This window comes from Brachycentrus maculatus, unplaced genomic scaffold (assembly GCF_059751285.1).
Source record: "Brachycentrus maculatus isolate JH-2025_06_01 unplaced genomic scaffold, ASM5975128v1 h1tg000003l, whole genome shotgun sequence".
Taxonomy (NCBI): domain Eukaryota; kingdom Metazoa; phylum Arthropoda; class Insecta; order Trichoptera; family Brachycentridae; genus Brachycentrus; species Brachycentrus maculatus.
Window position 1 is genome coordinate 1,617,737 of NW_028280758.1, and position 121,896 is coordinate 1,739,632.

The following is a 121,896-nucleotide window of genomic DNA, read 5'->3' on the forward strand; positions in this document are numbered from 1 at the left end:
GACCTGACCACATTCAAGTAATTGAAATACTTGATCACACCATTTTTTCTTCAGTCTCTATTTACTTCGATTTCCAACTTCATTTTCCTCATCAACTTGTTTTACTTTTCTTTCATCACTCATTTGATTCACATCTCATCACACCTTTCTTATTTATTGATTTGGCGTTTAATTTGCAGAAATCCATTTTAATTTATTAATTAATTTTCAAATCAAAGACAGATTTTTTGAGTCTACTAATTTGTATTTAAAAATCAGTGTTTGATTTTATTATTTTAAATATGTATCAATGTATCAAAATACTATCATGATAATACTGCATCGATTCGATCCAGTTCCCAGCGCCCTGTTGGGTGCGGATAAGGGTTAGATTGTGTAATACACTTTATGTCCTACAGCATAAATAATTTCAGGCGTGTGATCTCTTCTCCAGTGTTGGGTCAGGGGAGGTAGGGGGTGGCGGTGAGGGGATGCACTAAAAAAGCCCCGGTGCAATCTGCAACTGATAGCCGCGATGAATCAACGACGTTCCCAGCCCCACCAACCTCCCCACGCCCCCCACCTCCTAACTCACGTCACACACACCAACACACGCCATACCTACTGATAGTGTTCTTCAACTTTTAACTTGTATGACACTGAGCCTTTTCGGTATTCAGCGTCAATTGATGCGGACCTTCAATAAAGAGGCAGGTACTGCCAGAGACGTCCGTTTTAGCCATGCTCCAGCCCAAGAAAACCGAGAAGAAGGCGCAATAATACGGCGGATCCATTTCCCCCCTCTAGACTCAGCCGATTGATGATCTTTTTCTATAATATATATTTTTTTATCTATCATCATCATTTTCATGTAATACATATCTTTATAAGCGCCCCTGAGGTAGTATTTACGAAAATGGCGCCATATAAATTATCCAAAATTATTATTATTACTGATATTTACCAAACATCTAAAAAGAAGATAATAAAGTATTCTCCCCCCCCCCTTCCTTCTCTCCAGAAAATCCTGAAAATTGTGAACAAATTGGATTAAACATCTCTCCCGTGACCAGTCACAAAAACCCGATTAAATTCCGTTTTTAAAATTAAGGGAAAGTAATGTTAGAAATGTTTCCCACCCAAATTTAGGTTTTTACGAAGTTATTTACTTCTTTGTCTTGTAACCCTCGTGCCTTCATACCATTGGTAAATAGGGTACTTCAAGAAGTACTGTTATTTTGATAATTAATTACAAAAAGGCAAAGTGACGTCTCATTTACTACCAACACAAAAACGATGTTTTTGAGTACCCAGCCGTATATTTACATTTAATGGATTTCAATGACCCTGTCACTGCCAATCTTATAAATATGAATTTGTAAAACCAACAACAAGTTTCTAGAAGCGCCGCAGTGTAGACAGTGAAAGGGATAAGTTAGTTCAGGGAAGTTCACAGTATGGGAATGCACAGCAATGGTTAGTCAGTTAATTGATTTTACCAAATTTTTAATTGGACCTTAGACTAATAATTTATATAAGTTTTTTTAGCTGGGAATTGCATTTATTATTTAAATCAGATCATTAAGTGGCTTTTTGTTTATTCTAACTAAATAAATATGTGTTTATTTAAATCTGTTTTATTTCAACAAGAGGGATAATCAGAAACATCTCATCATTCGCTCATTGCTGGGAGGAAACCACGTAAAACTCCTCAGGAGAAGGCGGACTGTTGACTGTCATCAGCAGAACTTCCGTTCCACTAGAAGAGGGTTCGTCATTTTGTGTTCTAGCTCGGTTTATGTTACCAATGTCCTTCGCTATTGTTATCATGTATGGTACCAAATTTACAGAAGTTAATAATAATAATAATAAAACCCTTATCCGCACCCCAATGGTGCATAGGGCACTGCGTCATATAAACGCAATGTTATCTTGATCGTTTACACATGAAGGAAAGGTGATCAGCCCTCCGCTTCAGATACCAGTCCAGGGTAATATTGAATAAATATGACAGTGAAAAAATCACTTATATTTATTTTACCCCCCTTGGGAATCGAACCCGGGACCTCCAGAACGGTAGCTGAGCGTGCTGACCATTACACTACGGAGGCGGACAGAAGTTAGTGTATATTATTGTAAAAATTAATTAAATTTAGATTTTAAACATCGGGAACCACAGTTTAGTATTAGGCGAATGGACACCGAACACTTGTTTAGCGGACGACAGAACGGACGCGGACGGTGGAAGTTTTTCTTTCACAGAATGTGCCCCGTACGTGCGCGCAGTGCCGCTTCGGTCCTTAGATCTTCACACCGCAACATTTCTGTCAAATAAAAAAAGAAAAGTAATAAATATTTTTGAAAAAAACAACCAAGATCAAATTAAACTTATAATCATTATTTTTAGATTGCAAATAAATGCATATATCCATGGAAACCAATATGGCACTTCAAAACGAAGTGCCAACACTGATACATAGAATTTGTAAAATAAGAATAAAAGCAGCATTGAAATGCAGTCCCTTAGACGAATTTGTAGAAAAATCAATAAGTATGTTACAGAATTAAAAATTTAAATACATCTTTAATTTGTAAGGCTGGGCTAGGGATAATTGGTGGTTTGAACATTTGGATTGAATGTATAACGAGAGAATGACTAAGAGTATATTTGGCAAATATGAATGGGAGAAAAGAATAACAACGTTCAGGAAAGTCTTGGCACGACCAAATCATCTAGAACCTAAATTCTGGTATTTTCAAATATCCACGCATGAGGACTTGATGTATGGATGAAGAGGAAGCAAGGAGTACATCTCAGAATAGACGAGTGTGGTGTTTCGTTCTCTCTGCCTACCCCTGTAGAGAAACAGGGTGATGGTAGTAGTAGTACTGTAAAAAAATCCCGAAAACTTAAAAAAAAATATGTTCAAACTCTCCTTTGCCGAAAATGAAAAAAACATTGAAAAAAAATATGACGTCGGGTAGATGGCATTAGTGAGGAGTTTATTTATGTTCAAAGTCGGTTTACGATTTAAAAAAATGATAGATACTCATAATTTAATAATTATTTTGTACGGTGAGATGTATTTTTAGGTAAAAAGGCTTGTCGGACAATGTTTGTAAATAATTAATAAAAGTGCCCTTAAGGAAGTATTTTACGAAAATAGCCCTCCATAAATTATCAAAAATGATTGTTATTACTATCCAAAATTCAAAATAACAAAGATTTTCAGATTGATAAAATTTATCATGTAGCAAATTTTATCAATCTGAAAACCAACTTAAAATTAAGAGTTTTATATAGAAATATCTGCAAATTGTATAAAATTCATCCGAATTTTTTAAATATGTTAAGCAGATTGATATACGCAAGGCGTTTAACTTCGATAAAAAAATATCAAGGCATTTTCATTCAAATACATCGGAATGTGTGATTAGCGTCCGATTTTCAGTAGCGATCATAATTTCAAAAATTAAAATTATGCAACGGCTAGTGGAGTCTAGTAGTTACTTAATTGAGTTTTTGGATTCGATCATTGAAGCCAACAGTCCACAAACTTGGTTGCAGTCGAGTGATTCTAGCACCTAATATATTTGTCGGTACTTGACAATTTGACATGAAAATTCTTTGATATTCTAAAGAAATATAAACTGAGAAAAGTAGCGAATACTATCCGAATCGAGAAACAGATAAAGTAAGAGCCACAATAAGTTTTTGACTCGGAGATTTCATACCCAAACTTAAAATATGAAAAATAGTTAGTTCTCTGCAAGGCATTTGTGTTATATTTTGTATTCGATATTCGATATCACATCGAATTAAAAGATAAAAGATTTAAAGAATTACGAAGTGACTTTAAAATTTTTGTTTTTAAAAAATGTTTGCTTCTTATCTCATCCATGTTTCATTTTATCAAAACAGTTATTATTTTGGATTTTTATCTTTAAAAAAATAACATTTAGCAGTGAAGGGGCTTTAAGTTTCCATGACCACGGGAATCGTTAAAAAAACATTCATTTATTTTTCGCCCTTAAACGCGCAATACGGTGTTATCTTAATCGTATACAATATTGCAAATAATTTCAACGAAAATTAAATTATAAATAAAACACTTGATTTTTACCACTTGAGTGGTAAAAAACAAGTGTTAAACTAATTATATAACCATCACGGCACTTCCCCGCAGGGGTAGGCAGAGAGAATAGAAAGCCACACCACTCTGTCATTGCAAACATTCTTGAAGTGTTTTACTACTACTACTACTACTACTACTACTACTACCATCACGCCGTTTCCCCGCAGGGGTAGGCAGAGAGGATGGAACGCCACACTCTTCTGTCCTGACATACACTCCTCGCCTCCTTCATATCCATATATCTAGTCATACATGCCCTCCGATTACGCAGACTTTTGACACCGCCAGATTTTAGGTTCTGATTGATCTGATCGTGCCAAGTCTTAGTCTTAGTCTTAAGTCTTGAAGTGTTTTACTTTTAATTTAATCATGTCTTACCACAGAGTGAATGCCGAAACAATAAATAACATAGGTGAAGATGAGGATTAGGGTAATCGGACCCGGGACATGCACGGCAGCCAAAAGTAATGGCAGCCGGATAAATTATTATGTGATAATTAAATAATCATTTTGATTGTGTGAATTTCACTTGTTCTCGACACCTGCACCATGTATGGCATGGCGGCGGCTCGCAGTGAGCGGCTGGCGACAGCGGCCGGCGCCTGCCAGCCGACCCCCCCGCCGGGAACATCCAACCCCGCGCCCCCCGGCCGATCCGACACCAATACACCATACACCGTACGTCCGATGCACGAACACGCGCGCACCGGCCGACTCCGACACGCCGTACACCCAGCCAGCGACTCCGCACACCATCCGGACCGGCGTAAGTCGGTGGCGCCGGCCACGCACGAACACAGATCACAAAACAGATCGGAAAATGAACACACTCGATCTCGAACGTCGCGATCGGCTTCACGCGGGCTGCGCTCCCGTTGACGTTTCTTTGCGCGGCAAACATCGGAACTTCGAAATTTGAATTTCAAAGACAAAAAACAAAAGATAGCGCGCTTTTATTTGTTTGAAAAAGAAAGTTTTCTATTCCTACATCCTGCGTATTGCTAACCTAAAAACTTTTAAGTGTTTTTTTTTTCAATTGATGTTTTTGTGAAATTGAACGTAATATATTTGTTTATTATTTTCGGGGTGTTAGGTAGTGTGTGCACTTTTAAGTATTGTGAACAATTAGGAGTTCGGAGTCGTAGGATATTGAAGAAGGTGGATAGGTTGGATGTGAGGCAACTGAATGTGCCTGCAACTGGAGACAAGGGTTCAGAGGGCGAAGCGCCCCATCATGGCGCCACCAGGTAAGAATATTATTTTTTGACATTTAAATTATTTGTCATTTATGTCAGTCCCTACTATTAAATTATATATTTTTATATTCTTATGAGTTTAAGGTATTGTATAAATATAATGTTTGATTCATTAGACGTTATATTTACATATTTTATAAATTTCTTGTGCAATACGTGTATACAATACAATGGCAAGCTTGTTACAATAATGTAACAATACTTCCGAGCAACCAAAAATAAATTAGGAAAAATGGCAAACTTTTAAAAGCTATGTATAAAAAAGTCGGATGATGAGTGTTTTCGCAAAACATATATGTTTAATAAATATGAAGAACAAGAATCTAGAAAAAATGTATCACGTAAGAAATTTATTGATTACACTAAATCTACTAACATTAATTAATTAATTTACTAGATTTGGGAATATTAAAGATCTTTTTTTTAAATTTAGTAATCATTAATAATAAAATAATAAAACCCTTATCCGCACCCCAATGGTGCATAGGGCACTGCGTCATATAAACGCAGTGTTATCTTGATCGTTTACACATGAAGGAAAGGTGATCAGCCCTCCGCTTCAGGTACCAGTCCAGGGTAATATTGAATAAATATGACAGTGAAAAAATCACTTATATTTATTTTACCCCCCTTAGGAATCGAACCCGGGACCTCCAGAACGGTAGCCGAGCGTGCTGACCATTACACTACGGAGGCGGACAGAATACTTATATCATCATTATAATCATTAGCTATACTTATAGTAATCATTAGCTATACTTATATCTGTATCTGCAATCAACGCATGAACGATGCAACGTGATCTTGGTCGTAAAACACTTGTATATACTGATTGCTTTCTTCAGGGTTATTATGCCGTGACACATCGCTTTGGCGATAGCCCCTGCAATATCGGCAAGAACGTCGACAAGTAGCACTTTCGACATACGATGGCATAATATCCCAGAAAAAAAGGCGTTTAAAATCTCAGGAATTTCCTTACGTGATAGTAGTTAATTTATGATAACAGACACGTATATTAGATATTTCTCATATAAACATATTTTTTTATAATGTTGATCCTGTTAGGATTGGAACCCGAGACTGAATAAATGGTACTGAGTACTACGCTGTTGATGGTTATTAAATTAGTCCAATAAACATAATAATGTGAATATAATCCAATTATTGGATTATATTCACATTAAATGCATTGAATTTGGCAAGCGTGCCTTTGCTGTTGCGGACCGATGGCGTGGAATGCTCTTCCACCAGTAGTTAGAAATAGTGAGAGTGAGATGATCCAGTATACTATGGAGTTATGGTTCCAACCCTTATGTATTGAAGTGAAGCATGGAGCCCACCATGTCCACTATGTCTGATGGTGTCGGTAACGACGGAAACCGGTCGCTAGTAAAATAAAACAAGAGTGTAAATAAGCTATTTCGTTGTTATTTTATTTTTTATGTAAAATGCATTTCCAACAAATACATGTTTAAAAAAATACATATCAATTCATCCTCTAGTAATAATTTTATGAAATAATAAATAAACTCGAACGAAAATATAAGAAAGGAATGTTAAACTAGGGATAATTGAAAAGATTAGGGAGGGTTCTTTAAGGTGGTATGGACATGTGGAGCGAATAGATAACGAGAGAATGACTAATAAAGTATGTGTGGCGAATGTGAGCGGGAGAACGGAACGAAGACGGCCGAAAAATACTTGGCACGATCAGATCAATCAGAACCTAAAATCTGGTGGTGCGCAATCGGAGGGCATGTATGACTAGATGTTTGGATGTGAAGGAAGCGCCCTTGAGGTAGTATTTTACGAAAATGGCGCTATATGAATTATCCAAATTTATAATTTATTATTATTAGTGTATGTCAGGAAAGAAGGATGTGGCGTTCCATCCTCTCTGCCTATACCTGCGGGGAAACGGTAGTAGTAGTAGTAGTAAATAAACTCCACGATTCCAATTTGTATATTTTTTACAAAGTAAAAATATCGTTTGGCCTCGATATTTTGTAGTTTTTTTAAATGTTTCCTTATTTTTTTAGTATGTGCGTGTTTATATTTGAGTAGGCACTTGTGAGTACTGCTAACTACCGGCCTGTTTCCCAGATGCGACTGTAAATGACACTGAAGCATGTCGTAAATAGTGAATTGGCTGCAAAAAATGCCGCTGTCAATGAGACAGGGGCGGGGCGTGGAGTGTCCCTTGCACTTGCAACCCAACCCTCATTGTTTTGCTTCCGACGCACCAAATACTGGTGGATGGCCTCTGACTATTTGTTGCATAATATTCTGGGAAACAAAACCGTTCGTTCAAAATCCTTTTTTTATTATTCTCTTTCCCATTTCATTCATAAGTATGACGGAAATGAAATATTTCAACTAAGCTTATTCCTTTTTTTATATTTTCGATAATCACCCAATGAAAAAATAGCTTCTGCAAGGGAATTTATAATTTGGTTTATACATTTATCGTATTACTTTTTGTGCAAACCGCTTTACAGTTATATATTTTTTAAACTGTGAATACGTTGGATCTCATGTTTCGGATGCATTGAGAGATTATGGCGGTAATTCTAAAATTAAGATCAGAAACAAAATAGATATCCTGCCAACAAAATAAATTAGTTAACAAAAAAGTATAGAAAAGTTAATAATGGAATAAAATATTAATATTTTATTGACCATCGACCTATAGTCCATAAAGAATCCCAATTTGGATCCACTTTCTTCGTTGAATCGGTCTAAAAAGAATCACACTCATTTTATTGATGAAATTTATTTAAAAAAATCTAATGCTTGCTCTAATTTTTAAGAAGTAAACACAAAATTATTGAACATAATATTCTTATTTTCAAAAATTCTGCGTCCACCCCAAATACCGAGAGTAAAACATTTTAAAAAAAAAACATAAATATTCATAGGGTAGTATTATAATATCTCCGAAAGGTTGTAATAAATATTTACGTGCAAGTGCATAATACTGGGTATTAAATATTTGTGTATGTTACATATTAGCATGCATAGTAGAATGTGCGCATTTCACGCGCCGGCAGTTTGCTTAGGGGCCGTTTAGCGTCAGGCGGTAATACATTATTGCAACGGATTAGCTTAACTGCGACTGATGGGTTATTAGTCCCGATGCACTCTGCTCACCAGATGTGTTCCTGGAATGGACCTGTTTACAGAACAGATACGATACAGATGTGCCATGTACTATTATCTCCGCAGATCAACCCACGCCGCCACACAAGGCGCCATTTCCGCTACACTATTGCACTCCCGAACCTTATCGGAGCGTGGATTCTGTGAATGTTCACCAAGAATGTCTTTTCTCCGCTCACTGCTCTTGTTGGGAGAGATTTGTCACTAAAACCATACCTCACACGTGTTATTTTTGAACTCACATAAACATCCTTTGTGGGTCTCGTAAGTCATATATTATCATCTTTAAAAAAATAGGAAATACATATTAATAATTTGTATTTCGCACTATGTTTATATTATTGTTATTAATTGGATAACTATTTGAAAATATTTTTTTATCTATCATTATCATTTTCATGTTAATTCGCGCATACCCTTGAGGTAGTATTTTACGAAAGTGGCCCTATATAAATTATCCTAAATTATTATTATCATTAACTAAGTAACATTATTGACGAATATAATAATTATGGGCAGAGGCGTGCGTTTACATAGGCCATTAGCAGTGCCTACTCTACTTAATTGGAAAAGATATGGAAAATTGTGATATTAAAGAAAAAAAATTAACTGCATTCAATGCATTTAATTCCGTTATCTATCGGGGACTAAACACGCATTATCAGAGCTTTGAGACTTGAATGAGGATATGTGATGGCCCTGCCATCTGCTCTTCACAATCTTACCAGTTTCATTATCTTATCAAGGATTTTGCCATTTGCCCTATCTAATATCTTATCAAGTTCGGTCATGGTACATATTCCAAATCGCTTGCTTATCAGCAGCTATATAAGGGTAGTCTACCCTTAATCGAGCATTTGCAATTCACAAGAGACGCGGTGTAACTTCACGACAGAGCTGATTTGGAACACATGAGTATGAATTGAGTACTGAATGTTGTTTCTCAATAAACATAGATGAATGGTCAATATCGTGTAATTAATACTACGTTTCATTCCATCCTGCCTCCTGACAATAAGACTTTTATTAACCGATTAACGTCCTTGTTAATCGGTTAATTTTTATATAAATTAATCGGTTAATTCTCAAATAAATTAATCTATTCATTGTTTTTCCCACCTTCTACCATGATTAAAAACTCTAAAAAATTGAAATGAATTAAAACCGATTGTGGAAAAATCACTTTTTCAGAAAATACAACGTTAAAAAACAAATATTTTCTCGCTAACAGGTATTTAGAAACATTAGTTAAAATAATAATTACAAGTTTGATTAATTATATATTAAAGCATATAAGTACAACTCATATACTGCAATAAATTATAAATCAAATACACACTTTCTTCCACTTGTCGAAAGTTGGTTGAAAAAATTTCTAAGCGATTTTGAAATAAGTCCTCCGAAGTTTAACCGACAATAAGGGTTGAGTAAATAAATAAAATACGAAAAACAGTTCAGCAACAATGGCACATAAACAACATTAATACATGTCAACGTGACTCCGTAAGTAGGTACGTGAATAAAGCTCTCAGTTGGAACAGAAGCTCTTGTAAGTCCACATTAATCGTCTTCCCAAGTTGGTCCTAAGTGGAGCCAGATGGGAGGGCACGAAGTTCCCACAGTTACGGAGACTTGCTACTTGTGACTTGCAACTGATGGTGTGGTGTATGCACTTGCTATTTATTATATTATAAAAGCCGTTCTTGATTTCTTGGGTACATGGTACATATGAGCGTACCAATGGACGCTTACAGACCAATATGTCATATTTTTTAATGTGTCACCAGAGGGAATCCAAACCTTGAGTTTTGTCGTAAAAATGCCATTTTAGTAATAAAAATCATTAGTTTTTAACATATTTATCGCAGTCGTACAGGAGAGAGTGACCAACTAACAAAACGTAAAATGTTCAGGAGGGCCATTTAAGTCACTTTTGCTTGGCAAGAAAATAAACATCAATATAGTTAGTCATTTTTGACAAGTCAATATATTATACTTCCAAGTTTATAATCCTTTGGGATTTTTTCAGGGCAATATTAAGCTAGTAAGATATCAAATAGTCAATGATCACGTTTTTGTAAGAAATGCACTTGGTCACTTTCTCCTGTATGACTACGATATTTATACCCATCGAATCGACCCTATGAAAACTTAATACATATTTACTCACAAAATTTTTGTTTATGCCCAAATCCTGTTTTTAATCCGTTTTTATTCATGCAAAAGATTCTGTATAAATTATGGCACTTCTTAATTTTTGAGATGTTAAGAAAAAAAGGTGATCAGTTGTGAACTTCAGATTCTATGATCCAGGCATGGAATACTTATACATATATGTATATTTTACCTTAACCTTTTCGGTATATATAATACATAAAAAATATTTCCCATATTTTTCGTGAATTGTTTCAGCATGCCCAAGTCATAAGAAATTCAAGTCGATAAGTAATATTAAAATTTTCTCGGAATATTCAATGTAGGTACTTCAAGCTTCATTACTTGTTTTTTATACCTGACAAAAATTTATGCACGTTATAATTATTATAAAAAATATATTTTGAGTTTTCTTCGACCCTTGACTGTGCAAAGAGGCGAGGAATTGGCGCTCACTTAAATCTCTGTTTCCGCAGCGCTAAAGAGGGTGGATTTCTTGGGAAATACGATAATAATTCTTTCGAACCGGGAAACGTACTCGTACGATCTTACGTTTGTAACTCAGAGTTCCATAGTTGCAAAAAACGTTTAACAGCTTTCCCGGATTGACTCTTTGAAAATATTTGAAACGACTTTTACTTTGCGATAAATTTATAATTTTAATAGACAGGCCTTAATTTAAAATTGAAACAGGTGAAAAACATTTTAATGTCACTGTGTCTACCTTAAATATGCTTGTACGAGTATATCCGCCTCCGTAGCGTAATGATTTTGTAATGCTCCACAGTGTAGCACTTTTGGCAACCGAGCTTTAGGTCCCGTGTTCGATCCCCGGGAGGGATCAAAATATGTACATTTAGCATAAAAATTGAAAAAAGATAGATAGATAGATATAATTCTATAAATATAGTGATTTTTCCCTCTAGCATTTATTTTTAAGTACTACCCTTAATTGGTACCTGAAGCACAGGACTGATCACCTTTCCATTATGTAACTAATTATCTAGGTCCTTACGTTAAGGGGAATTCACAAACTGGATGATCCAGTAAGCGATCGGCTGCGCGAGAAGCCGGAAGTATCTATGCGCACAATTTAAAAAAATGTATTAGATTTTGTTTTTTTTTAAATACATAAGTATATTGAAAAAATATTTTTAATATTTTTTTAATACCTCACCTTTCAATAACTCTTCTTTTTAAAACCATGTATTTATTTCAAAGATTTTTTTCAATACCAAAACGGTGTTTTAAGAGAAAAAAAAATAATCACGTTAAACGTTAAAAGTTGCGGGCTATTGATTACTGGGCCTTAATGCAATGCATTTCGCCAATGGACCATTGGGTGCGGATGAAAGTTAGAAGAAGTGCATCAATTTGAATAGTATATACTTTTTTTTTTAAACTCCCTTTTGAGGTATTTTGAAATTGACAGCTTCACATACATGCAATATCTATTGTGATACCCGTCACCCGTCACCCATCACCCGTCACCCATCACCCGTCACCGGGCGTCTCGTGCACCGCGGATCGATCATCTTGGTCAGCGTCCAAATCTAAGAGGGCTTCTTCACTCTCCCGCCGGCGGCGGGGCGGAGCGCGGGGCGCGGGGGAGGGCAGACGCCAGACAGGCGGCGCCGCGGAGCAGTGGCGCCTCCCCCCACCCCTCCCCGCCTCCCCCCGCCCACCGGCCAGATGGCAGAGCGGCCCATCTGGTGCCCCCCGCCCCCCTCACCCGCCGCCCGCCCATTACACGTTCACATTACACCGTGGGATTATAGCACTGCTGCCGTATACTGAGATATCGGGATGAGACGATTGTGTCGCGGGTCGGAAGATATGTGCCTCTTTGGTGTAGTGGTTAGCGCTTTTGGCGCTCCGGGCTCGATTCCCGGGAAGATCAAAACAAATATAAATAACCGTATCAACTATTTAACAACTACAGTATAAAGCGTTTTCCATTTCTATTTTATCGGTATTTTATTTGAACAGTGGCCGGATTCCGTCGTTACCGACATCAACATACTGGTCCGATGATGTCATCGGTCAAATAAAATAAAAGTGGAAAAAACTGTATATTATGGTTGTTTTTATTATTATTATATAGACCCGACCAAATGTCAGTGCAAACTTAAATATAAATTACATATTTAAGTTATGTATTTAATTTTTTTACTGTAACTAATTTAGAAATACAATAACTAATTTAAAAAACTGCTCATAATCTTATATTTGACAACATTTTGAGTGTGTCCAAATCCTGGTTTCCCACCCATGAGTTATTTTTATATCATTGACATTTCAACATAGATGAAGAAGAATATTTACTTTAGGACATTTACTTTAGTACAATTTCTTATCAAACCGTACTTAAGACTTAACTAGTTGTAGTAATTTCCCCGCGATTTTGTATAAATCAAATAAATGTAAATCATTAAATTTTAAAGTGATTAATACCTAGGACCTATATAATGAATACATAGTCAGTGGGAGCATTGTATTTTAGACGGAACGGCCGCAACAGCTGGGATGGGAATCCTTGGCACAGCATACATCCACGGGTTATTTGTTCTCACACTGATTTATACTTACGTTATACAAGTTACCATTCAGTAGTGGACCAGACTACAATCATCAAAGCCGTAACATATGTAAATACGGATGCATATCACATGTTGCCAACAAAAACGAATTATTTCACAACCCGAGTATCACTCAGAGATCATCGCAGCATTTAAAATTATATCAATTTAATACTAAGGTTGCTAGATCCGATCGACACAGTGTTATGTTGTTCATTCATTACGTAAGATGGAATCGAACCGGGAACATTACCACGATTCTGACTTTATTCAAACACTCTAACCACTGCAAAGTTGTTGATACATTATATAATGGTAGTGTAAATTATTAAATCTCCAAATCATAATTTTAAAATGTGAGATCTTTTAAGCTGTTCTAAAATTAATATTTATTTTAAAGACTTTTATTTTAAGAGAATAACCCTCAAAGCTTCATTTTAAAGGGTTGCCTGAAGGTAGATGTGAAAATCACAAACACCCAGGCCAATAAAATTCACTTTACAATTGACGGGAATCAAACCCGCGATGCCAGTTTCGCAGTCTAGAGTCTACAAGACAACGCTTCGGCTTAAGTATTTTCCCAATACATTTCACAAATATAGTCACCTTTTGTTTTCACTACAGATCTTCGCTAAACATTTCTTATTACAAACTCTCAGTGGCATTAGATACTATTAATTGTGAGTACTTGTTGAGGAATACCTCCCCCGAGGAGTTATGGGTGCAAATTATAGTTCCACCACTGCACGATGGCCTGCCATATATTATTCCGGTCATGCAGTGCTGCGAGCTATTTTCTTCCATGGGAACCACACACATAAATGGGTACTGCTTACTACCACCATCCTCTGTGTATGGACAATTTTGTACTTATATGTACCCTTCGTTTTATAGAGACCTACCATCTTGTGTAAAAAAAACATATTATTAACTTAGTACATTTGATGATTTGAAGTTGATTAGTTTATATACATACCACCCTTCGGCTCATTCACAATAATTCACAAGGTTTTAAAAAACAAAATAACCCTCTCATTACCATATTTTACGAACTATACGTTACGGATGCACCGTAACTTTTAAGCATTTTCTTTTTAAATAACATTTTTGCCATTTTTATTAGATTACAAAGTCAGATTAAAAAAACCCAATTCCCATCACTGCAATGTTACCAGACAGAGATAGATATCCTGCGGCATAGCTACATATTTTAAAGACTGCCTGGAATTATAATTGAAACACTGGATATCTTTTTATTAACTTCGGAGCATAGGACGCACCTGAATTTTAGAGGTATTTTTTCAAAGAAAAAAAATCGTATTATAGTTTGTAAAATACGGTATATCGGCACATTAGAAAGGCTTCTATATATGTACCATATATCGATACAAATTAGGACTTCCATGCATAGATAAGTGTCACCAGTTTTCCGGGTTATTGAGATTATATCGCGGTTATATCGCCACACGGATTTGCTTGTGATTAAGCCAATTTTATGAATTACCATGTATGTCTTTCTACATTTAAGAATGCAAAATCAATGTAACACAATGGTTTCCTGAACACTAAACAACAGTAATATTATAGCTGATAATGAGGTATTATTATTAATTTTCGTTTCTCTGTCATGTTATATTCGAAACTTAATTACATAGCTTATTTTAAGATTTATAATGTAAATCATAATATCTTATGTGGCTCCGTAGTAAGTTGAGCTTGACGCAAGTCGCGAGTATGATACGATAGCGATTCCGCATTCCTAATACCATTTTTGTTGCGCGCCATCTGCACCTGCCGCGAGTGGCATCGTAAAGAATAAATAAATACGGTATTTTGTACAAAAATCAGTCATTTTCAACGTACTATTGAAATATTAATTTTAACCTTTAAATTTTATGTTCAAATTTGAATTAATATCTGCATTTTATAACTCAAAGTTACTGCAACTTTTATTAGAATATGTCGCTCACTCCTTTCAACAACGTCATATTTCAAAAATCGTCGATTTTCAGTTTGCATGTTTTCGGAATGCCCAGAAATTGTACTATATCTACAGGGCAGAAAGTGTTGTTTTTGCATTTTGAAGAAAAGGTATCGTTTAATATTTTTTTTTAAATATACAACTATTTTTCAAATGGAGAAAAAACATTCAGGTTTTATCTAAATAGATCTGTTGCACAGTAAAAAGTTCAATAAGTGGCTTGATATTTATTTTTAATGCATTTTATTATATTTTTAAACTCAAAACGATGTCCTGAAAAATCAAATTTTTTGATAAATGACGTTGTTGAAAGGAGTGAGCGATGTGTTAAAAAATACTAAGTACGAAATTCATGCTTACCAAAGGAATAATAGTCAGGTTGTGTTCTCGTAGTTAGTGTCGCTGACTCTTAATCAGAGTTCCTGGGTTCGAAGTCGCTCTAACCGAACTTGATACCTATTTTTGATAACGGGACGCAATACTAAACATTGCTCATGGAGGACAGAGTATTTATTGATATTGCTGTCGCTTCGATTTCATTGTTGATTTATCGATTTTTAATAATTTCATTCTCAAGCATCGTGAAATCAAACATTAAAGAAAGGTGTGCTTTCTTTTTAATTTATTTCGCATTTAACCAGGCTACACAGCACATCAACGCGGCAACGTACAGCTAGTGTTTTTAAAACGATAGTGTAATGTCGGAATAAATTTTCATATCAAATACTGCAGCTAGATTAATGAATTTCCTTGAACCTCACGAGCGAACAAAAAGTTATCGAGAAAAAAGGATTTTAAAATCACAAATAGACTCATGCGCGAGTATGTTATGTGAGAAATACATATTATGACAACTACTATTAAACTCAACTTTGAACTTAAACACAAATTTCGTTGTTCTACAATAGATTAATCAGTGGTAATCATATGTCAATGTAACAAAATTTCAAATCATTAATAAAACGGAAGAATATAATTGAATAAGAATGACAGGTAAACACGGTTTACATTTGATAAATCACCGAGCAAAATTGAGCACACGTGAAGGGATATTTTTTGTTTGATAACATGTCTCTCTGCAATCAAAGTATCGTTTGATGTCTAACGCCTAACGGTTAACTTTAGCTGAAACACAGTCAGGCCGCAATCTGTCAGTTCCAATAATAACTACATGTGTTACCTACTCATTTAACTTAACGTTTTCCATGTCCCCTCCACAAATAGTACACAGTTCCAACTGTCGTCCTTATCAGTCTGGTATTTGCCTACCGCCATGTGCTTGCAGCTGTTTCAGCTCCCGACTCGTATTCAGTGTAAACATTTTCCTTCCCATCTCCCTCGTGGCTCGTGGCACAATGTGCTTTTCTTGAATAGTTTATTTACTCAAACGAATTTTACACTCGGAGATTTTTTCTTTTATCTACATGCTCGATGAATTTTAGATACGAGAATGTTCTGAATTGTCGAGATTCTATTTCATTCAAATTTAGACTACAATAAATACAGTAAATTATATCATACATTATGTATATACAAGTAATAACAAACAAGATTATGTAATACCTATGTACCACAATAGTTTCATTGATAAAATTGATTAAATTTTTCTTTTTATAAATAAATAAAAATAAGAAACAACTTTTCCCCCCTCTTCAACCTTCAACGTCCCAAGGACCCAACTCTAAAATTTAGAATTAGCTTCACATACGGTGTTTGAAAATCGTGCGGAATGCATCGAAACATGTGTCACAGTAGATTTTAAGAAATAGTGGTATTTACAATGTAAAACAGTAATTAAAAATGGATAGATTTTATCACAAAATGCCGAATCAATTAATAAAAATATGAATTTCTTCAAGAAATTAATTCATACACCGGACTACTTATTGGAGAAATATCAATGACCTCTTCCTGCAATGCAAGTCGTACAGGGCAAAATCAATAAGATACCTTATTCGTAAACGAAACAATAATCTCATCAATTTTACCAACTCACTATCATTGAGAAGAAATCACTGTCATTCATCCAATGAATAAACAAATTGATTAATAAAAGAAGCTAACCACGTCTTTGGAGAAAGAGTTATGATTAAAGTGACTATACGTCCCGTTTTTAGATATCCTGAACAACATAATTAAAAAAAAATTATTATGTATTCCTCTTATTTTCTTTATCAACGTTCCTTTACTTTTTATTAATACATAAAAACCATGAAAAAATACGTGGTTTCTTGTATATACATACTATTGCGTAAAAATTAGTAGATGTCCCGTTTTGAGGACAAAAATAAATGGTCACGTTAGTTATGATGGGTAATGTCAATATATGTAAAATACTCAATATAAGAACTGAATTTCATTATAATCATGTAAAAGTTACATTTGTCGCTGTAATTATACTATTGACAGTCAAATTTTTCGCGTTCTGCATTATAAAAAAACCTTTGTTTCACGAAAGGTGTTCTTTGGGAAATGAAAAGAAATTATCTCTAGATCTTGGTGTGGCAGTTTGAAAGGAAAGGTGTTCAGGAGCTAGCAGATGGAGTCGCATGTGCCGGAAACCAAGTGCCGAGCACCAGGCGACCATCGCGAGTCAAACTATTGTTCCTCTGCGGTCACCTGACGTCTTAACTAATGTTTATGTTGATTGGCCACTGACGAAATAAATATAAAGGTGTAACCTTCAAAATTATACCATCGAACATTGGATGTCAAAAATTAGCATTGAAATTATGATAAGTATTTCCCGTGCGAAACTCAAAAAAATATTTTTACTTGTAACTTATATAAATACATATCGGTATATTTAATCTTTTGTCGGTATTTCCGCCTCCGTAGTGTAATGGTCAGCACGCTCGGCTACCGTACTGGAGGTTCCGGGTTCGATTCCCAGGGAGGGGGGTCAAATAAATGTAAGTGATTTTTTTACTCCAATATTTATTCAATATTGCCCTGGACTGGTAACTGAAGCGAAGGGCTGATCACCTTTCCTTCATCTGTCAATGATCAAGATAACACTGCGTTTATATGATGTAGTGCCCTATGCACCATTGGGTGCGGATGAGGGTTCAAGGAAGAATCTTTGAAGTACTCGTATAATTAACATAAATCTACTTGTACATATGTAGTTAAAATAATTCGTTTTAAATTAAAATTTTGCAAACTATGTATATACCACCATTTATTAAATTATATTGTGACACGTGTTTGATGCATTCAACAAAAACAAATATCTCAAACACTGTGTAAAACTTAGCCTAAATTCTGTTAGTTGTTAAAAGATCAGGAGAGGGTAGGAGCTGTTTTTTATCTTTTATCAGTAGAAGCATGGAAAATTGGGGGGAGGCTTTTGTCATCGTCATATTGTCAACAATGGATTTATTTTTATAGATTCCTTATGTTTCCAAATGTTGAGGTTTAAACCTAAAAATTATTTATACTTCATTATAAAGTATGAATAATTTTTACGATTTCGCCGTTTTTATTATATGTGTGACTGTTTCAAACTTTGTGGTTAGCGAACTTTGAAAAATTGTTAAAAATAATTCGTCTTTCCGTAGATTTGTGGCGATACGCATGATTAAACGTTACTCTTTTTTTTAATTCTTGCATCAATGCATACCTATAGAGCTCTCATTCATAGTAGTTTCTCGGAGGTATAATGGTTGTTTTTTTTTTCCTTCTAGAACCACCTGTATTATTGTTTTTTTAGCAAAAAAATATGCACCTGACTAAAAGGATGTTGTTAAATTTTAATAAGGCGATTTAAATTTAGTTTTCGGTCGCTCCTTCTCTCGTATTATAACTCCACGGTCGGGCCTTAGAATTTTACCTGACTTGATTACACCTTATCGACTTCAAGCTAAATCTTCTCTTTTGTTTTTTTTCTTCGTGCCTCTTTTCGGCTCTCTAAGAGAAAAATGGTTCATTATTCGAGCTAAACGATGCTCACAAAAAATTGGCGCCAGCGATGTTATTATTGCTTGTATTTTGTAGCTCGAGACCATCTTAAGGTGTACATACCTTTGAATACGTCTAAAGTGAGCGTAATTTAAATTCTTAATAAATTATCTTAGCATTTTTCCATCATATGATTACTTATGGTGTGTATTAGAAATGTAAGGAAATAAAATAGTACAATATTTTTTGAGAAACTTATGACTTTTACATATAACTTGTTACGTCATCGAAATATTGATATATTTTTTTTATTATTTGGCAGTCACTCAGTGAGAGGATGTTTTTGCCATATTTTTATTTACAAACATAAAAAAATATAACAATTAAAAAATGAAATAAAAAATCATAATTTAAATTTGTTAAGCTTAATCATTTTTAGAAATTATGACCGCAATTCTTTACAGAATAAGGTTCAGAAAGAAGGGTGGATACTTGGGTGGGAAGTTAAGTTGAATTCCTGCCTGGGTTAAGCTATTTAGAAAGTTCTCCTTCTCTCGTGAGCGGACACTGAAATAACGTATGGTCTAAATACGTCTAATAATAGGTTGAATAGTTTCAACTTAATTTGGCACTAATAAGTTTTGAGTGGGGTTCCCCACCTTTCGTAATTAATTTTTAAAAGCACATGTGTCGCTTAACCCCCATTTGTATCTATTCAAATGTGACCCCTATCACTGGAGCGGTGTGTGACTAAATAATAATACGCACAAACGTGTAGCAGATGCTCCCCTGATTAGGGGAGGAATGCGCCCCTGGAAACAGGTGTAGCACCTGACATGGCGGTTACCCTCACCTACTTCTAGGCACCTGGCACAAACAGGTGCGCGGGGCAGTAAAGTGGGAAACTGAAATAAAAAGATCACTTTATTTTCTTGGCGAGTTTTGAAAGCGGTTTTGTTCCTTTATTATTTTCTACGTAGTAGCTTATTTCAAATCAATTGTTTTATACCTCATCAATATCAAGACGTGTAATGTTCATGATATTCCATAGAATTTAATGAAATCGGTTTAGATATAATTTTTAAATACGAATACACTAAATATGTAATTACAATGTGTATTATTTGTACATAGTAATAGTATAAATAAGCATTTAAAAATAATATATTAAATATTTAAATTTTAAATATTATTTCTATCATTATTATCTTCATTGTTTTTATTAGTTGTATTTCCTCAAACGTTGTTTTTATTTATTTAATCAAATTGTTTCAATTAAAAAATAAAATGATGCATGCGGGCAGCGATCCTATCCTAAAAAATTAAAATTTATTAAATAACATTATACTCAAAATTACACTGTATACTACCACTGTAATTACTTGATAATAAATTAAATAAGTTATTTCAAAATTATTTCATTACCTAAATTAAAACTGTGCAAATAAACTCTTTGTGACTTTGCGTTGTTGATATTTGAATTATATTACCCGAAAACTTAATAGGAAACTATTAAAAATAAATGTCCTCAAATACTAATACTCAGACAGTGTTTTGCATTTCCTTGCATTTAAATTTAATTAAACCCATTTCGGCTGCAATAAAATGAATTGGCAATCAGTTTTCTTAAGGTCATTATGTTAAGTGCCGTAATGTGCAACCAGGACTTTCGAATTTTTTGTAAATATAGAAAGTAATCAATGAATTACGGATAAGTGCCAAAAGTGTTTTATTTGTTAATCTTATAATGTGGTTCACACATGTTTCCATTTTTCTTCGCACTTCCTCTCTTATAAACAAAAAGCTCTCCATGGTACTCGCAATACTCGTATGCATATATTGTTCAGCAATGTGCAGGAAATTCTAATGTAACGAATTAAAACGTTCATACGTATGTATCTACATCGTATGAACGTTTTAGTTTTTTTAAGGGAGGGAACAAATGTAGACATCCTGTCTGCACACGAGACTGACACGCGCTAACTTCCGCTCCCTTTCCGCCATGTGATATTGTTTATTGTTTGTAAAACGTAAAGTGTAAACACCATCACAGTCCCTCTCTTGTACTAAGGACACAACGTGTCACTAAAATCATTATTCGGCATGCTCGACATAAAACATACGGAGTTTTTATCCACCTACAAAAATGCGTAATCTAATGGTGCATCGCTGATAACGATTAAAGTTACATATATAAAAAGCTGCTTAACTAAGTATACATTACTATGATTTATTTAGGTTAATAAGTTTCGTAAGTTTTGTTAAGATAGGTACTGTTATAACTACTGTTAAATATGTACATTGTACAAGTGTTGTCTAAGTTACATTTTACATATTTCGATTATTTGAAACTCATGAAACATATTCCTTATTGACATCACAAATATAGATTTATTTAATAAATTTGTTTTATCAGTCGAGTGAGTTTAATTTTTAATAAATTTATTCTTAAAATATTAAATCAATAAAAAAATATTATTAAAAAAAGTAATTAGTTAGAAACTTTTTTTACGAAAAGAAAAATTTAAAACTGGTGTGAATGTCTTAGAAGAAACTCTTTATATGACCGAATATAAGAAGTTTAGGCGTATTGATCTGTTAAAGTATCTTCCCATTTTGTTCATCCAAAGCCATTTTAAAAATCATTAAATACTTTTATTGTGAATATAATTATTATTTATATCGGTAAATTGAACAGCTTTGAACCAATTTCGAATAATTATGCATTTCAATGCGATAAAAATGGTTTTCACAATTTTTATATTTTATAAATAAAAACAGAGAATGAAAACTGTTTGTTTGGAAGTTTATTAAATCATGAAGTTCCTACGAGTATGTAGAGTGGAGATGTTTCTTTAAAGTTGATTAGATCCGTTTGTAGAAATATTAATAATTCCGATTTTTATAATTACAGCAGTATGAAATATAGTATCTAATATCAAGTCGCAATCAGACTGGTTACCTAGTAGTTCATTATCGTAATAAGTATGTCGGGAAGTGTTACAGTTGTGATAGTGATAAAGGCGAAGAAGAACGCGGATGGGGCGCCGACTCGCGGGCGCCGGGCTCCGTACTCCGGGCTCCGCATGCAGACTGGCACTTGGCGCCCCCAATCCCATCCAGCACTCCGATCAGACACTACACTATCTATCGATCAATGATCTCATAACACACTTCTTGATTCTGGGATATTTTTGTGACTTCTCTAAGTAATCATTATGGTTAAAATATGTATATTATATTATAAAAGATACATAGGTACCTTCAAATAACGTAGTAAACCACAACTTGGTAAATACCACTAATTCTCGAGTCCCAGCGGGAAAGTGATTTATACTGCAAAAACATGTATTGAGTACCTGGAGGTCGATTCTAATAGAAAGTTAACTACTTATTGTAGATAAATTTAACATTACTTTTAGACTTTTCTCCTAACGACTGTGTGCATTTTATTGGTTGTCGATCCGGTGAGCTTTTTTGTAATTTATACTTTTTCTGCTTTTAGTTTTAATAAAACAGTACGAAACAATAGGTTGCATACCCGAGAATACTTAAGACCAAAATATTGTTTAGATTTGCTATCCGAGTATCTAATTAATTTACTGCATTCTATTTGCTTAGACTTTTTGTGTCTCGCGCTAATTAATTCATGGCTGAGCAAACAATGCACACAGTACGATGTCTGGTGATAGTAATAATCGATGATAATTATATTCGGTATTACAGAAACACATTTTCTGGGACAGATGAAGCTCGACGGTTGTTCGATATACCTTTATTAGTGACTGGTTGCTTACCTATCACCCGCCGAATAATTCGCCATCTGTTTGCCAGATAATGGATTTACGCGGCACGCGCAACTGTCCACATCTGTGCCCAATAAATGGGACGATTACAATAACCGTTTACTGTGCCGATATTCATCTGGCGGTAGGGTAAAGCCGCAAGTCACACCTGCCCGTGGGGAATAATTGCAATTTTATTGTCGCCCCTTGACCCAACTGTAATATACAGTTGACTCCTGACTGACGACTAATGGCTTATATCTTTATCGACACCTTTAGTCAGAACGAGTGCGATAATGTTTCATGTACCTACAAACACATACACGCGTGATATTATTATGTTAACGCAGCTGATGCATTCTGCAACCATGTAGAACTAGATGGATGTGTCTGGTTCAGTGTTATTATTATTTCATCAATTGATTCGGCAGTCACTTTCTGGTAAAATCTATCCACTATTAATTTAAGTTTTACTTAGTAAATACCACTATTTCTTAAAATTATTATTATTAATAAACACAAGTAGATTCCCTATCGGGTAATCATTACATTTAACGATAATATTCTTAAACATTATATTATTTAGATTCCTTCTAGTGCATTTTCATCTTAAAAATTCATGAATAATATCCAACAGATGTGGTGCTTTTTCTGTAACCTATCCTCCCTTATTAATATGAAAGAGCACTTTACCAAATAACCCGAGTAAAATATTGTATGTAAATTACCTACATTAACTTAAGATGTTCAATCGACTCTCCGAGGGCCCGTCCAGGTTCAAACATATTAAAATACATTGGCGAAAATTCATAAATCTAATGTTAATTCTTATCACCCTTCAATAAGTTTATTTAGGTTAAGATTACTCAGCGATCTTTTGGCTATTGTGTTCAAAATGTCCCTTTTAAGGGTAGGTACTATTGTATGACAAAAGAAAAAGTCCTTCAACCTGTCACACGCGATACTTGGTATTATGCATTTTTGTACTAATTTATCCCTCGGGTGTCTTGATATTTATTTACGTTGTGCCTTTTCTAGTACCATGATCTGTCTCGGAGTAGGTTAGCAGAAGGGAGTAGGGTGACCCCGCCCGATACAGGTGTCTCTACCTGTGTTGTGCTGGTTCTGGGGCAATAGGGGACTGGCGATGCAACTGGCACCGCCACCATTGTTCTACTCTCCTTGCCACCTGTGCCGCGTGGTGGCTTGCCTGATCAATCAATACTTGTCATTAAATTAAAAATTAAATATTATTTTTTGACATCTCATCAAAGATGAAGAAGAATAAGGAATTCTGGGCATTTACGGGGCTGACGACCGTCATAGGCTGGTTTAAGTGATCACTTTACACACGTGTAACGTTCACCAATTCTACCCATTATTGACAACCACACTACTTAAATTCTTGGAAGTTTTATATATATGAACCAATTTTGAAACATTATTCTTGAATCACTAGAACTTCACTAGAGACATCTATTGGTGAGATGAAAAGGATCTTTTTATTAAGCAGAAACTCTTTTATTAGTATGTGACTTCCATATTCTTCTTCATCTTTGATGAGATGTCAACAAATAATATGAAAATAACTCCTGTAATTGGAGATAATCCAGATTTTGTGAACAAGTATTTGGACGCACTCAAAATGTTGTATATAAAAATTAAATACTTCTTTGTTGTGAAAATTTCGTGAATTAACAGTCTTTGCAAACAATCTTCGCTACTTCCAAATTCAAGCATCTCGTCATACATACACGCCGATTATTCCGACACCTGACCACTTTCAAGTATATGAAATACTTCATCATCTCATGTTTTCAACGGTCTTCTTAACTACATTGGCATCATAAATTTGTTTCACTGTTCTTTCTTCACTCACAGGATTCACGTACCCAAACTATCTCAACATACTTTTCCTAATTTTATCGATAATGCCTTGCATTCTTTCCTTCTATCACCATTAGAACATCTGTCATACGTCGTTTTGTCGCACATTTGTCTGAGAAATTGCATTTCTATTGCATTTAGTCTACTTTCAACCTTTTGTCAACTTCATGCTTCGCTTTCATACATACGGGTTGGAACCAGGACTCCGTGTACTGCATTATTACTGCTACGAATTTTTCATCTTGATATTTTGACTATTTTGAATAACACACACGTAATGAATATTTTTGTAAGGATTCAAATAACTTCATTTACTGATTCAGCAGTCATTTTATGGTAAAACCTAGCCATTTTTTAAATAAAATAAATTTTAAGAAATACTGGTATTTACTAAGTCAAACTTAGATTAAAAATTATTAGAATAACGCCTAAAACTACTTCGCATTATCTGTGCTTAAACTCTTGTAAAAAGGTGACTAAACGAAGGCCAAACAAAGGTATTAAAATTTAATGTTAAAACACAATAAAGATATGACATATTAAGAACTAAACAAGTCAATTAAACCGTCGTAAAGCTGTAGTACATGCCTAATCCAATAATGCGCATGAAGAGAAGAGGCGATTTCTACTCGGTGCCTCTCGGCAGGCTACCTGCTCCAACAGGTGTCTGGGCGCCACCACCTGTCTGCTCGCACCCACACACCCACACCCCAACTGCGGCGGGACCTATTCATTACCTCGATCCAATCGTTGGATGTTCCCGCGACCAGAAAGGGAAGGATTAGAAGTTGAATATGTTAATTAAAGGCCGCAACGACGATATTTGGTGGCGTCAAACGTGGGCAGAACGCTCCGATGGAATGCTCAGTACATAAATCACAGTTTTTTTATATTTATTTATATTTATTTTATTTACGAGCATTTTATAACGCTTCTTTTCAATTTATTTAAAGAAAAATATTTACATGATAAAAGGATTAATTGAAGTGGCATTTACCTGAGAATTTCATATTTACGATTAAAGCTCTTACAAGGCGAACGAATGCCGGTGGGGAAAAAACATTGATAAAAGCATAAAACGTGTTTGAACTTTCTGTAATTTTTTACAAGTTTATAATTAACTATCAAACCTGCTTTAGATTTTTTTCGTGTGTTTGTATCATACGATTATAATATTATTAAATCCGGTATCTGGCTTAATTTTTGTACCCCCAAATATAATACTTATTAATTTTTACAGAGTTGGAAATATTTTTATTTTTATTTCATCATACACATAATTACAAATCACAATAATGTGCACTTTTCAGTTTTCCCGTGCAAAAGGCACATTTTGCGGTATTTATTTGCAAAACTTATATGAAAGAAAATTTATTACGAGATGCAATCAAATACGACTTTTTTTCGAGATCTACCCTCTTTCATTATCCATATACGATTTTTTTTTTTAATTTTTGACATCTCAACATAGATGAAGAAGAATAAGGAAGTCTCGGCATTTAAAGGGTTTACGACCGTTATAGGCTTGGTTACTTTACACACGTGTAACATTAACCAATTCTACCCATGATTAAACTGACCATTTATTTTTGTCCCCAAAACGGGACATCTACCAATTTTAACCTTATAGTATGGATATTCAAGAAAATACGTATTTTTTCATAGTTTTTATGTATTATTAAAAAGAAAGGAATTGATAAAGAAAATAAGAGGAATAAACTTTATAAAAATGAAGAAAAAAAGTTGTTTTATATTGCGACAGGCTATGTAAAAACGGGACGGTCCCGTTCAAAACGGGACGTATGGTCACTTTACCCATGATTGATAACCATGGGTAGAATTGGTTAATGTTACACGAAATTAGATTTAATAAATTATTATATTTACGGTTAGAATTGGTTAATGGTTAATGCTACCACACTACTCAAAATATATCTAGAAGTTTCGAAAATTTGAGTAGTGTGGTTGCCAATCACGGGTAGAATTGGTAAATGTTACACGTGTGTAAAGTGATCGCTTAGCCGAGCCTAAGACGGTCGTAAGCCCTGTAAATGTCCAGACTTCCATATTCTTCTTCACTTATATTGAGATGTCAAAAAATGATGTTAAAAATAACTGCTAAATGGAGATAATCTTGATTTGAGAACAAGTATTTGGACACACTCAAAATGTTGTAGATGGATTTATTATTTGACTTGGGTTAACATGGTTATAGATCAATAAGTGGATATTTGTATACCAAGCCTAAGACGGTCGTAAGCCTTGTAAATTCCCAGACTTCCACATTCTTCTTCATCTATGTATGTTGAGATGTCAAAAAATAACGCAATAAATGGATCTCCATCTCAACAAACAAGAAAATACTCTGTATTAGAAGCGCCTGTGATAGGCATTAATGCAAATTAATTCTAAGTTCTAGAAAGCGCGTTCATCAATAAGTTGCAGTTTCCAGTTGGCTCGTGTAAGGCGCGTCCTTGACTCGCGTCATAATCGACGAAATAACGAGCTTGTTTTTTATTTATTTATTTATAATGATGTACGTATAGCTGCTGGTATTTCGTGATGGCGAGGCACCGCCACCGGTCGGGTTAGTCGCGGCAGCGGAGAGCACCTGGCACTCCAAACCAATTATCTATCGATTACAGCTTCCGTTCCACATTAACTAACGTAGCGCTCCCGACCGAACATCTCGGAATACTCCTACTTCTAATACTTCACCTTTTCACCTAGTAAAATTTCTTTACTTACACGTTTTACTCTTACCTATTTTGTATCAATTTCGTTTTTTCCAAATACGTTTTCTTTTTATGTAGGTACATTTCCTCTTACTCTCGGATTTATTTTTAATAAATAAAAATAACCAATGGCAAATCAAAACTTAACGAGGAATCTAGTAAGATTTGATCAGTGTTTCTCAACCTTATCGAATCAAAAAACTCTACGCCCCCCTCTATATTTTTTTTATTTACCAAACAAATTTCGAAAAAGTGAATTACTTCAAATAAAATATGCTATTTTTATTTATTTTTCATAAATAATTAATATGTATTTTGTGTTAAATTAAAATTTAAAAGGAAAATAGTGTGATCCTCGGTCTTGGCTTGAAAAACCGAAATGCGAATAAAGTTCTGAATACTGAAGATTTTTTTCATATTCTTACTATCCATTTTTGCATGGGATTGGGAACTATAATAAAAATAAGTTTATTGACTTTACAAAATGTAAACGAATGAACAAGTCAATCACACACATGCGAATTACCCGACTATAATCTCAACATTTTTACATTGGGCTAGTATTTCCATCTATCACTAAACATAATATAGAAAAGTGCAAATCAAACACATATGTAGTAATGTGCTGCCATCATCTAATCATTAGATTATAAGTGAAGAAGAAAATAAAAATGTGAATGTTAGTTTGTTCAAAATCTTCAATCTTTTTATGAAGAACGGTTTTTAGAAGTCGCCGACTGTTTCATGTCTCCCAAAGGGGCATTCTTCTTCTCCTTTGACAAAATCTTTTAAATTTTAATAACATTTTCTATTTTTTTAATGTACACTACAAATATTTAAAAATTTCAATTTAAATATTTGTAGTGTACGTGTTATTTATCCAAATAAATTTAATTTAGTTGATTAATCCAACAACATTTCAAGGATACCTACCGACAGTGTTTTTTCCGGTATACTAATATATATTGTATAAAAACTGCATTCTGCTTTAAAGCCAGAAGTATAAGTCTCACGATCACCTTGCATTCGTTAAAAAATATATGTATATTGCAGTTTTCATTGCACTACAAGGTGATGAAGAAAAAATAAACACGGAAGAAAAAATAAAATGGGAAGCGATAGACGTGATCAGAAAGCTACATTAAGTTTTGGTGCATTGGGTTTATGAAGAATATTATAAAGAAGAAAGAGAGATTCTAGGTTTATAGCTGGATAGATATGTAGTTGAACTTAAAAAATACAATATACATACATAAATAGACATCAATATAATAAGATTTAATTAAAAAAAATAATAAAAAATCGCTCACTGAGAGTCAAGTATTTTTTTTTGTATTTAAATTAAGTTTTTTGTATTTTGTGTTAACTAATTATACTTAGAAACCTATACCCTTATACCCTGTACTATGACTATTTATTTTGTATACCCACACACAGGCCATGCCTTTGTGGGATCTTTTTTTGTATTCATTTTTATTTTTTATAAATATTTTTTGCTTTTGAATTTATGTAATGCAAAAGAATTTAAAATAAAGAAAAAAAATTTAAATAAGTTTTTTTTTAAATAATGTACCTACAAATAATATGTTAAATGCTGTAATATTCCTGTGCTAGATGGTCTCTGATTCGATTCCCAGGGGGGGGGGTCAAATTAATATAAGTGATTTTTTTACTCTAATATTTATTCAATATTAATTACCCTGGACTGTTACTTGAATCGGAGGGCTAATCACCTTTCCTTCACATTAAGGAATTCACATGACAACACATGTTCACGATCATGATAACACTGCGTTTATATGATGCAGTGCTCTACGCACCTACGGTATGAAGAAGAAAGAATGAAGAATAAGGGTTTGGAGAAGGTGTGTTTACAACATTTTGAGTGTGTCCAAATACTTGTTCACAAAATCTGGATAATCTCCAATTACAGGAGTTATTTTCATTATATTTTTGGACATCTCGAAGAATATGGAAGTCTGGGCATTTACGGTTCTTCTTCATCTTTGATGAGATTTCAAAAAATAATATTAAGTGTGTTTCTGGAAGATATTTATTGCGTTCCGTTCTAACAGGTTGATAATAATTAACAATCATGAGTAATAGAGACACATATGTATCATATTAGGACATCAGACATGTTGTGATTAATAAACAGAAGTGACCTCAAGGAAGCGCTCGACCCGAAGCGAATATTATTTACGATTATTCCCGACGGCGTAGACGTCGATCTCTATTGACCCCTGATCTCATTTATCACATAGAAAAATAATGGTTCATAATACTCTATCGAGGAATTGTGCTAGTGACCAGATGCAAAATATATTTATATATGCCTACATAACGACTCTTGCCCCATCACAATTGAGATTGGGATTATCTTCTTACTTTAAGATGTACTGTATTATATTCCATGCATTTATTTTTTTTAAATATACCATGTATTAAGTGGAAGTGAACTGAATAATTTACTCGACTTCAACAAATATTAAGATTTTTATTGATATTTCAACATAATCAAAGAACACAATTTTGTGTAGCTTTGAGTATGTAAATGATGCCATGGTGATGAAGGGTGGTATTGTTTGCATGCTGTGGTAGTGATTGTCCTGACGAAGAGACGGGTACGTCTCGAAACTGGTAGACATAAAAATATCGGTGAGTGGTTATATACTAATATTATTAACATTTTTGTTCAAAAATAAATAAGTAAAAATGACTAACCATTAAGTAAATGCTTTAAATATTAATAATATTGAGAATATAATCAAAGAAGTTTATTGAGATTAAATCACAGGATTTCATTTATTAACAACAAGCGCTCTCGAGGTAGTATTTAACGAAAATGGCGCTATATAAATTATCCACATTTATTATTATTATTAAAGATAAAAACACTGTGTGGATGCGATACAGATGCCCTATGCGCCATTGTGTACGGATAAGGGTAAAGAAGAAGAATAAGGGTAAGAAGAATAAGAATAAGGACAGAGCTTAAGACTTACCATTGACTGGTTTTAATTATCATTTTATATACTATGTAAAATTACATCATTTTGAGTGTGTCCAAATACTTGTTCACAAATCTGGATTATCTCCAATCACAGGCGTTATTTTCGTGTTATTTTTTGACATCTCATAAAAAATGAAGAAGAATATGGTAGCCTGGGTATTTACGGGGCTGACGACCGTCATAGGCTGGTTTGAGTGATCACTTTATACACGTATAACGTTCACTAATTCTATCCATTATTGACAACCACACTACTCAAATTATTGAAAGTTCTTTATATATGAACCAATTTTGAAACATTGTAAATAAATTAACTGGTCAAATTATAAGCTAAAATAGTAAAAATGAAAATGATATTTTTCAGACTTCCATTTTCTTTTTCATCTTTGAGGAGATGTCAAAAAATAATATGTAAAATAACCATCCTACCCGTTGTTGACAATTATGCTCTAAAATTTAAATTTTATGTATATTTAACACATTTTTAATGTAAATTGCATAGGCGAAGACTATAGTTGAACAAAAACTAAATTTAGCAGAAAATAACCTAGGAACTATTCATGAATATAAGTGTTTTTCCGACTTATATAACAAAAACCGATTTATCAAAGCTGATTACAATCGTAAACATGTTTCAATTTCATCATAACCCCTATTATATTCGCTCTCTCCTGTATTTTTATTATTATTGATGTTTTTGATATTAGTATTTATGTAATTTTTATCTTAAAATATATTTTTCCTTTCATATTTTAATTAGAAATGCGTAAGAAACCTACCTGGTTTTTTAACCGTACGTTGCAAAAGCCCAATAAGGTCTTATTCTCTACATTTTCTTTTTATTTTCCTCATCCGCGGTCACGTTTATCGTTATACATTCAGCCGACAACTGACGAGATGATATCCTTTGCGAGTTGATATACCAATATTGCAAACAATACTGTATCATTGCATACTGCATTATAGATTATGTGTCGTGTCCGCAATACAAAAAGCTGGCGCCTTCAGCGGTTCCGTCGCCGCCATACTATCGTACGAGCACGAGTACCTACCAACATGTATGTAGTACATACAGCAGGAATGGCGAACCTTTTTGAGCCTGAACGCCAAAAAAAAATATTTTCAACAAAATAATATGTCGCATGCCAAATTCCATGGAAATAAAAATGCATTGAATGTTTGTGTAACTTTTTTGTAACATATTTTTAATATAAACAAAGCATTAATATTTCTAAAAAAAAACAAGTACTCATTAATTATAAAATAAAATAAATAAAAAAATAATAAGCTTAATAAAAAAAGTGTGGAACCCTTAAAACTTTATTGTTAGTGAGATTTTTGTTGTTGGATGTTGGATACAATTTTTTCATATCGGGTTCATAGCTTTTTACTTCTTACGTTTTTAAAATAAAAAAAAATATAAAGGTTTTTAGAATTTATGGATAATCATTTTTATTTTTTTCTCTCCATTCGCGTGCCATGCAAAATCGTCTAGTGTGCCATAGGTTCACCATCCCTGACATACAGCATACCATAAGTAGGTACCTCAAATAATGTCTGGTTACTGGTCACCCCGGACGGTTACACGTTAGACATGCAGCTACCAGAAGTTGACTATTTTTTACAATAAGCCCTTTGTTTGCCGGCCATTATTGATTTTGCTTCTTTGGTCGCGTATGTTATTCGCGGAGGAGCGAGGATTCGTTCACGTTCGATCTGAGAGTCCGTAAAAACAGAAGCGAACGGATGCTTACCGCTCACGATGTCTGACTTTTTCCGTCTCGTCGCTGAACTTCTTACATAATGCAATTTGGAATTCTTTGCGGGTATTGCCTCCACCGCATCCAACCAACTACGAGTAGACATTCAATTCACATGATTTAAAACTACTCATTATAAGATTTACGTAATAATTTTTAAAAATTATTTTATTAATCAAAGGTAATATACCTTATAAAATAATAGGCAATTAAAATATTAAAAGTGCTTAAAGACAATCAATCAGAATCTGGAATCTAGCCGTATTAATTATTATTATAATTATTTGGAAATTTTACAGAACCGTTACAGACATAAATACACTAACATTAATGAGTAAAAAAAACAGGTATTTATAACATTCCATTTACAAAATTTCACATATGTAATTTAATGTAAATACCTGAAAAAGGGCGGGAGGGAGGAAAAGGGGAAAAGGGAAAGATCAAAGCTCAAGTCCAAGACAAATTATGGGAAAATTGGGACACACCACGATATGAATATCGACCTACTATGTACGCGATCTCAGTGCTGACAATGTCAAGAAAAACATCGTTGACCAATTTTGATGAACGATAAATATAGGAACCTTGTTTTGAGTTTGTTCTATATTTAATATACAAAAGTCGAGGAAATTAGAAGAGTACATCAGAACACACGATTGTGGCTATCCTGTTTTCGGGCGAATATTGCTATATGTAGAAAGAAATTCCACTCGTTTATCGTAACAGTTTGGTTAATTTCGCGGCGTGCAACTCTGACACATTGTATCTGCGTACGTTTGAATAATTATAATATACGGTTTATTGACGCTTTTCCCTTCCATCGCTCGTCACTCTTGCTGCTTATTATGACCATAACGCCCGATCGACGATTACTCCCGCCCGCTGGTAATGATCGACCATCAGCTGTAATCTGTGGCGGGGTGCAGCCGAGTGTCTGTCTGCCTATGTCTAGCATGCGCGATGTGTTGTGCCATTCCCATTCCACAAATAACCGGCCCAGTCTGCAGCTGTCGGCTGTCCACGCGGAAGACGTTCGCGACATGTCCCCTGTCCCCTGATGATTGACGTCGCCGTATTATGCTAGTGCGAGCTCGTTTATTTCACACTCCGATTGCTCATACGAGTAATCGCCGAACGCCACTTTGATACGCATTATGTGTATATGATATTATTATAATACTTACCTGTTCCGAGTTTGTACTAAATATCGAACTTGTATGTACATATCGCTCACTCCTTTCAAGAACGTCATAAATCAAAAAACTTGATTTTTCAGGAGAACGTTTTTAAAGTTTAAAAATATAACACAATATATTAAAAATAAATATCAAGTCACTTATTGAACTTTTTACTGTGCAACAGATCTTTTTAGGTAAAACCTGAGGGTTTTTTCCACATTTGAAAAATATTTATTATATTTAAAAAAATAATTAAACAAGGCCTTTTCTTCAAAATTCAAAAACAACATTTTCTGTCCTGTAGCGGGTAAATATAAAGTTTAAAAAATGCCTCTTTTGCTGGGATATAGTACATTTTCTGGGCATTCCGAAAACATGCACAAATGAAAATTGGCGATTTTTGATTTATGACGTTCTTGAAAGGAGTGAGCGATATGTTGATATTTAGGTAACCCTCCAGTGAAGTACATGAGCTTAGAAAGATCGACCATCACAAGTTAACATTCAATTCATATGAATAATTCACACATCCGATAAATCGCAACTCAATTTTCTTTAAACCCATTAGACTTTTTTTTTCTTCAATTTTAGATTTTTTTTCCATTTTCGTATTGAAAAAATAAGTTTCTATTCGAAATAAATGTATGGTTTTGAAAAGAAAAGAGCAGCTCGGGTAGCCGGCCGCTTACTGAATTCTGTGTTCCCGCGTAATGCCTTAATATTTACTCACTATTTATATAATTTAAACATTTTTAAAAATCTTCTGATTTTATCAATCAAAGGTACCTACACTGTTAATATAGTTAGATGTGTTGTACATTATATATTATAATAAACCAAAAAAACAAAAACGTTTAATCTTGATTTTTCGGACTAAGCCGTGAGAGGATAGCCGTGGATGTATTCATAAAAGTAAATGGTATCATTTGGGATTAGTAAATTTCAAAAAATTACTCAATATATGCATTGTAACCGTAATCTCAAAAAATGGAAGTAAGAAAATAAAGTATGTGCCCACATAAATATTGCAATTAATACTTTGAAGTACAAACCACAAAAATATGATATTTCATAATACATATTACAAACACGTGGCGCCACTGGGAGTAAAGAATTCAAATACTTTTTCAGGTGCTAGAAAAGTGTCCAATTATAGACGAAGGTGACTCACGTTTAGTAAACGGCTTCAACCGTTTTCTTTGACATTACGTTACGACTCCTAACCTGACCACTTTCAAGTATTTGGCATACCTGATCGTGCCATGTTTTTCTCGGTCTTTCTCTGCTCCTTTTTCCACTTACATTCGCCTCATAAATTTGTTTTACCGTTCTTTCTTACATGTCCAAACCATCTCAAAACACCTTTCTAGTAAAAAATCACACAATATATTTTATAGTATGTATATCTCTGGGACGCCGGTTTTCTATAATAAATATTTTTATATCATACAAACATGATTTAGAATTTGCAGTTAACAATGAAAATATTAAGTTAATAAAATATTGTAATAAAAAATTCTTAAATAAAAAATTGAATGGGTAAATGCCAAGAGCTAGTGGGAATTACCAAGCGATTGATATGAAAAATAGGATACGTATAGATTTTACAACAAAGAGACTGACGAATCAATTAATGAAATGAATAAAAATTAAATATAGAAGTGTGATCTGTCCGAAAAACACCTCAAATCATAAAACGTCTTTGTTTTTTTTACAATATAAAAAATATGGTTCTGAATTACGTATTTATTTCTTCAACATGATATTAAAGACGGTTAGGCATTAACTTATTTCTATTTAAAACAATAATATTTTGTCTCAAATCTAAAAATCGATAATCTTATACCAACTGTTATAGTCTGCAGTAACTGAAATATTTTCACGAAAATGCTTATCGCAACGTTGGAATTGATTGGAAATATAAAATGAATGAATGAAAAGCCGTTCGGCCCTGTCTAGCTGGCGCCACTATTCCCCTCCCCTTCTCTCCCCCAACCCCTCGACATTGGTCCACTCTTAACCCTCTTCACACGAAGACCATTGTAATATATTCCGAATAAACAATAAAGGTTGCCGCACACACGTCGTCTTATCACTTCCAATTAATGAATGGTCAGTATCATCACGTATACTCGTCCTCATTCCAACCATTATGTCGGAAGCTTAAAAATAACTTTGAAGGGACAATCTTTATGTAAATTACGCGTGACCTATTGTGTATTATTACCTATTTTATTTTATTAATGCACATTTAAATATTTATCTCTATTCATACGTGTTACGACACATTTATGTATCTATTATGTATCTACGTACATACGTATGTATATACGATTGCGACATTTCTGTTATTATGTATCGTGGATAAATAATAACGTTCTTAATCTAAAATACCATTCGGATAAATCGCACATATGTTGCATGACACAAACTGAGAGCTTTTCAATAATCTTTGTGATCGTTCAGAAGAATTGTTTTATTTTTCGTAAAACTCTTTTCAGTTCTTAATGTGGTATATTTATTCATGTTTCTTTTTCTATTCATTCTTATTTTTTTTACGAAAAACGTATTTATAAAATTATGTAAAAAATTATGTTGTAGACTAGTGTATTATGAATCTAATTTATTCAGTATACTGCTATTAAAAATTCGTTATTTTTCTTTTCAATAACTGTATGAAGAATTTTCAGCTTAAACGTTTTGGCTTTTTTAATAGTAGTGCCGTAATGAAATTGAATTCACGATAAAAAAAATTATTTTATCATTTGTAAGTAAAGCGTTTACATATAAAATAAATTTGTAGGCAAATACTACATTTTGATCCTATTAAATTGTATTATCTCCTTCCCCATACTTCAGCTGTATGGAAAAAATAAAACTTATCGATTTCTGATATTTTTAAACCTTATTCAATTAAGAAAAACCTGAAGTTCTCATTTATATTTTACTTGTAATACCTTTACGTCCCGGGTCATATTTGTTTATGGTCAATCAATTATTCTATTATATTTATAATTCCATATCTATTCGCGAAATGTTAAATCGTACTCCTCTTGTTCTGGCGACATTAGACTCGAAGATTTCAAAATAGAGAATAGCATAAGATCTTCAAGATTTTTACTCCAGATATGGAAAACTAATGGCGGACGTACCTGGTTTAAAAAAAACTCCAAATGGAAAAATATTTTGTTTTTTAGTAAGATCTTCCATCTCGATGTTATGTCGCATAAGGTCTGGGCACTGCTCACTGCCTATGGATCTCTGTAAGACAAGGTGCGTTACATCACCATATTGCGAATGTGGACAAGATATAGGGGATGCAAACCATGCGTTCTTTCAGTGTCCGCTCACAACAGAGAAGGAGAACTTTCTAAATGGCTTAATACAGGCAGGAATCCAACTCCCCACCCAAGTATCCACCCTTCTCTCTGAACTGAATTCTAGAATTGCGGGCATAATTTCTTAAATGATAAAGCTAAATGCATTTTTATTATGAAAATTTTATAAATTGTTATTGTATTATTTAAATTTTTTTCGCTTCGGAGTTCGATTCCCAGAGGGGGGTGAAAATAAATACATCTTAGTGATTTTCACGCTTATATTTATTTAATATTACTCCGGACTGGTCCCTGAAGCGCAGGAGTGATCATGCCTTCATGTAAGTAGCGATCAATATAACACTGCGTCAATACGATGCAGTGCCCTATGCACCATTGGATGCGGATAAGGGTTAGAAGAAGAGGAATAAATAAAAATAAGACTTGACATTGGCAGAAATATCCTCTCACTGTGCCGAATAAAAAAAAATATTTAAATCCGGAAAATTTGAAGTATGCGGTTACTCAATGCTAGTGAGCTTTTAAAGCAGAGGCGTTATTGTGTAAAGTTCACTCTGGTTAATGTACGTGCGTACCTGTTATAGGTTTAACAACGCAGTAAGGTAGGCTCGAAAGTGTTCCGACATTCCTTCCAGGATCGGGAACGGAATAGTAGAGTGCCCGCAGCCCTCCGAGGCTCCTCGGGCGTAGCACGTCTCGGGCGGCGCCTTTGCCCATCACCTAAAAATATTCCCACAGACCCGACTGAAAACCTACCGCATCCAATACCCGACACATCTAACAAAAAGCTCGATCCAACGTATCACTCGATTCAAACAGAGATGAGTCAGTCGAGTCCTTTTTTCTTAAAGACCTGGACTATGTGCAGTTCAGTATCATTCCCCGCCATATGGAAATGTGGTCCATCTCGATCCTCTCTCACACATGCGAGATGCAGCATACAGCGCTCCGATCAGACATCTGACGCACACCGCTGCACGCACCGCCCCGAATGCATAACTGTCAAGATTCTCCGGATAGGTTTTTTTTTATTATCTTGCCGATCGTCGGGATAACAGGTAAAAAGGTGTTATTAAATTTAGGAATTCGACTTCGTTAGCACTCACCTGTAGCGCCTGCAAAGCTTAACCGACAGCACATCTGTAAATACAAACAGTACTTATACACCAACTAAATTTTGTACCTACATACTAGAGTAATAATAAATTACTTATATTTATGGTACGTATTACAATATCATTAACTTTACATTAAACGATTGTTATTCGTTTTTTTTTTACAATATTATTTACGTTGTTTCAATTAAAAATATTTTTTCATATATTTTTATTTCTCAACACATTTTTACTAAATTCCTTAAAATCCCTATTTTTTTGTCACAAAAGAATTGTCTTTTTACAATATAATTCATATACTTCTATTTTAAAAGATACGTAAGTTCTTAAGACATTTTTATTATAATTATACCTCTTGAAATTAGATTAGTTATTTTGTTTTAAATATAAGCATGTCAGTTATTATACCAAACATATACGTACATATGTATGTATATCGTTATACATATTACTAAAAAAATATGAACCGAATATTTTCATTTTATATTTATCTTTTACCTGATAAATACCACTATTTGTTCAAATGTACTGTGACACGTGATCCGATGCATTCAACATCATTATCAAACACCGTGTTACGTGTTACTGAAAATTGATTGATATTATCACATTATCACAGAGTGACTACCGAATTGGTTAATGAAAAATCACATTTTAACTTCATTTAAAATGTATGTAATTACAATCTGAAGGAACGTACATATAACTAAAAGGCGTTGATTTCTCACAAGTTCCATGATAACAAAAGTAATCTAAAAAATAACATTAACATAAGCATTAGTATTCTTAATATTTTAAAGTATTTACTTTGTGGTTAGTAATTTTTTATTTTTTTACAAAAATGTTAGTAATGTTAGTATATAATTACATAGTAATGTTACTCGTCGGTGAGTGGTTATTATTAATATTACTATCATTTTCGTAAAAAAATACAAAGTAAATATCTAACATGTTTATTATAAAATGTAAATCAAAGGCGCTTGGAATTTGTGCCAGATAGTTCTCATTATGTACGTAACATGTGTTGGTATAGTCGAGAACAAAATACAGAAGCGATAGATTGTTCCGCCAAAGCTATAAAACAAGCAAATAGTTTAGCGCGCCACTCGCTGTCTCGGTCGGGCCACGGGCCCACTGCCCAATTCGCGGCTCGGAAACAGGTTCTCCTTAGGTACCCTTTTATGTTGTTATTAAATAAATGCGTTTTTTAATCTCCCGCATATGCTCGAAAGTTGTGTGGGAAAGAGGCTGTAATAATTGCTACTTCTCTCTCTTGAACCGGGCAATTTCGCAACAATCTGCGCGTTTGTCACTCTGGGAGCTTTTTTATATTCGCGCAGCTTTTCAAGTATGTATGGCCGACGATCGGCGGACGATGATGATTTAATTACGTACCGACGTACGTCATTGGCGCCGCGACTTACTGATTAGGAGACCGATATCAAACTGTCAATTTATTCATATATTTAATAGGAAACAAACTACGTTCTAATAATCTAATGGTTTTTAATTTTTTAAGTCAAAATGAATTCTTACACCAATAAATAATTGTCAAGAAATAAAGAATTGATCCAATACGATCCTAATAAGTATTAAAATGTACGCTAAACTCAAACCGTATAAAATTCAAGTTTCAGAGACTGCCCGTATTGTAAAAGTTTTATTTTATTTTTGACATTCTTCCTTATTCTCTCTGCCAACGCCCCACATCCGCAAAACGTATGTACAAACGTACGAGTTAAGTATAAAGGATGGATATTTATCGAATATGTACGTACACACTCGTAGGTAGGTACTCGCGACTAGTTAGCGTGATGGCACGGGCGCGGGCGCCGCCGTCGCCGTCCGGATCCGTCGGACATCTGGACTCCTTTGGCAATCCGCCATTCGCGGTGGGCCTCCGCCTTCCGTACTCCGCGCGCATCTGTTATTACGATAAACATAACAACGTTTATTATTTGTTTACGCCTCTCCTCATCACGCGCACTCTCGAATAACAGTAAGATACGCTGTTTGTTTACGTCGGGCGCTCGATCCGAATGTAAATTAATCGGCTTCTCGTCTTTGTTTCAGACCTAGCGTCGCCCAACACCCCCGAGAAGGACGCGGGATTCTGCTCGGGAGGAGAGGATGACGACTCCGAGGAGAGCGCGCGCTCCAATTCGGACGACTCCGGCCTCAAGATGGGCCGCTCGGCCGCGGCCAGGAGCAAGCGCAAGGGGGCTCCGGCCATCACGGTCGTCGCGCCCGAGAAGAGGGTGCGCTACGCGGAGACGGAGCCCTGGGAGGGCCGGGTGCCCCCGCACCCCGCGGTGCTGCCGCGCCCGCCGGGGGGGTTCCTCAGCGTGGAGGCGCTGCTGGGTCGCGGCGCGCCCCCGGAGCCGGCGCTGCCGCCGCCGCCGCCCCCTCCGCCGCCGCCGCCGCCGCGGGAGCAGCGCAACTACAAGAACATGACTCGCGAGAGACGAATCGAGGCCAACGCTCGAGAGAGAACTCGAGTGCACACCATCAGCGCCGCCTTCGACACCCTCCGCAGGTCCATCCCCGCCTACTCGCACAACCAGAAGCTGTCCAAGCTGTCCGTGCTCAGGATAGCGTGCTCGTACATCATGGCCCTGTCCAGAGTGGCGGCGGCCGAGGACGAGGACGGCAACGGGGGCGCCGCGGGGCCCGACGGGGAGCCCACCCTGGCCGAGTGCATCGAAAGTGTTTCTAAAACGATACAGACTGAAGGAAAACTTCGAAAGCGAAGAGACGAGTAACATTACCTTTCTACAGTGAGCGCGAATGAACGCGCGATTAATATACTTATGTAGTTGGAAATCATCGCTTATCGTGATTTTCCTTGTATAAAATGAATATGTACAATTTACATCTTGCATATTATGAATTTTAATTAGGTCACGTTGGTTTCTGCCATGTACATAGAGTGATAATCGATACTATTTAGGTACAAATTTTTGGGTCGACCAGATTTCAGAATGTTCTTAGTGTGTCATATTTTAAAGGGTTGTTTGACATCATCATCACTCAGTCAACTCACCGCAAACTAAATACATATATCTACATACAATTTTAAAACATTTAATTAAAAACAGCTTACGGGTATTTTATAATTATATAAAACCATGTATTAATGATAATGAATCTGAAATATTTTAAAGAAAATTAATGTTCCTTTTAAACCCACAAAAATATGTTCAGTTCTACTGTATTTCTTAAATTCATTGCTTTCATTATGAGCCGAAACGTCTGAAATTTTACCCAATTATTACGAAATTTTCATCGAAACTACAGATTCTTAAAAACAGTTACAAATATACATTGATATTATATACATTTTAAAGTAAATTGTTATAGAAATTCAAGCTTACATCTTTATTTTACTCCATAAACCATTAATTAACATAAAGCAAGATTCTTATTACAATAAATTTTACGAATTTTATATGCTGAATAATAATAATTATCATCGTCCCATTTCTTCTACTCAAATATTAGATATTTTTAAATATGTCGTGTTATAAATAATGTAATTTAATAATGTTAAAATTATCAGATAATGTCCCTGAAAAAATAATAAATTAAAATGATGTCATCACTTTTGAATTAGCTACGTATTTATTTTACTAAAATTATAATGAAATAAGTCATAACGATGTAATTTATCTGGTCGAAATGCATTTTATCTTTAAGGGGGTACCTATGTATGGTATCTAATACATCTTTATCCTAATTTTTACTTTTTTTGTCTGTGATGTAAAATTATTATGCGACATTAATTTGTCTACCCAATACTCGCTTATCGCTCACTTCTCGTCCGTTCAGTATGACAATAATACTTAATGTCTTATGAATAATTATTGCATTATATACTAATTATTAGGAATCAAATATATTAATACATTTAAAGCAATAAATAAAATAAACGCCATTAATTTTTAATAAGAATAAGGTAAAATATGTTCCAATATTTATTATGAACGTACCTGACAATATTACTTAAATTTAATTAAACGGATATTTTCCTACGACCTGTAGAATTATTCTTTGATTGGGTTGAGATCTCTACACGAGTAATGTATAATTCACTGTCAGCATCTACTAATACACTTAACGAATAAATACTAAAAAAAGTATAAAGACTGAAATATGCAAATTTACAATAAGTTTATTGAAATATTAACATTAAACTCATATTTCTATCTGTTAGAAATCGTTGTCCTAATCTCAAATTGTTCTGAATATATGTTCGTGATATATGATGTTCGTTTATGTACTTTACACATTTATTTGCATAAATATTACAATTTTTGCTGATATTTCAAAATAAATGAAAAAGTCTATAACGATCAAAACATGGATGTCTGGGTATTAACAGGGCGTATTATTTATCATAAGCTAGTTTAAGTATTGTACAATTGTACACTTGCCATTCTACCCATGACTGACAACCACATCGTTCAATTTTTGGGACTTGTATATATCGCTCACTCCTTTCAAGAACGTCATAAATCAAAAAACTTGATTATTCAGGAGAACGTTTTTAAAGTTTAAAAATTCAATACAATGTATTAAAAATAAATATCAAGCCACTTACTGAACTTTTTACTGTGCAACAGATCTTTCTAAGTAAAATCTGAAGGTTTTTTTCTCCATTTGAAAAATATTTAGTGTATTTAAAAAAAATAATTAAACAATACCTTTTCTACAAAATGCAAAAACAACACTTTCTGCCCTGTAGAGGGTAAATATTAAGTTAAAAATATGCCTCTTTTGCTGGGATATAGTACATTTTCTGGGCGCTCCGAAAACACGCACACCTGAAAATTGACGATTTTTTATTTATGACGTTCTTGAAAGGAGTGAGCGATATGTCGCAAAAGACAAAACATGTTTTTTCCGTGAGTATTCCCATCACAATATACTTCATCTTTGTTGAGATATCAATACAAATCTTGAAATAAATAACTCTTGAAATCTTGAAATAAATAAAGTGTAGCAAAGCAGGCATTTGTGAACAAAATTATTACATAATATTTTGAAGCATGAGTTTTTAAATTATATATCGATTTTTTCTCATTCTAATGCATTGAATTACCGCCAAATTGAATCTGATCTCGAAATGCATTTTCCAACTCTATTTAGTTTTGTCAAAACTCGAGGAAAAGCTCTTTACATTTTACATATATGGTATCTTCATAATATTGTGTAATTAAAAGCTCAATTATCCACCTGTCTTAGTTTTGTCCATAATTTTCTTGAAATCTGAGAGGACCCAGACGCGCGGGCATTCAACAAACCTCGATTGAACGAATTCACAAAATAAATCACAAGGCTTTTAGTATTATATTTTACTTTATATAACAGAGTCGGTGACAGTTTTTATAGTTTTTCAATAGTGTAAATGGCCACTTGACCAGTTCAATAAAACAAGGATTACTTTTAAATCATACCATGTCTACTTTGTGATACATCTATGGTATATGTTACTTTTTCTGGAAATGAAAAACTTTCGAAATACCGCTTTAGTTTTGATCTCTACTATTTTATTATTTAAGGCAAATTTCATTCAAATCATGTATGTGTCACAGTGTAAATATTGTATATTTTGTATTATAGTCAACGACATGTTTTGTTTATTTTAATTTCTACTTGAATATTTTGGTGCCTTAATAAAGTATTCGTACTACCTATACGAGTATGTATGCACGTAAAGTACAACACGCTTAATTATGTATGTAAAGATTTATTTAAAATAATCACAAATAATACAGCTGTAAAATTTCTTTGATATTTCACAGTTCCGGCTGTTACCTTCTTGGCGCTTAGGTCCGAAGTTTTAATAGTCAAACCTTCGTCTAAAGTTCATAGGCTCTCAAAATTTGTTAGATGAGGCGCCTCCCTTATGCCCTCTAAGCGCCTTATCTGACCCCCCCCCCTAAGGCTGGTGCTGTATACACATAAAAAAGTATACACACGAGTCTGTTGTTTTTATACATGAAAATAAAATGTTTTTGATTTTTATCTACTTATTGTTATCAAATATTTAGTAAGTTTGTCATTGTATAATATATTTCAGCATTTGAACCTGATTCTCGTTAAAACATGTAAATAGATACGCGACTTTTATAATAAATGTGTAAAATAAAAGTGAAATATTGGAAAATAATTTATTGTTTTTCTTAACAAATTTTCCTTTCCTTAATTCCTAAATACCTACTTATATAATAAATCTCTACATTAAAAAAATTAGAGATTCTGTACGCATGGTAAAACTGTCTCCACAAATAAATTCATACTATTAATAATTTATTCGTCTTTCTTCTTTAATACCCATACGCGTCCAAATGGTACATAGGGCACCTCATTGGATCGACGCGATATAAACTTGATCGTTAATCAAATGTCCCGCGCTCTAGATCTGAGAGGAATGATCCAACGAGTTTTAATAAAAATAAAATAATTTTATAAAATATAAATCCAAAATGCATTACAAAAAAATACAAATACAGTATGCATTACAAAAAACTACGTAGGAGTATACTGATACGAATCAAAACTTCCAAATATTTTTGAGAGAATTTACTAATTCATTTTATTGAAAATGCATACATATATAGTACATGTGTGAGTAGTCCACTTGCAAACCACGTTATGTCAAAAAATTAAGTTTTTTAGCCAATGGCGGCAATCGGTAGAATATTTAAATTATTAACGTCTATTTTTAACAAAATCTACCAAAATCATGGTTAAGAATAAAATGGAATAGAAAAATCAATACTCCAGCAAAACTAGCTATGCCGACCGACACTTCACTTTCAAAAATCTCTCCAAAAAGCTCAAATCGGTATAAGATTTAATCTTCTAGTGCCGCCATTGGCTAAAAAACATTTTTTAACATAAAATGTTTTGCAAGTGGACTACTCATGTTATCAATTATTTACTGTCATTCAGATTCAAATCTAGTACAATATCTGTGTACATAGTAAATAAAGTTTTTAGAAGAATAACTAATTAACACCTATTTCCATGTTTCAGTCCGCGTGAAAAGCGCCATCTATCAACACGAAGCTGAAATATTTAAAAAGCTAGCAATCGTACCTAGTAGAGTTCTGTAATATTTTCATAATGCATAACAATATGTAACCGTTATCAATAAAATATTCGAGAGTCGAAAATATATTTCCCGAGATTTATGATATGTGCACGAGGTACCAGATTTGATTCCTGAAATTTCTTCCTTTCAGCATAATGATGCGATTTCATTACAATTAAAATGTTCGTTTGGCAGCCATATTGTGTACAAACAAAAGTTGTCCATGTGCCATTCGATATAAATAATGGCTAGAACTGACCAGTGACCCGATTCTGTCTGATTAAACACGTAAATGTTTTTATCCTTATGTAACCGTTAACTGGCCTCTGAAACATATGTTCGAAATATCAAAGCTTTCGTATGGTAATTAAGGAATCAACTAAAATGATATAAAAATTAAGTTCTCATTACATAATAATATAATTATGATGCGCCTATATCAAGTTTTCAGATTCAGATTTAAAACAGGTTTTCAGTTTTAATCCTATGACGCCGCTGAAATACTGAAATCGTGTAACAGCGCACAGCTACTAAATTAGGTAATTGAGATCACGAGACTGTTCCGTTATGCAGTTAGACACGTCTATATATTCTTACATACTCAGTACAATATCATATGGTTTAGTTTTATATTTACATGACGTACATTCGTACGTCATGGAGATATTTCTAGGACTCGTCCATCAGACTTGGAGTCATGTGACGTTAAAACATCTGCGTTGAAAATAAAGAAGTCGGCGCAATTATATTACGAGATTTTCGACAATTTAATGAATGCAATATACTGTTATTCTACGGGCAAAATGCCAGACTGTTTTAAATATCGAATAATTAAATTTAAAAAAATGTTATGTCATGTCAAGTTTTTCTTTTAAATATGTATAAAGAGCAAATATTTCTTTTATCGATGGTTTTCATTAGACGTATTTTGGGTGTCTGTAATTTAACTGCCTCTCTAGTGTAGGAGTTTTATTACTTTTCGCGAAGTGCCAGGTTCGATTCCTCGATGGACCATTAAAGCAAATCAAATCAATGTGAAAAATAGTAGGCATATTCACAAAAATAGTAGACAATATTTTGGCGGGACTTGACGCGTGAAACTTATTAGATTAGCTTTGCGTAATTAATCATCACGATAGCACTGCACACTGGGTATATTATTTCTTTAAAAAAATTAACCCTTATTTATTTTTTAAAATAGGCCTTGTTCATCATCAAATTATTAAATATAAAAATGTATATTACAGTAAAATTTACTAAGCCTGTATTATTATTTGATAATTATTGAAAATATTATATTATTTTGGGCGTAAATTTTGTCTTTTTTATCGTTTCGAAACAAGTATATTTATATCTATAATCTTATAAAATTTGTCAGATATTATATAATATATGGAACTGAACATTATAAGTTATCATCATTGATATTTATATAACTGCTATATTAAAATGACTTCCAAACAGTTTTTCAAAAACTTAAATTAAAAAAAAAATCAATAAACCGAAGGTCAGTATTCGACATACGTTCGATTTAACAAAATTGGTTCAATTAATGTCAGAAACGGCTAGCCAATAAAACTGCATCATTACTTATTCAATGAAACACTGAACAAGTTTCGAGCTAGGTAGCATGATTTAAAAAAAAAAACAAATAAGTAACTCTGTTTAAAAATAATAAATCTGAAAGTATCGTTATTTCGGATTTTTACGAAGACAGAAAATCTCAAATTATTTTTTCTGTGTTGGGTATGCCATATATTCATTCCAAGCGCCTTACTTTCCCGTGGATCTCTTTTTCTAGTACGCTTTTTATTCGATTTTTCCCACCATCTCGTTGGCAACACTAAACAGGTAATCTTATTCCCGCCATAGCATTCTAGTAGGTACCTGAAAGAGTTGAATGGATTCGGCAAACGTCAAAAATACTGGTAACATTTATCGAAACAATTTTCAATTTTCTGTCACGGATCACAGCCGCGCGGAGAAGTGTGAATTCGTGTTGTGTCGGCGTTGTTTCACGAAATATCGAGGAGTTTGTCGGTTTGGTGGCTTACAAGCTAAAATAATAATCAAAAATGGCAGTAGTAGCAGAAAAACCAATTCCTAATGGAGTCAAATTCCTCTTTGGAGGACTAGCGGGGTAAGTTTTAATTTATATTTTCACTTATTTTGATGTTTGTGGCAGCTGTTGTAATTGACTGTTAATAATCACATGTAAATCAATCTGTAACAATTAGTGGAACTTTTCATAGTTTGTCGAATATCAGAATCCCGAACAACAGTTTAAATTGTTATTTTGTAAAAATAATATTTTTACAAGCATTTCCGGAAATGTTTTAATTTGGAGGTCATCCTTGTCAATTTACACCAAAATCTATTTTTAAAAATAATAAAAAATCACGCACGTAACTCAAACATCTAGCCACCGTTACAACACATTGATAAATTATCTTTCCATCAATATTTTGCACAACTTTTGTATTTCAATCCATTAAAACTTAATTTATTGTTATACATTTTAAAATTATCATTTATAAATTTAGATTTTGAACGAATCCCTGGAGTCTATTTTATAATTTGATTACACTAAAAGTCAATGAAATTTTGTTGCAATTAAAAGATATAAATTGAATGACTTGCATAATGTTAAAAATAAAATGTCCTTGCCTTAGTTAAATATTGTTCTTGTCTTATTTTTCTAAGAGGGTAAAGAAATTATGATGGTATACTATATAAAATAATTATTCCAATAACTCTGAGTGAATAATGATAAGTTTTTTTCTTTAAAATATGTAATTCGTAGGATGATATTTTTTAAATAAAGTATTATAGTTTCCTTCAGGAGTATTGCCATATACGCCAGTGCTCATTTAGGCAAAGTTGCCACTTGACGTACATATATGGCATTACTCCAAAAAGGGTAATATCTTTATGGTCTATTAATTCCAATATTTCCGTGAGAATACCCTATTCCAAATTCGAAATACAAAAATTGCCGCATGCAAGAGGCCTTTTTGTTTTTCAAACAGTACAATTTAATGAGACCATCCACTAACTTACATTATAATCTTATAGTCAAACAAAATTGTGTTTTTCAGTTATGCAACTGGAAACAAATTGAATACCTAATTTAATCACGGTGGTAGAGTGATTCTAGTGTTTGATGGGTTATGCAGTATATTTATTAAAGTATTTTTAGCCTGTTAATGATTTCCATTATTGGTTTACTATTTAGCACTTGGTCAACCTTGTATCCATGTTTGATTTGTTATCATTACCAATTAGCTGAGTATTATGCGTGCCTTCTGTTACATACTAACCGTGAAAGATGATTTGGTATATTATTTGTTTTGTTTTTATTCTGCGCGTTACTCTTATATTCTTTCGGTCTATTAAGACATCTCAACATAGATGAAGAAGGGGCATTTACGGGACTTACGACCTTCATAGGCTGGTTTCAGTGATCACTTTACACACATGTAACATTCACCGTCCGCCTCTGTAGTGTAGTGGTCAGCATGCTCGGCTACCGTTCTGGAGGTCCCGGGTTCGATTCCCAAGGGGGGTAAAATAAATATAAGTGATTTTTTCACTGTTACATATATTCAATACTACCCTGGACTGGTACCTGAAGCGGAGGGCTGATCACCTTTCCTTCATGTGTAAACGATCGAGATAACACTGCGTTTATATAACGCAGTGTCCTATGCACCATGGGGGTCCGGATAAGGGTTTTATTAACATTCACCAATTCTACCCATGATTGATAACCACGCTACTCAAATTCTTGGAACTTCTATATTTATTATTCAAACTCAAAACATAGTGCTTGAATTCACTAAAATTTCACTAGAGGCATCTATGGTGAGATGAAAGTAGCTTTTTATTGAGCAGAAACTCTTTAATTTGTATGTGAAGTCTGACTTCTGGATTGTAATCACATACATGAGAAACGCTAGAAAGTATCCTTTTTATTTTAGCTTATAATTTGACCAGTTCTTTATTTACAATCCAGATTTGTGAACAAGTATTTGGACACACTCAAAATGTTGTATATCAGAATTATTTTGAACTTTCAGATATATTTTTCCAGTGTCACAAATAATTTCAAGAACTCTCTTTTCTCCCAGAATTGATAAGCCGCTTGAATATTCAAAGGGCAAAAAGGGGCAAATTATTATCCATATATGGAATTTGTGTTTGTATTTCATTTTCACACATACGCTACATAATACCTCGGTACTTTTTTTCATTAGCTTATCTTATGTATTTATGTACATGTTGTGTACATAATGATATTATGTGAGCCTCGACATATCTATCGTGTGGAGAAAAAACAACTCAATGTACTGGAACCTGCAAAAATTCGTCAAATAAATTTCACTGGAATTTTATATCTTATAAATCAAAGTAAATTATTATTTTGGGTGTTTATTAATCAGTAAAAAAACTTTTTGTAATTAAGTGACAGAATATTTTAATTTTTTAAATATTAATAGTAAAAAACAACACATCCCATTCAATCTGTAGTAAATTTTAAACCTAACTATATGTGCTACAGCTGTTTTTAATTAAATTGGTCTAAACACACAATCACAAACAGTTGTGCCTTTCATTTCATATTGCCATGTGTGCAAATAATTATTTTATGTAATCTTTGGGAATTTGTCGGGTCAATTGACAAAAGTATCCTGTATTTACCGATTATTACCAGTACCTACTAGCGAAAAAAATGTTTTTAATTGGTCTTTGTTGTGTTTTTCATAACATCCTTACTAGGAGTAGAAACGCATCATTAGCTTGAAAACATGTTTTCAAGCGTTTCTCAAGCATAGGATAAAAATCCAGGATTCGGACTTCACGTACAAACGAAAGAGTCTCTGCTTAATAAAAGCTTCCCTTATCCCACCATAGATGTCTCTAGTGAACTTGCGCATAGTGTGGTACAAGTTTGATCGATCTATCTAGAAGTTTCAAGAATTTGAGTAGTATGGTTGTCAATCATGGGTAGAATTGATGAGTGTAACATGTGTGTAAAGTGATCACTTAAGCCAGCCTTTGGCTGTCGTAAGCCCTGCAAATTCTCAGACTTCCATATTCTTCATCTATGTTGAGATGTCGACAATAATATATATCATAAGTTCGATAAACAGTTCTTTAATATGTGTACTCTATTAATACTGTCAAGTATTCGTGGGTTGAAATTTTTAATTTGGTTACAGCATGTACGCGACTGTGTTTGTACAGCCGTTGGATCTGATCAAGACTCGCATGCAGCTCAGCGGCAGGAAGGTCAGCAGCTTCACCATGGGCGCCGAGATCTTCCGCAAGGAGGGCCTGTCCGGCATCTACACTGGCCTGTCCGCCGGTCTGCTGCGTCAGGCCACCTACACCACCACTCGCCTCGGTATCTACACGTGGCTCTTCGATCTCTCCAAAGGGTAAAGACTGACTTTAACTAAATACAAGGTTTTTTTCCCTCTTTCAACATGGATGTCAGTAGTGAACTCACATAAACTGTGTCACAAGTCGCTCCATCCTTTCAAGAACGTCATTAATCAAAAATTGTCGATTTTCAGTTGTGCATGTTTTCGGAATGCCCAGAAAATGTACTATATCCCAGCAAAAGAGGCATGTTTTTAACTTAATATTTACCCGCTACAGGGCAGAAAATGTTGTTTTTGCATTTCAAAGAAAAGGTATTGTTTAATTATTTTTTTAAAAAAACTAAATATTTTTCAAATGGAGAAAAAACCTTTTACCTAACCGTTTTACCTAAAAAGTTCTGTTGCACAGAAAAAGTTCAATAAGTGGCTTAATATTTATTTTTAATACATTGTATTATATTTAGATAGTTAGTTATATTTTTAAACATTAAAAACGTTCTCCTGAAAAATCAAGTTTTTTGATTTATGACGTTCTTGAAAGGAGTGAGCGAAGTTTGATCAATATATTTAAAATTGAGTAGTATGGTGTATATAATGTGGTATAAAACACTTGTTGAGTTTTATTTTATTACACACGACTCTAGTTTCAAAATGAAATGAAACTCAGTAAAATTGGATCATATATATAGAACTTTCAAGAGAGAAACCTCTTCTTACTCTTCCCCATCGCACAAGTTAAAGAATTTTACTAGTGACAACAATAGAAGTTAAATTAAGCTACTTTGTTTTCACCACTTTTATTTTAAGGGAATGTAATTAATAATGAGTATTTTAATGTTTTTAATGTTTATTTAATAAACTCTGATTATGACAAGGTTCTTGTCGAAACCGGTAGGTTAAAGTTTACTAATAATAAAAAAGTCGTTAAAACAAACTTGTTTAATTTTATAAAGTTTATAAAATGTGCCACAAAGTATTTGCGAAAAACATTCAAGAAAACAACAATAGATGTCTATTGAAATTCTAGTGATTCAAGCACTTTGTTTCAAAATTGAACAAAATAAACAACTTCCAAAAATGACCCGACTTCCACATTCTTCTTCATCCATGTTGAGATGTCAACAAAATGTATAAAAACTAAGTCTAGCTAACTAAGCGAAGATAATCCAGATTCGTGAACCAAGTATTTGGACTCACTTAAAATGTTGTAAATACGAGGCTTTGCCACGCGGTTCCCTCAAACAATATCTAGATAGACTATGGTAAAAGTCCATAGAAATTGACACTATCTAAAAAATGGTGGGAATAGAGTAACTAGAAAGTAAGTAGAAAATCCTGTGCGGAATCATTCTCCTCACAATAATTATTCACACATTTACTGCTCAGAACAACAAATTGAATAGTAATAGAATTAAATATATATTACTACTACTACTACTACCATCACGCCTTTCCTCGGCAGGGGTAGGCAGAGAGGATGGAATGCCACACTCTTCTGTCCTGACATACATTCCTAGCTTTCTTCACATCCATACATCTAGTCATACATGCCTTCTGATTACGCAGACTTTTGACACCACCAGATTTTATGTTCTGATTGTGCCAAGTCTTTTTCGGTCATCCATATCCATACCACCTTAAACTACTCTATATTTTATTATTTAATTAGGGATCCATTCAAAATATTCCATTTGTAAAGATAAAAATATCAAATAATTTACACGGTTTTTATGAAAGCAATTGAAGGAGTAGTATTGTAATACTTTTTAATAACCCATGAACAACCATTCATATTTATGATTTTGCTACGGAAAATTATTAAATTAATAATTTTTTTTTGTATTTTGTCTTAGTTTTATAAATGGAAAATCAGTGTCATTATTGTAAGTTATAATGACGCTTGTTTGCTGAATGTGTTATTATTATTGATAAAATAAGCATGTGTTATGTGTGAATACATAAATATAGGATGACTTCTACTCCACTTATATTTATTGATGAACATATCCTAGATTTTCTTATCAGTTTGTATATTGCAGTCGCAAAAGGAAAAATAAATGCATGTAGAAATCAATACTTATCATCAGCACGCTCATATAAAGTGACCTTTTAAAATAGTTACATTCATATTTATGTTACAATTGACGGTCAAAATTTGTTCTTGAAAAAAAGTGATAATCGTTAGAGAATTTTAAAAAAATGGCTTTACTAAAGTAACTTTCTTTAAATCAGCTTTAAATGAGATCAAGGTTAACCCTTACTGGTCTAATGTCAAATCTCATTCGACATCGATTTTTTGCTCTTAGGTCCCATGCCGGATGTTATTAGACATTTTTTTTTCATTATTAGTATTATTTATTTAAATTCCAAGGTTACATTTTTGTACTCGTATCTATTTGTCCGCCTCCGTAGTGTAATGGTCAGCACGCTCGGCAAACGTTCTGGAGGTCCCGGGTTCGATTCCCAGAGGGGGGTCTAATAAATATAAGTGATTTTTTCACTCCAATATTTATTCAAAATTACCCTGGACTGGTGCCGGAAGCGGAGGGCTGATCACCTTTCCTTTTGTGTGTTAACGATCAAGATAACACTGCGTTTATATGATGCAGTGCCCTATGCACCATTGGGGTGCGGATAAGGGTTCGAATGAATGAATGAATCTATTACAACAGTATGTGGAGCAGAGGATAAAAGATTTTTTCCAATTGGAATGTAACTGTCTACCTAGATTTTTTATCGAAAGTCCAGGATCACAAGTGAATGTCGTGAAAAGCGGACTTGCCCTTTCTCTGTAACTCATTATGCGAAATGTCGTTACGAGAGCAACTTTTGCACATTTTTTTTGCCCGTTATGAGAGATTCCACTGTATATATATTTATACCTAAGACAACTTCTGTTTAATTAAAAGAAATAAATACTAAAACACTCACGTAAAAGTATTACGTAAGAAAACAAAAATTCTGAGTCCGTATCTATTATATTTTAAATTGATATTCTCATTTTTAAAGTCAAGTTGTAGTAAATATATATCACCGGGAGGGAAAGGTTAATGTATAAAAAATAAATATTATTTCATAGCAAGGATGGTGCCCCCCCGGGTCTCACCACCAAGATGCTGCTGGGCGTGTTTGCGGGCGGCGTGGGCGCCTTCGTGGGCACCCCGGCCGAAGTGTCACTCATCAGGATGACCGCGGACGGGCGGCTGCCGCTAGAGAAGCGCCGCAACTACAAGAACGTGGCCGACGCCCTCCTGCGCATCATCCGCGAGGAGGGAGTCCTGTCCCTGTGGAGGGGGGCCACCCCCACCATCGGGAGGGCCATGGTGGTCAACGCGGCCCAGCTTTCTTCATACTCACAGGTTAGGAATACTGATTATATATGCAATATGCGGATAATACATGTGTGATAGGGTGATTTGAAAATGTGAAATACTTGTAGGGACACTTTAACACACTAAGGGTTGGTGTTTTTTTACGCCTGCGGACCGCTGGCGACAGGATTCGATAATTGTGTACATGTAGTTAAGACCTTAACAAAGAAATTGATACATAATAATCATAAAAGAAAAGTAAATAATTCCTTCTTTTCTTACTTTGAAATTAGGCCGGCGCAGAAGGTAAAAATACACTTCCCGTCCTTAAGCATCAATCGACCAAACGGGTAGAAATACCTTTCTCGTCCTTGTGTTAATTATGATTATTAATAGATTGATTAGCTTATTTATCTGCATCCAACGCATTGATTGTGTGCAATTCTGCTTCACCATCCAAATCTTATCAACAGTTTGGATTCGTTGAAAACAAACCATTTTAATCATTCATCAATTTGTAAAACCCTGACAGACAACTGTATATATTATTATCAATCATTGTTAGATTCCAATCTTAGGTAAATTTTTCTATCGCTCAGTGTTAAAAATGTTGTTTCAGGTGAATGAGTTTCAACCCTTTAGTGCTAGCAGGTATTAGTACGGCTGTTGCTGTAAGGCCGTAACATTTGAAGAAAAATAAAACCGAACAAAAAATTTTTTTAATATATATATTTAAAGAATATTATAAAGACTTAAAAATAAATATCAAGCCACATTTTGAACTTTTTATTGTGCAACAGATCTTTTCAGGTAAAACCTGAATGTATTTTCTCCATTTGAAAAATATTCAGTATATTTAAAAAAATAATAAAACAAAAGCTTTTCTTCAAAATGCAAAAACAACACTTTCTCCCCTGTAGCGGGTAAATATTATGTCAAAAATATGCCGCTTTTGCTGGAATATAGTACATTTTCTGGGCATTCCGAAAACATGCACAGCAGAAACTTGTCGATTTTTGATTTATGACGTTGTTGAAAAAAGTGAGCGATATGTGTTCCATATTTTAAATGATTGCAATTGGTGCTTGATATAGGCTAGAAACAAGCACAAAGATGAGAACGTTTACTCGCATTTTAATTGATAATTAAATGCAAATTTTGTATGGGCGAACTGGCAAGTACGGCATTGGAGAGCACGCAAATCACTGAAAGCAGACAGAAGATTTAGAGAACGAACTGTTGATTATTATTTTTTTTTTAAATATGATACCAATAATAGCGATTTTCAATAATAATGTTTCAGTCTCGCGAAATGCTGAATGTGTACATCCCTGATGGCATCGGTCTGCACTTCTCGGCCTCCATGGTGTCCGGGTTCATCACCACCGTAGCCTCCATGCCCGTAGATATCATCAAAACAAAGTATGTCACTTGTCTATTTTAACAGTTATGTGCAGGACAGAAAGCATTTGGCTGCCGTTCTTTAGGTCCCGGGTTTGATTCCTAGGGGGTCAAAATAAATACAAGCAATTTTCAAACTAATATTTATTTAATATTACCCTAAACGGGTATGCAGGACTCATCACCATGCCTTCATGTAAAATCGAAATTACACTGATTGCATCATAATGCAATGCACCATTGGATGTGAATAAGGGTAGGAAGATTTTTTTTTAAATTATAATTTGAAAGTGCATCACGCGGCTTTGCACGAGTCCACCTAAGTGAGTCATATATGTAAAAAGTAATGCTACTTTGCAAAACTAATCACTATTGATTGATGGTCATATGACCTGACCTACATATAATGTACGCTGTCTCTTGTAGATATCTGTAGTTGTGACATATCCATACGGTGCAAATGAGAGATTGTGACATCTCAAATTTACGATCAGTAATATACCATTTCCGTACAATACTTTACACACATTTAAGAGATGTTTCGCTCTAAGAAAATATTTTTTTTATTAAATATAGATAACACTGAACATCTTATTGACAAGAATATTCTTCTGTACCTTTTGAATTTCCTTTTTTTTGCCAGTTGAGTCTTAAATGAGTTTGACGATATGTTAATCAGGGTACTGTACATCATAGTATTATTTTGTTTTTGCGACAGAATCCAAAATGCGGAGGGCAATATGACCATGAAAGGAGTGGTGGTGGACATTCTCCGCAAACAAGGAGTGCTGTCCCTCTGGAAGGGCTTCCTGCCTTACTACGCCCGCCTGGGTCCCCACACAACGCTCACATTCATCTTCCTGGAGCAGATGAATGCTTGGTACAGGAGGTTTTAATATCTCACTTTGTCCTACACGATTCAACGAATTTCTAAATAAGCTTAGAAATTCGTAGCCTAAAGGCTACGTGCGTAGTTTTTCACGTACATACCAAAAATGTTTTGTGTCATTAGATGCACGTATCTCACGCATATCGCCGTGTCAGAATGCATTTGTTACATTTCCAAAATAATGATACGGGAATATATACCTTTAAAATTCTTCATATTCTCATATTACCAAAAAAAAATTGACAATCTACCACTTGCATTCTTACACCACGGTATGTTAATTTATTAACAATATTTAGACAATTTTACAAAAGTGTGTATAAAAGTATATTTTTTGAGATTTATTTATTGCGAATTGTAGACTTAATATTGTGTAAACAGTGCCTGAAGGTATTTTTATCTTCATTGTGTATATGTATTGTAAAATGAAATTGTGTCTTATGAAATAAAGAATACATATTTTATACAAAAATCGAGGTTAATTAAGTATTTATTTATCATTCTTTAGTTCTATTTCATAACCAGAAATTCATATACTTAATTTTCTTCAATGGCAATACTATCCTGTCAGCTCCATATAATTTATTTAGATAATTTCCAAGAACTGAATTAAGTACTAATAGTTGTTCCATGCACAAGAGGCTCAATATACACTAGTTTCAAAGATATATGTAAGATACGCAATTAACAAATATTTTGCCAATATATATATTTTTTTAATCGTGTAATTCAATTATTTTTTTATTACTTTACATGGCACTTTCTTCATTTGATTCCAGAATAAATTGTGACATAAATATTTGTACTGTATATATGTACATATCACACAGTTAATAATAAAAAGACCTAATGAAAAATTTGCAAAAATCGATTTACGTACACACAGAAGCATCTTATAATGGTTTCTATCTATATCTTTTATGAAAACAATGCCACATCAAATTGACGATATTGTTTTTTAAGAGAAATATTTTTGTTTTTACTATTTACAAAAATACTTCAATTTCATACTATTTCTGTGAGCCTAAGTGGCGCATTATTAAAAATAGGCTTCCAATTATGGTTAATTGAGTTTGAACCCAGAAACTCTGACCCGAGAGTCCGCGACACTGACCACGAAACCACAACCCGACACAATTTTCTTTGACAACACTATTTTCATATTATATACATAAAAATGTGTTACAATATGCCTTTGTATATCTAACGTAACTTGATTTTTTGTAAATTTTGAATTAGGTCAGTTTATTAATAAATGTGCGATGTGTAATTCAGCAAAATTTTTACTAAAAATTAAAGTTTTTGAATAGTTTTTTTTCTTTGTTATAAGTCAAAATTGTTGTCCGTTTTATTATTTAAGATGTGGTGATTTTACAGTGATATTATTTTTAAATCTGTTTACATAATACATACTTTCTTATTACCGTGTCATATTTTCATATATATACATAATATTATATCATTTGTTTTTGGCTAGTATAATTGTCATCCATGCATAAACCCACAATTACTAATCAACTTTTTGAATTACTAATTTTAAGCCAAAAAATATATTTATGTATGTATATATCTGTGTATATTACTTGTAGATTTTGACTAAACATCAAATTGTCTTTTCTCTAAAATATACTGTTTTTATAAATATTCTTCTTTGTACATAACATTAATTCATGACGTTTTGTTGTTTTAATAGTTAATTAAAATCCAGAACCCAGTATGTCATTATATTAATGCAAAACATACTGATACAAATTTAAATACATTTTTGAGTTGAACAGTGCAATAATATAAGATTAATCTAAATTTTTTTTAACCAGTTTTTTTTTTCATATAAGAGACATATAAAACCTTGTATGTAATATGTATTTTAATTGATAAGATTTAATGAACTTTTAAAAAAAAATATCCCCATATCTTATTTAACCCTCAGTTCTCTGTTTCGCCCTATAGCCTCTATAGGCGGCGGCATGCATGTTTTGCTGTATTACTCGAGTGTCATCGAAAAAAAGTCTAATTTCTCAAACTTTCAAGCGCGAAGGGTTTTTAGTATTTAGAAAGAGGCTTCTAGATTAAATGAATTGTTTATTTATTAAAATGTCGATCTTGGTAATTTATTTTAAATATACATATTCGCATTTTGTGATTCCTATAATCTCAGGTCTCTTTGATAAATTATGTTTCTTCATCGAGATTAATGCTATTATTGGATCTTAACAGTATTTATTGAATGAGATTTTAAACTCTATCATAATGCCATTTCAGCAGTTTAAATCTTGAGTATGTAATTGGTTAGGAGATTATTGTAATAATAATTTATGATTAGAATAATAAGACTTCATACTATAACGGAACGCATACTTCTTAATACTGAGATGTAATGTATACATATCGCATTTCAAAGATTTATAATGATTAATTGACCATCGTCAAAAAGGGTAATATGTAACAAACATGTGCATTTTCTTATTGACTCTTATACATATTTAATTTCTGTATACTTTATCATTATGGAGTAGATTTAGAGTAGGGCTCGCTTATATAGTATGGTATTATAAAATATAATTTTACAGTGGAAGCTCAATTACAAAACTCAATTCTTACCAGAAAAATGTCAAATTATTTTCATTGAGTTGTGTGTATGTTCTTATTATATTTTTTTCCAATTTCCGATGAAAATAAAAAAGTTAAATTAAGTAGATTTTTGGGTCCCAGCAAAACAACAGAGGCCTTAAATAAAAATAAATAAAATCATAGCTGTAACAATAGAAATAGTGAAAAGGTAATTCAGTGATTTTAATTAACATGTTGAAAGTTAACCTAATAAAAAGGATTTTTACCAGTTATTTATTGTATGGTCGATCGTACTTCTTGCTGATGTTTCGGATTTTTTCGGCAACATTACAGGGTCTATCTTCTCAGGCGTTTTGACACCAAATTTATGTGACATAAAAAATTATAGACATGCGGGAATTACACAGTATTAACAAAACCCAGAAATACTCTATCAGTATTTGAATTGCCTTGAAAATCTTAGAGATTTTTCATGAATACAAGTTGATAAAACTAAACTACATTTTTAATTTTAACAATATTATGAATTCATTTTAGTCGGAGAGGATATTACTTTCTACTAAAAGAGGAGGTGATTACTTATTTGTCATCTGATTCCTAGTCGATATTTATGGTTTGTTAACACCATTTGAATTTATTTTCTATGAAGAATTTCTCTCTTGTTTTTCAATCTTTTTTGTTTGATTTTCAAAGCAGGTTTTTTTCTCAGATTCATTGTTATTATTAATATGCACCATTCAATGCTGTCTGCCTATGTCTCGCACACTACATTTTGTCTGTGATTAAAAATTTTCAAACATATTTCTTGGGTTAAACATACATTTCTCACCACTTTAAAGGCCATCTTCAGAGCCCTGTATCACTGAACTTGTGTATGGGCAGCTGAAACGTCAGCAGGAGGGAATACACAGTTCAACCCAAAAAATTGTCTGTAATTTACAGTGACATAAAAAAATCGATGTTTATTTAAATTAACAACCTTTTTGATGTTTGACGGACCACTGTAATCAAATAAAAAGTGTGATTGCAGACTGAATTTAAAAATAATAAAATTTCATCTTTGAATGTGCCTTTTTCCACTTTTTATGCTAAAAACTGTCCTATCATTAGGCCACCGAAAAACTTGGGTGTTAAGTAAAATTTTTAAATATCGATCACTCTTTTCATGTATCAAAAAACTTGATTTTTCAGGAGAGCATTTTTTAAGTTTAAAAATATGATAAAATGTATTAAAAATAAATATCAAGCCACTTATTGAACTTTTTACTGTGACTTAATGTGACTTCAACAGATATTTTTAGGTCTAACCTAAATGTTTTTTCTCCATTTCAAAATATTTATTATATTTAAATAATAATTAAACAATACCTTTTCTTCAAAATGCAAAAACAACACTTTCTGCCCTGTAGCGGGTAAATATTAATTTAAAAATATGCCACTTTTGTTAGGATATATTACATTTTCGGGGCATTCCGAAAACATGTATGACTAACTGAAAATTGACGATTTTTGATACATGACGTTGTTGAAAGGAGTGAGCGATATGTATATTTTAACTGAATGAAGTAGAAATGAAAACAAATTATATTTATTATTTTTATTTATTTCTACTAAATATGCGATTTCTCCATTTATGTTTTTTTCCTCTATATTTCAAATTTGCTTTGTAAATACATAATATTGTAGGAATTTATTGTATTATATTACTGTACACATGTATTATATAAGATATGGGCAGCTTTCGTCTCTACTTCATTTACAGATTATATTATAAACTAGTCTGATGCCCGAGTGATTCTCTATCTATTATTTCTTAGTTCCTTGAATTTAGTTATTTACCCAAAAATAAATATTTAATTACCGCAACAAGCGTTTTTTATTTAAAATTATGCATCCCATTTTAAAATGTCGTATCGGTTTTCTTTTTACGTTTGTTATTTTGTTTTTTTTTTTTTAAATCAAACTTGAAATTCTCAACAGACATACAGTGAAATGATAAAAATTAATAAAACAATAACCTTGATTTTACCATTTTATTTTTGGTACTAAGATTAATTTACATTGAAAAAACATAATATAAAAGTCACATAACACACATAATTATAACATATTCATTCAACTTTAATTCACTTTTCTTTGACTAATTCTCGCTCCGAATTTGGTCCATCATGATCATGATCATGAAAACTTTGCCATTTAGAACAGACAAAATATTTTACTTTCATAAAATATTTACATAAAACATCATCATCCCTTTTTTTAAAAAGTACTGGATAGTTATAAACTTAAATAAAATTAAAAAAAAAAAAAAAAATGAAATGCCATAAGTTTTTTTCTTTACTATGAATACTCAGATTTTATTTTATTCTGTATATGAATACCAGCATGTCTCAAAATCATCCACTGTGTGATGTCTCCTGCGAAACAAAACAAAACAGTTGAAAATTTAGAATATATTCTTATAAAAATAAGCAAATACAGTCGAACTCGTAATTTGCCCGTTATAACCATTACTCGTTATATCCGAGAATGAGTGTTTTTTTTATAAACAAACCCATCACATGAAGACATGAAGTATCTGGAATGGTCACAGGACAGAATAATTCTCAATTCAAACAAAATATTTTATATTTGTATTTTAATATGTTTTAAAAAAATCATCAGTTTTTCGATTTTTTTGTTGATATTTTTACTCATTATACCCGTGAAGTAGCTCGTTATAACCATGAATAAATGTATGTAGAAAATCACAAATCAAAATGTCGACGACTGTTTCCTCGTTATATTCGAGATCTCACTATATTCGTGCTCGTAATAACCGAGTTACTGTTAATACAGTTAGAATTATTATCCAATCTTTGGACATTTTGTAAATTAATATTTACAAAATGTCCAAAGATTGGATGATAATTCTAAATGAATATCCAATCTCTGGACATTTTGTAAATTAATGCAGTTGAACTCGGTTATTACTAGCACGAATATAGCGAGATCTCGGATATAACGAGGTAAGGTATAACTGAAACAAAACCATCTAGATATCTTGCTTCATTGGATGAGAATAAGGGTAAGAATAAGATTAGACACTTTTAACAAACCTTCGAGGTAGTGGTGTAGCAACAGGAGAGCATCCCGCTGAGCGAGGAGGCGCTAATGCTCGGTGTTGCCTGGCAGTTGTATTACGACACACCTGGCCTAATAGACTTGCGCATGAACTGCTTAAACGTTGATTGAAGTTCTAAAATCATTTAACCACATTTTTTCGATGTTCGTGCTGGAAAATGTAGTCTTAAAGGCATGATCAATAAAGATTGATAATAATAATAATAATAATAAATATGGCCCTTTCGTGAGAAATCATCTCAAGGGCACTCAGTATATTTGCATGATTGAAATTATAATTTAGGCATGATCGTGGTATGTCGATTTGACGCACCAATATTTTGCAAGTGTTCAAATAATCGTTTATTTTACTTGGAAAAATTGCAATATTATCCGGTTGGAGGTTGTATAAAATGCGGCACCAAATGTTAAATGGGTTGTGGTCCCGTGGGTAGTGTTGCGAAATCTTAAGTCAGAGTTTCTTGGTTCGAACCCACTCTACCACAATTTAATACCTATTTCTGTTTATTATATTTCTATTTTAATGAGCCGCTTAGGCTCACAAAAATAGTATGAAATAAAAATATTTGTCTAAATAATAAAAACAGAAATATTTCAATTTATTTTTTTTAAATATAATAATTTTAATCAAATAAAATGGGACATAGGTTTTTCTTTTTCTCTTTATATTTTACAAGGGGACTACATACAGGAATCATATTTTATTTGACTTTATAACAACTGATTGCTAGAAATAAGAAATGCATTGGCATTTAAGTGTTTTCCTTCATAATCATAGCGAGAATATATTTAAAACCTTTTGTAAAAGACTAAGAGCTACGGTCAAAGCCATGGCAGGCATGGACAAAAAATGAAAACATCAGAGACAAAAATTGTCTTCAATCAAAATTAATATATTCGGTCCATGATAAATGTCAATCACTTTATCGCTTCACAGAAACATTGACAATCTTATAGATCCTGCTATAAGCTCTCAAACGCTATACTTATAGTATATAGCTAGTATTTTAAGTATATGATAATAGTGTTCATTGTAATAATTTAAATAATATATAATTATGTTTTGAATATTGAAAGCATTAACTTTGTGGATCATGTTGATATATTATTTCGAGAAAATAAAAATACTTTGTGTTCTGATCCACTCACATTTTTATTAACCAACTAGTCTCAGGGTTTCATTTATTACTGAAGAGGGCAACAGGTTGTTGCCAAAACTAGTTGGTTAATAAAAATGTGAGTGGATCAGAACACAAAGTATTTTTATTTCTCGAAATAATAAAATATATTATTATACTTACAGGCAGGCAAGATCCTTTCATTTCACGGAGATCAATTTTCCTGAATAAGTCGCAGAGGACTACTTCTCCCAATGTAGGAGTCCTGCTACTAAAAATCACTTCCAAAATTTCTACAATCTGTCATCAGACATGAAAAAGAGAAAAAAAACACATATTTTAGTATTTAAATTACATTAAAAATCAAAATTAACTAATATTGATCAAAGGTACATCTCCAAAGGTTATAAATGACCTAATATTGATGATAAGGAATTGATGAATTTGATGTTTAGGACTGATCATTGTGTTCTAAAGTGAAATCAATTAACACTTTCAAGATGGGTACAAATTGTATTAAAATTACTAATGTGACAGGGCACTTTGCACATTTGCAAAAAAAAAAGCATTATTTTTGAAAAATCACTTTAAATTTTAAACTACTAGGAATTTTTAAACAAAAATTTCAGAAATATTTCTTTATAACCCAAATCATTTAAATATAACATATTTTTGGAGGTTCACTGGTTAATAATATTCTTCTACTGACATCTGTGGGCAAAATCTTAAAGAAATATTGCTCTTACCGAACTCTTTTTACGTTCAAAGAATGACGTAAGCAAAGATTCGTATACGAGTCATCCGTGTTTTCTTAAAAGAAATCTTAAAGACTCGTATATGAGTCATCTATGACAATGTGTTCCCAAGGTTGTGAAAAATCGCAAGGAATCTTATCCCAGTTACAAAAACAGTTCCTTCAGTTTCAAAGAAAAGTTCCTAATATAAGGGTTACCTGAGGATACCTCTCCAGATCAAGTTGCAAATGTCCAGGTGTGGGTGCAGGACAGTCCAGCTCGTATCCCGCGCACATCTCAAACATGAGATGGCCCAACGCCAGAACTTCAGGCTGCGCGTGGCACGCGGATACTAGCGGGAGGTCGCGGGGACATATCCCCAGGAGGGAATTTTCCAATCCTGATATTCTAAAAAGACATACATAAAAAAACATCAAAGCTATACATTAAATTTCTTGGTGGTAGTTCGTTGTAATTGAAATAGTTTTAATTTAATTTTAAGAATAAGTGGATCAAAGTGAAATTTAGTTTTGGTCCCGGAGTTAGTGTCTTGTACTCTTGAGCCAGAGGCCCTAGGTTTGACCATTAGTCTACCATAACTTCATTCACAAGATGCTTAGGCTTACCTGAAAGTTGTATTGAATTAAAATATTTATGTATGTCAAGATGTAGAAATATTTAGTATGAGACCCATCATTCAAGGCCCCAATTCATCTTAATATTAAAGACTAAAAATGTATCAAAACACTTAAGTAGAAAGGTTAAACCGGTGTCTTCGCTATGACACTTGGTAAATGAATTACATTTTTACTTAAGAGTTTCAATTTATAAAAAAAAATATTTGTAAATATGTCAAACCAAACGTAAATGTTCTGAAATGCCCATTACTTTACTAACCAAGTTGCTATTTTAAAGTACGAAGTTGCTATTTTTGAAATATGATCAATGTTACCAATAAAGGGTTGTGAGTGATGTTCCAGCAAAGCATTTGAAGTTGATTTTGCTTTATTACGTTTTTCATTATTCATACCGTAGAACGGGGCTACTTGAACTTTGATGTGTTACTTGAGCCCAGTACAAAAAAAAAATTAGATCGTGGTATCGATCGAAGTATTGTGACAATAAGTGTCACCTGTCAGGGAAACAATGAATCATGACAATACGTTCATTATTGTAGACCAAATACAGATTCAAATTTTTTTTTGTACTGGGCTCAAGTAACATATCAAAGTTGAAGTAGCCTCGTTCTACGGTACCGTGAGATACGTTTTGACATTCATACAGACATCTGTTCTTAAATCAATACATACCAGGTTAATATTTAAGCAACACGTTTTTTTTTTTTGAATTACCTAACGTCCAAGTGACTCTGAAATCTAGCTACGGCTTATGCAACACCGTTTATCATGTCCCTACTCTGGCTTCAACTTTATAAGTTTCATTGCCTATGCCTACTTGTGAGTGGATTTACTCTTTATGTTTAAAGTTACTATAATTTCATGTAATTCATGAGTGAAAATTCTAGGCAAAAACACTCGCAAGCAACATGTTTCTTCATGAAATAATTAATGTAACCATACCTGGCAACCCCGTTCTGTACAATGACGTTGCCGCTGTGTAGGTGCCTATAGGGGGGGAAACCTCTGTCTGCAAGGAACAGCAATCCTTCCAGCACCTGGCGACCCAACCTTCCCACCTGCCACATCGGTAGTCCCACTGCACTCGAGCGAGCATCAGATGACCCGTGCTTTTTATACCAGTCATCTCGCCATTGTGTCTGAAATATACTTAATACATTTAGATTCAGCTTTACATTCTCGGTACTGTTGGAATAAATATGTATTATTCTTATTCATTTATGTGTTTTACAATATTTAGATTTAGAGACTGTAACAAGATGCTTTTAAATAAGATATATTGCCTTATATAAATTTAATTACACTATGACCTCACTTTTCGTCGTAGATACGTTCCAAAATAACGGGAAATTACTTTTAGAAAATTTAAATGATTCTCAGAATAATAATACAAAAAAACAACGCAACTGGAAAAAAACAATGACGCACAGCGAAAAAGAGTCTTAATTCAGTAACGACGCAACTTCGAAAAAACACAAAGTGAAACGACGCAAAGCGAGGTCTGAGTGTACATTAAAAGTTTTCAATCTTTCAAAGAGTGTGCATGCTTCTGAAAATAAAGGTGCAGGCAGCGGCTCCAATATCGACCTCTTCTGCTGTAGCTATATCCGTCAACCTTACGTCACACAAGTTTTTGATAGTTTTTATCCCACGTGTTGGAATATTGTCATAAAATATAACAAATTTGAGAAGAATGTGAAAAACACACACAAAATATATCAAATATGCAGCATAATTCAAACAATGAAAATGTAAAATGATTATAGAGAAACGATTGATGCAATGATGAAATGAATTTGGGGAAGAAGAAATAAATGACAAATCCGGAAAAAAGGATTATTCGAGGAACGATAGAGGTTTCACTGTATATATAAATTTCACTTTCCTTATTATGGAATAAAATGTATGAAAATGTTAAGATTACCTTATATATTAAATCTTTGAGGCTTCCTTTTGGGTTAAAAGGTATAATGGAGAGAGCATATCCAGAATAAAAACCGACATCTAGTACAGGATAGATATACGGATGGTGAAGTGCACGAAACAGCTCTATTATGACACTTTGAGATCTTTCCGAGGGTTCTATTGGACATTTTCCAGTTAGTGGAGTCTGTAAGAGATGAATATATTATTCGGTGATGAGTAACCATTGGGAAGATTTCTTACTGTTTCGAGAATAATATATAAACCCACCAACGTAAGTAGCCTTTCCGTTTTGATGGAATAATCTTTGATTGCAAACCAATGTTTATCTGATCTCGAACCAATATCATTTAGTTGTGAAAGAAATTCGTACCTGCAAAGTAATTAAATGTCGATATAAAAACAATAAAAGCTTTGTGATATATTTTTTTTAAAGATTGGACCTGAGCGAGTAAGGCACTCTTATAAAATACGGTGCTCCGTCAATATTCATGGCTTTGCACACTCATCCCACACTCATTGCGCATTCATTCCACATAAGTAACATTTTTAAGTACTTACACGCAAAACCATATAAGTAATTTTAATCAAAGTGATCAACTTAGAAATTGTTTTTAAATTGATGCATTCCATGAATTATTTGGGCAACTCGTTGATCTCTGAGACTATATTACAATTATTCGCTGTTTTGTAATATTTTTCTAGAAACATAACCTCAAGAAATATTGTGACTACTGTATTATGTATAATTCAGTAAATTGTACACATCCAAGAGACTTGGGGTTCGATTCCTGATTGGATAAATACAAAAATTATTAGTGAATTTAAGCTATAATTTAAATGTTTACACTCAACTGGCATCTGAAGTGTAAGTGATAACTTGTTCACTACAATTAAGGTACATTTTTACTTGGTAAATACCACTATTTCTTAAAATCTATTATGAGACGTGTTTCGATGGATTCCGCATCATTTTCAAACACTGTAAAAATGATGCGGAATGCATCAAATACATGTGTCACAATGGATTTTAAGAAATAGTGGTATTTACTAAATAAAACTTATATTAAAATGGATAGATTTTACCACAAAGTGACTGCCAAATCAATCAATGAAATTAAAGTACATTAGTTCAAATGGGAGACAATGCACAGTTTTACGTCACTGATTGGGAATTGTTGATGAACATTTTCTTCTCCATATTATGCTGAGCGTCTTCTGGGATGTATGGCATTAGGTGAATGATATACCTCCTCCCAGTTCTGGGTGAAGCTGAGGGTAGGATTCAATGAGGACAAAAAGGCCAGAAAGTTGATAAATATCCCTGGTGGAGGGCAGCAGTACTGAAGAGGTTGAAGATAAGTAGGAAAGGTGCTTGTACATATTACTACAAGCTTTGTCAGAATAACTTGAATGGATTTAATACTATGGTACAGAAGGCAGTAGGAAATCAATGTATTATTCTTCCAAGAAAGTCTATGATATAAATTTATTTTTTAACAATATAATGAAACAAAAGTTATTGTTGCATTACATGCTAAATTCTAACCTGGATAATTTTTCCAAGTACTTGATACATATTGTGGCTGCAGCTGATTTTTCTATGCTTCGTTCACCATCTCTAAAAAAATAAAAACCCAGAATTTTTACCGAGTAAATAATAATGAAATATTATTTAATACGAAGTTATTACAGGTAAAATATTGTTTTTATCAAGATTCAACTGATAATTCAGCATAGATGAAGAAATTATTAAGAAGAGAATATGTAAGTCTGGGCATCAACAAAGCTTACGACCTGTCATTGGCTAGTTTAAGTAATTTATACACTGTGAAACATCCACCATTCTACCCATGATTGAAAATCATATTACTCAAAGTTGTACATGTTTTTTTTTTCAATAAACTTCATAGGCGACATCTATGCTTGAAATTAGGTATCAGAAACTTCTTTAAATGCATGTGAGATTATTTTTCCGAATTATTTCACATACTAGAAAACGCCTGAAAATATAATTTTTGATTTTGGTATACTTATTTAAACTAGTTTATTTATTCGCTATGCTGAGCTATCAATGAAATATTGATAATAAAATAAAATAAACTCCTAAGCGGTACAGCCCAGAATTTGTGTACAACACATTCAAAATATTGTAAATGGAATTGTTACCTAAGAATGGAATTGTTTTCATCAACAGGGGATCCTTTAAGTGATCCACCAGGACTTCCCATAATTGATTTATTGAAAAGTAGTTTGGCTAGAGAATCAATCTTCATAGCGACCAGAGGAGCCTTTTCTCCTGAGCTTGCTGCGCTAGTGCTGCCTTCCTCTAAAACATCCAAAAGTATTTAGAGAATTATTCACTTGAGATTATTATTGCTTATACAACAAAAACAAAAACCACACATTTGACAATCAGAACATGAAATACATAATCGAATACTGTCAATCAAAGTGTGAATAGATATTAGCACTTTAATTTTTGTACAACAAATTTATTTTTAGCAAAGATCTTTCAGTAATAATTTTTGTTGTTTGAACTTAATGGACATCCTACATGTATTTCGTCTTCTATATAATGACTACCAATTCCCATTTTATTTTTTGAGATTTGTCTTCTTGAATACTGATTTAAGAGTTCACCGGAAATAGCATACAATAAAGAACATTAAACTTAATTTGATATTCCCGTAAAGCAGGATGTCTACCAGGAAACCAGTTGCACTCCTTTTGATTATACTGTTTGGTTTACTCCAAGAAATTATAAAAGTCTGTTTCTTTTTATGCGCTTGTCTTTGAATTTGAATAGAATGATGTTTTTTTAAGGTTCATGTCAATTACCTTCACTTTCATTTTCTGTAGAAGCAGATCTTCCGCGAAAAGCTGCTCTCTTATTTGCTGCAGCAATGGAAGCTGGATTAAATTCTGCAGCGCTCTGAGCTCGGCGACAGGCGGGTTTGCGTTTCTTTCGAAAACTGCTTCGCCCAACTCTTTCTTGGTAAAATCTATCATGGCCAGTTGTCTCTGGTTCCTTTTGCTCCTTACCCTCTGCATGACGGTTCATAGTTTGGTACAAATTAAACATGTTTGAAGCTATTTTAACCACTTGCCTTTAACAAGATAATAAAATAAAAATTACGCTGAAACCATTCAACTTGACACTTTCAGACTCATGCGAACACTGCGAATTAGAACTCTCTCACTTAGGGTTAAAGGTAGAAACAGGAGATGATATAATTCACTCTAATTAATTATGTACTTCATTTGAAAACATCGCGATATTGTGTTCACATAAAGCAACAAGAACAGAGTAGATAGACCTAACAGGATTACTAGTCATGTTCCACACGGTGATAATCCTAACAGGGTTGTGCATACATGTAAAATGTTTTGAAATTTATGTCAGAAAGATTCAAATAATTTTAATTGTACAAACCGACTTTGACACGGGCGGTAGTCCTGTGGTTAGTGCTGCATAGTCAGAGTCTGAGTTCGACCCCCCACTCTATCATAATTTGACTCAATTTTATCACCGCAAGGTTTATTTAATATGCCCCAAACTGGTCTGCGCAGGACTGATCACTTTTCCTTCATGTATTGAACAATCAATATAACACTGTGTCAATACAATGCAGATGATTTTTCTTTCAAATTCATTTCATTCATCATTCAAACCCTTATCCGTACCCCAATGGTGCATAGGGCATTGCATCATATAAATGCAGTGTTATCTTGATCATTAACACACGAAGGAAAGGTGATCAGCCCTCCGCTTCAGGTACCAGTCCAGGGAAATATTCAATAAATATTAGAGTGAAAAAATCACTAATATTTATTTGACCCCCCCTGGGAATCGAACCCGGGACCTACAGATCGGTAGCTGAGCGTGCTGACCATTACACTACGGAGGCGGACAAAATATCACGATGATTATTGTATAAAAATACAATATCATTTATTTTTTAGGATTATTGATATTTTATTATTTTGATATATATTGAAAATAAGATTTAACGTGAAATAGGTTCTTAGATTTGTTTTTAAGAAATATTTTACTTTAAACATAATTTACTACTATCTGAATATTTTCCATCAGGATAATTAATTCTGACTTGACAAAATTAATAGTAATTTCTATATGTAGCGATTTATACTTTTTATTAAATTATGGGTATCCAAAATTAACTAAATATGTAAACTAGAAATGATTCCCTATCGATTCCCAAGGCACTGTTATCATAAGAAGACTATTTATACTTATACTTGTGTCTCACACAATCAATGAGATGTATTTTGATAAAAGTAATTTAAAAAAATGTTAAAATCATATTTTATAACGAAGTCTATCACATCTCCTTTTTTCAATACGTGTAAAGCATTTTAATTGCTCATAGTATAAGATAAATTAGTTTTAAAAAGTAATATTTTTAAATAAAATAATTTTTATGTAATGGTTGTGATGCTCTTTCAACAGAAAAAAAATGCATTATATACATCATTTGTATGTTTCATTGGGAAGCCCGATAAGAGTGGCTGAAAAATCAATACCCTTAATCCATTGATGCGTAATTCTAATAGCTTTAAGTAGCAATATGATTAGTGGATGCTACATAGATACAGTTTTCTACATAAAATGTGATGACCTATTTAGAAATCCAGAATTTGTGCTAAAACGGATGATATGAAGCACTTCCAATACTAAATTATGTTTGCTTCGAACACTACTTGATATATCGCTCACTCCTTTCAAGAACGTCATAAATCAAAAATTGACAATTTTCAGTTATGCATTTTTTCGGAATGCCCAGAAAATTTACTTTATCCCAGCAAAAGAGGCATATTTTTAACTTAATATTTACCCGCTACAGGGCAGAAAGTGCTGTTTGTGCATTTTGAAGAATAGGTATTGTTTAATAATTTTTTTTAAATATACTAAATATTTTTCAAATGGAGAAAAAACCTTCAGGTTTTACCTAAAAAGATCTGTTGCACAGTAAAAAGTTCAATACGTGGCTTGATATTTATTTCAAAACATTGTATTATATTTTTTAACTTTAAAAACGTTCTCCTGAAAAATCAAGTTTTTTGATTTTTGACGTTCTTGAAAGGATTGAGCGATATGCTAATTCATATCAATAAGGATGGCGTTACATTTATTACGACTTTTTTTCAAATTCTAATCAATTATAGTAAATTAAAGAAAGGATAATTTACAAAATAACTTTCTTATAAAATCACTAGATATTTTATTAAAACTTAATTTAAATGTTGACCGGTTTTAAAGTAAACGGCTTCATCCTCGAGACTAATTAGAAAAAGCTGTTTGCTTCTAAACTGGTCAAAATTATAACGAAATGAAATGATATTTAGAGATTTAATTTATTTATTAAGTTATTTTGTAATTTATAAAATGGAAAATTGCGAAATAAGAGCTTCAAATATTGATTATACAAAAGAAAGGAGCTAACACTATATGGACGGCAAAAAAAGAATAGACGTTTCCGGATGGATTATAATCTGACAAATCGAGTTTAATATTTCGGCCATCAACACCTTTATCTTTCTGACTGTCCCTTAATTTTTTTTTTAAATAGGTGCTGCTCAGTATTAATTTTGTAATAATTTATTTTCGTGCCTTAATATGTCATGATTATCCCAAAAGATGTCTCTGCATATCATAGCTTGGTATGTAATAATTATCCAAGAGATGTCATTGCACGTTCAGAGTACAGCAGAACTGCTCCCCTAAGCAGGTTTGGACATATTTTTCATTATCATCTCATTCTTTATCCCAATCTCTAATGTAACCAGCAGAGAACCAAGATAAACCAAAGGCTGATTGGAATGAGACCTCAAAGGATAATGAGAGAAAAAAGAATGAGATCCATGTAGAAAAATAAAATGAGAGTGATAAGGATAGAGGATATCAAATATCAAATAAATATTTTAAAGCAGATTTAATCACAGATAAAATAAATATTCTTTACATTACATTGAATATGCGCATCATGGATTGCCAAAACTTTATTCGTTTGCAAATATAAATTCCACGAGAACTGAGATACGAAATTGGTTAACCTTTGCAGGAGTACATAGTCGCCAACCTTACCCAGATAAGTACTGGAGCATACGGCCATACTTCCACCCGGACCCTAGTTCTTACAAGTAAGTATACAGGGCTTTTTTTAAACAAAAAAGGTTCCGGAACTCACTTCATGTTAAGCTTTTTACTAAAAATATATATTCAAATATCATTTAAATTCAGTACAATGCCATATTTTATCTCTTTCCACCGTGTTGGAAATGGAAAACCGCATGGGGAAAAAAGCCCTGCAAATATGTATGTACGTACCAATACACTTATAGAAAGTGTGTATTATGGATACAACTCACACTATGCCAATCACAATTTTCAGGTGAAAGTGAGTATGGCGATTCCTCGAGTCACGGTCGGGGTGGATTGACAGAGTATCAAAAGTACTAAAAAAATAAACAGTCGGATGAAATTTTCAGAGATTCTCTGCTAAAAAATATGTGCTTCAAAAATCCTCAACTATTAATAAAAACATCAATCCCCACCTAATGCGTTTCTTTAATACCATAAACAATATGTTTTTCTTCACACATTTACTAAATAGAACCTGCCATCCGTTATATAAAAATTTCTCTTAGTCAGCGTCATATGGCAATACACATTTAAACTACTAGAATTTGTCAATTAGCTCTATTTTACATTTGGAAACAAAACTTTAATTTGATGCTAATAGAAAGCTGTTCAAATTTTCTGAATTTTGAATCATGAAATATCCAAAACAGTACGTACATCTACAGATTCCTAGTAATAATTGACCTCCTTCAGTGTTACATGATTTTTTAGTTGCCAAGAACATATAATTAAATAAATAATGTGCCTTTAGTAAGTCCATTTATAAAAAAGGTGGACATATTTATCTTCAGATCATCTTAAAGTATTTTAAACTAAAAAACTAATGAGTGAATATTAATCATGGACCAAATATTTCATTTTTTAAATTTTAGGCTCAACTCAAAGTCTTCATTTATAATTATTCAGTTTTACACAATTCTGATTGAATTATGGCTCTTTCATCATCCAACAAAATTAATTTATTTCCCTATCTGTTTAGTTATATAATTTATCCATTTAATTAGCCTTTAAATGTTTATTTTTTCAAAATCCCGGAAAATTGTCATTTGTTATTGTAAAAGTACAAAAAATATATACATCACTCTGATTACATATTTTAAATTTTACATAGGAGAACAAAATGGTAAAATTGCTGCATTAATCCTGTACTCTGATGTCAATTTTTTACATTTTAAATATTCTGAGAAAAAATATAAAACTAAATATAATACTTGTCAAATTAAAGATCGGGACTTTATTTGTTAAATAAGATAAATCTAAGACCATAACTTTTTTATAAAAATATCACTCATTTTCCCAATTCCGAAGGCATCCACATTATTATTTCTACACAGTACATTGATTTATATATGGAAAAGAGAAATCTACTAAAATGAATATACAATGAAACATTGCTGAGATTTTTGTTTACATAAAAGAATAGATTTCATAAATAAATTAATGTTCACTTGTAAAAATAGTAAGATTCTTTCCAATTAAGTCAAACTAAACCTATTATAAATAATTATTCTAAAATAAATAAGTATTATCTAAAAGATAATCTCGTCATTAATAGTTTCCCAGGAATCCGTTGAGGAATCAGTGGCTGCCGAATCGTCCGTCTCATCCTTAAAGAATAAAATATGTCAAAAGTTAAAACATTGGACATCGCTTTGTTGCATGAACATACAAACATTTCATTTATCATTTGATTGTTGCTATGAAAAGTTGATAAATATTTTTTAAATGAAAGTAAAATACCAATAATTCAATGGATAAAATTAATGATAGAATATTTTAAAAAATCCGTATTTTCAACAGATATCAGTCATTTTAATTGATAATTCATAAGAATATCCTACCATCGATTAGTGAAATTTCAGAGCGTAAATATAAGTTTTTTTTAAAGCATAGCTGTGTATAGCCCAGGATGCCAAGAAAGCGTATGAGGTTGATAATGCATAGCTAAAATAGAACACCGGCTTGGCATATGCAGTGGTAGAAGTGTTAAAAAAAAGTTTTACTATTTTTATTTTTTTATTATTTTTTATTAAGGTCAAAAGATCTTGCATCCCTTTTGTTACTGCGACCATATTTGGTCTATTATGACCTCCTTTTGTGTCATAGCTCACTCTCAAGACCTACGCAAGTCATGTATCTCACAACCTGTCTTGGTGGCCTATCACCAACCGACATAGTCGAGTCTAGTATTGGTCTTCCAAGGATGTGACTTCGGTTGCGAGCGAGTGTGTCACAGTTACAGAATGTGGATGGGTGTTTCGTTATCCTCCGTACAAAATCTGCAGACTGGGGAATCGTGTAGCTATATTATGTTACTAATATGTAATTTGCAACTGATTAATTTTATGTATTGGATAATCTTACCTCAAACGGTTGATTGTTAATATGGCGGGTTCTAATATTGACTTCAAATACACAAGCTTGCCCTATGAGAGCAAGAGAACAGGTCAAGAGAGCCGGAATGGAATATCGGCACCTCCATGCTAATCCCATTATGAACAAGAAAAAGCTATCATGTTTCGCACTCACAACTACCATGTCTATCCAATCCCACGAAAATCTGAAATCAATTATCTAAATCACTGTTGGAATTTCAAAACAGTACCTTTGTACCTACCTAAACAGTAATTGTTTAACATAAAAAGGTAATGCAACTATAACACTTCATACAACAGTAAAAGCTTGTTAATTCGAAATTGGAGGATTAAATTACGAATAAAATAATCTCAATTGTCAGAAAAAAAATCTAATCAAAGTAATGAAAAAACATTTTTTATTCTTCATTTTTATACTATTTTTAGCTACTTTCTTGTAATTTTATTTTGATTTTTTGGCAACATATTTTCTCCAATTAATTTTTTTTATAAAAAAAAACAATATTTATATAGGTTTGTTTCTTATTTCTTTATTCTTCTAACGAAGAATTTTATTTTATGAACGGAAATATTTTTTTTGTATTTATAATTTTTGTATGAAAAAATGTGCTTATTTTAATTTTGTACAATTTTTGAACGGGGCATATGTGGTATGTTTGCGTAAGTAGCTTCTGATGATTCTGACATAAGTGTAAATAAGTGCATAGTGACCAATCTATTTTCGCACAATTAGAAACTTTAAAAATAGAGAATTTGGATAGTCGGATTTCATCGCAATGGGCTAGATTCCATTTTTTTTATCGCCTCCTTTATTTTTCCATGAATAGTAATTGATATTTAAGTTAATAGATCAATAAATTACCCATGAGCGTATTACGCATCATGGTATTGAGAGATTCAAATGCATCTTAAAATAAAGGTTCATTAGGAATGTTGATTGCCGTTCCTGATGTAAATCCCGAAATGTATATTTGGCAACAGAAATAAATTGTCCATACTTCTGGTTTTGATCTTTCTTATTTATGCTTTGAGAACAATTTGACGTGTGTTGGACAAACATTATTCTGCTTAGTGACAAATATATTATTTAAGAATAAAATGAAACATTTTTTATTTTTTAATTATTATTATATTCATAGTAAAAAAAGTATAACAGCAATTAATTATAAAATATTTTAAAATGTGCAAATAGAAGCATAACATTAAAAGAAAACAATAAATGTGCTATTACAAATTAAAAATAATATAGAAAAATGGTCCCGAGATTTTAGGTACATGAAGAGCGAGTCGCTGTGGTTCGTTATTTAGAAGAAATGCAGGATGATCACTACTTATCAAAGTAGTCCACGTGGTCTCCGGATTTGTAATTTCCTCCGAGTAACACTTCCAAGCACCTATTGACAGTCTGTTCTGGCAGAAGCAAGATGTTGTCCCTTTTCATGTTGGTGAACGTCTCCTTTAGAGAACTGTTAGGAGTATCGTCCATAATACATTGCACCATGGCAGTTTGAACCGGTCCAGGGGAGTAGTTCAACACTTTGATCTTAGGATTTTCTTCTGCCAACACTTTGAAGAACATTTCCCTGGCCGCTTTGCCACTGCAGTACAGCGGGAGTCCAGCGAACGGTTTTATTCCGCAAAGTGAAGTGATGTTGATCACGACTATACGATCGTCTCGCTTTTCAAAGAATTTTAAAAATACATTGTTAAGAGTAGCAACGTGAAAAACATTAAGATCGTAGTATTTCCTCCATAATTCCACATTATCGAGCTGCGATGCGGATAGGGATACATCCCCGATTGATCCGGCATTATGAATTATCAAATTCAAATCGAATTTATCCAAATCATAATCCGTCGTAACTTTAGTCAGCAATGTTTCCATGCCGGTCGGAGTTATGTCAGAAAGATCTACAGATTCAACGCAAATCTTAACATTGGGGGTTTCCGCAAGAGACTTGGTCATCTGTAAGCCCTCGAGGTTTCTCGCCACGAGTAGCATCAGAGAATTGGGCCCCATCGAGCGGGCAAATTCAATTGCCAGAGAACGGCCGATTCCTTGAGAGGCGCCAGTTATGAGAGCAAAACATGAACCCTTCAGGTTAACGCTGAGTGCCATGATGTTCGCCTCTTGATTAGCGATTTACTAGTGAAAAATTTACACAGGCAAAATGCAGTGCAAAGATGTTTTCTAAAAAGAAAAAGCAATATTAAGAAAGAAGAAAGAAGGTCAAATTGAGTGCACGATTTATCACAGCACTCAATTTTAGATCAGTGATCAGTAATAAACATTTAGACCGGGTGAAAGAAAACGTAATATTATTTCGGCAAGAAATCATTGGGTTGCGCTAAAGATCAATAAAAAAGCGGTAATGCAGATTAACTAAGTAATATTAATGTTTACAAACAGGAAACATTTTCTAAAAACCTATAAGGTGTACATTCTAAATATTTGCGTGTATTTGTAAGATGCAAATATGGATAATAACGTAGAATATCTTACTTTTTAAATAGGGTAATATTCCAACCGGCAAACGAGTATTTTATTGAAAACGATGGGAAAATATATCCACTGACGTATTTATCAGCCTGGTATGTTTTGTGATATTTTCTATTTTTAATAAATTTCACTTGACTGCAACCACCGCAAATCACCACATTGCAACCATAGATAATATTGTTGGATATTCTGACACAAAAGTGACAGTAGTAAGATATCGTTTAGACGCAGACTGCAGAACGTTTTTGATTTCAACGAAAATTCCAATTCGGTTATATCTACTTATCATCGGCTGGTTGGTTTCGCTCATGATCACACAGTTCATGTTTCCTAAGAAATACATACGAGATTTGACAACAATTTTATTTTTATTTTTTAGAGTTTAAACGAGAATGATGTATAGGATTCACATATTATATTTGACCCTTCGAAAGTTGGTTGGTTTGAAACTGCAACAAATCTTTACGATTTTATATCCGTATTATTTTTAATGACGTACATATTTATGAACTCCCCTAAAGATTTCAGTTCAAATGAAAACCGGAGTACAATCTGGCTTGAAAAATGTGGTAGCCTACTACATCCCGTTATTCAATAGCGAATTACAATTTGTGATTTTTGATTTTTTTATTATTATTAATTTTTATTAATGAAAATTGTGGTAGACTTGTATCTGAACATCATCTAAGTTCTTCAGGCTTTTTTTGCAACCATAGACTACAAACTGATTGTTGCCATTTGTTAAATAAGAATGAAAAGTAAGTAAGTACTTACAAGCATGTAGGTAGACTCTAACCATAGGGTAGTTTAAAATACAGTGGTTGGCAAAACCAATAGAATCGCTTGATTGTATCTAATTACGAAATGTTAAAAGATTTTAAAATGCATAACACAAATGAAAGTTTTTTTTAATTCTAGCTTCCTTATTGTATTTTGTTGTATTAAGTACAAAAACTTTTCAAATTTACATAAGCATTGAGTAATAAAAGTTGGTGAGCCTAAAAACAATATTGTGAGTAGAACAATTCTGGGTCAATTCAGATCACAGTTTAATAAATATTATACAAATAAGCATGATTTATCAAAAACTTTTTATCTGAAGTGACTTGTGTACACTTTACACAAGCTTACGCGAATACGATTACATTATGTAACCCCGAGTACCACAGTCACTGTCGTTATTCTCTTTTCCTACCTACTATTCCTCCTTCATTGCCTATCCTATATAGAAATAATGTATCTGCACCACTACTTACACTATTACCAAAGCAGTAATTAAGAATGAAACCTTTTTTCAGCTTACCACGTCATAACCTAACAGTTAACACTTAACAAAAAAAAATTGGTCTTGTCATGCGTTAAGTGGCGTAGATCTTAAATCAACCAATAGAAAAACACATGCACCCGGGATATAAATTTTCTTTTAAAATCTCGTAAAATATAACGAATGGCGACTGCGTTCGCTATTGGTTTTTGACAGATAAGTGTTGAGTGCTAATAATTTACTAGAGCTTGTGATGCTATTTAACTGGATAAGGATAGGGGTGAAGCTAGCCAAATATATTTTTTATGGACTTTCCGTTACTTTGCTGTGTGTTTACATATATACGTACTTTTACATACATACGTACATATATTTTACTAATGCACGTATCTAAGCTGAAAATTTGCCACAATGCGTACGATTTTAAATACAATGATCAGAATTTTAAAACAGATCCCTTGTAGTAATAATGAGAGGAATGGCACTAAATAAATCATTCATATATTTTTATTACTATTTAATGAAGAACTATATCATTAAACACATAAGTACATGAAATTTGTACAAAGTGCCATGTTTTTACTGATATTTTGAATTTGTAAACCGCTTCCAAACAAATATTATATAAGCGCTATTAACGTAGTATTTTAGGAAAATGGAGCTACATTAATTATCAAAAAATATTACTATTATTAACTAACTAACCATCACGCCGCTTCCTCACAGGGGTAGGCAGAGTGAATAGAACGCCACACCACTCTGTCGTTGCAAACATTCTTCGCCTCTTCCATGTTCACACATCTCCTCATACATAGCCACCGATTATTTCGACTCCTAACCTGACCGCTTTCAAGTATTTGGAATACCTGATCGTGCCAAGATACTCTCGGTCTTCCTCTGCTTCTTTTTCCAACTGAATTCGTCTCAAAAATTTGTTTTTACCGTTCTTTCCTCACTTATACATTCCAAATGTCCAAACCATCTCAACACACCTTTCTTAATTTTTATCGATAATGCTTATCTCAGCTTTGCATTCGATCCTAATTTTACCATTCGAACATCTATCATACATCGTTTATCATACATGTGAGAGATTGCATTTCGTCCGAATTCAATCTACTTTCATCCTTCTTTTGCCAACTCTATGCTTCACTTCCATTCATTATTATTATTAGGTATTATTCTTGTTGGAATATGGCGAGATCCTAGTTGGAAGATAGACAATGCAATTGTACTGGTTGATTATTCGTTCTGTTTATATATTTTTTTAAGACAATCATTGGGGTGAATATTCTCTATATTATCTAATATTTTTTGGTGAGATAAGGATCAGTAAAAAAAACTATACATATATATATATACTGTATATATACATTAAAATTCGATACCCGGTGAGGCCAAGACCGATCACCTAATCAAGATAACGCTGCATTCCTTTGTACTACATACTGGTTGTGGATAAACGCAAAGATGTAAATCAATCTTTTTTGGCTATCATTTATAAAATAAGTATTAAAAAGAATGAACGAAGAAAACAGGAAGACGAATATTGTAATTCCATGCATATTATGTACAACTATTTAAAAGGGAAAACCGCGATGGAGGACGAAGCTCCACCGCGGCGTGGTAAATTGTTATTAGGTAGGTACATCTCTCATAGTAAATAGTAGCATAACCGCAAAGTATGTACCGGTACCGAGTAGGTACATGGTGGAGGTGTCTAGATGCTAGGTGCTGTGGTGGTGCTCGGCGCTGGTGCTAGGTGCGCACATGGAGCGAGGTGAGGTCGCCAATGCATTGGCATTCTGGATATTTTGACTGGAAGGTCGGTCACGTGACCAAACTTGCCTGAGGAGGGGGGGAGCGGACTGGCTAGACTTTCCAGTAGCCGAGGCATCCGTCTACCGCTCGACTGCGATACGTTTACTGAACGCACGCCCCAGTCTGTAGATAAATTTGATTTTTCAATATCGGTTTGCGATTTCACCGAGGATAAATACCGTTTGTATTTTTACAAGTACTTTTCAAATTTAATGTTGTAGCGTATTTGTGTTATGAAATGTTCTAATAAAGTCGTAATAAAATCTGTTTCGTATTTTTTTTACAATTTCGCTTCGCGAAAACAGAGGCGACGGGGCGTATGCGCAGTAAAGAGAAGGGTTTCGCTCGGGCCGCAGACTATACAGTCGCGACGGATCGGCAGACATGTTTTGATCGAAGTGTGGAAGCGAGGGTAGGACGATGATATTATTGCGTAATAGTGTTAATATTGTGGAAAGATGTACGGGAAGTGATATGGCAATATGACTTGGTGTAGAAGCCGGGTCCGTTGCCACAAATCGTGGCATTGACGCGTTCTCGACGCGAGATCGGAGGAGCGGGCTCGCGGTAAAATGGTATAGGTGCGCGAACGCGCTTCGCGATAATACATTATACTAGAATGATGGAGCTAGTCACTCCTCATTTGAAAACAGTTTTAAAGACCTATCAACACAGTGCTACCAAAAGTCTCCAGGGCCCCGGGCAGAGCCTGGCCGCGGGCGCGGGCGCGGGCGCGGCCGCGGACCCGGAGCCCGAGGACCCCCCGGCTCCGCCCGCGGCCCCCCAGCAGCAGCCCATCCTCTCGGCGCCGGACCCCGGGCGCGGGGAGCGCTGCGAGACGTTCCTGGAGGGGGAGGCCATCTCCTGCTTCGTGGTGGGCGGCGAGAAGCGCCTGTGTCTGCCGCAGATCCTCACCAGCGTGCTGACGGACTTCAGTCTGGAGCAGATCAACCGCATCTGCGACGAGCTGCAGATCTACTGCTCGCGCTGCACGCCCGAGCAGCTCACGGAGCTGAAGGTGACGGGCATCCTGCCCAAGAACGCGACGTCGTGCGGCCTCATCACCAAGACGGACGCCGAGCGCGTGTGCAGCGCGCTGCTGCACCGACCCGGCGGGCCCGGGCGGCCGCCCAAGGGCGCGCTGCACCTGCGCGTGTACCACGAGTGCTTCGGCAAGTGCCGCGGCCTGTGCTTCCCCGAGCTGTTCACGGAGCGCGAGGCGTGCTGCATCGAGTGCGCCGAGTGCGGCGGGCTCTTCTCGCCGCGCAAGTTCGTGTGCCACGTGCACCGCGTGCGCGAGAACCGCACCTGCCACTGGGGCTTCGACTCTGCCAACTGGCGCGCCTACCTGCTGCTGGCCGAGGGGCAGCCGGACGAGGAGCGCCTCGGCAAGGTGCTCGAGGACATGAAGGCGCAGCACGACCGCCCGCCGAGCGTGCTCAAGCGCAAGCAGGTACGTCTCCGCTCCTAACTCCGGCTCTAGGTCGCTAATCCGACACCCGACAACTACTGCGCCTAGCTGTGCTCCTGGTTCAATGGAAAGCAATCGCAAGCATTAAAAAAGTGACAGTTGTCTGCCATGAGCGATGGAACAGATGGCGGTGCCATTTCAGTAAAAAAAAAACTTTACCTGTCACAGGTGTATATTTAAATTCAACGTTGTGTCAACATTTCAAAGCTATCAGTCAATAACTCTACAAAATTAAAAAAATCATTAAATGAAATTGTAGTAAAAAGAGACCAAGTTTTCGAACCCTTTGGGGTTACACCGCTACAAAATGTTATTTTCATATGTTATACATATTTTCTTACATTTCATATTCCAATTAAAAATTAAATATGTAATAATAATTTTGGATCGTTTATATATCGACATTTTCGTAAAATACTACCTCAAGGGTGCTTACACAGACGTGAATTACATGATATTTATGGTGATAGATAAAAATATATATATATTTAAAAAACGTCGTCAATAATAAAAAATAACTACACATTTATAATTTCCGAAATAATTTTTTTATAGCACTATACATACATATGTGTATAACATATCTTAATTATAATGTCGACCAATTTCAAAGCAAAAAGCTTCTTCCCCAAGACTAATGAATACTAAAAAAAACTACCTATCTACTTTCCAAAATAATTAAAAACAGTATTTGGCGGTTAGCAACTTTGGAAAGTAATCATAAATAGCTATTTTTGTGCAAAAAAAAGTCCTCTTGCAATTTTTTTACTCCATCAGAAGAATGTCAAAACCCCCTAATTTCAAGACATTTGAAATTAGAGCAGTGGTTCTTAACCGTGTTGAAGGTACCGAACTCCACCAGTTTCATATGCCCGTTCACCGAACCCTTAATTGGAAAAATGTATTGTTAGATTGATATATTCCTCTTAAATTATATACTAGATCTATTGGATAAATTAATATATCGTACGTCGTATCATTTTTCATAATATTTGATATATTCCTTTCATATAATATACTAGATCTATTGGATAAAATGTCGTACAATAAGTCGGGTGTGTATTTTGACCTCCACCGAACCCAGGAGACTGACTCACCGAACCCCTGGGGATCCATCGAACCCAGGTTAAGAATCACTGAATTAATTTTTTTAATTTAATGTCAAAAATTTCAAAACAAATTAGTACATTTCCACCCAATTTCAGTATATCGGTAGATTCTGTGACTAATGTCAGTAGATCTACCAAAATTTCGGTGTGACCCACGAATCATTTTCTTGGGACCCGTCCCCAGCATTAGATCGTCGAGAATATCTTAGTTCGGATGACCATTTAACAAAATGGTAATGTTAACGCTACCTTTATTACCTCAATGTCGATTTTATCGACATAATAATGATACCTGTATCTTCATTGATTATAGATATAAGAGAAATATAGTTTCTCTTTACCCCTGGCCCCCGGTAAAGTGCAATAACCATAAAGTTTTGAAATATTGTGGTCCAGCTCACTGTGTGGTCGGCGGTATTTTTTAATCATCCTTTTATGTGTTATAGTGATCTTACATAAAACATTTTTTTCGAATTACCCAACGTCCGAGTGACTCTGAAATCTAGCTACGGCTTATGCGACACCGCTTATCATGACCCTACTAGGGGTCAACTTTGTAGCTTATTCCTACTTGAAAGTCGGTTATCTTATGTTTAAAGTTACTATTCTTCATATTCAAACCCTTATCCGCATCCCAATGGTGCAAAGGGCGCTACATCATATAAGCGCAGTATTATTTTGATCGTTAACACATGAAGGAAATGTTATTAGCCCTCCGCTTCAGGTATTAGTTCAGGATATTGTTAAATAAATATTAGAGTGAAAAAATCACTTATATTTATTTGACCGCCCACCCTCCCCCCTGGAAATTGAACCCGGGACCCCCAGTACGGTAGCCAAGCGTGCTGACAATTACACTAAGGAGTTACTAACTAAAGTTACTATAATTTCACGTAATTCATTAATGAAAACTCAAGGCAAAAACGCTCGTATAAAACAAAACATGATTCCTTTTGTATACATACCAATCGTTTGAGTCGAGGCATGTTTATCCCCATTACATATTATGCAGTATATTAGAAGTAGTGTGACTTTAGAATCAGTGTAGTGGAACTGGTCTATTGTGTTCGTATTTTTGCTGGCAAAAATGTACGTTTACAACTTTTTTCGAACTACATTCTTATAGTAACACGATAATATAATTTCATTTATGTGTCTCGCTAAGTATTTCGTTTGCGCGCAATGAATGTCAATATTTATGACGAGTAAACTACGAAGGTAGACATAAGGTACCTCGCGAGACGTTCCCTGGTGGCAATTAGAGCTATATAGTGTCGGTATACATACTATTATAGTATTATATGAAATATTCATGTTTATTTTAGGGCCGGACAAGGTATCCCTCTATTACCATCTCTAAAACAATACTATGTACAATATTTAGCTCACAATGTACCGGTATTTTACCGTGTTTTACGTAAATGAGCGTTTGTGCACTATACGGAATTTTACCGTCCGGTTTTTTAAAATAAAAGCGACTACGACAGTTTAGCGTGATCGAATTTACGCGCAACGTGATCACGCACCGATCGAGCGCACCGATCCGAAGAAAGAAAAACAAAAGCAAAAGCCAATCCAAGCAATCATCCGTTTTATCATACTAACCTGACTGCCGGACGATAAAATTCCGTGTAGTGCACAAACGCACTAAAACGCGCTTTAAAAAATGCCTCCAAAATTCAGGTGCGTTTTATACTCGAAAATAATATTTAAATGTCCAGTGATTGATTTAAAATTCCCGTCAGTCTTATAAAGGGCCGTATATTCGATACCAGGGGCCGAAATAATCGGCGGGTGTGTATGAGAAGATGCATGAACGCTGGGAAGATGCGAAGAATGCTTGCAAAGACGGTGTGGCGTTCTATTCTCTCTGCCTACCCCTGCGGCGAAGCGGCGTGATGGTTAGTTAGGTATATTTGATGCCGCGGGAAATTTATCTCTACCTGGCAACAATGTAGTGATTGGAATCGTGAAATAAAAAAATGTTGTCCACCACACAACGCCACACGTGCATTTGTAGTACATACTCAAAAACACACTACAATTACGTAATGCGATGTTTTCTGTTTTCGATAAAGAGGAAGAAGAAGAATGTTTAGATGGCGATGTTCAGGGATTTTAAATGTCAGTTCGGTTTAATAAACGAATAATGTTTTTAGTCTAGTTTTGCAGTCTAATAATAATAATAAAAGTTGTTTTTAAATTGCCTATAAATAACGGTGCGTCTTTATAGTATGTAAAATATGGTACATAAAATAATTAAACCCATTAAAATTAATGTATTAATTTTTAAATCAAACACAGATTTTTTGAGTCTACTAATTTGTATTATATTAAAAAAAAAACAAATAAAAATTAATATTGTGACAATTGTTTCGCCTAGTTATGGCATTTTCAAACGTTCGTTTAAAAATGCCATAACTAGGCGAAACAATTGTCACAATATCAATTTTTATGTGTTTTTTTAATAAAATATTAGTAGACTCAAAAAATCTGTGTTTGGTTTAAAAATTAATACATAAATTAAAATGGAGTTCTACAAATTAAACGCCAAATCAATAAATAGCCCATTAATATTGTTCATTGTATTGTTAGCATTTTACAACTTTAAGGTCAGCAATGGTATGGTTAATTTATCCGTGGAAATTCTCTTAAATAATCCGCGTGATTTATTAAAAAAATAGTTCTGTGAATTTATGGCTAGGTACTTTTTCACGTTTCCTTCCTAGCCGTAGTCATCACATACATTCATACTCACACATACCTATGTACTATGTGTATAAATTTTTAATTTCTCTCGAGTAAGCCACCCCTTTGAACATATTTCTCTTTTCATGCAACCCTTTTAAAATTCTTCAAAGATGACTCTCTGATGAAATGTTTTTTTTTTCACCCAGGTAGACTTAAAATATAAAATTGTAGGCAAACTTCCATTTAAAAAAAAATGATATCTTTCGAATTCTCTGATTAAATTCCATCATTTTATAAAGACATTATCAAACACTGTTTTTCAAGTTAGAAACGAGATAAATAATACAAAAAAAAAAATAATTATGTATCAATAATTCAAGTAGTGGTATTTTTTATTCGTAGTAATAAACATAGTCGAAATGGAGGCAAAATACAATAATATTGAAAAAAAATTATCATTTACGTAATTTAAATGAAAAACCGTATCGGAAAGTCCCAAACAAAACCCCAAAAAACAATACTATCAATGTTTTTCTCGTTTCCGTGTGTATTTAGGTATGCAAATAAGTGAGGCAATATGACAAACTTTTGATATACGACCTGGACATATGTCGTGACATTCATCATGGAGGGCGTGAATATTCGGTCGTATTTCAAAATTCACCTAACCCCTAACCATTCAATCTCTACCGTAGCGCCATTTGGTTCTATCCTTGTTCCTTACATCTTCATAGTAAAGATTTGGAATACCATAAAATCGTATGGATTGTGGTCTTACTCTCGTAAAAATATATTTGAATGATACTCAAATATATATATTTTTGTAAATCGCTCTTATCTTAATTTTCAATAAATACTTTAAGAAAATAGAAGAATGCATGTTTTTATCAGCTAGGGGAAATTAATACCTTTCGCGGAAATCTGCCGATTAATTCTGCCCATCAATTGATAAACGTATTTGTAGTATCTAGAGTCGATCATTGTAACAGCATAAATGTATCTGTATATACCTAATATACACTGTTACAATAATCCTCCGCCAAACGATAAAATAATTTGACTGCAATCTTTGCTTTTAATTTTCAGAATGTGTAAAATCAGTGTAAAAAATCACTCCATTACTCCACGAACACTCTTGTCACGCTTTCCCGAAAGGGTTGAATATAATCTCTCTCTGATTAAGTATATTCAAATGAAATTTCTTTTCATATTTATCAAATTATCTCTTTATTTTTCACCCTTATTAAGCCACAGATTTATATTTCATAAATTAACTTAAGTGCCCATGGGGAAGTAGTATTCTACGAAAATGGCGCTCTATAAATTATCCAATATATTATAAAAGGCAGAAATATTCAACGTTTTGTGTATAACTTGGCATAATGCATGTATTTCAAATAGTACATACAATACATTGTCAAACTATGTGCCTTTCCCGGTCTTTAAGGGCAGCTTACGATTCGCGTTCGTGACTGCCCTTCCTCGTTCGCTCTCTTGGGAGGTCCAATGGCCAGAAAAACATCACGTTACGTCAAACGCCTATCTTCGTGATAATATTACATTTATTTCGAGTCGCAGTTATTTTGTTAAGTAAATACATAGTTTTAATATCGTTCTAGATAACAAAAGAAGCTTACAAAGATGACTGCTTAAGTTTATTGTGTTGTTTCGTTAAGAGTCGTAAATCGATGGATTAAAAACTTTAAATGTGTCTACAAAATGGGTTTTGAAGGTATTATAAGGTATTAAAATCGACACAAGATTATAGTTATAGGTACCGGAAATAACACTAGAAAAGTAAATAATTTAAAATAAACCATGTTTTTATTTTTTATATACTCTTAGGATGTAAAATAAGTTACAATTTATGTTATGTTGCTATAAGATGTTAGTTAATTTTCCTCTAAAAACATTTTCATTGTAATTTCACGTAATGATTGCATAATATCTTATCAATGAAAAATGCATTGTTCAATTTCTGTACGGGTTGTTACCGTATACAGTTCAACAAACCTTTCGTCGGACTCTGTTTTTGTATTGTAGACACACAGCACACGACAATAATAATAAATTTATTTTCGGTTAATACTCGCACATTGTTCCGTTGAGATGACCGCTAGTGGCGAGTTAAGCCGCGAGTAAATTTAGTATTCTCGCGAGTTCTCTTCCCACATAATATTTTGCATTCCTTTGTTGCTGCAGTAATAAAAAGTGTGCGGTTTTTAGTGCCTCATATATTTACGTACATTACACCTTCGCCTATACATTGTATCGTACCTTCATTTTGTCTCTGCCGTTTAATGATACGTAGTTCTACCTGAACATAAAGTTGCAATAAAAACCGACTCCCCGTACAGTACAACGAGCCTATAGACGTGTCCGCGTCAAAAGTCCAACGGTGCCTTCATTATTTCAAAATAGCCTGTTGGATGTCGGCCTTACTAACGCGTCCAATAAATAGTCCGATCTGCACAAACTACGGGATTTTAACTACGGGCGGATAGGTGTTTTAATTTTGACGCAATGACTACCATTTGTTTAATCTTTGATACACTATGATTTTGATTTTTGTGTCTTTAGTTTTCTAAATAAAAGTTCTGACTTGGTTCCGTCGAATCTAAATTTAATTTTATTTCGCCAAGTAAAATAAAATTGAACAATAATGTAAATTGTTCTTCTGTGAATGCGTCGATCGGCTACAACTGCCATGAGTAAAGTGAAACCAGCTCGCAACCAGCGCACTAAGGCGAATGTCATTTGATCACAGTGAAGCACCCTTAAAGGTGGTATATTACGAAAATGATGCTTTATAAATAATCCAAATTTATTATTATTATTATTACTACCAATACCGATGCCGTTTGCGGTGCATTTGTGCAATTTACAAGTGCATCAATATTACTGAACCAAAAGCTGTTTAGGTTTCTGTAGCATTCGATATTGCATTTTTGTAATCTGGCTACAATTATTAGACTGGGTTGAGGTCTTTTGCCCGTATATAAAGTATTATATTTGGCACGCTTCTGCATATTTCAATGTTTTTCGCGGGTTACATTTATAGTTATTGCAGGTATATAGGTACTCGTACATACTATGCCCTACTATTGTGTCAATCCATTAACTTTCTGTTTTCAATATTTTAATCCCGAGAATCGGTTGGCAACTGGAGTCGGAATGACCGATTTTACCGATACGTCGTCAGCCTCAGTTTCCTCGAAGTTTGTGGACATTTTTATCACGGACCAGTTCATTTTGGGAAGAATGCCATATTATTCGGGCGTCACGCGAAAACGCTCGCAAACGGGCGGTGGTAGTCGTTCGTACATGCCTTAGCAATGTTTCATCTCGCTATTATTTATTTGCGTTGCTAAGGTTGTTTGAAAGTTTAATGTTTGCGTTTTGCTAACATTCCGCTCATTTTTGGCTCCTGACAAATGAAGGTATTTTTCTCCGAATGCTCTACGAACGGCGATGGCACACGACCAACAATGCGGGGCGGCCGAGCGCGCCGAGCGGTGACTCCCGACGGAGGCGCGAGGAGCGAGGAGCGGACATTCTCGGCCCGCGTAGGCTGATGATTATTTCGACATTATCCTATACTATAATTTTAATGTTCATTCCGATAATTAGGCACGTCGCTCGGCGTCCCCTCGCTCGTTGTTCGGCGGAATATCGAGAGTAGAAAAATACCACGTGAAACCTGTTAGATTAGTCATTCCTTTCGTGAGGCCGCAGATCGATCATATAGAACCCTCGGTCAGGTGCTCCCAATGCGAATACCTGTTGTATCGTGTGTTCATGTTCAAATAAATAATTCATTGGTCGAAATCTTGAACGAACGATTTTTAACATAACGAAATTCATTAAAACGCGTCCTGTCAATATTCAATAGTATTGATTTTCAATAGACAACTGGTGTTCAGTTGTTAAGCTATATATTTTTTCTTTATATGTGTTGCGTGATGGCTGTTAATGTCCTATGTATTAAGTTAATATTTTTTTCGTCAAATATAAGTCAAGTCTCGATAAAGGTCAATAACACGCTATCATACTTTTATCAGACCAATAATCAAATTATTTGGGTTAACGCGTATTTTTTACGATGTATGCGCGCCATAACCTTAGATTTTGACATATTACAATTAATTATGTTCTAGTCATGCGTAAAGTAACGTAATATTGAACCTACTATTAGAAAAGCTAGAAAATGGCGATTTCTCTTGCAGGTAAACCCAACGAATTACCGCCTTGAAACGTCAACATTGATTTTTAAGCATATGGGGTACCGAGCGACGACAATTTACTAGAAAAATAATGAATTTAAACAGACGAGGGGGTTAATATATTTTGCATGGACTTTTCGATACAATTTTCATTTCAAACAGGATCATAGATCATCGCCATCATCCTATAATTATGTTAATGTTCTTTATCTTTCAATTATATGGAAATTTCGCGATTCATCGTTCTTTTACTACTACCATCACGCCGTTTCGCCGCAGGGGAAGGCAGAAAGGATGGAACGCCACACTCTTCTGTCCTGACATACACTCCTCGCCTCCTTCACATCCATACATCGAGTCACACATGCCCTCCGATCACGCAGACTTTTGACACCACCAGATTCATCGTTCTTTTATTTGCCAAAAAAAATAGTTCTTCTTATTTCGAACTTCCAGAAATCTCTTGTTTATGCGACCGACTAACAAGATTCTCATAATACCGTTATACGTATTAGATTTTGCAATACTTCTGGCAAATTTTTGTTTATGTATTAATTTTAAATCAAACACAGATTTTTTGAATCTACTAAGTTGTATTTTATTAACAAAAAACACACAAAAAATTATATTGTGTTTTATTTTTTATGTGTTTTTTGTTAATAAAATACAACTTAGTAGACTCAAAAAATCTGTGTTTGATTTAAAATTAATACATAAATTAAAATGAAGTTCTACAAATTAAACGCCAAGTCAATAAATAATTTTTGTTTAGTTAAAAATTTTCATTTCATTCAAACCCTTATCCGCACCCCAATGGTGCATAGGGGTGCTGCATCATATAAACGCAGTGAAAAAATCACTTATATTCATTTGACCCCTCCTAGGAATCGAACCCGGGACCTCCAGTACGGTAGCCGAGCGTGCTGACCATTACACTACGGAGGCAGACTCAAAAGAAAAGGCGGAGGCGAATTTTTTTAGTTATTTAAAAATATATATTATTATTCTTTCTCTGTATACTATGATAGCTGTGATCAAGACTGGGTACTCATTTTCTTGCTATTTGGTGAAAAGTTTGTCGGATTTGGAGATGCCAGCAATGCAGACTCGTGATACCAACATACTGGATGTGCACCGAAAGTTCATTGGCACTCGGCGACAGAAGCTGCTACTTCTACTTAGTACCAGTACTCGCGCGCTATCACCGCCGGGTCACTATAATATCACCCCAGATAAACCGAGTCATGCGTTGTGTTTAATTATAAACTTATTATTAAATGAGTTTATATTTACCCGATATCTTAATCAAATTGTTTTAACGATCGACGAATGTGACATTGTTGTTTAATTTCGTAAATGCCGATAAAACAACATCTTGTTACTCATTTCTTTGTCTGGAGTATTTTGGGTGTATTCAAATTTTAGCCATCGTGATTAATTAACATGTCCGCCTCCATAGTGTAATGGTCAGCACGCTCGGCTGCCATTCTGGAAGTCCCGGGTTCGATTCCTTGGGAGGGTCAAAAAAACAGAAGTGATTATTTCAGTCTAATATTTATTCAATATCACCCTGGACTGGTACCTGAAGCGGAGTGCTGATCACCTTTCCTTCGTGTGTTAACGATCGAGATAACACTGCGTTTATATGCAGTGCCCTATGCACCATTGGGGTGCGGATAAGGGTTTGAAGAAGATTAATTAAACGTTTTAAATGTCATACAAGGTATCCAGTGATTACATGAATAAGCCAATGGCAAGTCGTAAGTCCTGTAAATGCCCACAATTCTATATTCCGATATGCATATCTCGATCAATTATTCGTCTCTGTTGAGATGTTAAAATATGTTTTTTTTATTTTCTTTTATTTATTATTTCTTAATTTTTCCCCACGGTTGGGATTTTTAGACTTTGACTTGAAAAAGAGATTTGAAATTTAATTTGGTATTGTATTATCGCGATAAATACGAGAATTAAATTGAATCTCTTCGATGGAGTCCCGAAAATACTCCAACAATTTCAAAAGAAAAAAATTCTGCGTTTTTTTTAATCCAACTTCATTGATTTAGACGTTCGCTTTCTTTTTCTATTCGGCGCTTGGAGACTTCCTATAAATTTGTATGACGAGGACCGCCCTCGCTCTATTTAATTCTAAAAAAATATTAACCTTCTGTGTGCCTGGTGGGGTCCATAAGACTCCGGCGCCTCATTAAAAGTTATCATTTTGGTGTAATTTTCTTGTTGAGATGCCCGTTTTAAACAGTACTGCGAGACGGAATATTAGACAACCCTACTTGGCGTTTTACGGCATATGTTTTGTTCATATCTTTTTCTTTTTTTATTAAAATTTATAGATACATTTCAATTTGACATTATAATTTTATTATAATGTCAGATTGACGAGGACGAAATAATTTAAGGACTTTGAATTTTATATCTCTGAGAATGGTTCTGAATTTGACTTGAGTTATTCAGAAGATCAGCGCGCAAGCTGGTGTCAGATTCGGATACCGATAAGAAGTTTGTGACAAAGATTTTACAACTTGCCATACCTTTATGCTCCTAAATAGTGCTAAGGTAAGTGCTATAATAAGGCATTTTGTGTGAAGGACCACTAAAACTATTGCAAATATTTTTTTAAATATTTTTTTGCGATAAAAAAACAGTATCCAGAAAATGTTGATTTCAAATGTGAAATAATTTAACTTTGTTAATTTTTTACTAGGTACTTGGAAATATGGGAAAACAATTATTACCCGCTCTTTGTGATTTTAAAATAATTTTCCAGTGTTGGGGTCTATCAGACCGCCAGGCACTCTGTTTACCATACTAGGCGCTCGGAAGGTTAATATGCATTTTTCAATGAAGACGTCCGCTCCCGTCGCGTCTGTGTGGCGCCGTTCGTGGATAAGGTGTGGAGGTGCATTAACGCCGATGATGCATATAAATAATGCTGTCTTGTGTAACAACGATATTTACGGCACCTATATTATAGAAACATACACGTACATGTATATGAAACACTCGTATACTATATTAGGCGGCGATTCGATAATCGATAATTCAACGAAAATTGAGGGTGAAATTTCAAGGACGCGTCACGTTTATTGCGCTCACTTCGTTATATGAGAGAGATCGTTACATCGAGAGAAAGAGAGCTATACATTTCGACGCCATGGGATTAGAGCAAAAGAGAACGACGTATACACAACGATACACAACGATAGAATAAGATACTATCGCGCATGCTCGCGTTGTATATATATTTGTCTTCTTCTTCTACTTTAGCCTTCTGTCCTCCATTGCTGGATATAGGCCTCTTCCGTATCCTTCCATTTTTTTCGGTCTGTTGCTGTTTGCAGCCAATTTCTATCCCCACAGTGGCTATGTCGTTGGACCATCTTTTTTGAAGTCTTCCGACGCCCCTCTTATTCTTTCAAGGCCTCCTTATCAAACTTTTAAGGATCCACCTGTCTTGCATATCCCGCCCATCGCCACTTGAATTTTGTCTTGTATTTCTTTTGAGGTGCTCTCTCTCTCTGTCTCTGACACTAAATCTCTCTTATTCTTTGATTTTTAAGAAATTTCACTTTTTTCGCGTGTACGGTGCTGCACATTTTTATTTATTTGAAAGCTGCTATGCTTTTCATAAAACCTACAAAATTCGAACCAAAACGTTTCGGTAAAATGTTGTTACAATGTTACAAAATGTTCCTTTTCGCCTTCGTAGTGTCCGGTCAGCACGCTCGGCCACCGTACTGGAGGTCCCGGGTTCGATTCCCAGGTGGGGTCAAATAAATATAAGTGATTTTTTCACTCTAATATTTATTCAATATTACCCTGGACTAGTACCTGAAGCGGAGGGCCGATCACCTTTTCTTCGTGTGTTAACAACGATCAAGATAACACTGCGTTTATATGATGCATTGTTCTATGCACCATCGGGTGCGGATGAGAGTTTTAATGTTACAAATTAGGTATGAGCATCGAATTACTTTTGCATATTGTGCCAAGGAAAATAGGTAGACATACGGAAATAAAAACATTTATAAAATTTAATATTATTTTAAAGTATACGTGTCGTTTTCGTTGTCGAGTTGTTGGCAGCACGTAAGGACGCCATCAACAATGCATAATAGTTATTATTCTCGATTCTCGCGGAACATAATACGCACCGCCTAAGGCCGAGTTCATGATTCACGATGAACGCAAATCCGGCTGTTAGGGCGCTTGTGCACTACGCGGCATTTTACCGTCCGGCAGTCCGGTTAGCATGACAAAACGGATGATTGGCTTGTGCTTTTGGCCGTCTTTCTTCGGATCGGTGCGTGTAAATTCGATCACGCTAAACTTTCGTAGTGGCTTTTATTTTTTAATACCGTCTGGCACGTCAGTTAGCGTTTTAAAACGATGATTGGCTTGGATTGTGATTTTGTCCATCTTTCTTCGGATCGGTGCGTGAACGCGTTACGCGTAAATTCGATCACGTTAAACTGTCGTAGTCGCTTTCATTTTTCAAAACTGGACTGCCGGATGCTAAAATTTCGGATAGTGCACAAGCGCTCTTAAGGTTAATTTACCGCGCTACGACACTCGAGAACGGAGCTTAGAATGTATGAAGACGTTTTCAATTTCTGCAAAAGCTGTAACAACAACAGTTTATTATCTAAAAGCAACGACGCAAATAAGTTTGTGGACATCAAATTCCACCTGGTTTAAGATATCAAGTTTTTGTTGTTGATTTTGTCGTAATAAGACTGATTAATCACGATATCAAGTATAACCTTCCTATTATTCATGTTCAAGATAACGCTACATTATCTGATGTATTATTTGGTCTCTATTGGGTGCGGATACGGGATAAACAAAAATATTGTCATTTAAATTTTACTTATAAAATTTATTGTGACACGTGTTTCGGTACATTCAGCATCGTTATCAAACTCCGTGATACAGTGTTTGATAATGATGCTGATGCATCGAAACACGTGTCACGATAGATTACTATGTAAATTTTAAATTAAAAATGGACAGATGTTACCAAAAAGTGACTACTGAATCTGGAACTGGGAAGGAAGGGTTAAACAGGGTATTTTTTAAAGACCATTTCGACTTCATGCAAATTACGGGATAGATCGCAATTTGTTTATTTATGTTAAAAAAATTTTTTTATTTTTTTATTTATTTCAAAACATATTACATACATAAATCGGCTGTCCAAACTAAAAACACAGTAAGGGACTTTTTTGCAGTAGGTTTTTTTGCATTTTTGGACTAAGTAGAATCTACTTAGTCCAAAAATACAAAAAAAACGTACTCCAAAAAAATGTCCCTTACTGTGTTTTAAGTTTGGACAGCCGAAATCATATATACTTAATACTAATACATGGCAAAATATAAAAAAAAAACAATAAACAGGTATACTAAATAGGCACAAGAAGCATATTTAAAAGAAATATATGAGAAAACACAAGGTAAGAAGCATATTTAAAATAAACAAATGAGAAAATATAAAAAAAACATAAGGTAAAAACAAAATAAGAAAATATGACTAAACACTATATATACAGTATCTACTCAATGAATTAGGGCCACCCATTATTTTTTTGAATACTCTGAAATCTTTTGGATTATGATATTTAATTTACATAAATACTTTAAGTTTTCTATTGACATCTATTATCATGTATATTACCTTCAATAATATGTAAAATATACCTGGATTATTTAAGCCTTTACAAAATTTCAAACCCTTTTTCTGAGAAAGGTCCCTAATTAGCACAGGTAGACAGATAGTTGAAAGTTAAAAAAATAGTCCTATCTCATTAATTAGTGAAGTTTCTTGAGTTCTGGTTGTTGTTTTGTTCAGAGAGGTTATATAGTTATCGTGTCTTGTGAAAAAAACTTAATTTTTAATTTTAGTTCATAAAGTATAATTTTTTTTTGTAAACACAAGTGTTTTTTTTGAAAAGGTCGAAATGGGAAAAAGTAAAGACATTTCGGAGGAAAAAAAGTCTAGTGTTATAGTGCTACTGAAATTAGAAATACTATCTAATAGAGAAATTTCAAAAAAAGAAAACGTTTCTCGTCAAACAGTGGACAGAATTTCAAAATCAATAAAAAATCAGTCACCCGCCTCCAGCAATCGGCGAAAGAACTGTCGTAGGATTAGAAAAACAACACCGAGGACTGATCGAAAAATCGTTCAAAGTGCCTTAGAAAACCGTAGTGCATCAGCAAAAACATTAAAAATAAAATTGGAAGAAGAGGGTATAAATATATCGGTATCAACACTGAGGCGACGTCTTTACGAAGTAAATCTGAAATGCAGGCGCCCTATAAAAGTACCAAAATTGACACCACGAATGAAAGCGGATCGATTAAAATGGGCCAGGCTACATCGAAATTACTCGGTAGATGATTGGAAAAAGGTAAAATTATTTAAATTGAATTTTCAACATATCATTTTAGTAAATAAACTTATATATTTGAATTAAACTTAAATTTTCATTATTTTTCAGGTCATCTTTAGTGATGAGTGCCGGTTAGAAGCCGTGACAGAGAGCCATCGATTCGTCAGGAGAACACCAATGGAACGTTACAATGAGGCCTGTGTGGTAAAAGTTATCAAACACCCCACTGCAACAATGATATGGTCATATATTATTAACAATTTACCTGGGCCGTTGTTTTTCGTGGAAGGAACGATGAACCCAAATTCCTATAAGCAGGTCCTCGAACGAATTTTATTGCCCTTCTACCATACACTCGACCCAACAGAAGGTCCATACACCTTCATGCAGGATGGGGCACCTTGCCACCGGGCTAAATCAATAATAAAATTTTTGTCTAACAAAAATCTGCCTTTGCTCCCCTGGCCTGGAAATTCTCCGGACCTTAATCCTATAGAAAACGTATGGAGCATGTTAAAAAATAAGGTGTACTCATTTCCAAATCCGACGGTAGACTGTCTAAAAAAAAAAATTCAAAAAATTTGGTCAGAAGACGAAGAAATAAAAAACATGATAAAACAGTGCATTTTAAGTATGCCAAAAAGAATTGAGGCAGTTATTTCTGCCAAAGGTGGAAATACTAAATACTAACTATATTTATATGAAAATATATGCATAATTTAAGCGTAATAAAGTGTTCATGTGTAAATAAAATTCAATGTTGTTTTATTCAAGGTTTTCTCTGAGTTATTCCTGTTTGAATTGAGAAATCGCGCGAAATTCTGCGTGGCCCTAATTCATTGAGTAGATACTGTATATATCTTTCCATAAAGTACCCTCTCAGATCATTTATTTTGGGTCCCCGAATGGGTTTTATTTTATATATGCCAGGCAGCTGGTTAATTTGGGTTTTCGCAATATAATTTAAGGACCTTACTCCAAATTTAGTAGTGTTTATCGGCTCCACATGTATTTTGTTATGTCCTCGTGTATTATGATTATGAATTTCGAATTTATGAATTATGATTATGAATTTCTTTGTTAAAAATCGGCATGGTGATTAATATTAATGTTTTGTCCGTGTTTAGGAGATATGTAGTAAATATATTTTATATTTGTGTACACATGGCTACTCGTAACACTCTCCAAGACACTCGACCCTTATCTCTGCACGGAGCACGGACGTCATACGATCCAGTGTCTCGCAAACATGCGCCATTACTCTCGTTCAGTCGCCCGACATTTTTGTCAATTTATTATTCCATTTTTTCGACTTGAATTATTAATTTTGTCGAGCTGCTTTTGCGTGTGTCTTAGATATTCGTCGCACATTATTTGATACATTTATCCTGTTTTCGATTTATTGTTGGCATTTCATCGCGAGAGCTAGAAATTGTGCCTTTATACTTATTTTTTATTATCATGGAGGTTCGTATATTGAATGAGCCCGTATTCCGTACTATGTTTGTTAAATGAACATCCCTATGTATTAAATTGTGTCTTCATTCCCCTGATGGTCTTATAGAATTTTCACTCATGAATTACATAAAGTTATAGTAATTCAAAACATAAAGAGTAAATCCACTCACAAGTAGGAATCGGCTATAAAACGTATATAGTTGAAGCCTATGTAGGGCTGTGTGGCGGTGTTGCATAAGCCGTAGCTAGATTTTAGTCACTTGGACGTTAGGTAATTCATTGCTCTCGTATTAATTAACAATTAAAGGGTAAAAGGTAATGTAGTTCATTTTAATAGAAAAATAATTGAATATGAGAAATTATTAATAATAATAATAATAAAACCCTTATCCGCACCCCAATGGTGCATAGGGCACTGCGTCATATAAACGCAGTGTTATCTTGATCGTTTACACATGAAGGAAAGGTGATCAGCCCTCCGTTTCAAGTACCAGTCCAGGGTAATATTGAATAAATATTACAGTGAAAAATGATTAATAATTGTATTAAAAAGGAATAACCCGCAAAGCCTCTTTTAGATGCTTGTCTGCGGGTAGGATAGTAAGGATAGGGAAGGTAAATGTGAAAAATACATAAAAAATACCCAGACCAATTGAAAATAATATTTCTTGAATTTATTTTGGCAATGGCGGGAATCGAATCCGCGACGCCAGTTTTGCAGTCGAGCGTCTACCCAAATACGCCACGGCGGCTGTCATTATTATTATTATTATTAGTTATTTTATATTTGTTTTTGTTTGATAAAGTATAAAAAAATTGTATTTTAAATCAGCTAGTATTTAAAAAAAAACTTAGTACTTTTTTCAAATCCTGAACGCTGTCTGAGTAACAAATGTTTATGTAGGTTAGTAAAGTGTATTTAAATATAACTTTTGGACTCATATTACACTTTGAGATTTCGAAACTAGTTGTCAATTCGTATTATCAATCTCAGTCTATATTGCCAAAGTTTAAATCTCCCTCAAAGTTGTCTCGAAACACAATCAAAATTATTTTTCTGTATATCTTTTAAAAAAAACATTTCGTGTGATTTTGAACGAATAAACGACGCAAACCAAGCATCCATGTGACAAAGAGCGATTTTAGCATTTTAAAATGTTAACATTTTATATAATATTTTCGCATCGTCTGCTGGTGCCATACATTGCAGAAAATAAATAATAATGTATTATTTTTTATATTTAACGTTGTACGTAATTTGAAATGACGAGTAACGTCACGAAAAAAGTGAAAATAACAAATACACAGAAAAATCCGAGCGTGAGACTTACATGCTTACTTGTTATTTTACATATACATGTATTTATTTTTACTGTCTTTACCTACCGGAGACATTTTACTCAAATCGCTAGATGATTTAAAAAAGCGTAGCAATTTAAAGTAAAGTAGCAATTTTTCTTTTCTAATCGTAAGAGGGTGAATTATTTATACATACTTTATAAGTTCTATAGCCTATATCTACGCGGGAGTAGGTTCACTCTTTATGTTCAAGGTAACTATAATTTCATGTAATTCTCGAGTGGAAAATTCTCTACGACTTTCGTTATGACAGTTTTTGTTCTAACGAAAGTTGTAGTTTTTTCTTCTAACCCTTATCCGGACTGAAACGATGCTTAGGGCAATGGATCATATATAAGCGGTGTTATCTGATCGTTTAATGCATAATGAAAGGTGGATTACCCCTGCGCTAGTCCAGCGTAATAATAAATAAATATTAGAGCGAAAAATCACTTAAATTAAATTTGAACCCCTGGTAATTTTACCAATGATTGACAAACTACTCATTTTTTTGTAAATGTCAATCATGGGCAGAATGGTGAATGTTACACGTGTGTAAAGTGATCACTTAGCCAGCCTATAACCGGCCTTGTAAATAAATACTCAGACTTTTATGTATTAATTTTAAATCAAACGCAGATTTTTTGAGTCTACTAAGTTGTCTACTAATTCATTTCGGACATTCGTTTGAAAATGCCATAACTAGGCGAAACAATTGTCACAATATTAATTTTTTATGTGTTTTTGTTACTAAAATACAGCTTAGTAGACTCAAAAAATCTGTGTTTGATTTAAAATTAATACATAAATTAAAATGGAGTTCTACAAATTAACGCCAAATCAATAAATAAATACCCAGACTTCTGTATTCTTCCTTTCTATGCTGAGAATTAAAAAAAATTATAATATTACTATAACCAGTTGGTGCAAAATACTAAAGTTAATCTGTATCACGCGATTTATGACCCAATCTCCAACTACGGATATACCACTTCTTCTCCGTCTTACTCCTCACTTAGGGTTGTGACCCTTGTCGAAACAATGACGCTTCTCCAGTTATCCCTTGACTGCGCTGCACGTAGCGCTCCAACCACCGAGAAGCCTGCTGCTGCCTTAACCAGTTGCCAGTTTATCCCGAGCGAGGAGTTTGTATTGCATTGATGAGTCCGAGTGCTGCGTTGGCATGCGGGCAAATCGTATTCCAACTTGGTGGTATTGATTTGCCCGAACCAAATATATTTATGTATAAATAACAAATATATTTTGTTTTTATTGACTAACCCGAGGAGTGTTCGGGTAGTCGTGTTTCGAGTTGTTTGGTGATGATTTTCTGCACCGACGAATTTTCTCGCCAAAATTCGACTGTTAACTGGTGAACTTGATCGGTCCATCGTGTGGGGATCTTTCTCTCCCTCTCTTCTCCTATAGGCTATCGATTACAACCAGTCGTTCCAGGCTATCCAAAGTTCCACTTCATTTTCCAAAAATTGTTTTGTTTTTCCTTGTTGTTAATATTATCTGAAAAAGCAAATTACGCTTTGAGTGGTTTTGGAACCTCTGTTCGGCAATATTCGCTTACGCATTGTTTATTTTTTCTTCCCATCAATCTAGTACCCGCGACCTCATAATACTAGCTCTTATCGCTCTATGTATTTATTTACGTACACTTTTGATATTGTTTTCGTCTTGTTGAGATATTTCATTATCTTGTCTGGCAGACACCAATAACTCGCTGGAGAGATAAGGCGAGTATGTACCTCCCACACAACGCCAAGCGAGGCGGCTTCACTTTTACCGATATGAATAATATTTATATCTAATTAATATTGATACATTTTTATAATTTTATAAATATGAAATATATTTTAAAACGGCTTCACGCGTCAAATAAAAATAACAATAACATAATGAAGCGATGTGATAACTAATTATATAAAAAAAAAAATAATTTTTGTAATAAATATTAGCCGTACCTAACCACGCTTTGGTGTGGTTCGGTCTGGTCAAATCTAAATCTGGAAGAAAAGCACATAGAGAGCAAAGTAAAAATATACAAGACATGTGTGAGACCGATTGCCACATACGCTGTATGGGATAGAGACCAGAGCAGACACAGCGAGAAGCGAATCTCCTCTAAGAACTTCAGAAATGAAGATATTGAGATGCATAACAGGAACACGTTAAGAGACCGAATAAGAAAAACGGAAATTCGGAAAATGTATAGTACGGAGGATGTAGTCAGATGGGGAAGACAGCGAGGACGATTCTAGAATGCTCATATCAATATATATATATTAAAATGAAATTATTTATTGATTTGGCTTTTAAATTGTAGAACTCCATTTTAATTTATGTAGTAATTATTAAATAAAACACAGATTTTTTAAAATCTACTAAGTTGTACTATTGAAAAAAAAAACACATAAAAATTAATACTATTACTTAAGTACCTAGACTTGTGTAGCTACATAAGGACCGTCAGTCCATTTAATCTTCACATTCGTTTGAAAATGCCATAACTAGGCGAAACAATTGTCACAATATTAATTTTTATGTGTTTTTTTTTTATTATTTAAAAAAAATAAAATACTACTTGTAGACTCAAAACTGTGTTTGATTTAAAAATTAATACATAAATTAAAATCAAACACTGATTTTTACACTACAAAATTGTATTTTATTGTTAAAAACACAATAAAATTTGTGGCAATTGTTTCGCTTTGTTAAGGCATTTTCAAATTAATTATATAGCTATACAATTCACTATATAGCTGTACAATTTCTAGTACTTACGTAATAGTTATAACATGTGCAGTAATAATTTATGGGAGAAAACAATAGTTGAGGGTAATTTATTTATTTATTTATTTATTGAACGGCTGAAGCCTTTAAAGTAATACATATAATACATATATACAGTATCTAATACAAAAAAAATACACTAATGAATACACTAATAGAGAAACAAAAAATCTTGTAACAAATAGTCTTATAACATAAAATCATAATTAATATAAAAAAATAAAATAACAAGTAGTAAGCACTAGTAAATACACGTCTCCTTCAAACACTATCGGTGAGCAGTAAGAGAGAGTGAAACACGTTTAAATCTATCCCTTATAACATGGAGAAGAAATGTAATGCCAAGTGTTCAATAGGTAATGGGGCATGTAGGTACTTATATTCATTTTCAGGGAATGGAAGAATCTATCGACGTGGCATTTCGAGACAATTGATGTTTTTATACCTTTAGACAATTGTTGTTAAAGTTATGTTGGTAATATACTTAGACCTTAAGAAAATTTCATCTTCGAGATAACCAACATGACTTTACATTACCAAAAAGTTTGTATCAAACAATTCCAACAGAACGTTAAATATTTGGGAACCAAGTACTTCAATAACCTTCATACAGACATATAAAAAAATTAAGACATTAAAATGCTAAAAAATAAATTAAATGAATTATAAACATATTAATGTAATAAAAATATATAATTAAAATTAATTGTATTACCAAACAAACATAAACAATAAATAATAAGACCATCTCCAAGCACAAGAGCTTAGTCTCTTTCTCGGAGAGAACTGAGTTATTAATTTTAAGATTGTAAAAGTAGAAATATCTAGAAAATGAATTAAAATAATTTAAAAAAAACTTTTGTAACCATACGAAATAAAAAAAAATCAATTAAAAAATATAATAGGTTAGTGTCATTCGAGATGATACTTTCACTTCCGTGATATCGCTCACTCCTTTCAAGAACGTCATAATCAAAAAACTTGATTTTTCAGGAGAACGTTCTTAATGTTTAAAAACATAATACAATGTATTAAAAATAAATATCAAGCCACTTATTGAACTTTTTACTGTGCAACAGATCAAATCTTTAGGTAAAACCTGAAGGTTTTTTCTCCATTTGAAAAATATATAGTATATTAATAAAAATTATTAAATAATACCTTTTCTTCAAAATGCAAATACAACACTTTCTGCCCTGTAGCGGGTAAATATTAAGTTAAAAATATGCCTCTTTTGCTGGGATATAGTACATTTTCTGGGCATTCCGAAAACATGCTCAACTGAAAATTACGATTTTTGATTTATGACGTTCTTGAAAGAAGTGAGCGATATATGGTAACGTTACTGCAGCGGGCAGGGTGCAGGGTGCAGGGAGCAGCTCGGGGGTGACCGGTAACCCACTTCCCGGCGCATTATATTAACTGGATTACCGGGCTGTGTAGTCTCCCACTCGCCTTTAGCACCCCCGGGCGCTCGCTATTATGACACCACTCCTTATTGTCGACACCGGCGATTTTACTAGTACATCCGGGGCGCGATTCCATACGTCATTCGTTCACGACTAGAGAGATTTAACCCTCGACCGCGGGACTTGAGTCAAATGAACCTTAACCCTTTCCGGTCCCCCAAAATTAAAAAAAAATCTAGGTAGACAGTTACGTTCCAATTGGAAAAAATCGTTTGTCCTCTGCTCCACCTTCTGTTGTAATAGATACGAGTGACATGTAAAATGTAAGCTTGAAATTTAAATATATAATACTAATGATGAAAAAATTGTCGAATAACATCCGACATGGGACCTACGAGCAAAAAATCGATGTTGAATGAGATTCGACATTGGACCAGTAGGGGTTAATACGGTACTATCGAAAAAAATACGACAAGAAAAACTCACATTGTACCAAAAACGTTTCTTCTTCTGTTCTTATCGTGCCAGGTCCCCCTGACGTCGACTATCACTTGAGAGTAATTGTCCTTGTCTTGGGCAGCTCTGAACAGCGCCTCGACGGTCCTGATTCCCATCCAATCTCGTATATTCCGGAGCCAGGAGATCTGTCTTCTGCCCACACCTCGTAAGTTTATTAGATGCAACTTCTCTGCCCTCAGCACATGACCAAGATAGACAGCTTCCGGACCTTGATACCAGTTAGCAACTGTCTCCCTGTTCTTGCTCTTTGGAGCACATTTTCGTTGCTGACCATATCTTATCCATGCTTACTCAGCTTTGCATTCTTTCCTTATTTCATCATTCGAACATCCGTCACACATCGTTTTGCCATACATTCGAGAGATCACATTTCGCTGAAATCTAAAAAAACAATTGAAAATTGTTATTATGCGTATAAACTAACTAACTAACTAACCATCACGCCGCTTCTCCCGCAGGGGTAGGCGGAGAGAATAGAACACCACACCACTCTGTCTTTGCAAATATTCTTCCCTTCTTCCACGTTCGTGCATCTCCTCATACAGACCCGCCGATTATTTCGACTCCTTACCCGACCGCTTTCAAGTATCTGACATACCTGATCATGCCAAAATTTTCTCGGTTTTCCTCTGCTACTCTACATTCGACTCATAAATTTGTTCTACCGTTCTTTCCTCACTCGTTCGTTCCACATGTCCAAACCATCTCAACACACCTTTCTTAATTTTATTGATAACATTTTGCTTTCCATTCCTTCCTTATTTCACCATTCGAACATCTGTCATACATCGTTTTACCGCACATTTTTCGTCTGAGAGATCGCATTTCGAATGCATTCAGTCGACTGAAATCAATTCGATACTTACCTACCATAGTACAAAATGTATTACCCACATATCGCTCACTCCTTTCAAGAACGTCATAAATCAAAAAACTTGATTTTCCAGGAGAACGTTTTTAAAGTTTAAAAATATAATACAATGTATTAAAAATAAATATCAAGCCACGTATTGAACTTTTTACTGTGCAACAGATCTTTTTAGGTAAAACTGAAGGTTTTTTCTCCATTTGAAAAATATTTAGTATATTTAGAAAAATAATTTAACAATACCTTTTCTTCAAAATGCAAAAACAACACTTTCCGCCCTGTAGCGGGTAAATATTATGTTAAAAATATGCCTCTCTTTCTGGGATAAAGTTCATTTTCTGTGCATTCCGAAAACATGCACAACTGAAAATTGACGATTTTTGATTTATGACGTTCTTGAAAGGAGTGGGCGATATGTACTTACTGCATATCAGCGCTGCAAAGCGAAAGGCTCCTACGATAAACATTTATTGCTACTGTTATCTGTTATCCCAATATTATGTATGTATTTTGAATAAAAGCTATTTTCGTAAAAAATATAAACTTAGATATGCCTTACAGATATTATGTATTATCTAAGAATTGCATTTATTATCTCTTTGTGAAATCAAATTGTGAATATGATTTGACCACGTGAAACGTGCACTCGGTCTCGTGACACCCGGTACTTTCAATGTCACCGAACAATTTGAACTTTGATATAATTAAGCCTATTATATAAATTATAAAAGAAATTTGTAAATGTGAAAAATAAAGTTTATTGCGAAGCAAATATATGCATACGTATGTGTATCACGTACGTATGTGTGTATGTAAAATGTTTTCCGTACGCGCGCGTCATTTATTTACTACTACTATAACCGTCACGCCGTTTTCCCGCGGATGTAGGCAATAGGATGGAACGCCACACTCTTCTGTCCTGACATACACTCCTCGCTTCCTTCACATCTATGCATCTAGTCATACATGCTCTCCATATATCCATAATACACGATTACACAGAATTTTGACACCACCCGATTTTAGGTTCTAGTTGAGTTTTTTTTTTAGTTAAAACATTTTGAGTGTGTCCAAATACTTGTTCACAAAATCTGGATTATCTCCAATTACAGTAGTTATTTTCATATTATTTTTTGACATCTCATCAAAGATGAAAAAGAATATTGAATTCTGGGCATTTACGGGGCTGACGACCCTCAAAGGCTGGTTTAAGTGAACACTTTACACACGTGTAACATTCACCAATTCTACCCATTATTGACAACCACAATACTTAAATTCTTGTAAGTTCTATATATATGAAACCAATTTTGAAACATTATTCTTGAATCACTAGAACTTCACTAGAGACATCTATTGGTGAGATGAAAAGATTTTTTAAAGTTTTTTTTTTATTATACTAGCTTTACCCGACCACGCATAGCCGTTGGTCAGTATGGTTAAATGGAAAAGAAAGAAAATAGAAAGTACACATTTATATGTTTCATTTGACAATGCTTGTGAAGCGACGAAAATTTATGAAACGACAATAGAACCAAAAATATTGACAACAGCTATCAAGAAGCGCTCCGCTGCACCATGAGCAATTTTTAGTATTGCGAGTGTTGCTGTTACGTTCAACGGATGAGCATGCTTAAGACGAGCATGCTCTCTAACTGTATACATTTGCTCGAAATGTATGTGTCTAATATATTAGAGATCCGGTTTATCCGGCCTTTTTTATAATATCCGGTATCCGCTACATACAGGCTACTACTACTATCCTGCCGGATGACGGATACTTTGTTAATATTGTACAAATAAAATCGGATTGAAAGTAGATGTTATGGGTCATTTCTCATAACCCCCCCCCCTCTCGGGCTTACTCAGCTTTAATGTAAACCCCCCCCCCCATTACAGAAGACAGACAAACTAAAACACCCCGACGGATTCCTCAATGGTTAATACTCGTATATCGATCCACTACTGACAACGTAGTACGTATATATTTTCACGGCCTTCTAGATAAAACACTAAGGCCAACAATAAGTTTGTAAAGCTTAATTGAAAAAACTTGGTCGGCCGATAGTACCTACCGATATAGTGATAGTGTGTGTGTGAGAGGGGGTTGGGGCGCAGGGCTCCGTCTAGGCGCGACCTCCGCCCCTCTCCCGTCTCCCTCCCGCCCGAGGTCACGGCCCGACGTGCGAGGGGGAGGACAACAGGCGGGGAGGACCAAAAAGGATCGTATTTAGCGAAACTCCCCCTCGTATTGAATATAGTAAATCAATGTTACTTTCTAATTATGCGGAATAATTTAAATTATCGATTGGAAGGAATGTTTCGTTATTTTCATTCACAAAATAAATAAAAAAATGTGACGAATATTTTGTTAATAACGTTATAAATAACGTTGTAACGTTTAAATGATTAACTGTATATTTTATTTTAACTTCATGTAGAGAAAAAATTGTACATTGGCGAGCTTATTGCTAAGAAGCAGTATCTTCCAACCAACCAAAAACAGACTAGTGATATTGGTCAAAAAGTTTGATACCGTATGCATAAAGTACAATTTACTGCTGTATCAATTAATTAACTACTTTTTAATTAATTTATTTAAATTTCACTCGGTAATTACCACTCTTTCTTAAAATCTATTGTGACGCTTGTTTCGATGCATTCCGCATCATTTTCAAACACCGAAAGTCTAAATTTGAGAGTTTTATCTTCGGGTCCTTGGGACGTTGAAGGATGAAAAGGGAGCTATTTATTTTTTCATCACCGGGAATATGGACAGTAGAGAAGCTAACCGCTATCTTGCTGAGGCGGAAATAAAACATAGATGCGAGTTGATAAAACAAAAAAAATATTTATCCAATATAGCGTTTCCTTCAGTTTCAATTCACAGCTCTTCTTAGGGCATTGTGCCTAGCGGTCAGAATAGGGTATTGTAAATGTTGCAAAACAAAACGAAGCTGCAATAATGCCTCAGTGAAGTTTTTCCCGAGAAAACACCTAAACTCGATGTACGGGAGCGTATCGCGGAACATTAGTATAATCTCGCCGTAATTATGGACGTACTCGGACGTCGGACGGGATCTCGTTTCGCGGAATTATGTTGTACTAAACAGTCACAACTGGTGGCTAACTAAATCGGGCAATGAATTTTGCGGAGAAAGCTAAACACGCAAATGCGAATAATGACTTGTAAACATCGGGATGAGTACACCGGAACACCCGAAACACGCCAGCTCGCATCTACTACGCTGAGAAAGTTGAGGCTTGTGCGTCCGTATACCTCGCCGCAGTCATGGAGTACCTGGCTGCCCGGCAATGCCGCCAGAGACAACAAGAAGACCAGCATCACCCCCGCCATCTGCAGTTTAATATCCACAGTGACGGTAGCTCAACAAGCTGCTCTCCGGCAATACCATATCACCGGGAGGCCTCCTGCTCAACATCTTGGCCATGCTCCAGCCCAAGAAGACCGAGAGGAATGCGCCATAATACGCCGGCTCCACTTTCCTCCTTCAGACTCAGCCGATTGACGATGTTTTTCTTAAATATATACATTTTTTATCTATCATTATCATTTTCATATCATAATCCATAACTGTATACTCGCCCTTGAGGTAGTATTTTACGAAAATGGCGCTATATAAATCATCCAAGATTATTATTACTATTATAACATCCACATAATATCAACCGCATGTCCGAGTCTGCGGATAATATATTTATTTATGCATTCCTGTTACTCGATTCGACCTTCTTTACCTTTGTTAGAACTGACGCTCGCGGATGAGGTGTTTACTTGTGTTGCAAAGAAGGTGTTGCAGCATTCCGCGTCGTCTCGGCTCCAAGCGGCAGATAGCAAAAACACTCGGATTAAATTTGGCTACATTTATCTTTTGTTTACAAGACTCGGCGGAATAGTTGCAGGACCGTTGGGAGTTTTCAACAGCACACGGAAAATGACTTAAGTCTTTACTTTGACGATGTAAACAATACTTCAAAAGCTGAGAAGCTAAAACGTGTATCTCTTGCGAGAGTTCTAGGCGCACATAACTTGGCCCTGCGTGGTGGCAGCATTCAAACAAACTTCACGTTCGTGACAGAACGTGGAAATTTTCATAAAATTGTGCCAATTCTCGCCTCGTTTAAACGAACATCGTTGGAGGATAAATAATTGAGACAGAAAACGTACTCACTATTTAAAACTTTATTAAGTATCTAAGTGCTATCAAACGCTATCAAAGACAAGGTTTAAACAATCTTCTTAACGCCAATATCGAAGCCAAAACAAAAAGTATTTTTTAAGATACAACAGCGTCAAGTTCTACTAGCCTTATAAAGTCGACGATACTACAGCATCATGTATGTGTCAGCAATAATAATGGAAGTGCATTTGCATGATAATGTACGTGGAATATCGGGCATCTAATGTTGCCAGTGTGTTCCTAATTGTCACGGAACACGTGGAATCGATTTGCAAGCGCGAAAGGAACGGGAACTTGACCCATTTTAAATTCCAATGTTCCGGTTTTTGCAAAAATATTGGCGTAGGTAAAGTTTACAATGTGTCTCTTTTTTCATTTCGACCTGTCGATTTTATAGTTTTAAAGGCCAATCGATGGATACAACTTGAGTCAAATACTCGGGGTTAGTCTGCTTTGGAATAGGTCCAACTTGATATGTGTATTATTGTGTATGTAGGTACGTTCTGTTTGGATCCGATTTTTGTTTGTTCGGTATAAAGCACACGGGCGTCTTCCGCTTTAGGAACCTCGAATTTGTGAAACCCATACAAAAATTCTTAATTCAGAATATTTTGACGCACGCCTTAAATGGTGTAATGTGGTACAAGTCGGAGCTTTGGAATAGATTAAGGACGAATATCGAAGTATCGCCGTGTAAACTTTCGCTATCCAAAAGTATATAATACTTGTACGAATGGCTTCGATTTTTCGTATTTTTTTGGGAAAAAGAAACAAAGTAGCTTAATTTGATATGTAGCTCTATTTTGTCCTTTTGACAATTTCAACGTACTACAACTTACTACAGTACATGTACAGTGAAATTCTCGTTTTACGCCGGAGTTCTTTTCCGCGACACCGGCGTAGACATAGGGCGTTTGTCCACTATACGGAATTTTACCGTCCGGCACGTCAGTTAGCGTTTTAAAACGATGATTGGCTTGTGCTTTTGTCCATATTTCTTCGGATCCTCGCTCTTGATCGGCGCGTGAACACGTTGCGCGTAAATTCGATCACGCTAAACTGTCGTAGTCATTTTCATTTTTCAAAACGGGACTCCGGGTAGTGGACAAGCGCCCATAGAGCGCTTGTGCTCTACACGGAATTTTACCGTCCGGCAGTCCGTTTTTTTTATTAAATAAAAGCGACTACGACAGTTTAGCGTGATCGAATTTTGCGCCCTGTCATCACGCACCGATCAAGCGCACCGATCCGAAGAAAGAAAGACAAAAGCACAAGCCAATCCAAGCCAATCATCCGTTTTACCATGCTAACTGAAGTGCCGGACGGTAAAATTCCGTGTAGTGCACAAACGCCCAAAGCATAAGGGCGAACGGCGGCTGTGGCGCTTCTTTTTTAACATTTGCGCTTCTATTGAAATCCCAGTTTATCTTCGAGATTTTCTGACCGAGGGCGGTCTAATTCCTCCATCAACTAAATATACTTTAGGGAATCCCACTGCCGGCGGAAAATGTGAACCGGCGCAAAACGAGGTTTATCTGTATTTGCTTGTGGAATGCAGTTCTACATACATGCACTTGGCGATTGTTGTACGTATTAGGATGAGTTTTGTTTGTGTATACATTCTATATAATTCCGTTATCCTCGCCGGGTAGGTACTCTCCGACGAGTGTGAGGGGAAGGGGAGGGGGGGGGGCTGCTCGGTTTCTCGCATCACGCGGACCTATATCCAGACCTTTTAAATTGCGAACTCGGGCCGTGAATGTGTTATATGCAGTTCTCGCTCGCACCTACGTACGGTCCATATGTGCAATTGTGGACGTCCTCACAAAAAGTTACATTTCCAATATTGCACAAAAACTCCTTTAAATGCAAATCCGTTCTGTTTACTGTATTCTATTGAAAAATTAACTAAAGTGCGACAAAACGTGACCAATCATGTGTTAAACCAATATGAAATCATTAAATCGCACCAAAACGTAAAAAAATTACAAGCGAGAATTTCTGATAACTTAAAATCATTTATAATGGGAATTGTAACGTTGTGTTGAGGACCTCCACAGTTAATAACTGCGTCCAGCCTCTCTTTTACACTCATGGCTTGAGTGCGCAATTTATTAGGTCTAGGTAAAAATCTTCATTTTGATCATAATTTACTAGGTGGAAAATTTTAACCTATTTTGTCATTATTGGCGTCAAGTGTTCGTTCCGGACGTTCTTGCGAAATTTTATTTAGTCGAAATGAAATGGTGATAGTGACACTCGGTGTGTTGAGATGGTTTGGGCATGTGAATCGAACGAGTTAAGAAAGGAGAGTTAAACATATTCATAAGGCGAATGTGGTTGGTAATAGAAGTCTGCTTCTATTACCAACCACAAGTACCACAGTGATCAAGTATTTCAAAAAGTTGAAAGTGGTCAGGTTAGGAGTCGGAATAATCAGTGGGTATGTATGAGGAGATGCGTGAATGTGGAAGAGTATTAAACAAAATAAATTTATCCTCGAAATAAATGTATGGTTTTGAAAGGTGAGGAGTTAAAAAAAATCAATATATTTTTTCGCTAAAAATCGTTTTTTTTTTTAAAAACACCTCAAGCCCTGAGCGCGGCCGAGTGCATTCTGATATGAACGCTTGAGATCTAGGCCTTACCGACTGAACGTTTGATCGACGACAACAGGTTTACACACGTCACATTGGAATAATAGGAATATTTCTCGTAGATTACTAGAGTTTTCCGCGAATCTTGACCATTCCAAACGTCCAGTCTCTCGCGATGAGCGCTCGTTCGGATCGAGGACACGAGTGCGTGTCTGGTCGTCTGGTGGAGGGAAGCTGTGTGGTATACGCGTCAGTACATAGTGACAAGCGCGCAGAAAGAGAGGCGACGTCGGTCCTTCGTGGCGTCGGGCGCGGAGGCAGATCGATATCGCTTTCACGCGGACTCAGCTGTCCCTTCAGGCCAGGAATGGCGAACCTATGGCACGCGAATGAAGAGAAAAAAATAAAAGTGATTATACAAAAAAATCAGGTTTTTGAAATAGTACATATATAAATAGCCATGTGTATTTTGTTCGTTCATCAATAGTAAAGCGAATGACGGAAACGAAAGTATGACGACATTCATGCATAAATAGATCGCATTTTTTTAATACTTCCCGCACGGTGCTAGTCCCCCGAGGTATTTTTTTTGTCATTAATACCTCTTCGAATCCTCATCCGCACCCAATGGTGCATAGGGCACTGCATCATATAAACGCAATGTTATCTTGATCGTTAACGTACGAAGGAAAGGTGATCAACCCTCCACTTCAGAAAACCAGTTCAGGGTAGTAGTTAATAAATATAAGAGTTAAAAAATGACTTATATTAATTTTACCCCTCTGGGAGTCGAACCCGGGACCTCCAGTTCGGTAGGCGAGCGTACTGACCATTTGTCATTAATAAGTCCTAATTTTTTCGATGTATTAATGCTTTGTTTATATTAAAAATCTGAAGCTACACAAACATTTTATGCATATTCATTTCCATGACATAATAGCATGCGACATATGATATTGAAAACATTTTTTTGGCACTCGGGCTCAAAAAGGTTCGCCATTCCTGCTTTAGGCTCTCGGCTCCAGACGCAGACGGGTGCGGCGGCGGGCGGCGTCTGGATGCGCTCATTTTTATTCAGGTTGCGATGTGCCGCCGGCGGGAGGGGGTCGGGCGTCGGGGGCCGGGGGTCGGGGGTCGGGGGTTCGCCCGTGCATTCTGCCTCTGCATGCGGCCGACAATGCAAACAACCGCTACATGCACGGGCACCGAGGTCAGCCGGGAAAACTAACCGTCGTGCCGCTTTCCGCCGAGTTAGGCAGAGATAATACAGTAAACCCCCCTAGAACTTTGAGACAGATACCTACCGCGTTATCGCAGTGAACATTATAAGGGGTTAACCCTTACTGGTCCAATGTCGAATCTCTTTCGACATCGATTTTTTCCTCTTAGGTCCTATGTCGGGTGTTATTCGTAATTTTTTTCATCATTAGTATTATTTATGTAAATTCCAAGCTTACATTTTTGTCACTCGTATCTATTACAACAGTATGTGGAGCAGAGGGCTAAATATATTTTTCCAATTGGAATGTAACTGTATACCTAGATTTTTTATTTTAATTTTGGGGGACCGAAAAGGGTTAATGTTTTATATCGTATTTTTATATTTTAACCCGCAGAAATAACTGAAATAAGTCATTTAAAATAAAAAATTAAAACAGTTTGAAAACATTGACCCTCTACAATGTTTCCTCCGATAGTGCGGTACCTATCTCAACTTTATAGGGGGGTTAGCTGCATAATATAACGCCAAAGTACTTTTGGATACGCGCTGTTCCATCTTCCGCAATCGCGGATCTTCAATCGTGGTATCATACACGAAAAAAATGGCGAAGGACATTGGTACCACGAACCAAGCTAGAACACAAAATGCCGAACCCTCTTCTAGTGGAACGGAAGGTCTGTTGATGACAGTCAACAGTCCACCTTCTCCTGAGGAGTTTTACGTGGTTTCCTCCCAGCAATGAGCAAATGCTGAGAAGTTCCTGATTGGCCCACACTCGATTATGCCTCCTGTACCCAACGCAAATTAAAATAAAATATCTTTTAGTTAGAAGAAACAAAAATCCATAAATCTTGTTCATAATAAGCAAGGTAAATATAAATGCGAATCCTATCTTTAAAAAAAACGTGGATCTTCTTACACATCGTTATTGTTCCGACTTCTAGCCTGCCCGCTTTCGGCTGTTTGGCGTATCGCTCACTTCTTTCAAGAACGTCATAAAACAAAAACGTCAATTTTCAGTTTTGCACGTTTTCGGAATGCCCAGAAAATGTACTATATCCCAGCAAAAGAGGCATATATTTAACTTTTATTTAACTTAATATTTACTCGCTGTAGCGGGTAAATATTAAGTTAAATAAAAGGAAGTTAAATAAATTAAATTAAATAAATTAAGTTAAATAAAGTTAAATAAAAGGCCCCTGTAGGGCAGAAAGTGTTTTTGCATTTTGAAGAAAATGTATTGTTTAATTATTATTTTAAATATACTAAATATTTTTCAAATGCAGAAAAAACCTCCAGTTTTTACCTAAATAGGTCTGTTGCACAGTAAAAAATTCAGTAAGTGGCTTGATATTTATTTTTAATATATTGTATTATATTTTTAAACATTAAAAACGTTCTCCTGAAAAATCAAGTTTTTTGATTTATGACGTTCTTGAAAGGAGTGAGCGGTATATGACTATGACGCGCTTCTTATTCGTGAAGTAAATCTGTCACTCGTTCGTCTCAAAATTCGCCATACTCGTGAAAATTTTCGCGATGTTTTCTTCGATTTTGATCAGGGGCTTGCATTCCAATAGGCGCAAAAGCAGCGCGTACTAAGGTACCCTACTCGCACTCACATAGGAAGCAGCGTCTACCCATCAGAGTTCGTCAAGATTTAAAAAAAGGAGTAAGGTTTCATGATTGTTAAATCTCGCAATGACCTTTGTTTTCAAATTGTCTGTAAGATTTGTGATCTAAATTACCCCCCCGCCTACGCGATTTTATCCGACGAACGATCCATCGTTGATTGATCCGCGACGCAGATCCATTGGTGCGGATCTTCTACCATAAATGACCTCTACTACTCGCCCTGATTAAATACTCTTTAAATATTAATCGATTTCTATCGGACGTTAGTGGAAAATTAACCTTGTAAACACCTCCAGCAAGAAACCAATTAGAGTCGATTCAATTTATAGAATATCGAAGATTATCGTTTTTCTATGATTTTTTGATTTATCAATCGGGAATAAGCTGAAAGAATCGCCTTGCCTAATTTTGGCGCCTTCTTAAGTTTTAGCACCGTTTTACTGGAGAAATATTTTGACTAGATGGAAGGTAGGATACATCCCATAAGAGTGTAGGGGATTTGCTTAGTTAGTTCTTGGGGGGGTTGCAATCAGAGGGTAGATAGAGTGCTTGAACATAAAAAAATCATAAATTACAAATTACTGCTGTATTAATTAAGCACCTACGTTATATTATATGAAATATTTATGAAAATTACATAGTCTGGCTGATGGACCGAGAAGGAATTACTCAAGAATGTGTTATGGCGAGGAATGGAAAGTGTCCTTTCTTGGAAAGAAAGAAGTGATAGACCATAATCTGAGAGGTATATAAAGTGTATTACACTTTATCAATACTCAATATGTATTACACTACTGTAGAAAACCTTACCCTTTGGGAAATGTGTAACGGAAGTAACTCGAGTATTTCCTCGTTGTAGAATGCTTGAAGGAATTACTGAAGAATGATTGTGCCATGTGAAGATTTTTTTCTTCGAGAATTTAAATTTTTCCATGTTGTGTATACATATTATATTTTAGAAGCGGGGAACACGAGTGTTTCTTGTGTAGTGTGTAGTAGGTCTACATCTAGCCTTTATCCACTCTCAGTCTCCGGGCAGAGCGAGGGTGCGCGAGTAGGTCCCGCGTATTCGGACTCGGTACTCGTGTACGTACCTCGTGTGCCACTACATACGAGTATATGGTGTACCAATTACTTAGACTTCTCCGCGCAAAAGGAGCTGTGTGGCAAATGCAAACCGTCTGCTTCCATTGTCTTCCTCCGAAAGAGAAAAATCACATTTTCATATGTGTATGAAATTTTTATTTTGCGAGAAATTTTTATTTTGGAATTGATTGTTATGAATGCTTTTATACCGTCGAGTCAATATTTTTCAGTGTTTTTTATCTTCTTCTTATTCAAACCCTTACCCGCACCCAATGGTGCATAAGGCTCTGCATCAAATAAACACAGTGTTATCTTGATCGTTGACACATGAAGGAAAGGTGAACAGACCTCCGCTTCAGGTACTAGTCCAGGGTAATATTGAATAAATATTAGAGTGAAAAAATCAGTTATATTTATTTTACCCCCCTGGGAATCGAACCCGGGACCTCCAGCACGGTAGCCGAGCGTGTTGACCATTATTCTACGGAGGCGGACAAATGTTTTTTTTAGTTTCGTATAATTGGAATTATTACTATGAAATGAGTGATATGTGTTTTTTTGTTGTTGCTATTTTCTAAACGTATTCTAAATATGTATATTATATAAACGAGTATATGTACGTTTATGTAATATGATTTTTGGCGAGTAGCAAAGCAAATAGGATAACGAAATAAGAATTGAATATTTTTCATAATCGTTATTACCGATTTGTCCGTGTTATGTGGATCAGTCCTTCCGAGTCGGGGTTCTCCGATTTCCAAAAAATACACATTGGGACTGTTTATTTATAGTGGTGGGATCATTCGGATGACCGAAATAGTGAGCCGAACGATTGGAAAAATAATGAATGGCTGCTGTTTCTCAAAAATCCTATCGATGTATAATATATACACATTATACATGATATATGGAATTTTTGGGGAACTGAGATTTTGCCAGGTTCATCCAGGGACCAGGGATTTCTCGAACTTGGAACAGTCCTGCTCGAATTGGGATTTCTGGCAACTGGCGACTGGATGTGAGAATGATCCGGTCATCCAGCAGTGATTAGAATCCGGTTACTAAAAGCCGATCGATTGAACAATGGATCTTTTCGGTCATTCCGTCATTTGTTCTTTGATTTATCCACTTGCGAACGAGACGAATAAAATAAAGGAAGATCTAACTTTAAAGCCAAATCATTCTCAACTAAAATATCGCACCAATTATGGTAAAATTATTTTATAAAAGCTTGCCAGGGTATTTTCATACAATGAAATATTACTTTTTTTATTTATTAAAAGGAAAGGTATGTAAAAATTCATATCCGCTCCGTACTCTGAAGAATGGAGTGTGCGAAGAGGTAGTTTTCGAAGTTATTGACGGTACATATTGTAGTTTTAGACGTGTCCGTCAGTGACCGAATCACGGAGAGTTTTGTTCATCGGATCAACGGCTGAGCTATCTACGTTCGCGAACGAGATTTACTCAAAATTGGGATTAGCATCTCGCTGTGATATTAGGTCATTCACGAATGTTACTTGCCAGGGAATTTTCATAGAATGTAACCTTAATATTTTATTAAAATCGTGTCGGCTTGTTGTCCCGTGATTAGTGTCGAGAACTCTTTAGTCAGAGTTTCTGGGTCTACCCAATCTACCAGAATTTGATTATTTAAAAAAAATAATGAGCAGCTTAGGTTCACAGAAATAGTATGAAATTGAATAATTTTTGTAAATAATAAAAACACAAATATAATCGCTTATTATTAAGAAAAAATCAGATCTAGGTTGGGAGGTAGTTTTCGATAAGCCGCCAGTGACCGAATCACTGAGAGTTTTGTTCATCGGATCAACGGCTGAGCTATCTTCGTTCGCGAACGAGATTCACTCGAATTGGGATAAGCATCTCGCCGAGATATGTACTGAAACCCTACTCCGCCATACAAGCCGGTTATTAGTGAATAAATTCCTCGTGCCTTGGGCCGCGGGCCGCGGGCTGCTGCGCGCTGCGCACTGACCGCTCTCCGCCGAGTGGAGTGTGCGAAGAGGAGTTATTTCGGGCAGCGGCGACACTCCGGCCAGATCGCCACCCGAACATTGTCGCCTGGCTATTTATGACGCCTTTCTGCCAAATTACATTATTTATCGAGATTGAAGACTTTTCATAGCGTAAAAAATCCGCCCGTGATATCGCTGCTTCGCGTGAATATATCAAAAAAAATTCCCCCCCCCCTATGATATAAATTTTTGAAGGTAAGGAAATTTAATACTTCACGTTTGAAGGACGCCAAGAATCGTATTAGTCCTTTTTTCATGCGTATTAGCGATATTTAAAAAAAATAATGCCCTACAATTCAGCTTGATTACAATGAGCATTTTTTTAAATGTACTAACATTTATTTTGGTAGTTTCAAGATAATGTCTACGTATATGATATATCTGATACCCCTAAATAAGCTTAAGGAAAATGATCATATATGTATATATACATACACCCCTCTACCTTGACCGTAATGGCAGCGCCATCTGTTGGACGTAACAGCAACACTCGCATTACTAAAAATTACTGATGGCGGACTTATTATTTTAAAAATATTTTTATACATTTTCTTTGTTTGCCTCCTTTTATCGTTGTCTGTATTATGAATTTTTGTATCGTCGATACGATTTTTACGATTAAAACGATATTTTTCCATTTAGGTCTAGAAAAAAAAGGTAAAAATAAATAATGATTGACATTATGAAAACAAAAATTTGTCTTAAAATATATTTTGCTTACCATGTATTATATGCATATCGCTCACTCATTTCAAGAACGTCATAAATCAAAAAACTTGATTTTTTCGTCGAAATGCGATCCCTCAGACGAATGTGTGGCAAAACGATGTTTGATAGATGTTCGAATGATGAAATAACGAAAGAATGTAAGGCTGAGATAAGCATTATCGATAAAATTAAGAAAGGTGTGTCGAGATGGTTTGGACACGTGGAGCATATGAGTGAAGAAAGAACGGTTAAACAAATTTATGGGGCGAATGTAGTTGGAAAAAGAAGCAGAGGACGACCGAGGAAAACTTGGCACAATCAGGTATGTCAAATACTTGAAAGCGGCCGGGTCAGGAGTCGTAATAATCGTCGGGTATGTATGAGGAGATGCATGAATGTAGAAGAGGCAAAGAATGTTTGCAAAGACAGAGTGGTGTGGCGTTTGATTCTCTCTGGCTACCCCTGCGGTGAAGCGGTGTGATGGTTAGTTAGTTAGTTAGTTAGTTACGTTTTAAAAGTTTAATAATATAATACAATGCATTAAAAATAAATATCAAGCCACTTATTGAACTTTTTACTGTGCAACAGATCTTTTAAGGTAAAACCTGAAGGTTTTTTCTCTATTTGAAAAATATTTAGTATATTTAAAAAAAATAATTAAACAATTCCTTTTCTTCAAAATGCAAAAACAACACTTTCTGCCCTGTAGCGGGTAAATATTAAGTTAAAAATATGTCTCTTTTGCTGGGATATAGTACATTTTCTAGGCATTCCGAAAACATGCACAACTGAAAATTGACGATTTTTGAAATTATGACGTTCTTGAAAGGAGTGAGCGATATGCGCACCATGACCTTACATTTTGACACATGACATAATATGACATTCCTTGAACCGACCAATAGAAAAAATATGCACCATAGACAATTTATAGAATATTGCAATTTCTCCTAAAGGTAGTGTTCTTCAATAATTTGTCTCAAAAATTTCGTTAAACAAAATAAAGTGTTATGAGTAAGAAATGTCGTTATATGTTAAGGCACATGGAGGTAAAGAATGACAGCGATTTATTATGTATAAATTATGATTTAAAACAGAAGATGGAATGACAATCCACTTAATTTCTTTATATTTTGTATGGATTTTTATTAAACGGGTGTATAGGTATTATTGAGTAATATATTTCAAAGTTTATTTGAACCACTAAAATATGTGACCAATTTAATTATGAAATCAGTAAAATGTACGGGAATCTTTTAGCAGTTTTAGAGAAAATGGCAATAAAAAAATATTTTTTTCAATCAAAGGATACTTTTGTAAAATAACACTGACACATTTGGTCAGTTTTGGCATCTTAAGTTCTTGATATAAATGTTTCTGATTATTATTATTTCGGTTAATTCTTGGAATCCAGCATCTCAGATTTATTTAGTACTAGATAAGTCAGATCTCGCTATGCTAGACCATATTTATGCATATCTACTTTTGAATAAAACTTGTATTTTTTAAGCATAAAGAAGATATTAGGTTGTTTGAAAATTGGAATATTGTAATCATGGACAATTTTCTTTTCTTTCTAGATTTTGGAACCTTGCAAATCGGAGCCATTAGAAGTGCCATTAAAGAAATCCAAGCTGAGAGAGGAGAGTTTATACACCGCCGCCGCATACATGTACACTTTTGATCCGTACATGCGCGTGAAGATGCTGTACGACCAGTGCCGAAACTACTCACCGTACGGACAGTGGCCTACCACTAACAAACATACCTTCTTGTCACACGAACCTCCGTTACTGCAGCATCCCGAAAAAGTTGTGCGTCTCAAAGACACATCGCGGTTCGAGAGAACATTCCAACCCAATGTGGCCTTGAAACCCCAACACCCGCTCACCCCTCCCAGTTCCGACGAGATCACCTCCTCCACCTCGCCCCCGCCGCCGCCCGCACCGCACGCGCGCGCCCCGCCGCCGCCCGACTGCGAACTCTCCACGGACACGGACGAGGACGACGCGCGCACCCCCTCGCAGGGCCCCAAAGAGACTCGAGACATCGAGATCGAGGACTCATCGCCGGGCAGGAAAAAAGACAGCGCCGACGAGAAGGATCGATTACTAGCCGAACAATCGAAAGACCTGGAGAAGAATGAAACCATAATAGCCAAACAGGCGGAGACTATCTTAGAAAAAAATTTGATAATCGCGAGACAGTTAGAATTATTGAAAGAAAAAGAGGAATTTATATTGAAACAGGCTGAAATATTAAAAGAGAAAGAATTGATAATTACGGAACAAGCGCAAGCTCTGCGGCGGAAGGAAGAGGATAATTTAGGACAAAGTGAAGCTTTAAAAGAAAAGGACACGGTGCTAGAGGACAGTGAGACAGTGAAAGTAACGGAAAGTGACTCTCCGAGTGCGGAGGAAGTAGGGAGTAGGCTAGGAAGTGTAGAGAGTAAGACTAGTGAGGCGGAGAGTGAGCCCAGTGCGCAAGGTACGGTGCGACGGGACCAACACTATAGGGTCGCTTAGCATTATATCTCTCGGTGAAGAGGCCATCCGTTGAAACCAACCCACCTTCTTAAGCTGTATGTAGAAGAAAGACTTTCTATGAAGAACGTACTGTTAGATGTAATATAAATTATTGAGTAATGGAAGCAAGATGGGTGGATTCCTCCGTGACGATAGATCGCCGCGCAATCAAATTGCGAGCAAGCGTCGGAGGGTGCTGTGCCACGAGGCGCTGGCGGCCGCGTCACGCCCCGTGATAGCGCTCACGGGAGGATCGTACTTATGTTATAAACATAGTAATCCCACGTACTATTTAACGAGTTTGATATCTCATAGTCACGCTATACATGAAACAATGTACAAAGTCTTGTATAATCATTCTTACGCTTTAAGATTATTAATATTATTTACTCGGTGAACTTGTTGGAAGAGTATATATAGAAATATATATAAATTATACGATGTTACTTGTTGATTTTTTTTTCCAGATTATTTGTTAAAAATTATATTACTCGTTTATGCGTCAATCCAAAATATTTTAATCTATTTGAAAGTACAAAACTTGAAGGTGCTGTATCAATTGTCAACAGCATTGGGTAAATTATGGATGTAATACATTTAGTGGTAGAATAAACATAGGATTTGTAAAGTACACGCAGGGGCGGCGGGGGGCAGGGGCGGAGCGGCGGGCGGCGAGGGGACATATTGCCCCTTCCCGCGCCGCCCCCGCCGCGCCCCCCGCTCCGCCCCTGCCCGAGTAGTCTGCCCAGTACTCATGTGATCTCAAGGTGTGAGCGTGTTTACCTGTAAGAGTTGCGTTCTAAATGCAATATTGTTAATAACTCTATTTAAAAATGTCAATAATCTAGAACTAGGTTAATGCAACAAAACAATTAAGATATTTATGCAATACACAACATTTGCAAATAACTCTTATTTAATAACAACCAGTTTTACAGAAAAAACGTACCCATCCATATGTTATTAAAATATATGCCCACATTACGCCTTTTATACATTGTTTTATTTATTCCGTTCCTACAAATAGTGGAAACCCTTCCTTTAATATTCCAAATATAAAATCTTGACTTCTCAATTTTGTCAGTGACATCTCTTTTCAAAACATGGGTTAATATTTTTTTCTAATACTCCATAGAAAAGTATAAATACTGGTTTTACAGTAATATATATATTTTTTGTATCATTACAGTCACAACCTATGTATGAGTAAAAAAAATCGCATAAATAATTCATCAAATTGAAACAGCAAATTCTTGACTTTTTACAAATTGTAACTGAAAATTAAAAACACCCCTGTACAAAA

General features: G+C 34.6%; 5 protein-coding genes and 1 long non-coding RNA gene across 7 annotated transcripts; 3 read left to right on the forward strand and 3 right to left on the reverse strand.

The window, feature by feature from the left end:
- Window positions 1-2,093: 2,093 nt before the first annotated feature.
- On the reverse strand, window positions 2,094-39,815 carry LOC148314012 (uncharacterized). Of its 2 annotated transcripts, XR_015838173.1 has the most exons (4): window positions 39,740-39,815; window positions 37,953-37,986; window positions 37,422-37,566; window positions 2,094-2,303 (listed from the first exon to the last, which is right to left on the reverse strand). It is a non-coding gene; the product is annotated as an uncharacterized LOC148314012 (long non-coding RNA). The 2 variants fall into 2 exon arrangements; XR_015838195.1 differs by lacking the exon at window positions 37,422-37,566 and having other exon boundaries at window positions 39,740-39,814.
- Window positions 4,947-44,130, forward strand: net (atonal bHLH transcription factor 8-like protein net). Its single transcript, XM_088266805.1, has 2 exons — window positions 4,947-5,362; window positions 40,035-44,130. Exons 1-2 carry the CDS (start codon window positions 5,302-5,304, stop codon window positions 40,721-40,723), a joined length of 750 nt encoding a protein of 249 aa, XP_088122931.1. The 5' UTR covers window positions 4,947-5,301; the 3' UTR covers window positions 40,724-44,130.
- A 2,887-nt stretch (window positions 44,131-47,017) lies between these two features.
- LOC148314014 (mitochondrial 2-oxoglutarate/malate carrier protein-like) lies at window positions 47,018-56,520 on the forward strand. The gene is made up of 5 exons (XM_088267250.1): window positions 47,018-47,200; window positions 50,283-50,501; window positions 53,527-53,806; window positions 55,062-55,180; window positions 55,878-56,520. The coding sequence occupies exons 1-5, from the start codon at window positions 47,136-47,138 to the stop codon at window positions 56,053-56,055; spliced, it is 861 nt and encodes a 286-aa protein (XP_088123376.1). The 5' UTR covers window positions 47,018-47,135; the 3' UTR covers window positions 56,056-56,520.
- Window positions 56,521-60,638: 4,118 nt separating this feature from the next.
- On the reverse strand, window positions 60,639-69,240 carry Slob (Slowpoke binding protein). Its single transcript, XM_088267365.1, has 10 exons — window positions 68,997-69,240; window positions 68,325-68,484; window positions 67,705-67,776; window positions 66,426-66,528; window positions 66,157-66,342; window positions 65,175-65,371; window positions 63,813-64,002; window positions 63,044-63,160; window positions 61,718-61,857; window positions 60,639-61,036 (listed from the first exon to the last, which is right to left on the reverse strand). Exons 1-10 carry the CDS (start codon window positions 69,238-69,240, stop codon window positions 60,982-60,984), a joined length of 1,464 nt encoding a protein of 487 aa, XP_088123491.1. The 3' UTR covers window positions 60,639-60,981.
- A 6,520-nt stretch (window positions 69,241-75,760) lies between these two features.
- Window positions 75,761-77,402, reverse strand: LOC148314016 (sepiapterin reductase-like). Its single transcript, XM_088267477.1, has 2 exons — window positions 77,200-77,402; window positions 75,761-76,887 (listed from the first exon to the last, which is right to left on the reverse strand). The coding sequence occupies exon 2, from the start codon at window positions 76,813-76,815 to the stop codon at window positions 76,024-76,026; it is 792 nt and encodes a 263-aa protein (XP_088123603.1). The 5' UTR covers window positions 76,816-76,887; window positions 77,200-77,402; the 3' UTR covers window positions 75,761-76,023.
- Window positions 77,403-80,661: 3,259 nt separating this feature from the next.
- On the forward strand, window positions 80,662-121,586 carry LOC148314017 (uncharacterized). Its single transcript, XM_088267586.1, has 2 exons — window positions 80,662-81,734; window positions 119,649-121,586. Exons 1-2 carry the CDS (start codon window positions 80,901-80,903, stop codon window positions 120,591-120,593), a joined length of 1,779 nt encoding a protein of 592 aa, XP_088123712.1. The 5' UTR covers window positions 80,662-80,900; the 3' UTR covers window positions 120,594-121,586.
- Window positions 121,587-121,896: the final 310 nt, after the last annotated feature.

What these genes read in the sequence shown, in the direction of transcription:
- net (XM_088266805.1), top strand. Translation starts at nt 5,302, where the DNA reads ATGTGCCTGCAACTGGAGACAAGGGTTCAGAGGGCGAAGCGCCCCATC. An exon ending in CCCCATCATGGCGCCACCAG is followed by an intron (nt 5,363 to 40,034) that starts GTAAGAATATTA and finishes TCTTTGTTTCAG; the next exon opens with ACCTAGCGTCGCCCAACACC.
- LOC148314014 (XM_088267250.1), top strand. Translation starts at nt 47,136, where the DNA reads ATGGCAGTAGTAGCAGAAAAACCAATTCCTAATGGAGTCAAATTCCTC. An exon ending in CTCTTTGGAGGACTAGCGGG is followed by an intron (nt 47,201 to 50,282) that starts GTAAGTTTTAAT and finishes ATTTGGTTACAG; the next exon opens with CATGTACGCGACTGTGTTTG. An exon ending in CTCTTCGATCTCTCCAAAGG is followed by an intron (nt 50,502 to 53,526) that starts GTAAAGACTGAC and finishes ATTATTTCATAG; the next exon opens with CAAGGATGGTGCCCCCCCGG.
- Slob (XM_088267365.1), bottom strand. Translation starts at nt 69,240, where the DNA reads ATGTTTAATTTGTACCAAACTATGAACCGTCATGCAGAGGGTAAGGAG. An exon ending in TACAGAAAATGAAAGTGAAG is followed by an intron (nt 68,485 to 68,996) that starts GTAATTGACATG and finishes TGGATGTTTTAG; the next exon opens with AGGAAGGCAGCACTAGCGCA. An exon ending in CGGAAAGGCTACTTACGTTG is followed by an intron (nt 66,343 to 66,425) that starts GTGGGTTTATAT and finishes CATCTCTTACAG; the next exon opens with ACTCCACTAACTGGAAAATG.
- LOC148314016 (XM_088267477.1), bottom strand. Translation starts at nt 76,815, where the DNA reads ATGGCACTCAGCGTTAACCTGAAGGGTTCATGTTTTGCTCTCATAACT.
- LOC148314017 (XM_088267586.1), top strand. Translation starts at nt 80,901, where the DNA reads ATGATGGAGCTAGTCACTCCTCATTTGAAAACAGTTTTAAAGACCTAT. An exon ending in GCGTGCTCAAGCGCAAGCAG is followed by an intron (nt 81,735 to 119,648) that starts GTACGTCTCCGC and finishes TTTTCTTTCTAG; the next exon opens with ATTTTGGAACCTTGCAAATC.